Genomic DNA, 144,179 nt, shown 5'->3' with positions numbered 1-144,179 from the left:
TGTGTGTGATAATGACTTGACAAATTCAGCCCCCTCTCTCTTTTGGTCGACCCCTCTTGCATTTTACTCATGCTGACACCCCATTGGACCTCTCCCAGCTTAGCCAATGAAATTTAAGCAGCATAGTTGATAGCCTTTCGATACATGTCCCCTTTCCCCTTTTGTGAGAGCTTTAGGTAATTAATTAATGCAACTAAACTCTCATTAGACCCCTTTGTCTCCTGGCCAATAGGAATCAGGCAAGCCATTGGGCTGTTGAATGCTCATTGGACCCCTTGGGAAACTGTCCAATAGTCTTGTAGAGAGCTTAATTCTTATTGGTTCTTTTATTAAGTATTTTTTAAATTAATTAAACTAGATTTACTCTAGCCTAATTCTCATTGGTCCACCTCAATGGCCATCCAATAGGATTTGAGTACACCTTGTGGGCATTTGGGCTAGGGAGCTGACTTGTGTCCCTCACTCCCTTTGTGTAAAGGAAGCTTGTGAGTGTGTATGTGTGTTTCTCTCTCATCCCCTACTTCTAGGGCTCGCCCCCTCCTATGTAGGAACCTTTGAATACTTTTTATACAAACACAAAGCATCCAATTTAACTAAGCTTTGACCATTGGACACAACCTTTGAATTTTTGAACCTTAGCATTTTGGAAGTCTTAATGGGCCGAACCTTAGGTTCTTTAAAGCCCATTGTTGCACATTGCTCTTTTGCAGAGGGCCCCCCCCTTTGGATCCCTATTTTCCCTCCTTTGGATCCCTATTGTGGCTAGTCTCCCAACTTAACCAATATTCTAGCTTTTTCTCCCCTGGCGCTTCCCCATATTAAATGATCAGTTTAACATTTAGGAGAAATAGATACTAGTTATTATGACAATATCTCACACCTAATTAGCATTAGAGTTCATTAATTTGTCATTAGGAACTTGTATATGCATTTTAGATTGCATTCAAGCTTACTTCCACTCATCTTGCATCAATATTTGCTTCTCACTTTGGCAAAATTGGCACTTGTATTTGAAGAGTGTGTGTGTGTGTGTGTGTGTGTGTGTGTGTGTGTGTGTGTGTGTGTGTGTGTGTGTGTGTGTGTGTAGCCCGTCCTGAGAGCTTCCATTTGAGCCTATGTATGTCAAATTTGAGTTAAATCTCAAGGATTAATGCTCCAATTGAGTTTTGCTTAATCAAGCTTGCTCTCTAGATTTTCTTCTACGGATCCTCAAATTGAGAAATTGTGTAGGCGTGTGTGTGTTTGTGTATGTGCATTCAATGCCCACAAGATCCTAGTGGAAAAAAGGCTCCAATTAGCTCTAAGGTTGGCCCTACCCGTGGTGGAAACACCCTTTTTATAGGGTTTGACCATCCCTTTTAACGAGCCACACACAAGGCCAAGCCCAAAAAGCGCCTGGTGGATCTGAAGCCAGCAGACGGTGAAGCGAATTTCAATCAAGGCTCGAGTCTGTGGACGGCCAGTACCGATCAACAGCATGCAATTTACGTCGTCGAGTAAATTCAGCCCCCGTGCTCGCACCCTCACGATCGGTTGCTACCCTCAGCTATATCTAACACGGGCATGGGAGATGGGATCAAAGGCTCCCATCACTTTTGGGCCCCGACATTAGACGCGCGCCGTAGATTTTGTCGCAAAAGTAAACTCAGGTATTTTTGTAAACTCGGGTACCCGAGTTTACAAAAATATCCGAGTTTACTTTTGCTCGCCCCGATACTTTTGCACGTCAAAACTCCATGGAAACGTGGACATTCCACAGTGACGTGCGCGGGCGTGGTGGATAGGCCACATGGCCCTCAAACCCTAGGTTGTGGGTTCAATCCCGTGGGGCGGGGGGGAGGGGCGAAGTAAACTCGGGTACCCGAGTTTACATTGTACCCGAGTTTACATTTTTCCCGAGTTTACATTGTCCACGGAAGCCCGGGATCTACGGTCCTCAATCATCCCACCGTAGATCCCATCTCCTCCCATGCCCGTGTGAGATATAGGCCAGGGGTTGCTACCATCATCTGGTGGCTCTTGGTCCGGCTAGCTGACGACGGACACCAATACCCGCAGTAAATCGTAGTTGAAGAGGCACAATCGGGTCTGCCCTTATAGGGACCTCCTTCCCATGGCTCAGCTTGTCCACGAGCCCTTGACCTTGTGCCTTTGCATTTTGGAGAATCTTCCCACGGTTAATTGCACGAAGGCACCCCTTTTTTTAAGCCCTCCATAGGGGAAGTATCACACATGCAGAGGTACCAAAGAGCAACAAGACATCAAAAGTTTACAAAGCATTTGAAAGCCTTTTAACGAGCTTCGACAAGGCAAGGCTCTTATAAGATTTCAAAGAAGAGTTTCAAGAGGGCATCTTATGAGCATCCAAAGAAGCTTCACATTGATTCATTTAAAAGCCTTCTTTAACGTTTTCGAAGCAAAACAAGGGCTACTTCCTATTGTGAAGAGGGGCTTCAACGTTGGTGAAGAGGAGCTTCACAAAGAAAGAAAGCGTTCCTTCTCTCTCTCTCTCTCTCTCTCTCTCTCTCTCTCTCTCTCTCTCTCTCTCTCTCTCTTAATTAACTCTAATTTTTATCAACCAAGCACCGTTTTCAATGTATGCAATTGGAAACACAGTTGGAGCAATTGTACATGGATGTTTGGTGACGGCACCATGTGATTCCACGTATAAGAGTTATGCTATTTTTGATCCATAAAAAAAAGTATTGGTTCCAAGCTGGTAGATTCGCTTTGCAAAGATGACTTTTGTACACAAAGAGAACTAACAATGAACCTTTGGAAAACCAAGTTCATGACCTTTCATAGTTCCTCATGAGCTCGCCACCAAGGAGTAGCGTTTCAATACTTTTGTCACTCTTCAGAAGAATCTATAAATCAAGTATTCATGCTAAAGTTAGCCATAATTTAAGAATTTAATTAGAAAAAATTACCTAAGGTTTATGAGAGTGCATCTAATAGCATACCCTTATAAAATAAAAGAGACTAATGGAGTAACCTAAATCTAGTAGGTATGACATCCCGCAAAAGCGTTGTAGAGGTGGCAAATGATCATGGGGTCAATCCTCCCAGCAACTTGGCGACACGAGTTAACCACGAGGAGGTGATGCCAACTATACCTACTATGGATGTTGCACATGTTAGCAATTTCATTCAAGTTATGCATACATTGCATACATGACCCTAGAGATTCATTAGAAAAGCCCATCTTAAAAAAACAATGACTAAAACATAAGGTTTATTCTTGGAAAAACGCCATTTGGACCTAAACTAGGAAAAAATTGTCAGAGATAGAGTGATTGAATAAAAAAGAATGTTTGCCAAACCTTTTGGTATGATTTCTCTTAGACTCTCAAGTTGCTAGCATTGATATCATGTGGCAATTGCCATGGCATGAGAGGACACTCAGGATGCACCGTTGTCGCTGTGACGAGAGTATGTTTAGGTTGGCCCAATAGAACACTGTGGACTTCTTGTTTTTTCATGGCGTGAGACGATGTCCAAGTTGGCACCACTATTGTTGTGGTGGGAGTATGCCCAGGTTGGGTCAGCAAGCTACTTGTCGAGTGATATGGGACGCTCAGGAATGGAAAGGGTTTTTCACGAATAACGTGTTACCATATACATGTGGTAGTGATGTGTCTGAACACATTTAAGACTGCCGCGACATTTTTTCCGTCACTAGGAGGTTTTTCCCCTGTGCATTATATATATGCCCATCACTCTAGGGCAAACTTATCTTGCCATTGCACACTAAGTAATACAACTCTCTATTGTGTGCCTTGAGCTTCTTCATCTTCTCCAAGTTGCGTGTGTTTCCCTGCAACCCTAATTCCAACAGTTGATATTAGAGCAGGTTGCATCCTCTTGAGCATAGTCGTCAGCATTGCCAACACACGCCTGCTCATTTTCTCGGATTTGGGTGAGCTTTGGTGAGCATCAACAGATCGATAAATACTTTGAGATTGCTCCAAGAGCTTGGTCTACTCAAAATTTCCATTCGGGATCATTTTGGCCTCTGTTTCCACTACACAAGCAATATTGTGTAGGTAATTTTGTCCTTGTGGGCAAAACTTCTGTCAGTGCCATATTTTGCATAACAGGTCTCCTTGCAATCTTCTTTGGGTTGTGTTGCATAGCACGTGTTGGTCCCTCTTTGTTTCTCCTCTTTGTGGGAAGTTCTCACATCAGGTGTAGGCACTCGCCATGACTAACAACAACACATATGTGTTCAAGATGTTTGCTGCTGAGGATAAATTGGGTGGAGACAATGCTAGAATCTAAGATTATGCATAAGGAAGATGACATGGATACTTTCCTTGCTGGTATCAAGGATATTAATGAGAAACGCATTTCTGCAGGTAAAGTCATTTCAAACAATTTCCTCTGTTCTTGATGCATTGCCAAATTCAAAATCTGGATATACCATAGTATCAAAAATAATATGAAAAAATAACTAGCAGAGCACCGGACCCTGTGTAGGGATCGATCGGTCCACCCATCCACTTCTGCTCTACTACGGACAAAGAGAATTTCACTTCTCCAAGAGAGAGCCAGAACACCTACAACCTACCTGAGCCAGAAATAAGCTAAGGCCGCTTCACCTCCCTCCATGAACCCAAGCCTCTGAAAGGATCCCAAATACCAGTAGGTGGTAGGGTATCAACACCAACCATATCAGTTTAGGTGCCATGCCTCTTCGATGCCCAGCATCGGATGTTTAGGCAAATCCTCGAAGCGTAAGCCGTGAGGCCGTTCAACCCCTGACACACTAACCGTGTAGATGAACCTAACAAAAAGAAGAAGACCTAGACAACACCCCCAATCCAGCAAAGCCCTAGGTCAACGACCCTTTTATTTAAGGCTTAGCGATGTAGGTGATCCTAGTCTTGTAGCGATGCTGCCATGAGAAACATAACACATGAATCCAGTCACAATAGCACCTTCCATATGTACAAACAATCTTTTCCAAGCAGCTAGACCGTGCAGGGTCTCTACCCCAGAATATCATTCTTCTTCTTCCCGTAAACAAGAGAGAAGAGCTTATGGAGATGGTGATGAAGAGCTTGCACCACTCCGTATAATAGGTATGTATTGTCTTGCGGTAGTAGACGGAACAGACGGCACTGAAAAATGAGCACTCCCTGCCAATTTATAGGCATTGCAGCAAGCGAGAGTGATGTCCAAGGCAAGCCACTAGCGCCCCCTCTTAGCATGGATTAGTTGTAAATTTTTGGGAAAAGACTTCAGTATTTGTTAAAAACATGTCACAGCTTTTGGCAGCTAACTCTCCCACTTATTATTCAATTTTTACTGTAAAAATTGACTAACTGGCTAGTATCCCTGCAACTAATGAAACCGTGACTGGACTATGTTGCACTGTGATGTCCTGACATAATTATGACTTTCTCATACTGCCTCGGCGTATTTACGATACTGCTTATTTAAAAAAATAATTTTCGTAAAAATCTCGTTTAATCCTTTTTTTTTTCTCGGTAGTAATTTTTAAATCCGATGGGGACTAAAACTAATATTTTTATGTTTAGGTCATCCTAAAAAGCACATTGCTTTTCAAAAATGCCAAAAAGCACAAAAAGCTAAAAATAGCATAAAAAGAAAAAAAAATCTAAAATTGAACCACGGTTTCCCCTTGTCCATTGGAATAAAAAAGCGGAGTCGTTTTTCACTAAAAAGCACTCAAATTCGTGAAAAGCTAAAGATAGCATGAAAAGCACTCGAAAAGCATATTTTAATAAAATTGAATCATAGCTTCCCCGAAATACATGGGTTAAGGATCTGACCCTACTTTTTGCAAAAACAAAATTTAAAAGCATAAAAAGCATGAAAAAGCTAAAAATAGCGGATTTTTTAAAAACTTAGCCAAACGTCAGCTTTACCTACTGGAACATGGAAACGACCTTGCTTTTCACTTTAGAGCCTTACAATACTATCAAGCAAGCATTCTAAACCGGAATTTGACGAATTAGATATTGAAAGCTATTTTTCTTATTTTTAAGAGAGAACCAAAAAATGGAGATCTTACATCCTCCCACACTTGAAAAATTTGAGGTGTCCTCACCTCGATATAAATAACAAATAAGTAAGTCTAAAACCTTCTATAGATATAGGCTAAATTGACTATTTTATTTCTCAATTATGATCTTGTCTCGAAGAGATTTCGTTTGCCACCGTATTAAATAATGTTGGAGTATTAGCAAGTCCAAAAGGCACAGAAAGTTCTTCATTTTCTCCTTCATCTGCAATAGCTGCATGGACACGAACATTTCATGGATTTCCTCCACCTCAAGCATTCTGAGTTCTATTGACTTGGGTTTCTCCTTGAGGCTGTTGATTTCCTCCTGAACGAGCTGGTCTATTGGATTGTCCATTTCTTGTAAAGATTGGATTCCCAGATCTGAAATTCCCTTGGTTTTGTGATGGTCTTTGGTTTGTATTAGGTCCAGACTGTGAATATCTAAGGTTTCTGTTAGTATCCGTACTTCGAGCATCATTTTGTCTTGCAAGTTCATAATTCTCTGGATCATTAAACGGACAATCCCAAGACACATGGTCAGGCTCAAAACAATTGAAGAAAAGGTGATCTCTTATTACCCTCCTACATAATATAGCTTCTCGAGTTTGAGGATATGAAGATATAGACTCATCCTCTGGTCAAGGTCTTTTATTACCATTTGGTATTTCGAGCTTAATCGGTTTACCCGCATCAAGAAAATCTGGAAAATTTGTAAGGCGTAAGCTCTGAAGTCTAGTCTTCAAAGGATTATGGAGGCCTGACACGAATCGTGCCGCTCTTCTCGAGTCATCCCAATTAGAGCATATTTGACAAGGGTCAAGAAATATTGATAGTATGATTCCAGATCTCTAGTTCCCTGAGTACACTCAAGAAACTCATTCATACGGTCTGAAAGATATACTTTTCTCTGATAATTCTTCTTTAATTGAGTCTTGAGATAATCCCAAGTTGTAGCATTAGGGTTGACATTATTCTCAGTACACTGGTCTCTCCACCAATGCTTGGCCGTCTTTTCAAGTTTAAACTTAGCAATGATAGCCTTGTTCTCTGCGGATGAATGAGATAAATCAAAGTAATCATCCATGTGCTCAACCCAGTCCTCAAGAACCTTGCCTATATCTTTGCCTTCTCCGCTAAAGTTCCTAGGTTGTGACTTTCAAAGCATAGCATCGATGTCACCTTCAATAATAGTCGGTTGAGGTGCAACATGGACATTGGAATTAGCAGGCACTCCATTTCCTCTAGGAGGCATGATCTATTACTACATCATGTCAAATCCAAAACCTTATTAACAATATATTACATTAATATTCCCGCACTATAAGTCAAAAAGAGTAGGCGGGAGGAAAAAAATTTAACCATAATTTTCTAAGGAATAGGTAGTCATTTATACCCAATTGAAAGACAAGCTCTAGTTACGAGACATTAGAAGTCACCTCTTACTAAAACAAACATCCACAGAAATTCTTGATACACTTGTTGAACACTTCAATCACTTCATCATAATTTGAGACCTTATAATCCCATATAAGAAGACAAGTCAAGTAAGTACCACCAATCAATGTCACTCATAGATTCATAATGAATACAGTATTCTTTTCAAACAACATGCATGATGCATAACTAACCCATCTAGTATCAGGCTTTAGGCTATTCCCTTAACCTTAAGCACCTGGCTCTGATACCAGGTGAGAGATACCCCTCCCCAAGGATCTATGCACAAAATATACAATTTACACATTTATACAATTTTCAATATACATCAGAGTTGCGGAAGTGTTTGCATAGAGGAGGAGTTCTTAGCGGGCGGCCAACCAAGCATGGAGTTTAGGCCATGATCTGGACTGCATCCAGAGGCACCTAGCGACTAGTCCTACCCCTGAATGGGTGTTATAAATGAAAGCGTACTCAAGGAAAATATAACATTGTGGAGGGTGAATATATGTATACACCGTATTGTGGGAAGAGAGAGAGAGAGAGAGAGAGAGAGAGAGAGAGAGACAGAGAGAATATAGTGGAGGGTGAAAAAGAGTACACAAAGACGTGAGAGAATGACAACAGAGAATTTTTAAATGACCCATCTAAATGAAACAGGCAACCATGTATTAATGCAATGACAAAATCTGGGTATACCATAACATCAAAAAGAATATGACAAAATAACTAGCAGAGCACCGAACCCGTGTAGGGATCGACCGGTCCACCCATCCACTTCCGCTCTACTACGAATAGAAAGAATTCCACTTTGCGGGGAGCAAGCCAGAATACCTTCAACTTACCTGAGCCAGACATAAGCTGAGGCCGCTTCACCTCCCTCCATGAACCCGAGCTCTAAAAGGATCCCAAATACTAGTAGGGTGAAGGGTATCAACACCAACCATACCAATGTAGGTGACATGCCTCTTCGATGGCCAGCAACTTGTATTGAGGCAAATCCAAGGCAAAATCCTCGATGCGTTAGCCTTGTAGGTTTTTCAACCCCCGATGTACTAAACGTGTAGATAAGCCTAACAAAAAGAAGAAGACCTATGCAACACCCCCAATCAAGCAAATCCCCAGGTCAACGACCCTTTTATCTAAGGCTAAGCGATGTACATGATCCTAGCCTTGTAGCAACACTACCATGAGAAACATAACACGTGAGTCCAGTCACAATAGCACCTTCCATATGCACACGCAATCTTTTCCAAGCAGTTAGATTGTACAGGGTCTCTACCCTTACACGTCTACCATAAACCATCCAAACCACTTCATGATCTAATCCCAAATCCATATACAGCAATCCAATCACATCACACGGGTGAGCACTCCACACAACTCCGGTGAGGCACAACCACTCCTGCATAACCACTTTAGAACCTAACATGGCTACAAAAATTTCAGCAGCATTTTGGCAGCATAGCCATATCCGGAATAAAAAACCAAGAGCCACACTGGCTTCCACCAAAAAAACTCACAACCATAATCCATGAGGGATCTCAGCCCTTAACCACAATTCATATTCACACTGAACCAACTCCCACACTTGGAGTTTGACATATCCACTATGCAGTCAATCAGAGTCCACACACATGGCTCTTAAGACATGAGCTTTTCATGCATAAAATAAGTCACACTAGCAACTAAAAATGATATAAAAATCCAAGTTTGTCAACATCTAATCATGTAAAGTTAATGCATCATATATGCACTTCACCTCTCTAGCACATAGAGCTAGTTTTGACCTAGAAAGGTAGAAAGAAATCATACCCATGCACATGAGGCATCCACACCTATCCATAAGGTTCCATACATCATATGATATCATTTCATCACCATAAAAATTATGCAAAACGTCTCCGACCCTCAGGTTGACCATAAACCATAACTTCACACATATGCGAAAACAACTTTTTGCCATTTTTGGAAGCATACATAACATGCAAATGAAGGTGTTTGACCTCAAACCAATGAATCAAGCTCAGATCCATAATATAGACTAACACTCTACCACATCACTTGGCACATTTGACACTCACACAACAAACGATAAAACGGAAAGAAAGCCACTTTATTCATATCTGCCTATGCAGTTCGGATTGACTAACCATATACCCTCACATGAGTTTATGGACATCTAATACTTGAAATCAACTCACCAAAATAGACCATAAATTATACATAAATGGCTCGGTTAACTCACGACGTCATATGGTACTAGTACCCCTTGGTAGCACCCCTACACGCGTAGGTAAACCCGGTTATGGAAGGATTAATAACTCGTATACCCAAGGTGATAACAGAGACCTAAATACATTTATCATTAAGTTCAATCAAGATTTTCAATCGGCTAAGTGGGTTTGGCCATCCGGTGAATCTATATAGTGGTTCTCCAAGAAGCTTAGGGTCCAAAATTTTGACTGTGCAGTGGGCAGCAAGCTATTTTTTTACCGTATCTCTTAGCTCATGCGTGATTTTCACATGACACCCAAAAGATAAAATGTTCTAAATGATGTGTTTTATCTCTCATTTAAAGGGTTCGGGATGATTCATAATGGTTTGTGAGTTATAGCCAAAACAATGTTCCTACCGCTATATGACGTGAAACGAAAAGCGCTTTTTATGCACCCACGTGATCATAAACACATCGTGTACATAAATCAGCGTGTTAAATATGATAAAATAAACGACATAGAGAGAGAGAGAGAGAGAGATGATGATGGCTATGGAGTTTAGAGCTTCTCACTGTGCTTTAGAATTGATAAGGGGCTATCGAAAAACTTCTTGCTTTGCCGCAAGAGAGCGGTGATGAGAGCTACGTAAAGGTTTTCACCAGGAGAGCTTTCGGAGAGCATGTACACCATGAAATGAGAGAGGAGATATTAAGCAAGTAGAGAGAGAGTATCATTCTTCTTCTTCTTCTTCTTTCCGTAAACGAGAGAGGAGAGCTTATGGAGATGGTGATGAAGAGCTTGCACCACTCCGTATAATAGGTATGTATTGCCTTGCGGTAGTAGATGCAACAGACGGCACTGAAAAATGAGCACTCCGTGTCAATTTATAGGCATTGCAGCAAGCCAGAGTGATGCCCAAGGCAAGCCACTAGTGCCCCCTCTCATCCTAGATTAGCTGCAAACTTTTAGGAAAAGACTCTAGTCTTTTCTAAAAACATGGCACAGCTTTTGGGAATCAACTCTCCCACTTACCATTCAATTTTTACTGTAAAAATTAACTAACTAGCTAGTATCCCTGCAACTAATGAAACCGTGAGTAGACTATGCCGCATCGTGATGTCCCGACATAATTATGACCTTCTTGTACTACCTCGACGTATTTACGATACTGCTTTTTAAAAAATATAATTTCTATAAAAATCCAATTTAATCCTGTTTTATCTTCGGGTAGTCATTTTTAAATCTGACGAAAACTAAAATTAATGGTTTTATGTTTAAGTTATCCTAAACAGCACATTGCTTTTCAAAAACGCCAAAAAGCACAAAAAACTAAAATAATGTAAAAATCAGAAAAAAAAAATCTAAAACTGAACCATGGGTTTCCTTTGTCCATTGGAATAAGAAAACGGACTCACTTTTCACTAAAAAGCACTAAAATTCATGAAAAGCTAAAAATAGCATGAAAAGCACTCGAAAAGCAAATTTTTACAAAATTGAACCATAGATTCCTCGGAACACGTAGGTTAAGGATCCATCCCTACTTTTGCAAAAAAGCAATCAAAAGCATAAAAGGCATGGAAAATCTAAAAATAACGGATTTTTTTTAATCTGAACCAAACGTCCGTCTGACCTATTAGAACATGGAAACGACCTTATTTTTCACTTTAGAACCTTACAGTATTGTCAAGCAAGCATTCTAAACTGGAATTTGACAAATTAGATATTGAAAGCTATTTTTCTTATTTTTAAAAGAGACCCAAAAATTGGGGATCTTACAAAAGGGCAAAACAAAGATGCATTGCCATTATTGCAAGGCTAATGATCACTTGATTAAGCAGTGTCCTAAATTGAAGGCAAGGAGGCCAAGAAGAAAGAGGTTGGTTCTACTACAAGTGCAACTATTGTAGAGTCTTTTGTGAAAGGAGATTGTGATGCTGATGTAGATACAGAGTGGGCATATAGTACAGAGTGCACTTATGATCCTTCTATCCTTGATACAATGTATGTCAGTTGTTGCAGATTCTCATGTATGGTACTTTGACAGTAATGCTAAAAAGCACATTACCTCTCCTCGTGACTTGTTTACCTCTCTTGAGGATGTCCCTCATGGGAATACAATCACTTGTGTCAACAATGCCTCTTATCTGGTCAAGGAAGTCAGAAATATTGTGCTAATAACTACTGCAAATGGCAGTTCTTTCACACTTGTTGACGCACTTTATGTACTTGGGATCAAGAAGAAACATTTTCTGTATCTGCACTTGCTAGACTTGGTCTTGTTGTGAAATTTGTGGATGACATATGTACACTTCGTGATCTTAGTTTTGGTGATGAAATTGTTGCATCTGGCATTTTATGACGTGGACTATAGAAGCTCACTTTGTATGACAACTGTGGACAGAATTTTACAAATGCAATTGTGGATTCAAAGGCTGTTTCAAATGCAAAAATTTGGCATGCATGTTGCCCATAAACCATAACACTACTCAATGTCAATGAGTAGAAACGCCAAAATGGCTTCACAATGTCACATACAATGGCAACCCACCCTCAAATTACATCAACGGAGTTTCCATGCATAAACAAGCACCCAAAAGAGGTGCAATCTAGAAAATTGATCAATGCAAATATAATGCTCTCAAGAGAGCTCATCAGCACTCCAAAAATGCTCACCAAAATGCATGTACAACGGGCATCAACCATGCACCATAACCATATGCAAATCCACCCGTAAATACCATGAACCGAAGCACAAAATCCCTGCCAAAGTTTCCTATGAGAACCTATGAAAGAAGCTCCACCTGTAGTGCTAAAAAAACGTGCCTCTCAAGAGAATGCTTTGATGGTGTGTACATGCATCTGTGATTCTTTACCCAAATCTACAAAAAAACCTCAAACCTCAAGCTTTACACAAGCTAAATTGCATCTTCAACCTCACAATTTATGCACCTAACTTTGAGCACCTATCATGCTTTCAAAAGTGCATTATACACGCATAGTGTATAAAACAAAAAACCTAAACTTTTCTGGCATATAGTTAGTCTGAGATGAATATCACCAAAACGGTGAGGATTTTGCAAAAATATTCATATGCAAAATTGTAGACCACATTGAAACGAAGGGGTGCGTGAAACATTTTTAGGTCTGCTTTCTACAAGGAGAAAAACAATCTACAAAATAGTGTTGTTGCGCACAGAGTGTTTTATGCAGCACCTTCACTTACACACTATCTTTCACACTCTCTTCTGAGCTTCCACAAGAGCATACATCACTCTCAGATGAGCTCACAAGATCCCATTTTATTTTCACAAAACTTTCAAGATTTCTTGATCTCTCCACCGCCAAGAGCGAGCAAGCTATTGCATGAGGCTCTCGACACCACCGTGCACTACCTTAATTTAGAAATTACCGTGACCATCACTCTTCACGAGAGCATTTGATGTAAGATTTTGTTGAAAAGGGACAAGATTGTAGGTTGCCCCTATTAGGGGTAAATGTCGTTGTGCTAAACTTTGATTTCCTATAGCAATTTTACTTTTCATAACTATTCTCACTAATACATAGGTAAGTACTCCAAACAAGGGGTCTTTTATCTCTGTTATCGACCATGTTTGTAGGACTATTGTGGAAAACTTGTCAAGTATATGCCTCTTTTGTAGGGTTTTGAGGGTTTTCACCTTGGGAAGATTACTTATTATGGTTTCCTCTGTTGCGTAGCCATTACATATTAATTTCTAGTTGCAAGTATTGCCATAATATGGTGCATGACTTTTTTAACCTTCGGGGTATACTTGGATACCACTGTGATTTTTGTACAATTGCTCACGCAGATTTCTTTTACAAAATTTCATGTAAACATGGCTCCTCCTATGAAGAGGCCTTTAAGACCTTAGTCAAGCTGTTTATTGGATTTTGTTTCCATTCTTGGCACAGAGTAGACATCAAACAAACGGACTGCCCTTGGTCTTTTTTAATATTGTTGTGATAATTTCCATAAATGGAGTGTAAAAATACATTTATAGGTGGGTGGAGCTTGTCACTCTTGCATAGTTTGGGTTTTGGTACATCTTGGCTCAAACATTTTAGACAAACTTATGCCTTGACGATTTTGGTATACTTTAGTATCTTTAACCAACATGGTTTTGTAGGTGATGCCTTCTTGGCATAAATAAAGTGGTTTTTGATAATAAGGCTCTATCCATAAGGACATGCTGAGTAACAAAATCATATGATACAAATAAAGTGAACATGGATAGTTTGGCAATTATTTCTGGCTGAAAAATATTGTATAGGCTTCACTTGGAGTTTGATCTTGGACTAAGGAGATGGTTTTTTTAAAAGTGCAAAATTTTGAGAGTTGACAAAATGAGAAGTTGATGTATTTTTTATTTTAAAAAAGACATACTAAATGCATCTCACAATCAAAAACTAAACAGTGTAAGCCTAAGAAAGTAAGTGACATCAATAACAAGTAGAGAGTGTATTGAGGTCTACAAAACACATAAAGAACTAACCAACATTTTGTTACCATATACACGTGGTAGTGATGTGTGAACACACTTAGAACTGTCCGGGCATTTTTTCTCTCACTAGGAAGTTTTTTTCCCCGTGCATTGTATATACACCCATCATTCTAGGGCTATCTATTTTTTCATATAGCACACTAAATAATACACTCTTCATTGTGTGCCTTGAGTTTCCTTTATATTCTCCAAGCTGTGTGTTTTCTTGCAACCCTAATTCCAACAATTGGTATCAGAGGAGCAAGTTGCGTCCTCTCGGGCTTCGTTGCCAATAGCTCTAGCACACGCCTCCTCACTTTCTCCGATTGCTGTGAGCTTTGGCTAAATATTTCGAGCTCATTTCAGTCTCCATTCCCACTACAGGCAGTACTACGCAGGCTATTGTGTCATTTTGTGTAGAGATTCCTTCGATGTTGTTTTTTGCATAACAGGTCCCTTATAGTCTTCTATGGTTTGTGCTATATAGCACGTGTTGTTCCTACTTTGTTTCTCCTCTTTTTGAGTAATTTTCACATCAGGTGCAACATTTACCATGGTTGACAACAACACAGATGTGTTCAAGATGTTTGCTGCTGAGAATAGATTGGATGGGGACAATTACCCTATGTGGTCTTGTATGATGCAACATGTCCTTGTGTCAAAGGGTGTCTGGAATATTTTACAGGGCATTAATGTACGTCTTGGTTCTAAGGATGTAGGCAATGTTGAGGATGTTGCAAGTTTTGGTGGCACGGTTTGTTGCTGCCAGAGCTTTTTTTTCCTACGGCTGAGCAAGCTCGTTGGGATGTAAAAGATGTGCAGGCTCATGCATTGATTGTGTTTTTTGTGAAGTGCACCATTACTCCTCACATTTGTTCAAAAAAATTTTAAAAACAGGCTTGGGATATTCTGGCTAGTCTTTATGCAAGTCGCAAAGAGACAAAAATGGTGTTGTTGCGTAAAGAGCTAGAGTCAAAGATTATGCATGAGGACACTTTCCTTGCTGGGGTCAAGGATATCAATGAGAAACTTATTTTTGCAGGCCAAAGTCATTTCAAATAGTTCCCTTGTGCAGACTGTTCTTGATGCCTTGCCAAATTCTTACCAGACTTTTGTTAGTACTTGGAGACTTATGACCCAAGGAAATCCTGAAGTTGTCAAGTTTGATGCATTATACACATTTCTATTGCAAGAGTCACTTTCCAGAAAAAATAGGACTAGACAGCATGTAGTTGAACAGGCCTTTATTGTTGCTCAAAGAAAACGTGGTAACAGTAATGTGGCCACTTCTCATGGTTCTTCTGTGAGTGGTAAATCACCTATTCCTAGTGCTTCTGCTCACTGCAATTCATCTGGGAATTATGGTGATAAGGGCAAAAGAAGAGGCGTTGCCATTTTTGTAAAGCTAATGATCACTTGATCAAGCAGTGTCCTAAGTTGAAGGCCAAAGAGGCTAAGAAGAAAGAGGCTAGCTCCACTACAAATGCAGCTATTGTTGAGTCTTCTATGGAAGGAGATTGTGATGCAGATGTTGATTCAGAATGGGCTTTTAGTGTAGAGTGCATTTATAATTTATTGTCCATGATACATGCATACATGTTAGTTACTGCGGATTCACATGTGTGGTATTTTGATAGTGGTGCTACAAAGCACATTACCTCACATCGTTATTTGTTTTCCTCTCTTGAGTCTGTCCCTCATGGAAATTCAGTCAGTTGTGCCAACAATGCCTCTTATCCAGTTCAAGAAGTTCAAAACATTTGCTTATTACTGCAAATGGCAGTTCTTTCACACTTGTTGATGCACTGTATGTACCTAGGATCAAGAAGAATATTTTGTCTATATCTGCACTTGCTAGACTTGGTCTTGTAGTCAAATTTGTGGATGACAGATGTACAATACATAATCTCAATTTTGGTTGATGTTGCATCTTGAATTTTTTGCTATGAGCTGTATAAGCTCACTTTGTATGACAAGTGTGGGCACAATTTTACAAATATTGTTGTGGATTCTAAGGCTATTTCAGATGCAAAACTTTGGCATGCACGTTTTGGGCATCTGAATTTTTCTAGTTTGCTACATTTGCAAAAATCTGATATGGTTGCTTCTTTGCCGCCTCTTGAAGCACATGTCAAACATGTTTGTGAAGGCTGTATTTTGGGTAAGATGCAGCGTTTGAAGTTTTAAAAGGATGGTTTAGTTAGGGCCACATGCAGGTTGCAACTTGTGCATAGTGATGTTTGTGGGCCCATGCAAACTCCATCCTTGGGAAATTACCTTTACTTCGTGACTTTCATTGATGATTACTCCAGCCATGCATGGGTGTATCCGCTTAAAGCAAAGTCCGAAGTGATTATGTGCTCCAAACAATTTCTGGCTATGACTGAAAACATCTTGAAATATACTATGTGCACCCTCCGCTCAGATCGAGGGGGGGAGTATATGTCTCATGAATTGCATTTTTGGCTAGTCGTGGGATAAAACACCAATATACAGTGCCTTGTACACCTCAGCAAAATGTTGTTGTTGAGTGGAAAAATAGATCACTTATGAAAATATTGTATGGCCAAAAGTCAAGCTTTGCTGCATTCATTTTGGCTTGAGGCCATCATGTGTACCACTTATGTACTTAACATGTGTCCTACAAAAGCTTTGAGGTCTATGACTCCATATGAAGCATGGCATGATAGAAAGCCTTCTATTGAGCACATGCATGTTTTTGGTTGTTTGGCATATGCTTTGGTGCCACAAATGCAACAAAAAAAATTGGATGATAAGGCTGTCAATTGTATTTTTGTTGGTTATAGTGCTAAAATAAAAGGTTACAGGTTGTATCATCCGTAAACAAAGCATATTCTTGTTTCACAAGATCTTGTGTTTGTGGAAGATTCTGTTCATCCCTTGCTATCATGTACTAGAGTCAGTAATGTAAGCTCACAGGACATTTATGACACTTTGTTGCCTCTTTTCAGTGGTAGAAGTTCAAGTGTAAATTCAAATGAGGCAAATGTACAACCTATGGGAATTTCAAAAATGTTACAGATCAACCTGTTACTGATGCAGATGTACATGACGTACTTGATGAGGAAAGGGCTGAGAATGAGCAAGCTAGAGGCATGCCTAAATGGTGGGTGCATACTTTGCGTGACATTAAATTAGATGCACCTCTGTCTAGTTGTACTCATTCGAGTTCTTGCCATGCATCTTATGCATCAGATTGTTATGCTTTGGTTGTGGCTAGCTTATGTGATGTTGAGGAAATTTTGTCTTTTGATGAAGCACAGCATTCAAAAAATTGGATGGCTGCCATGCAATCTCAATATGATGCACTTGTAGAAAATGACACACGGACTTTATGTGATTTGTCTCCAGGCAAAAAGTGTGAGGGCGCGTGTGTACGAATGCGTGCGTGCACGGTGTGGTGTGTGCGGAGAAGGGAAAGAACACTAGAGTGTGGGTGGAGTAACCCCTGAAAGTATGAGCTGCCCCTTATTATTTGTATATGTACACAAGAATATTGTATCAATGGGCGGACGCCCATAGCTTGAGCGATCGAGCAAGGCACAGACGCATGTACCCCAACAACCTCCCACTTAAAGGCAAATGTGCCGATAGTAGCTAAATTACTAGTATGTACAAGGAAACAGGTGAGAGACTCTCTCAACCTACGTCCATTGGCTCTCGAGGTAGTTGTATTGGCTCTCGAGGTAGTCTAAGCGTGTGTACCCACGCTAGAGCCTGCATGTAAATCTCGCAGACTACTCTGTATGGTCTGCAAAACTACTATGCATCATGATAGTGTCACTCATCGCACGATTGACAATCCCTGCTGCAAATACGTCCACTATAGCTGCTAGGTCAGGCCTCGACACTAACAGGTCGTACATGAGACGCCCAAACGCTAACGAAATTTACGCCAACCTGGTTGTATTCGCCTCCCCTACACTATTTGCATATACTGTATCATTAGGACTATTCATTGCGTATGGATGTGTCACTGTCGACACTTGGATGGCTACATCCATCTCACTCATATGCAAAACTATGCATGGGAACATACCTTCTCTACCTCTATCTCCACAAACTCTAACAACACCTGTTGTGTCTCACTAGAGCACTGCCACTCTACCTTTGTCTCTATAGAGTCTATTGGCACGTCCTACACAGCTAAATGTTCTATCTTGTGAGCATGGTGGATCTCATCCACAAAGGAGACACGTTTCGTATCTCGCTCAAAGCATGCTAGCAGCAAAACAAAGACTATGTCATCTCTAACCTCAGACACACGCATAGGATATACCAAGCCACTATGGGCTCCTTTGGAAATCACTAATGAATCGCAATGTATCAGTATCTAAAAACCAAAATGTGCTAACTGTCTCACTGATATCAAACTCTGTCTCAGTTGAGGAATGCAGCACACATGTAGTAGAGTGTATGATGCACCATTGGGCAAAGACAAACAAACATCTCCTACACAATCTATGTCAAACATTGAACCATCGACCAAGTGCACACATCCAAAACTCCCACTAGAAAATGTGCTCAACCACTCATGACACGGTGTGACATGGAAAGCAGCATTGCTATCTAGTAACCACTGTGGAAAAAGTGTGATATCCATAGAAATATCTGCAAGAGGTACACTCGAGGCAAGCATGACATCACCGACATCGGCCTAGAGTGCCATTGTAATTGCCTCTCTAACATGTGTCAAATCCGTAGCTACATCTCACATACATCTCCGTTGTTGTCTCATACATCTGAAACAACGGTGCCTAATGTACCTTGTGTGACCACAATGTCAACAACGCAAGTATCGACAAGAACAAGTCGCGTGTCTCTCACTGTCACACATGTCTGCTGCCATAAGCGAATGCCAAAATGGAAACAGAGTGGGAGATCACTCGACCACTACAAAATCATGAAGACCATGACCAATCGCATCAGAATTGGTGCTTGCATATACGTAAAACAGCTCCACAATGTGCAATCTGCAAGCATAAACTAAGACAAACTTCTCAACCTAGCGTAAAGCTCTCCCTTTCTCTTCCTTTTTCTATCTCCTTGTCTTTGTACATCCATGCACCTTCTATGTGTAGTCTGCTTGATATGAATGTGTGTGTGTGTGTGTGTGTGTGTGTGTGTGTGTGTGTGTGTGTGTGTGTCCTTCTTCAACATAAAATGAAATACCCATAGCAAAATAGAACAATTGTTACAAATGAAAACTGACAAAGGAAAGTAAAGGTTTTCTATACTATAATCCATTTTTCAACAGATTTAGTACATTAGGAAAAAAATATGAACTTTGCATGGGCCTTGTAAGATTCCCTAATTTCAAGGGATCAAAGCTAGTTTTGTGTAGACTTTGGGAGACAAGTGCATTCAATAGGCTACTTTTGAGTAGGATTCTCTATGTTTTCTTTAGGGCCATGTAGGTTGTGATCCTCCTAGAGATCTCTCTAGCTATTTGAAAGTGAAGGGGAAAAGGTGTTGTGGCATTAACTACCTACTTCCATCCCTTTCCCATGCCACATAAGCAAAAACGTGCCTAAATCCAAGAAAAAAAAAGTGAAAAAAATTAATTGTATTTTCATATATTTTCTACTTAAAAGTTACTCTCAACCTATATACATATTAAAAAAAGCATTTTTTGACCTTTTTTGACTTACACTCACTAGAAAGCCAATTTTTCAATTTTTATTTTCTCTCCAAAACAGTAACTCTCTCTCTATCTATCTATCTATCTCTCTCTCCTCTTCCCCTCCCTCCCCTACCTCCCTCTTCTCCCTTCCATTGCCTTCCTCGATTCCATCCTAAAGTTAAGCAGCCATAGTGCTCAACAATATGAGAAACCATGTACCCTGCACACCACAAGTGTGTATTTTCTTGTGTTAGTACTTGATTCCTTCTTAGAGAGCAAGAGAGAGAGAGAGAGATTCAAAGAGAGATCTAGAAGCTAGTCTATATATTGTAGTCTCTTACAAGTTGGTGAACTCTAATAGGATTAAGATTTGGCACATAGGAAGATAGAATTATTTAGAAGCTTAAATGAACTAATCTTCTCAAAAGTAACCTTGAGGTGAAGCTCTACCCACTTATGTACTCTTTGAAAACAAGAAGCAACACCTTGTGCTATGATAAGGTAAGATTCAATATTTTGATAAGTAATCCCTAAATTTATCATTCTTGGGTGTTTCCAAAGACCTTAGAGGCGACTTGAAGTATCCAATCTTGTGTATGTTGCGTTTTCAAGCTCTTCTAGCACAGACTTGAAGTATCCAAACTTGTGTATGTTGCATTTTCAAGCTCTTCTCGAGGTATAATTTTCAAATGGTCTTCATAAGCACAAATCTGGATTCAAGTGTTCATTGATCTTGTCCATAATTTCTAGAAAAAAAAAGAGTCATAAGACCATGTTAGGGCCCTAGGGACCCTAAAAAAGAGTGGCCACAAGGGCGCGCAAAACTGCCAAACAGGACACTTTGTTTGGCGGTTTCACGCACACTTGTGGCCACTCTTTTTTAGGGTCTCTAGGGCCCTAGTATGGTCTTAGGACTCTCTTTTTTTTCTGAATTTTGTGGTAGCATTGGTCCACATTTGTCTTTAAGGAACCTCTCAACAACGGAGGATGTCTCTCTTGTGCTTCTTGTTGTGGCCAAACACATCTCTGGGTCTTTTCTTTGCCTCTTTCTTCTGTGAGATCTTAATCCTGACAAAAACATAATCTCTCTCTCTCTCTCTCTCTCTCTCTCTCTCTCTCTCTCTCTCTCTCTGTGTGTGTGTATGTGTGTGTGTGTGTGTGTAGCTTCTAAGTCACTCTCTACCTCTTTCTCTCCCTCTACTATGCTCTATAGAGCGTGCAAGACAACTGAAGGTTTGTAAACGCATCGGCACGTGCCATGACAAAAAAAACAAACGTCCTCTATGTCTCAATATTTTTCCCCATGGTGCATGCAGGAGAATATAGCAACACTTTGTGCGTTCACGTGCGCCATGGGACAAAATAGAAAGCTCATATATATATATATATACATATATATATATATATATATATATATATATATATATATATATACATATATATATATATATACATATATATATATATAACATAAGCAATAATCCTCATGCAAAATTATGCAGCAAAAAAAAATAATTTGTTACCTTTTCCTGGGCTTGGCATGGCTATCTTGCAAAGATGATCACTTCAATGGTACATGAAGCATACTTCTAGCCTGGTATTTAAATATCTTCCCTACAGGAAGTACCACCAATCAAGCATCTCTCTTTTTTTCTCTGCCTTTGCCTCTCTCTCTCTCTCTCTCTCTCTCTCTCTCTCTCTCTCTCTCTCTCTCTCATAGTCTAAACAATCGCATAACCATTGTTTCCATGCACGGTATTCTAATGAATACATCATGCACGATATTCTAATGAATACATTTTTTGCATGTGTGAAAAATCTAATCATGTATAGTGGGCATTTGATGTGCCGTATGATTTTAATAGATAAATCAGTTTTTTACTTTAATGCATGTATTACATTTGGGTGGCGTGCTTAGTGTACCATAATAGAGAGGGAGACATAGACTATCCTTCATAGAGAGAGAGAGAGAGAGAGAGAGAGAGAGAGAGAGAGATTAATTATCATCCACAGAGATCAGATATGACCTATGGGACCAAAAAAGAGACATTACGAAGAGTTCATCGAAGCAAGGGAGTCGTGAGATACATTTCAGTTAAGGACTAGGTGTCCAACAAGGGGTAAATAAAAAGGAAGATAAGCTGAACAAAACCTATGGAGGGGAAGATGAGGACGGTCCGATTGGGAGTTCTAAACTCCTGGATGATAGCTTTGCCTCCTCAATAGACTGCCCATTTTCTTGCTGCGCGCGCTTCTCGCATCTTTTGAAGTTCTGCCTTCTTTTGTTTGAGTTGAGCGAGTGTAAGATCTTCTGCAAACCACATTGTGGTGTCCTTAAGAAGCCTTGATTGCTCAAGGAGTTTGATTCGGTCTGTCGTGGTCTTGAAGGTAAGGATGGCATGGTTGGTGTGGTGTTCGTGTGTAAGAGAGGTGATTGTTGATATACCCCATTGTATCATGTAGGTATTTGCTTGGATGCATGCAAGGGATTTGTGGAACTTGAGGTCCCCTCCCCTTTTCAGTCGCTTGGGAGCCCACCAATGTGAACATTGAGAGCAATTTCCTCTTGTCGTTGCCGTTCGTGTAGTGTGGACGCCACATGGTTTTCAACCTTGCGGGACATTTCCTCTTGCCGTTCGTCTTTACAGCCACCTTTGCTTCGTTAAATTTGACTTCCATCTGCTCCAATTCTTTGTTTTTGCAGTTCTCCACTGCGATGAGCCAAGCCTCAAAGTCCATAAGCCTTTGCTTTAGCTGATCATTCTCCTTGCAGAGTCTTTTAACTTCGGTTTGAAGGCGAGCCTTGCTGTCCATCTTCGGAGGTGTTGCTACGACTCCGGCAAAGCTAAGTTTGCCTTGGGATGATGCCCGATTAGCGATGGTCGACGCTGGACAGCCTGTTATCCACCAATGAATAGAGGTAGCTCGGAGCGGCATTTTGGGGCAACAGTTCTGATTGACCGGCTCAGTGAGATGCTGTCCAGCAAATCGTGTGCAAGAGGTAGACCGTAGCTTGCACGGAGTCATCGAGCAACACTTCACACCGTCGTCGGGCTTTAAGACGGGAGAGCAGCAGTTCACACCATTGTCGAGAGAACAACAGTTCACACCATTGTCGGGCTTCAGTCGACAGGGCAGTAGAAGATTCTGGTTTATGTCGTCAAGCTTCAGGTTGACAAAACAGCAAATTCACGCCGATTCAAGGCAGCAAATTCACTCCGTGATCGATTCAGGTCGACAAAGCACAGACAAGTCATTGATTTAGGGTAGACCATGCGTCGTCGTCGATTCAGGTCAGCAAAGCATCAGATGTAGGCCGAGGCGGGGCTGGGTTGTGGCTTAACACCCCCCCCCCCAGGACAGCCCCTCGCCCAGGGGGAAACTGAGAGATCAAAAGAGGGTGGCAAATAGAGAGCTAGGATTCACGTAGAGAGAGAGAGAGAGAGAGAGAGAGAGAGAGATGGATAATCTAGGGGAGGAGAAGCAGAGTTTGCAAGGGGCAGGGGGGGAAGTAGCACTATGGCGCGCGGGGAAAACTCTATTGATGGCAGAAAGCCGCCCGCGCACCATAGTGATATTTCTTAGGAAAGTGTGTGTGTGTGTGTGTGAGAGAGAGAGAGAGAGATGGAGAGGGATAGACTCACAAAAACTCTGTGTGTGTGTGTGTGTGTGTGTGTGTGCGCGTGCGAGAGAGAGAGAGAGAGAGAGAGAGAGGGACATGCTGCATAATATCACCATGAGTCCAGACATGTTGCACAAGGACCTCTTTCATATTCTTTCTCCCAAATTTTGAAGTCCAATACTCGACCCTTCCAAGAAGACCTGTACATATTGGACTGTTGAGGTCTCTTCCTTCTACGAGGCCGCATAAGCACCTAAGATCCTTTCCTTATCTGTATCTCTGGCCATTTATTAGTAGCATTGATTGAGTTGCAGATGAGGATTGAGAAAACAGAAGACCTTAACCTCCTTGGAGTTGGACATGTACTATTGGTGGACATGAGAGTCGTGAAGCATCGACTAGTACTATATCTCCATAATAGAGAAGGATGAAGGAGTAACTCTGCATTTTTGGAATTTTTTAACGTCTTGTTTGAAGTGTTCTCATTGGATGCACGCTTTTTTCTCTGTCTACTTAATAGCCCTCCAAAATACCTCAAAAATGTTCTAATGCCACAAGGGCACGTGAAATTGCCAATCAGGACCCCTTGTTTGGCAATTTTGTGCACCCTTGTGGCCACTCTTTTTGAGGGTCCCTAGGGCCCTATAGCATGGTCCTAGGTCCCTTTTTTTTTAAGCCATGGAATTGACTCCCATATCTATCATGAATTTATTGTGTGGAAGAAGATTTTCTTTTTATTGCTATACTATAATCTCTTACAAGTTGGTAAATGGTTCTTGAATTGATCCATGGTGGTTAAAGAAGAATCCTTCGTGCTAAAGAAGAAAGCTATGTTCATGGAGAAATCTTCCTAAAGTAAAGTGCTTATTTTTTACCACAGACTCAATGTGTGTCAATCCTTCATACAAAAGCAAGTAACAAGACACTCCCAATCATATGGTGAATATAAGCCAATTTGACTAAAGCTACATACAAAACAATATCCCAAAATGCATCTATTTCTAGCTTTTGGGGGCGCTGCCCCCAAACTCCCCCACTGACAGTAGTCAAGAGATGGGATCCAAGGTAAACCTACGATAAAAAAGGAACCATGCTCCATCTCCTACCATAATGGTATAGTTTGCTACACCCAACTATTGAGCACTAATTAACTTAGTGAAGATACTATAGTATTAAGTAAAATTATCCACGATAGTGCTAATGATTGTAATGTCTCCAATTCGGCTACCAAAAGTCTACTGCTAAAAGTTGAAGCAACGAAGCATTTTGTATTTGAAAAGATCTATACCAATAGTGTACATACCTTGTTACAAACCAAATGAAGTGTCAAACATAGAATCGTTCTTCACAATAAAGACAAGACGGGCTTAGAAATAAGAAATCAATTATAGTCTTACACATTTTACATAGCATCATCATCAACATAATGTAAAATATTCAATTAAAGAGGTTGGGGGACAGTAGGAATAACAAGTCGTTCTTGAGAGGCATGTGGTACTTGTTTGATAGCAAGGTAATGATAGTTATACAAGGAAATGAAATTCTTGGCAAGTTATGCTCATCCTCCACCTTGAAAACTAAAGCACCTTTAAGATACTCTTGTGGTATCCAGTCACTATCTACGCCTTTACTATTGTGGCATTAAGCGTACTACAATGTTGGTGGAATAAGGGGATGTGGTTACTTAGTCTTGCATTGGAGATGGAATAAGGAGATGCGAGTGCTTGGCATTGCAATGGAGGGATTGTAAGGTTCCTCACGAACCAAGAATAGAGTGTTTCATATATGCACATGGTTGCTTGCATCTCTCCCCTTAAAACAAGTTGACTCTGTAGTAAACACCAAGATAAACTATAAAAGGATATTATTCTAGTAATCTAATGACAATTATACAAAGAAGAGACTAGAAGGAGGAGCTTGGACAGCTCTCCCTACATAATGACTCTTACTTGCAATGTAAAACTCAATCACATGCTATGCAACACTAGATAGTGTACCAAAACCACCAACAAAATATCACACCCTAATGGTATGATGAACTTTGGGTACTTTTGTGATAGAGGTGTGAAGCCCTAGGTATTCAAAGCCATAAAGAGGTTGTTTGTCTTTAGCATGATAAAGTTAGAGATGGAGATGCAATCAAACTTTGAATGTAAGCTGCAAGGACAGTTTCATTACCATTTTATCCTTATGTTGGAGGTGAACCCTTGCAACGCCCATTGACCACTTACACCTCATGTTGTTGTGGCGTACAGGTCCCTTGAGCCCATCCTTTTGCTGCCTTCAAGAGTAGAGGTTTGCATGTAGTGTGAGTGAATGAAAGTAGGAGGAGGAGGAGGATCTTGTTTCATGTTGCAATGGAGGTCAGAGAAGAGGGAGGATCTAGCTTGGTGTGAAAATATATGGTGGACAGGGGAAAGGGAAGGGGGAGCAACTTACTTGGTGCTACAGTGGAGGTGGAAGAAAGCTAGTAGAGAGAGAATGTGTGACAATAGGGTATGTGGTTGTTACAGCAATGGAGAGCTTGGGAAAAGGTTTGTAGAGAGAGAAAAGCACTTTTTAGCTATAGGACAGGTTGAGGAAAATTTAGAGGATGAAAAATGATGTTTTTTAAAAAAATTAAAAATTTTGGGGTTTTAAGTGCACGTTTTTACTTATTAAAGGTTGAAAAATGCGTTTTTTGACCATAAAATAAGCTTGGGGGGCTTTGAAGGAGGGAAAACACAGTTTTGATTTTTTTATTTTAAAAATCCATTTTTAGTGTATTTTGTAATCCGGGCCAAAAAGTGAGGGAAAAGAAGTCAAAATGGTCCCTCCCTCCCTTTTCCCTCCTTAGCCACCTCCCATACCTTCTCACTAGGTAAGAGGCCATTAAAAGGTGTAAGATTACTTTGTCCCCCTACTTTTTTGAGGGTATAGAGTGTGTCCACCACCCTCTTTTTATTGACCATTAAGAGGTGTAAGACTACCTTGTCCCCCTACTTTTTTGAGGGTATAGAGTGTGTCCACCACCCTCTTCTTATTGACTGGCCTCTAATTAACCTTAATTCAAAAGAATCCCTAGAGGGTTCATATTTTTCAAAATGACAAAAGGGTTAAATTAGAGTTTTGATATAAAATTGAGTTTTATCAAAGTTTGAAGATCCTTGATTTTCTTTTTAACATCACCAAACCAGAGGAGAGAGAGAGAGAGAGAGAGAGAGAGAGAGAGAGAGATCCTCACTTGCATCGATACAAAAAAGCCAACTATTTGTTACTCCTTTATGCATTTTGTAGGCCTCAACAGAGTATCTACCTTTTATTGATGGCACTTGATTTTCTAGGCTTACATTATTCAACTTGTGATTATGACATGCATTTAGTATGCCTTTTTTTAACTATTATTTATTTTGTGAAGCTTTCAAAATTCAACAGTTTTAAAAAAAAACCTCCTTAATCTAAGTTCAAAGTCCCAGAGAAGCTTATACAATATTCCTCACCATAAATAGTATTGTCAAACTACTTGCTTATACTATCAATGTTTACTTTATTTGCATCATATGCTTTTATTGCTCAACATGTCCTTATGTCCTTATTCATACATGGGTAATAAAAATGTCATCCAAAAACTATCATGTTACCACTTGGTAAACAATGGAGTGTAACATATGTCCTTTTTTGCAAGGCATCACACTACAAGTTATAGCTATAGTAAGGAAAATAAGAGGGAAGACAATACCGCGAGCAGCAATGTTGGGTGGGCAGATAAAACTACTTGCTTTGCAAAGGAGAGTGAGATATAGTCACACCCTTTTGTATTGCAGCTATAAGGAGACTAGAGGTGCAACTATAGAGGCATGTATTAAAGATTCTCAATGTACATGCACACACTCACTAGCCATTGCTCCACATAAAGCATGTAGTGACGAGGGGCTTCTCAATGTACATGCACACACTCACTAGCCATTGCTCCACATAAAGCATGTAGTGACGAGGGGCACGGCACATCCATGAAGAAGCTATCCCAACCTACTTCGTAAAGGAAGGTGAGGTTGGTGGAGCCCCCCTACCAACAAAAAGGGAGCTTTGACTTTGTAACTTTCCACCAATGCAAGCTCACATACTACTGTCCCTTTTTCTATCTCCTTGTCTTTGTACATCCATGCACCTCCTACATATGGTGTTCTTGATATGAATGTCTATGTGTGTCCTTACTTAATATTAGCTAAAATACCCATAGTAGAATAGAACAAATATTACAAATGAAAATAGACAAAGGAGCGTAAAGGTTTTCTATGCTATATAAATCCAAAAAGTTTTTGCAGATCTAGTACAAGAGGGTTAAATCAGAGTTTTGATTAACAAAAGTGAGTTTTGATTAAATCAGATCCTTGATTTTCCTTTAAACATCACTAAACTAGAAGGAAGAGAGAGAGAGAGAGAGAGAGAGAGAGAGAGAGATCCTCACTTGCATCAATACAAAAAAACCCAATTGTTTTTAATCTTTTATGCATTTTGCAGGCCTCAATATACTCTTTGCTTGTTATCGATGACACTTACTTTCCTAAGCTTACACTATTCAATTTGTGATTATGAGATGCATTTAGTATGCCTTTAAAAAAAACACCAATTTCTTGTTTGGTCAAGATTTCCAAATTCAGCAGTTCAAAAAAAAAGCTCCTCCTTTATCCAAGATCAAACTCCAAGTGAGGCTTATGCACCTCCTCTTTTGAGCGTTTCAAAACGCCATTAAAGATGGTAGTCGCACTGATTCTCCACCTTGCGCTAGCTTGTGTGGACTTGTCGCCGCCTCAATACGCTTCAAAAGCTACCCATGGACAAGCCAACTGCATTTCAAAACACACCATCACAAGGCCCCACATGTCTCCCTTGTGCGTCTCAAAACGTTGACCACAAACGCCGATGTTGGTTCTTCCACAACGTCTCAAAATGTTGATACTTGAGCCCCTCCCATTGCATTTTCAAGCCTTCAAGTGCAACTTTCCACTATGCCTCCTTTGAGTGCAATTCCCCCTACGCGATCTGAAGCAGAAAGCTCTGATACCAGAAGCAGGAAGCTCTAATACCATGGCAAAGTCGACGACGCGGAAGTGTGGAGCTTGGGAGAGAACACACGAGAGAAATGAAATGATATATTAACGTCTTCAAAAGGCCAAAATGACCTACGGGACCAATCCGTTACAAACTTATGAATCTGGTACCGTGTAAGTACAAAAAAAGAAATACTAAAATGAATCTAGAAGTGCTACTAGCTCCAAATGTGGGGTATGTGTGATCACTGATACAATGGGTACCCAATACAAGAGAAAGATACAATGGGTGATGGATCCATCCTCGTTTGTACTCTAGATGTCGAGATAGTATGGCTTGAATCCGCTCTTGTAGTCTCCGTCGATGCTGTGAAGCTCCTCTCCTCATTCGTGGGCGTCTTGATATCCCTAGTTGCATGCTTGCTCAATGAGAGTACCTTGGGTATGAGTATGAGCTAAGCTTTGCAGTGGTGTCTGCTCCTCTATCTGTCCAGTGTTTGGTGTGAAGAAATCAGTAATCTGTCTCTAGGATTGTCTCTCTCCAGATCTCCTCGGTAAACTATCTTTGTCTGTGTAACTCAAGTAGATATAGGCCAACACATCTCTCGTCCTGATAGCTCATGACTCTCGAGAAGGGTCCCAAAGCCTTCTCTAAATCAATAGTGGAAGCGGCCCCGTATCTTGTAATACACTAGCAGTGACATATATAATGTGTCTTCGTCAATGGCTCTTTATGGCATAAACGGCATATCTTGCTAGCTCTGGTATCCCTGTGTGTGTGTGTGTGTGTGTGTGTGTGTGTGTGTGTGTGTGTGTGTGTGTGTGTGTGTGTGTGTGTGTGTGTGTGTGTGTGTGAGTGTGTGTGTGTGTGTGTGTGTGTGTGTGTGTGTGTGTGTGTGTGAGAGAGAGAGAGAGAGAGAGAGAGAGAGCTTAAACAACCAACATGGCAATGATTTAATGATGATACAATGGGGGCTCAGGGTGCATAGCTTCCCAAAAGGATTCCTTTTCAAAAATGTGTAATCCCACGTATATGAGTAATATAATATACATGAGGGTAATGCACTGAGATAAAGATAGTAAGTTGATAGATTAACTTGATGTTAATGATGAGAAGTAAGTCCTTTTGAGTCTCAAAATGAGAGAGGAACTATATTTCAAGGTATCACCAATAAGAAACTAATTGCTATTCTTTCAAAATGAGAGGAGATCAATATTTGAAGGTGTTACCAATAAGTGACTAAGTGTTTCTTCTTGAAAGTGTAGATGACCGTTAGTCTCTAATGAGAATGACTTGAAAACCTTCAAAAATCCTTCTCGAATTGCCTTTGATGTGTGCACACTATGAGCCATACACCTCCCCTTGAACAAAGCCGTTTCACACCTGAAAATGGGAAACTGAAAGGAAGGGAAAGGATCTAAAATGGATAGCTCAAGCTTCTATATGAAAAACTTCAAGTGATTAGGTTAATAACATCCCTCAAAGTGAAAGAACTAGAGCCCTTAAGGAACCTTGCTTCAGCCATGATTGAAAAAGGAGCATAAATTATTTTGAGATAAGTCGAAATCTCTATTGTGGAGCATCACAAATTCTGAACTTGAACATAGTTTACTCATGTTGCATTCATCATGTGTAGGATCACCTTGTGTAGATACATTGCTTGTGTTTGAACCCCTTGTGCAAGTCCATAGAATCAAGAATGGGTGCCAATGTTTTAGGTAGAGAGTATTAGTTTAGCAGCTCAATCTAGTATTTGGTGCCCAACCATAAGTGCTTGAAGGTTTTCCTTGAGCAAGTGTGTAAGTTCTAAACACAAGGGAGGGACTAATCACCTAATGCAGAGGCTCATGAGTCGAGCTTGGAGTCATCCACTTACCAAGTTCACACTTAGCCTACACCAAGTTAGCATTTTGACCCGCCGGGGGGGGGGGGGATGTTCCACCTTTGAAGGAAAATACAAAGCTTCACTTGGGTCACTTCATCGGCACCTATCCTTGAAGGATAAGCAAAAAGGGATTATATTTAGTGTTGTTTGTAACACGTTCAAAGCAATGCCCTTAGATAGCACATCAAGATGTTGAGGACATAAGCGGCACCCATGATCCATTCAAAATCCTTTTCATAATGTTGGTCTAGCTATGTTCTTCAAGTTATGCAACCATGAAGCTATTCCACCACACACACGAGCATGCACGCATAGGAGCATTTTATTTTTCTCATATAATCACTTGTATGGCTAGCTCGTTGAGACTTACACCTATTTCATCTGCAAATAAAGCCACCAAAAATTGAGAGCTTATTTTTTACTTTTGGAAGTGGTGACCAAGGAAGAAAAGGACACTTACACTTAAATTAAGTGAAAGAGGAAAGGCAAGAAGTCTCCCATCAATCCCACCATGCTTCTGCAAATCATCGATTTTGAGGGAAGGCACCTCCCAGGCTAAATATATATAACAATACTGCTAGAGAAGGCTGAATATTTGGTCTTTGACTCCCATTGTCCTTACTACATCAATATGATCTAATAGCTCTACTCTCCTTGGTAAACGAGGCACTTACTATTTAAATTCTTGAACTCCCATTTCCCTTCCTATATGAAACGATATAATAGCTCTACTATCATTGTTTGATATTCAAGCTCAAATTGAAAATTGCAAGGATTGCCCATAAAAAATACTCTAAGGACACTATCATTGATGGCAACTCAAAGTAGTTAACCATCATCTTCACCTCCATTGATTGAAAGGACCCAATACTTTGTAATACACAAATGGTGACCAACATCACATTGATCATAACTTACGACAATGCTAAATGTAAATCATAGCCCTTTCTATAGATGCAAATAAGCAAACTGCAGCTCTCATAGAGTGCAAACAAGAAACACGTTTAGTATTGACAATTATTGTGTGTTACTTTTAAAAGTAGGTTTGAGATGCCTTGCGCTATAAATTTGTAATTGGACCAAAAATCGAAGGCAACAAACAGGACAAGAAGGTGTGGCATGTATGATTAAGAAGGGATTATAAGGTTATGTTTATATCGTCAAAGCTGAGAAGCATAAACACTATACATGGCAAAAAATAATGACACCAATCGGCAACCATTTTTGTGGCGGGTTGTAACATTCCTCATCGTGACTCTAAATGCTATGCTTGGATACAGATCAATCTTTTGTCGACCTAGATGAAGAAATTTTCACTTTAAGAAAAAGTATGAGGTTATTGTCGTTGGTAATATATATGTATGCAAGACCCTTGCAACATGACATACAAAAATTTGATATGCCGTATGTTTCAAGGAGACTAGAGAATTCCACAACTATAGCCCAACCTATAGTGCTGAAAAAAATCCGCACAATATGGCAAGCCACTTCTACATAAGTGCAATAGCAATGGCATGCTCATTGCCAATGTTGTATGTTTATGAGATGAGATTTACATGTAAAAAACACAATGGAGATAGTGCGATTGACTAAATGTTATTTTTGGTAACCATCTTGGATTGCACAAAAAGTTTTACACTCGGGCAATGAGATTTGGAATTGAAACATAGGACTTTATGTATTGATCTCAAATGTACAGAGAGACCAAAGCATGTACACTCCAACCATAGTGTAGGACGGCCATATTTGTACATATACTTTATGTATTGATCTTAAATGTACAAAGATACCAAAGCATGTAAACTCAAACCATAGTGTGGGACACTCATGTTTATACGTAAACTTCAAACAGGCACCTATGTATATTGATATGGTTGAGCAAATGCTACGGACCACAAAGCTCCCAAGTGATCCAATAGTGGAATGCAAGTGGTAAGTGTGTGTGCATATGCATGTGCACACGCATACACATCCTCATGTAGTAAGTTTTATAATCACCACTTTAGAAGTTTTCTTCTTTGGAAACCTCTAGGTTGATTGTACGGGTCATCTTGCTATTGTGCATCATCTCCTACCGCTAAATATCCAGACCCTTAAGAGTACTATTCCTTCAGCACATACATAATCATGTCATTCGTGGTCGAACTTACTACACTAATGTTAATTACCACTTTGTTCAAGATTACATTGAGAATGGTCGTATCAACTTGGAGTATTGTTCCACCATTGGCAATCTTGTAAATCTTTTCACAAAGTCCCTACTCGATCTCAATTGGTTTATCTTCTTTAGTGATGTGGAGTTGGACCATCCGTCTAGTGTTGAAGGAGAGGTGTTGGAGATATTTCATCGTCATATGGTCGCATCCTAGTCTACATGGCATGGTCACTTCTGCAGGTCTCTAGGTCATACATATGCGTCCTTTGCCCCTCAAATTCATTCCTCCAATTGTATGAGCACGCTCTCTAGTAATTGAGTTATAGGTCTTGGATTATTCTCTCCCGTTCGCGTCTGTCTCGTGTGGTCCTCGCTTGATTTCTTCATTTCTTTGTTGAGAGTTTGCACAAGCATAACCTTTGTCTTAGAGCCATTCACATTCATCCCACTATGCAAGCAAAAGTTTTCCAAACAATCATAAGCTTTTGTGCATTTTTTGAAGTATGGGCGAAAAGCACTACATCAATCGCATATAACAAAAGCATGATCATCTCATACCCTATCATAACCTCTTCAGTGCGTTCTTGTTGCATAAAATCAAGTACCATGTGTCCAATTCATTGTTGAATAGTACAAAGAGATTCGATGAAAGTGGGCCTCCTTGCTTGAAACCAATAGCGCTTGTGAAAAATCCTCTCCCCCATACACACTCAACATATCACCTTCTCATAAGTACGAGGAATCGCATGCATATATTCACTTGATATTGGAAATTCCATATACCTCCAAAATATTCTCTTGGAGAAACGTATCAAAATCTTTCTTGAAGACCACAAAGAAACAATGTACCACATTATCTTTCAATTGGCTTTCCTTCTTGTTTTTGAGAACTCAAAAAGTGACAAGGTGGTCAATGGTGCTTTGTTTTTGGAAACCCGCTTGTCGATATACACGTTTGCCATTCTTTTAGCCTTTTTACCTACTTCACTTCAATGAACTATCCAAACAAAGTTTCCATAAAAGAACGAACCACTATAGTTAGGTAATTGTTTACATTGCTCACATCTCTTGGTGATAATCAAGAATCCAAAGGGAGATGTAATCTTTTCTTCTTTATGTAAAGACTTGATGCAATTTGTATTCCAACCATAAGGTATGTCATGTTGAAGTGCAAGGTTAAACATATCATGCATCCAACAATGTGTTACGTCTCTGATGGTAGAGCGAAGGCAGATAAAAAAGAACCATGAGACGACATCTTTCTCATGTGTGGTTGCTCATGCATATTCGTGCAATGTATATACATGTCCATACGAGTCAAGTGGCCGAAATTCTCAACATGCTTGCCCTTTCTATCTCTCCACAAAATTTACCACATGCTTGTGCCTTCTCTTGAACTTACATTTTATTTTATTTTTTGACTTCTCACCTTCTGCTCTTGTTTTGAAGGAGTGCTTTGTATATATGTAGATACATTCTTTGTATGCATCTAAGCTCAATAAATACTTCCATGTTTCTTTACATTCCGCATTCAACCATTTCTTCTTTGAACTACTTTTATTAATGTTTTTGTGACACGTGCTTCATGGCAAAGCATTCCTCTACACGAGGACAAAAGCATGTCTTGGTGGTACCAAAAAGTGGTGGCTAGGAGAGTCCTTCGGTAGCACTTTACAAATCCCATCTACATGGTTTACATGCAAAATAATCTAGCATGTTATGTATGCATGGATACCTTTTTCAAATAGAGTCTAAAATTATAAAGTCTGTCGGGTTTTTGAGATGGTTTATCAAAACTTTATCGGTCCTCACTCTGTTTTAAAAAAGGTATACCACCAAAAAGTTCAAAAAGTGGTACCACCAGAACATGCTTTCACCCAAGAGAAAATTACTTGCTTGAAAACTTTCTTTGCTCTTTCCTACATGCATATGTTGAAACTTGACCTTGACAAAGAAGATGTATTAAAGCTATTTCCTTCGCTCCCCCTTACATATGTTGCCTTTTTCTTTGCCTATGTATTATAATTGTCTCCTCGTTACTTACCCTTGTGTTTTGAAGTTTCTTCATTTCCATTACGGGGCTGGGGTGGTGCTCTCCTCCGAGACAACTCTTTACCTTATCAACTTCTACCTCCTGCTCAAGCTTCTCAAAAACCACCTTAAGCAGGTGGATTGCACAGTCATCTTAAGAGTATTCAAGGTTCATAAACTTCAATCTTCTCTACTAACATGGCTTCTGTTGTCAGTAGTCCCGAACAGTACAGATAGGCTACCTGTCAAAATTGTTGCTTTTTGCACTTCCCCAGTGGTGATAAGCTTCTTTTGTTGGAGCAGTCCATGGGGTTGTTTGTGGTACTTAATAATACAGCCATGTCTTCACACGCACACACAGGGTTTTTGGTTTTAAAGGGAAGGGGGGGGGGGGGGCGCTGGCTAGAGCTAGTTGAATTGTCATATGTTTGATACTCTAAAACACCTTGAATATAATTTGTGTAGGCTGCCATTTTTGAATTTGTAACGTCAGACTACATAGTGACTACAAAAATGCATGCACCCTTCCTTGATTTCCTCTTTGTCTGGAAGTTTTAAGGTGCACTTCACTACATTTTCACATTGGATATCTTAAGCATACAGATTTTACTAACCATATTTTCTGAATATGCTGAAGCAGATAAACAGTGGTGCAAAGGCATCCACCGATGCATAGTCATCTTTGTACATGGTATAGCGTAACGGACCTCAAAGTGATGGTATGGCAGCCGGGGCAGAAGCTCAAATTCTTCTCGTATTCAACTCCCAAGCCTGGAGTATGTTTCAAAGGGTTGACAAGCATCGAAACTGCACCATTCCCAAATTTCTTCGCAGATGAAAAAATTGAAACCTTCTTACCTTTCTTTTTCTTGACACCTCATGTTGCACTGTTAATTTCCATCGCCATTGAGGATGCCTGCTTCTTTGACCTGAGTTGGCAACCAACACTCCCTCCTCCAAAGGATGTGAGCAATTTCCAGAAAGTTCTCCTGCTACATGTAAACCTTCTTCATGGACTACGGCCAAAATGTCACCCACTGTAAGACGAAAGAGAACGTAAAGTTAAAGATTAAATATGAACATTTGATAAGTGTCATACATGCCCTAGTACCATGTAGGATAGCAGTCTTATGAGAACAACTCAAACTGTGCAATCATACAGCATATGTCTACCCTCATACCATTGGCTGGCCATGGCCATGAAAATGATGAAATTTTCTGCTCGCTTTAAAACCATGTCGGATCTGTTTTTTTGACTTCCACTTTTAGGGCTATCAAGCCCCTTACTTGATCTACACGCAAAGCAGATGCATGAGCGCTGGAAATTTTCACATTTGGTGAGAAGTAACAGTGTTTTCCGTACTGTATATTTCAAAATGCCTTCGTACCCTATATTAGATTTTGTGAGGCAACTATGGTTACAATATTCAATGCAAACAAGTAAAATGATACCTAAAAGGCCAACTTCCAATAGCAATCTGCTCTAGCTGGAGTTCTGCGTGCACAATGTCAAGAATATGACTTTCAACATACCTGAGGCAGTGTAGAGTGAGCAGTTGACTTTAAACTTTGGGGACCTTCGGGGTAAAGTCCCTTCAATACATCTTTAAGATATGTGATGCAATTTATTTAGGACATTGTTGTGAGATGTGATCCAATTTAACTGTCGGACATCATGAAATCCAGCAAAGCATGCACTAGTACATGCACTGAATTTTGAACAACAATCATCAATCGCATTCATAACTTGATCCTCGATTGGACTTCAGATGCATCACTGATCTGCACTGGATCTATCTAGCGATCGCTTCTAAAGTCACCAACCTTTATCCAGATGTCTCGATGCACTAGATTCACCACACCATCATCTCACCAGTAAGCAGACATAAAATGCTGCAGACATTCTACCTCGCACACTCAAACAAACATACAATTGAAAGGGTACACATCTTTGTTTGAAAAATCAATTTCATATCAGATTATATTAGAATTGGCCTGTGCTCTTGGAGAAGCCACTACCAATCCAAAAGCCTGAAGGTCAAGCTCACCATCTTTCCCTTAGCCTCTGGCGCATCTCCTCAATGACTAAACAAGGCATTTGTGCCCACGCTTGCTCTTTGCATGCATCTCGACGCTCTGACTGTGGCTCGGCTGAAAGTAGCTCACAGTAGAAGTCAGTAGCAACAGCGCGCATATCCTCGGGCGTTGTAGCAACTGACCCATCGGGCCTCCTCTACTGACCAGCATTGGTGTGCGCATGACGAGGACCCACAATCTCGAAGAACTTGTTGGGGTATAAAGCCCAATGTGGTCGCCCAGGTAAGTGGGCGGGCCGCCAGGTATGTACACATATTCTTTTGTAAAAACCTAATAAGAACTCACTATGCTCTACACATTACAGTCGAGCGAGTTCACCATATCGTCGTGCTCTTCTTCTCGCATACTCTATCTCACGTCGCACTTCCGCTCGTACTCCTTCAACTGGTATCAGAGCTAAGATCGAGGCTCGGGGCAGCACTGCGGGAGGCTAGAGTCACCAACTCAGATTGGAGTGAAATTCGACAGGTGAAGACACGGCCCCAAATCCTGTGGGCGAGGCTCGGTGTTCTCAGAATTTCATTCTGAGGTCATCTCGGCCACCGTTCGGCTTCGACAAAGGTCTGCGCAGGCCATTTTTCGACTACGTGGTCTCAGCGGGTGCAGATCCGACTCTACAAATTTGGGGTTTTCGGCCTACGACTGCAGGTGCTGAGGATATCGACACTCCCAGAGTGTTGATTTGTGGTTGTCTACACATCGAAGGACGGCTCACAGTTCTTGGAGGCGTGTCACATACGACACGGGCACATCTACACACAGACTGTAAGCAACATCCACTAGTTCATCAGGTAGCTTGTGTTTGCTGCTTGATATTCCAGATTTCATCCTGACATTGCAGGTACTTCCACATGGGATGTATTGTCAGAGATGATGTATGTTTGTTGAGGGTTTGCTGGCTGTGAGTCACGCAGCAAACAACCGCCGCAACGGTTACAGCATATAGTGGGAAATTTGTGGATGTATAACTTTGTGGGAAGTCTATGTATTGTCAAATTTACTGCAGCCTTTGTTGAGGGTCGAGTGAGGTTTTATTGAGCTGAGGGATTCTCGAATGTTGAGATCCTTTCGGTGATACAGGTCTTGGAGCGATCCCTCGAGCACCCTTAGATAGGCAGCTAGGATGTATTGACTGTGAGTTAGACAGTTGGGATTGCATCTTTGCTTTACTGCCGTTGAGGCATTGTCGCAGTCTATGCTTACAGGACAGTGACAGGACAGTCAGAGACAGTACGGGTGCAGGACAGGTTTACCCACAGATTACAGTGTTAGAGAGACAATGGTTTTTTGAGCTGTTTTTTGGTCTGTTTTTAGTACACCAGAGCCATTTTACAAAGAAGACTCTGCCAAAATTTCTGCAGAATCTGAAGCTTTTTTGGTTCATTTGACAGGTTGATATTGGTTCAGAGGTCAGTTTACAGGGGAAACTTTGCCGAATTTTTCCCAGGAAAGTAAACTACTGTGAAGCGTAGCTATGGCTGGATCACAGGACACTGCTCTTTACAATATCAAGAAGCTGGATGGAACCAATTTCCCATTGTGGAAGAAGCAGATTTGGCACGTGTTGGTACAAAAGAAGCAGATAAAACCTATAAAGCTCAAGGGGATAAAACCAGAAGATATGGACGAAGATGAATGGAGCGAAATGGATGAATTGGCACTTTCTACCATTATGCTGACTTTGGCAGAAAGCGTTTACTTCAATGTAGCAGACGAGATGTCGGTTTATCAAGCATGGTTAAAGCTCAGTGATCTTTATGAGAAGCAGAGTGCAGCTTCACAGGTATACTGGCTTAAGAAACTGGTTGACTTGAAGATGAAAGAAGAGACACCTATGTCCAATCATTTGAATGAATTCAACACAATCTATAGTCAGTTGTCAACTCAAGGTGTCAAGTTTGATGAACCTGTTAGAGCTATGTTCCTGTTGATCACATTGCCGAAAAGTTGGGACACTTTTCGCACAGCTTTGAGTAATTCTGCACCTCCAGATGGTTTGAACATAGCAGGTGTAGAAGGAAGTCTGCTTACTGAAGAAACCAATAGAAAGACAATGGACAAAGGCAAAGGAACAGCCTTAGTTGTCAGGGGAAGGACCAAAGAAAAGTACAAAGGTGGAAAGAGGAATCAGTCTCGTAGCAAGTCCCGCAGTGCTAAAGGCAAGAGTGACATAGAATGCTACCATTGTGGCAAGAAGGGTCACATGAAAAGAGACTGCAAAGAATGGAAAGCAAAAAAAGGCAAAGAGAAAGCTGAAGACCATGGTGAGAAGAACAAGTCCTCAGTGAAGATTCAAGAAATAAATGTGACAAACACTGTTGCAGAGGATGACAGTCTAGTGTCAAGAGACATCTACTTCTTGAAGAATACAATGGACTCAGCTCTTCTTACAGCATCTGATGGAAATGCACTGAGTGACTGGATTATAGACTCAGGGGCATCACTTCATGTGTCTCCAAACAAGGAGTGGTTTACCTCTTATGTGACCACTAAAGATCATGTTCGGCTAGGCAATGGGAAGACATGTGAGATCTTAGGTGTTGGAGATGTTCAATTGAAGTTTCAGAATGGCTCTTCTTTCACGCTAAAGAATGTGAGACATGTTCCCGCAATTACAAAGAGCTTGATCAGCACAGGTTTACTTGATGATGCTGGCTACGTCACCACTTTTGGACAGAACATGTGGAAGATATCCAAGGGTTCTATGACAGTAGCACATGGAGTAAAGTCTGGAGGACTTTACATGATTTATGTATCAAATGTCTCTAAAAATGTAATCAATGTAACCGAGCAGCCGAACGTTTCTTTGTGGCATAGCCAGTTAGGACATATATCCAAGAAGGGAATGGAAATCTTGTCTCGTTCTGGTTATTTGCCTGGCTTTTCATTTAATGATTTTGAATTCTGTGAACATTGTCTGTATGGTAAGCAAACACAGCAGCCACATAAGCATAGAAGCAGTAGAAGAGATACACAGTTTTCACTTGTTCATAGTGATTTGTGTGGACCTATGCCTAACCTATCTCTAGGGGGAGCTTCTTACTTTATGACATTTATAGATGATTACTCGAGGAAAGTATGGGTTTACTTTCTCAAGCACAAGGATGAAGCGTTTAGTGTTTTCAAAACGTTTGTGACACTTGTGGAGAATCAGAGTGGCAAGAAGCTTAAATGCTTACGCACTACCAATGGTGGAGAGTATGTTTCAAAGGCCTTTCAGGACTTTTGTGAGTCAAAAGGTATAAAACGTGAACTTACTGCTCCTTACAATCCTCCTCAAAATGGTGTTGCTGAGAGGATGAATAGGACCATACAAGAGAAGGTCAGAAGTATGTTGTCTAATGCACAGCTGCCAAATGGGTTTTGGGCTGAAGCTGTATCAACAGCTGTTCATCTTGTAAATAGATCTCCTAGCAAGGTTTTGCAGAAGGATTCAGTGCCAGAGATGGTATGGTCAGGCAAAATGCCCTCATACAAGCATCTCAGAGTCTTTGGCTGTGAGGCATATACTCACGTTCCAAAGGAATTTAGGAACAAACTTGAGCCAAAGAGTAGAAAGTGCGTCTTTCTAGGCTATGGTAATTCTGGTGAGATGGGGTACAGACTTTGGGATCCCGAATCCAGAAAGGTTGTCCGCAGCAATGATGTTCACTTTAATGAATCCAAATATCATTCTAAACCAGAGAGGGTTGAGGAGATTAGAAGAGTTGTCTTCCAAGAAGATGGACCTGCACGTGCAAGACAAAATGTCAGGGCTCAAGAGGAGCAAGGACAGGATAGAGTGGAACCACAGGTTGTGGCTGAGCCTGAGCCACCTATTGTGCGTAGATCTGGACGTGTCACGCGACCTCCTGATAGGTTTGTTCCATCTATGAACTATGTCATGTTGACTGATTGCAATGAGCCTTCATGTTACAAGGAAGCAGTGCAAATGAAGGACTCCGGGAATTGGCAATTGGCCATGCAGTCAGAGATGACAACTCTGCATAAAAACAAGACATGGAAGCTAGTTAAATTACCACAGGGCAAAAAGGCTCTACCTTGTAAATGGGTTTACAGGTATAAGATCACCGCTCGTGATAGTCAGCCAAAGTACAAAGCAAGGCTTGTTGCCAAGGGCTTTAAGCAAGAACAAGGCATTGACTTTGATGAAGTCTTCTCTCCGGTGGTCAAGATGACTACATTGAGATGCTTTCTTGCATTGGTTGCCATATTAGATTTGGTGTTGCACCAAATGGATGTCAAGACAGCGTTCTTGCATGGTGATTTAGATGTGGAAATTTACATGCAGCAGCCAGAAGGGTTTGTTGAGAAAGGCAAGGAAGATTGGGTATGCCAGTTGTTAAAGAGTCTTTATGGCTTAAAACAATCACCGAGGGCATGGTACCATAAATTCCACAAGTTTATGCTTTCTCAAGGCTACAAACGTAGTGAGTTTGATCACTGTCTATAAACAAAGAAGGCTAAGGATGGTAGTTGGCTGATCCTTATTTTGTATGTGGATGACATGTTGATTGTTGGCAAGCACTTGGAAGAAATTTCAGCTTTGAAGTCAAAGATGGCAAAATCGTTTGACATGAAAGACATGGGTGAGGCAAGTCATATACTTGGTATGCGCATTGAGAGAGACAGATCAAAGAAGTTGATTTGGTTATCTCAAACAGAGTATATTGACAAGGTCTTGCAACGTTTCAATATGGAGAAGGGAAAGGCACTGAGTGTTCCATTGCCACCATATGTGAAACTTAGCAAACAAGATTGTCCTGTGTCTGAGGAAGAACACGCTGAAATGGATAAGATTCCATATGCGTCTGCAGTGGGTAGTTTGATGTATGCAATGATTGCTACTCGCCCAGACATTGCATTTGCAGTGGGAGTAGTAAGTCTGATACATGTCAAACCCAGGCAAGAAACATTGGGAGGCAGTGAAAGGAATATTGAGATACCTGAAAGCTACAAAGAGTATGCGTATATGCTATGGGAGTCAAGAGCTAAGTGTAAAGGGTTTTACAAACTCAGATTATGTAGGTGACTTAGACAACCGAAGGTCTACATCAAGGTATGTCTTTACATTGGCTGGTGGAGCAGTATCATGGCGTTCTAGATTACAAGATTGTGTTACTCAGTCTACTACAGAGGCTGAATATGTTGCAGCATCAGAGGCATGCAAAGAATCAATTTGGCTTAATCGACTAGTAACAGATTTGGGAATCAAAGAAGAGATGCCTGTGTTATATTGTGATAGTCAAAGTGCTATACAATTGGCTCGCAATCCATTTTATCACTCAAAGACAAAGCATGTGGATGTGAAGTATCATTTCATCAGGGAAATGCTCGAGGATAAGCAACTTCAGCTTGTCAAAGTTCACACCACAGAAAATCCTGCTGATCTACTTACAAAAGGACTTCCCTCAGAGAGCTTTGCGCATTTTCGCAAGCAGTTAGGTGTAGGGTAGTACATCACTTCTCTACATCTCTTGTATATTAGCTTGTATAGTAGCTTCTCTCACATTTAAAGTACCACATTGGACTTTAAGTGGGAGGTTGTTGGGGTATAAAGCCCAATGTGGTCGCCCAGGTAAGTGGGCGGGCCGCCAGGTATGTACACATATTCTTTTGTAAAAACCTAATAAGAACTCACTATGCTCTACACATTACAGTAGAGCGAGTTCACCATATCGTCGTGCTCTTCTTCTCGCACTCTCTCTCACGTCGCACTTCCGCTCGTACTCCTTCAGAACTCACGAGTAACTCTGTTGTCCACCCGAGTCCACTGTAAAGCCTGGCGATGAAAGGAAAACTCGTGGCATCGCTCCTCAATGGTAATCAATTCCTGCCGAGCCTGTTGCATATGCTTCTCCATCCAAGGACTACCTGAGTGGCCGCTATAGGGAGGCAATGCCCCGTCGGAGTAGCTTCTCCTCCTCCTTGGTCACAGCCAAGCGAGCTGCAGACTCCTCGAGGAAGAATCCACTAAGCTCCCCAAGGGCAGTGGCCGCTCTAGAAGTGGGGCCCCCCTAAGTCTCAATCCATAGCGCCACAACTTGCTCCCTAAGCTCAGTATCCAACAAAATCCTCTCTGGGACGCGTAGCATAACACTGCCACTCCTCTGTCTATCTGACAGAGTAAGAATCATTGGCGCATGATCGGAAAAAGTAGTCCCTGCCAATATGCATACTGAGCCGGCCATGTCACAAAGGTGGTCACTCGCAAAGAAATGATCTAGCCTGGATAGATTCAAGCCTGGTCAAACCTAGAGAAAGAGAGGCTATCTCAGGGCCGTATAAAGCCTGCATGCTGCCATACATCCAAAATCCTCAATGTCATACATAGGCGTTCCCAAGCAACCAACTCAGCCTTGTGAACAATAGCATGGCTGCCTCCAATCCTATCCGAGGGGTCCTCCAGCATGTTGAAGTCACCCCAATGCACCACTCCTCTGCATGAGGCAAGGATTCCACAATATGTGACCAAAACTCAGCCCGTGCACTCACATGGTTGGGTGCACAAATGTTCAAGAAGCCCACAAGGCTAACTTGAACCTGCATGGTGACCCACTCAGCCCTGCCTGGCACAATGATACCTCTGCCCACAATGGCCTGTTGCAATGAGTCTGCAATAGTCATACATACACCTCCCTAAAAGCGTCCAGGCCCAAAAGCAGCTGACCAAAATGTCTCTTGTCTACCTCGCAAAACGTGTCCACAACGCCGAATGCGGCTCTCACACAAATGATGCTCCTGTAGCATAAGCATATCAATAGGTTCACCCACAAGGCATCTCTGGAGATCCTGTCTCAAACGACCCCGTTGGTGCACAAACTGAGGACCTCCAAGGCCTTGGATATTCCATGAGACAATCCTCATAGGGTCAATACACAAGACTGATGTTGCTGTAGCAGCCAAATGAGCAATCTTCGAGGCCGGTTTGGATGGAGAGTAATCCGCATCCAAACGTCCTTGAGATAAGTGAGTCTGCATCACATGTCCGACCCATGCCAGGCTGCCCGTGCAGACCTCTAAGCCACATCCTCTGCCCAAGAGTCCTCATATAGCAAGGGGGGAGCTGCGCATCTGCAAAAAAGTATGTGTCTGCAGCCTGTGGCATCGGGCAAAGTCACTGTAAACTTGGCCAACGTCCACAAAGTCTGCACCACATCTGTGATCTTGAGGTCCCCTGTGTGATGAGAGAACTCAAGGGCTTGAGTCTGAAGCGAACCAAGTGCGGAATCCAAGGTCCAATCCTGCTTGTCTCTACCACAGAGTGGAAAAGACTCAAGAGTACCCCACTGCAGAGTCTAAGGCATGCGTACCACCTGCCACAAGAAATAGGACATGGACCCGAAAGCAAGCCGCCTCTAAGTCAGCATGGGGGTCGCCAAGAAATTTAGCTGGAGAGGTCCCACTGTCGGCGGATGTCGAAACTGTAAAGGCTCCCTGGGATAGCCCCAAAAGCTGAGATCTCAACCAAGAGTGGAGGACGGAGGAAGGGCTGCCTCTCTTGAACCAGCCTACTCGCAACAAAAGAGCTACCCAAAGATCGATGTGCAGCAAGAGTGTGCTAAGAGCCCGCGTGGGGGGGGGGAACTCCTGCACAAAAGAAGTGGAGGGGAGGGGTCTGAGTCAAACTTTTGGTCCAAAGCGATTTCCCGTAGGAACCCACTTCTATCGAGGAGCGGTAAGACGACCACCCGGGCGAGCAACCTGACCCTAGCGGCAACAGCCCTGAACCTGGTGGCCATCTGCCGCTGCTAAAGCTGGATCTTTGTGGGCATCCGAGACCCCAGTTAAGGTGACATTGGAAATCAGTGAAGGGTCAATCCTAGGGGGCTATGTCTGTAGAACTGGCCGAGCTCTCCTGCGTGAACAGGCCCTTGCAAGGTAGCCCATCTCTCTAAATGAAGCATTGTCGTGGGAGGCCCGAATACTCCACTATGATCCAACCACCACCCACCCGAGGTAGTAAAACCACCTTTGGGAGGGTATGTGTGTCCCGAACAAGAACCCACACAATGGGTAACCCTGCGCATCAAAAGTTCCGGAAAGATGAGATGCTACACAGGGATCTAGGTGCATCAAGACTTCTAGACATTTGAGATGGCTAGATTGAATGATTGAAACACAGTCTTCAATGTGAACCGAGTGTGTGATTAAGAACTGTATGTTTTGTGAATGTACTATCTTGTGGACTCTAGTACATGAGTGTTTACTGAAGAAAGTTTCTGTCCTTTGGCTGTTTTGCAGGTGTAATCGAGAACGATTACTTTTCTTTAAGAGAAGGATATGTGACAAGTCAATGACGTGACACCACCAAGTTACAACCTATGGAATAGATCCCGATCGAGGGGCCTACAGCCTAGTAAAGAAGAAGCAATAGAAGAAATCCCAACTTACGAAGTCTTGCCGGGTGGCCCAAATTATTAATGGGTTAGGATTAATAATCCTAACTCCCAACAACTTCAGGAGACGACCGAGGAGCCTAAACCACAAATACAGCAGATGCTTTTAGACTTCAGTGCTTTTCATGTAAAGCTTTTGAGTTTGGGCCAAGGGCCTTTAAATTCCTAAACCGCCAGGAGAAGCAAAGGAGAGCCCCAGAGCCTTGTACCTTTGCGACATAATAATAAAGAAATAACCAAAGGGGTGCCAGCCTTTGGGGCCATTGCCGTCTAGGGGTGGAACTCCGCCACTCTGTGTCTCGCGTGGATTCTCTCTTTTTGTCCTTTACAGTTTTTTTGAAGTGCTAAAAGTGTTGCCAAGTGTGTAGATTGCAGTTATCTCTATGTTTCTATTCAATCCCTCGCCGAAAGTGATTACAGAATCTTTTTACAAGCACAAGAACCGAAGAAAACCCCTTTGTTCTTGCAGGGGTCGACCAGCATTATGTATGGCATTTGATGGCGCCATGAAATGATCGACCATGCTAATCTTCACCCATATATAACCACTGTTCCTCTGTTGTGGGTGTTGCTAGAGAGAGAAAATCAATAGTGTTGGGTTAGTTTAAATTCATTTTGGTCCCAAAATATCGTGTTAGAACCAAATGAAATTTCCTAAGCCTTTGTAGGTTTTTCTGAGGCTTTTGGGTTTAGCCCAGCCTCACCATTACCACTTGGGCCTATCGGCCACCATTCCTAAAGTGAAAATAACATTCCGAGGCTCTTTTGGGCCGTTTTAGGTACATAATAGCTTGTTAGAGGTTCCAGAAAATTACAGCAACTTTCAGTATTACAAAGCCTCTTTTGAACCAGCTCTTCCGATTTTTTCCCTTCATCAGGTAATGACACACAACTCAAACTTGTTGTATTATGGTGTTCTCAGGTTGATTGATATTTATCAGTTGCAAAGGTGTAGCACTTCCTGATAACAACAAAATATCATAGGAAAGTACTGTCTTTTTCATGTGTGTGTGCAGTTCATGGAAGTGGACTCGTATTCTCAAAAGAATAAGAGCGAATGATAAAAACTTCCATATTGCTCATAGACCTAAAGAAAACAGTTGTACTCTGGCTTATTAATCACCATGATGTATCAACCAGTGGTAAAGCTGAATCCTTAGGAATTGAAAATGGAGCCATAAAGATGTACTTCAAAACGCCACCCTCCCCATGCTTCCCAAAATTTAGGAACAAAAAACAAAAACTCCTGCCCTAAAGCCCTGAAAGCCCTGACGTAATATTCTCAATCTCCTCACAAGTGTCTGGTTTGTGACAAGAAAAAACCCCTCAAAAGTGTCTGGTTGCGACAAGAAATAGCCCATCAATTTTTCTTGGGGCACTTTTTGGCACCTTTGAGTCGCAGTCGCAAGGAAAAAATTATATCTCCACTATTTCGAAAATATAAAAATCCTCTCGAAAATGTTAAATGCACAAGTGAAGGGTGAGTCTAGGAAATGAAAAGCCTCATGAAAGTGGAAAATCAAAAGAAAAATTTATCGCATAATAATTCAGTAAAATGTTAAATCTGTTGTAGTAAACAGGGAAGAAAATTGGCCAAAAAAGGACACAGTGGCAAAGGACATCAGTCTTATTACCATCTTCCCAAGCCTTGTGTCTATTAGCAATCCAAGAAGCCACTTAAGCTGCCCTGGATCCCGTCAGAGCAGAAAGCTCCATATCTCTTTAGAGAGCATTGTGCAACGGTGAGCTCTGTGCAAGTAAATATGTTGGCAGCTCCTGCTTGTCTGGGACTTAAGCTCCTCTTCATCCCAATAGATCAATTTTCAGATGTTTCAAAAAACCCTTATATCCATGGTGTCCAACCTTCATACATGTTGCAAAGATTGTCAATGCTCATAGCTTGCCGAAGGAGGTGGTCCACTTGTTCAGATACCGTTGAGTGCCTGCAAACAATAATTGTTAGTGCAGACATCGCTGCATTTACAAGGCACAATCTAAATTCAACGTGTCGTATACCTCCTGCTTTCGTAATCAAGGCCATTTAGCTTCCACTGAATCCTTTCAAGTACTGAAACGGCATATGGATTCTTTTCTGAAACAAATACTCCATTAATATTCCAGCCACACTGCAGTCCTTGGACTAGAACTACCAGCGACACATTGATTGTTACAGTACAAAACCATATAAAAATACATACGGGGTGATATTCTCATTGAAGCTTCAGGTATCGAAGTAGTCTGAGTATCACCATCTGAAGGCTGCATCTGCCTCACATCCCGCGAGGTTTGACCAGTTTCCAAGCCATTAGAAAAATCAGTTGATGCGCCAATGAAGGGGTCACTGGGGCTGTGGAAAGGAGCCCCAGTCAGCAGGCTCATGGGGGTCTGCAAGTCTTGTTGTCTTCTACTAGAATTCAGCCTTACTTTTGTCTCATCCAAATTTGTGTTAATCGCTTCTAGGATTCTAGCACTACCTTGACTGAGCAAATCTAAAGCTTCAGCCTTCTCTTCCTGTATATCAAGTGCTGAAAGTTCTGGCATCCCTTCCTCTCCATCCTTTTGTTGTGGAAGGTCAGATCTGCAATTCCTCTGCCAATTGCGAGATCCGCTTAATGAATCTGCTGATTGTAGCCAGTAAAAATCTGTTGGATTTTCGGCTTCTTTATCTGAGCTACATCCAAAGTCGCTACTTGGTGGTGAAATCCAACAGTCTTTCTCAGCTTGAGATAGGATGTGCTCATCAATAAACTCACCAAGGTTATCACACACGTCTGCAAGGTTCTCAACATCATCCCTGGTAAGAGATAATTCGACTGCTCTAAAAGACACTGAGTCTTCTTGTGATTTTGCCTCCTGACTTGCAGCTTCCTGAAGACAATCCATAGAGTACATCACTCATCATTAGTTTCAAATGGACATATACAATCAGTATATTATGCACGACATGTCAAAGATAGAAAAAAGCAGACATAAAATGTACCTAGAAACAAGAAGGTAGATAAAAGCAGCATAATCGGAAAACCTTTTTTAAGCTAGAAACTTTTCATATTTATTCCAGAAGTGAGGAAAATCGATAAACAAGGAAAAGATTGTATATAAATAGATGTCATTTTTGTTACTCTGACTTTGTATCAGATCCACCACATTGTAACTTTCTGGTCTCATAGGTCATTCTGGCCTTCTGAAGACGTTAATATAACATTTCATTTCAATCAAATCGTTTAGCACAAACCGTGACCCAAAACACTATCAATCATAGTATACCTTGCATATAGTAGCTAATTCAATGAGAAGTTTTCTTTAGCAAGGTTGCTTCATGAGACTCAGAAGTACAGTATCAGAATCTAGTCTGTGAACCTGTTTCAAAATCTATGGGGCTGTATCACATGAAAGAATATGAACCATCCAGCTATGAAGAAAATTTATCATAGAATGCATGATGCATACTGTCAAGACCAAGCCCAAAATATTTCTCTACACTTATATGCGGCATACATGGCTGTGAAAAATACTTGAATCTTTGGACTACATTACAAGTGTCATACAGAAAACATGTGAAAGTATGACAAAGATCCAGCAGAACAAAGTGACAGGATTAAGGACATTACTTGCATAAGCGTTGGACCCCCCTCTTGTAAGTGCGACTCAGGCAAAGATGAATCAAAGAGCACCTCTTTACCCTTCTTATCTTCTTTCCAAATCTGGATATCTTCTTGCCCACTATCATTCTTCGTCCACTCTGTGAGGGGATCCCAAACAAAAACATCTAGAAGCATCAAAATAACATCTTTGTTCTGTTGAAGTGTATCCAGGACAGTTTCACAGGTCTGTCTAAACATTCCCTCAACTCCAGTAAGTCCAAGTGCTGCCTGCACAGTTTGGGTCAACCGGAAGGGAACGATCTCTGGAATTTTCAACCGCAAACCTTTCTCAAAGCAGACATTGTAGTCAATGTGCATAATATCTCCAGTACAAAAATCCATCATAATGTTGTCCAGGTGTCGGTCACCAAGACCAAGAATATAGCCAACCATGCTCATAACTGCAACACTACCTGAGAACCTACATGGCAAGACAAAGCAAAGAGTTGATGAGCCACACACATAAGCAACTATGTACCACTTCATGCAGCAGCTTCAGGACCTAATATTTTGCGTGTTTTTACATTCCATGACTAGTATGCAAAGGCAAAGTCAAATCTATTCATTTTCAGAAGTTTGAGAGAGACATGAAGGGACAGTATGCTACTGATGAAGATTTTGCAAGAATCTTTGAACAATTGCAAGATGGGCAACGCCATGAGCACTACCTCCTCAAGGATGGTTTTATGATGATGCATGGCAAACTATGGGTCACTAGGCCATTGCGACATAAGGTTATGGTAGGAAGCCATGTCCCACCATATGCAAGGCATTGTGGTATAGATGCGACAATGAAAGCGGTCGAGACATTCTTTTATTGGCCTACTTTGAGGAGAGATGTGGCCGCCTTTAGAAAAAGGATCGGATTCTCCATAGAAGGAAAAATTGACTGAGATTTGATAGCACTGTAGTAGACTTCAGCACCCCAAGCCAAGAATCTGATGGAGTACACGTGAGAGAAATTGAAAACAAATTAACAAACTTGAACAAAACTGAGAGAGATGACACGGCACGGCGAAGTTCCACGCCCAAAGAGACTGGCCCCAAAGACTGGCGCCCCTTTCGGTATTTCCTTACTATGCTTCAAAAAAAAACAATGTCCGAGGGTCCTCAACTCTGCCAAGCTCTCACAGCTTCACAAGCCAGAGTGAGGCCCTGAAAAAGCATCCTGGGGAATGGACAGTATAAAACAGCTCGCACGCTGCTACTGCTGCCTCGCCATCGCCTCAGCCCCCCCCGCCTCAGCCCCTCCCGCTGCCCTAAGCTGTCAGCCCTTGCGCACGCTGCCTGAATTCACCGCCCGCTTCCCATTCCCCCCTCCTTGCGCTGCCCGCAGCCTGCCTACATTCCCCCACCCCCACCTCGTGTCTCTGTCGGAGATGGTTCACAACAGTACCGACTCACTTCGTTCGCTTCGACCTCTTCGACTCCCCTTCGTTCGCCCTTGCAGCAACAGACGCAGATGGAGGATTCTGCTCCACCACACGGGGCCTTCACTGCAGCCCCCTCGCCCGACCCAGCAGAACCCACCATCCGACTTGCTCTCTCGCCGACAGAGCAAGCAAGCTTAGAGGCAGAGGTGGCGCACCTTCAGGCCACCTTCGTTATCTGCAAGATTCTTGGCACCAGACCCAGCAGAGGGGAGGTGCGTGATCTCCTCCAGGCCCGCCTTCTCACAGAGATGGGCAAGATCCTCGATGTTAGCCCCCTGGCCATCCAAGCAATTCGAGCATACTTTCGACAGTGGTGCCATGGTTTCGACCCGGCAATCGACGTTCTTGTCGAGGAGGCAGGCTAGTCTCCTTCCCCAGCCTACGGAGGTAGTATGTCACGTGACACATCCAATCCTATGTGTCCGTGGACAAGCTACAGCATGACCAGGGTTCAGTTCAGTCAAGTCAGTCTAGAATAGGAAGTGATCTAGCAATTTTGTGAGTCTGTTCGCAGACCCTGCATGTCGAGACACTTAGATTAGATGCATATCCTCTGGTTGCACACAGCATGACCATCGAGACCCATCAGGAGCATTTTTACAGTGCATAGACCTATTTTCCCTATTTTAGCCAATTTTCACTTATTATTTTTAAGTGACTTGTTGGGAACTAGGTAGGGCAATTTTGCTAAGTTTTTATATATAGAAACCTAGCGCTAGCACTTTCTAGCAGAAGAGGCAGCAGGAGCACTTGCTCAACAGGCAACTTCTCAGCAAGACCAACCCCCGCAATTGACCTAGCGTTTTCAGCCCAATTGAGAAGCTAGCGTTTTTGCAAGACAGATCAGCCCTGGCATTTTGTACAGCAGATCAGCCCTGGCGACCCCAGTAGACAACAGATTCCCAACGTTAGATGATTTCCACCGCAGGAAGCAGAATTCAGCCTAGCGTTTTTGGATTGCAGTTCAACCCTTAGCATTTTGCAGTTCCATCGCGACAAGATCAATAAGTAGACCAGCGTTTTCAGTTTTCAGCAGTCAATTACCGCAGTAGAACCCCCAAACCTCGCAGATCTCACCTTCCCGCAGCAGATCCTCGCCACACGGTGAGATTCATCAAGGTTTACAGGTTCAGCCGGAAAACGCAGATTTCAGCATCTGCGTTTTCAGCACGTCGCCATCGACATCGTCACCGACATAGAGTCAGAATTCAGCAAATAAAGATTTGCAGATTTCAGCCCTTAGCATTTTTAGATTTCAGCCCGTCTCATCGTCGTCGTCCTCATCGTTGTCGACATCGTCGGCAAGTCCAAAGCATTGTAGAGATTTGTGCAATCGATAGAGAGTGGGTGCAATCGATAGAGAGTGGGGCCTTCGGAGGAGGGTTTAACAACATTCTGGTGTCGTATTCTTCTCTCTCTATCTCTCAGTCTCAGCACCTTCATTCACAGTGTCTATTCACTTCGTTTGTGTCCATTGCACACTCTCACTAAAGGGACGGAAGGCTCTCCCTTCTATAAGTAAAAGGAACCTTGAGCACAGTTCGGAGCACTCATCTTGAGCAAAGTTCAACATTCACTTCCGCTGCACCTGACATAATACCTTCTGCTCCTATCCAAGATAGGCTCAGCGATTTGGGACTGTCTTGGAGACACCTCGCACGGCAGCCTCTATTACTGCCAAGGTGGCCGGCATCCCCACACTACGTGTTCTGGTTCGGGATACCCACACTCTCCCGAAGGTCATCCTACTACCTCGGGTGAGTGGAGGTTGGTTTCGTCAGAGCATGGAGTATCCAAACCTCCCGAATCAGTGTTTTATTTGTCGTCAGATCGGCCATCTTGTGAAGGCCTGTCTGTCACAAAGTGATGACGTGGCGGACAACAGAAACCCTAATTTCTGCCAGAAACCCTAAAATTCCTGCAAATCCTAATTTCTGCCAGAAACCCTAATTTCCGGAAATCGCGGAGGCTGAAATTTTTATTAAAAAAAAAAATTGGAAAATGATGAGCGGCGCAAATTTCGCTTTTTCTCTACTTAAATGAGAAAGAGAGAGAGAATGCTTTTGCTTTCATGTTTTGACTCTCTGTGAGAGAGAGAAAGCAATTGCTTTTGATTTGAAGCTTTTGGGGCTCTGCTTTTGGGCATCCCTTGTAACCTTTAAATTAGTGGTGAGGGCCTCACTTCTCAGGGCATCTGGACGCAAAGTCTGAGAGTGAAACCCTAACCGCTCTCTTGTACTTTGATGATTGATTAATATAAAAAGAAATACCGAAAGGGGCGCCAGTCTTTGGGGCCAATATCTCTAGGCACGGAACTCCGCCGGGCCAGTGCAAATCTATTGTGATCTGTGAATTGTTTGGAAGTGGTTATTTGGTGCTGTCGCGGTTGATTCTTGACTTGGAGTGTCCAAGTCTGTTACAGTGGTATCAGAGCACGGCCGATTTCTCTTTTACAGGAAATCTGATCCCCGAATATTTTTTTCCGCGGCACCTATGGCTTCAGGCAATGATCAGTCGACTCCTCCTACATCTGGAGATGCGGGCTGGGATCACAACGAAGATTCAGGCAGAGAGTATGGCCCGCCTTGGCCTACTTAGGCGGAGCGGCGAGAGAGAGCAAAATATATGAACCAGACCTCTTTGAAAGAGGTACAGATGGAGTGGCAGAGAACCACAACACCACTCTCGAAACCCGCTCTCAAGAAACCTTCTGCCTCCAAGAAATATACGAAGAAGGAACTGGAGAACGTGGTTGATGCACGGATTGCTCAGCTTTTTGACGCGCAAAAGAAAGCCAAAAAGCACGGCAAAAAGCAGAAGAAAGGCACTGACTTCCCGGGATATTTGGGTCGTCGGTCGACATTTGACAAGGCAAAGAAATTGAAGAAGCACGTCAAGTTTGAAGACCTACCCAGTTCTTCTTCTTCTTCTTCTGACAGTTCTTCTAGCTCCTCGGATTCGAGCGAAGAAGACAGAAAAGGTAAAAAGCGAAGCAAGAAGCAACGCTTTGGAAAGGGCAAGAGAAAAAGCAAAGAAGGCTAAATCTCGCCCAGAGACTGACAGTTCTACTAAGGACTCGTCTATAGACAGCTCAGATTCCGATGACGGAAAGTTTTATGCGAACAAGAAGAATTTTTACAAAGCCAACTAGTATGACTTTCTCGAAGATAAAAGCAAGAAAGTCCGAGAGTTTAAGGAAGGTGGCCACTCGAATAAGTTTGATACTTTTCAGGATACTCAAATGCTTCGAAGGCTTTGTTTTTTATACAGCAGTTTCACATCGCTTTCGCGGGAGGACGCTATTCAGAGCACTCCAAGATTCGGAGAGCTGCCTCTTACTTTAAGGGGAATGCTCGTACTTGGTGGTCCACGCTTCTATTAAGCAAGACTGTGCCAGTTACATGGCTGAAATTCAAGAGGCTTTTTATTTCTTCTTCGTTGACTCAAGAGTTTGAGCGAGATATACGAGCTACTTGGAACCATCTACGGATGACCAAGAGCGATACAGTGAATTCTTATTGTGAAAGATTCTGGAGCTCTTTTCTACCCGCCTCTTCATTCAAGAAGATCTCGTTCAGAGAACAGATTGAGCGGTTTACCTTGGGTCTACCTACAGAAATCCGAAATCACTGCTTGGAACCGAAGTCAGCTTCTATTCAGGAGTTGATGAGTCATGCGAAGCGGGGCTTTGCCATTCACTCTGGCAGTTTGACCTACCCCACAGATAAGGCCATGACACAACGAGCCGAACAGACTTCTGGGAATGAAAGTAGAAAGAAAAAGAGCAAGCCAGAGAAAAAGGATGCACAACCCAAGCTTACTCCTGAGGAGAGAGCTCGCTTCATCACACATGGCGTGGGACTTGCACCGAATCAAATGAATGAAAGTACAAATTTTGCCGCTTTTTTTTGGGGCAAAGTGAAGGATCAGGAAGCTCTTTTGAAGGAGCCAAGGCCAACTTCTTTTCACATGGAATTGGCGGCTCGATTTGAACTAACGACGCCCGACAGACGACGCCACAGAGGAGGTAGTTCGACTGGCACCCGGATGGGATGTTGCCATTACACCGAGCAATGGCAAACTTCGTTTGCAATGACAGCGGTGTTCAGGGCACACGAGTGACGTTCTACTCGGGATCCCTTGGTACCACAAGAACTACGCCGTGGTTGACTACCGGGCCGAGAAAGCGACTTTGATAAATGAAGGGCTTAGAGATTGTACTTGATGAACATCAGTTTTCTTACTCATTCTTTTGGGAGAACTGAACGATGGATAAAAGTTGAATATGTTTTGACCTGAAGAAAAGAACGCCAAGATTTTTTTCTCCACGCTCATGCCGATTCCTTTTGAGAGGGCCTGAAGATCATACCATTGATCTGATATCTGGAAGCACGCCACCGAATCGGCCACCTTATCGTGTGAGCCGAGTACAGAATGAAAAGATTATGAACTCAGTGAAAGACCTCTTGGAAAAGGGTCTTGTCCAGCCTAGTACTTCACCGTATTGCTCTCCAGTGTTGTTGGTTTTGAAGAAAGACAGATCTTGGAGAATGTGCATCGATTATAGCACTCTCAACGAAATCACCATCAAGAACAGATTTCCGATTTCTAGGATCAATGATATACTCCCGACAGGCTACAGGGATCCTCGTGCTTTAGAAGGATTGACTTGAAGAGTGGATATCATCAGATCAGGATAGCGCCAGGAGATGTCTACAAGACAGCTTTTCGGACGACTTTTGGGTTATTTGAGTTTTTGGTGATGCCTTTTGGCTTAACCAATGCTCCTGCGACGGATCCTGTGCTTTAGAAGGATTGACTTGAGGAGTGGATTTCATCAGAATCAGGTTAGCGCAGAGAATGTCTACAAGACAGCTTTTCGGACGACTTTTGGGTTATTTGAGTTTTTGGTGATGCCTTTTGGCTTAACCAATGCTCCTGCGACATTTAACCGGATGATGGATAGGACTTTTCGAGAGTATAGGCTATTTGTTGGCACTTCTTTGACGACATCATTGTTTTCTCCAAGAATGAGGCAGAACACAGAGATCATCTGCTTCAAGTCTTTCAGGCATTACGAGATCACACATTACTGATTAATGCTACGAAAAGTGAATTTTTCCTACCAGAGATACATTTTTTGGGACACATTGTGTCAACAGCAGGAGTGCAAATGAACCCGGCCAAGATAGAGGCTATCCGTGATTGGCCCGATTTGAGGAATGTCCATGAAGTTAGAAGCTTCTTGGGACTGTGTTCGTACTACAGGCGGTTCATACGAAAGTTTGCAGAGGTTGCTTCCCCTTTGCATACCTTGACACAGAAAGGAGTACCTTTTTCGTGGGGACCCACAGAGGTGACTGCCTTTCAGACATTGAAAGAGAAATTCACTACAGGACCAGATTTGACTTTGCCGGACTTGCAGAAGTCATTTGAAGTATTTTGTGATGCTTGTGGTCGTAGTCTGGGTGCAGTCTTGATGCAAGAAGGCCATGTCATAGCTTACGAGAGCCGTTTGTTCTCTAGGCCGGAGATGACAGCACAGATCTATGGGAAAGAGGTTTTGGCGGTTATCCACGCTCTTACTCAGTGGCAGCATTACCTACTCGGAGCAGATTTTACTGTCTTTACAGACCATCAGAGTTTGCGCTACTTCTTGTCACAGAATCAGCTTTCGGAAAAGCAGATGCGGTGGGTGAACATCTTGTCACAGTTCCACTTCCAGATTGTCCATGTGCAAGGACAGAAGAATGTGGTGGCAAATGCTTTGTCTCGAAAACCGTTGGTTCTGGCTATTTCCGCGATACATCATAGGAGCTTCGAGGATATGGTCGATCAGTGTGCCACAGATGCAGATATTTTCACACGGATACGGGATGGGGAGACAGTAGCTGGATACTCCCTTCGGGAAGGCTACTTGATGAAAAAGACTATGTTGTGCGTTACACAGCCGTTGAGGGAAAAGGTTATGACTGATTGCCACTGTCCACCTTTTACGGGTCACCGCGACATTGCTACCACCATGAAAGGGGTAGAGAGAGATTTCTTTTGGCGAAGACTGAAGAAGGATGTGGAAGAGTTTGTGCGCAGTTGCTTGGTATGCCAGAAGGTCAAGTTTGACAGGCATAAGGCAGAGGGATTGTTACAGCCTTTACCCATACCCACCCGCCCCTGGGAAAATATTGAAATGGATTTCATTTTTTTTTATCTCCCGAGAATACAGAATGATCACGATGATTTTCCGATTACATGGCACGCCTGAGACGATTGTCTCCGACAGAGACCCCAGATTTATGAGTTTGTTTTGGAAGGCAATTTGGGAGAACATTGGCATGCGGTTGCAGTTCTCGTCATCGTTCCACTTGCAGACTGACGGGCAATCTGAGATTGCCAATTCAGTGATTTTAGATTTATTGAAGTCTTGTATCTCGCATCAGAAGACTCAATGGGAAAAGAACTTACCTTTGGTGGAATTTGCCTACAATAACACGATACACTCTTCGACGGGGAAGACGCCATGTGAGATTGTTGAAACTGCTGCGAAGGTTCCATCCTTCCTGAGCACGAAAGATTAGAAATTTGAAGCGGATGAATATTCGCGAGATTTGGATACGGCTTTTGCCAAGGTTCGCGAGACTTTGCAGGAGTCTCCAGAACGACAGAAAAAGGCAGCGGATCGCCATCGTCGCGACTGGAAACTGAAGGAGGATGATTGGGTGCTCTTACTTTTGAGAAGGCACGCCTACGAAAGAAAAAGGGAAAGGAGAGGCTTTTTCCAAAGCTTAGTATGTGATACTACGGACCTTTCCAGATCACTGACAAGATAAATGATGTCTCCTTCCGATTGAAACCGCCAGATACTTGGAGGATTCACAATGCATTGCATGTGAGTCTCTTGAAACCTGTTAAGGGTGATGTGCCTGATGATGGGGAGCCTGATGAGCAACCCAAAGTGGAAGAAAACGAGGAGATCCTTGTTCCTGAACAGATTTTGGCACATAATGATACGAAGAAAGGTAAAGTCCGAAGGCGGTTCTTGGTTAAGTTCAAGAACTTTCCTGCATTTGATGCGAAGTGGATGGAGGAGGAGGACCTAGCAGATACTCCTCGGATTGTGAAACTTTACCTCGATGTTTTGGTTTAGCATAGTCTACTCCAAACGGAACCCAGAATTCAACTTGGCCGGAGATCTGGTGCAGTGGGATGCACAAGAGGGGAGTCACTCCACTCCTTTGTCAACAGATGCCTCGATTTTGATACTAAAGTCACTGATGTCTCTTTGAGCTTCAGGGATACTGAGAGCTGACAGTATTCTGCTGGATGACTTTATGAAATGGAATTCCTGATTATGATACTGATTTGTTCTTGACTTCTTGTGAGTGCACGAACTGATAGCCGAAATGACTGCAGCATTTTGGTCTGATTGATCTCGAATAGACATGGTTGCAATAGGGGTTAGTCAATCGGACATCGATGAGGTCCCGATTGGACCTAGATGTGATTGCTAGCTACATTGCCGATAAATCATGGTCTAAGATCCGAATGAATGTTGAATGTCATGTGATGTCTTGTGATGTCTGGTGATGTCCTGTGATATCGTGTGATGTGACTGTTGATTTTGTACATGTGCTAGATGTGTGTTCCTAGTACGTAGGTACTAACAGTCAGTGTCTGCTAAGACGGTTTATGGCTTTTGTCGGTTTTGCATGCGTAATCGAGGTCGATTACAATGCTTTCAAGAGGGGGGTATGTCACAAAGTGATGATGTGGCGGACAACAGAAACCCTAAAATTCCTGCAAACCCTAATTTCTGCCAGAAACCCTAATTTCTGGAAATCGCGGAGACTGAAATTTTTATATAAAAAAATTTTTGGAAAATGATGAGCGACGCAAATTTCGCTTTTTCTCTACTTAAATGAGAAAGAGAGAGAGAATGCTTTTGCTTTCATGTTTTGACTCTGTGTGAGAGAGAGAGAGAGAGAGAGAGAGAGAGAGAGAGAGAGAGAGAGAGAGCAATTGCTTTTGATTTGAAGCTTTTGGGGCTCTGCTTTTGGGCATCCCTTGTAACCTTTAAATTAGTGGTGAGGGCCTCACTTCTCAGGGCATCTGACGCAGAGTCTGAGAGTGAAACCCTAACCGCTCTCTTGTACTTTGATGATTGATTAATATAAAAAGAAATACCGAAAGGGGCGCCAGTCTTTGTTATTTGGTGCTGTCGCGGCTGATTCTTGACTTGGAGTGTCCAAGTCTGTTACACTGTCCACGGAGGAGATCCCGACCTACACCACAGGCTCAGCCCCAGCCTTCAAGGGCTGCCAGCAGTAGCAGACAGAGTCACAGGGTACATAGGCAGAGCCACCCTCCGAGCCTGGGGCTCAAGCGAAGAAGGATTAGCAGCAGGTTCGTGGTCGACGTCGACAGGGGCCACCACTCCAACCTGGCACTTAGAGTGGTCCCCATGCTCCAGTCCAGCAGCAGTGGGTTCCCACAGGGACCCTTTCGACCCTCTTCAACAAGACGAGGTCTACTCCACCCTCCACCTCAACCTCACCTAAGACAACCCCTCCTCCCCCGAGTTCCCCTCCGCCCCCCTCTCCACCCCCCCCCCCCCCCCCCCCACCTCGCCCTCCTCCCTCTGCCACTCCCCGCCCCCCCCCCTCCTCTTTCTCCCATGAGCCTCCCTACTTCCACATCTCCTCCCGCCGCTTCCCTGCATCCGTCCCAAGGGGCAAGACCATCCTCTGCTGCTAGAAGATCTCTTGGCAGCACTTTTGCCACGAGTCGCTTGGCGAGAGACGGATAGCCTTTCTTGCAAACCCCCCTTCTGGTGCCCACGTCCCCCTTTGCAGCAGTTCCTCGAGGGATAGAGGCCCTGGACTCGTCGGTTGGCTTCTCTTTTCTCCTATGCGGCAGGGACCAGCCTGAGTGGACTTTAGACTCATTGTTGGAGTGGCTCCAGGCACAGGCACTCGAGTTCTCTCATCACATGGGAGACCTAGGGGTTACAGACTTGGTTCAGACTCTGTGGCCGTTGGCCAAGTTTTCAGTGACACCTCCAGACTCAGCAAGATGTAGACACATTGTGGTTCACTTCTTTGCTGACACGCAAAGCCCGCCATGCTATGTACACATACATGAGGACTCTTGGACATAGGAGGTTGCCTTGCGCACAGTTCGTTATTTTTGGGCTTGAGCTAGACACTCTTTGCAGTCATACCTATCTCTGGACGCTCGGCTGCAGATTACTCCCCATCCAAGCCTGCCTCGAAGATAGCACGGTTAGATGCTGCTGCAGCATCAGTTCTCTCTTGCTCCCCATGAGGATCGTCTCATGGAACATGCAGGGATTAGGTGGGCCCCAGTTTCAGTGCCAGATGGGCCGACTGCGTCAAGAGCTTCAACGATGCCTTGTCGGAGGAGAGATTGGCCTTCTTATGGTACAGGAGCATCATTTGTGTGAGCGCTGCATTAGACGTTGTGGTCAGCTTTTGCGCGGGCGAGTATGAGACATTTTGGTCAGCTGCATTTGGACCTGGTGTCACAAAGTGATGACGTGGCGGACAGCAGAAACCCTAATTTCTGCCAGAAACCCTAAAATTCCTGCAAACCCTAATTTTTGCCAAAAACCCTAAATTCCGGAAATCGCGGAGGCGGATTATTAAAAAAAAAATTATTTTTTTTTATTTTTTTTTTTTTGGAAAATGATGAGCGACGCGAATTTTGCTTTTGCTTTTTTTTTATAAAAAAAAAAGAGAAAAGACTCTCTAAGAGAGAGAGAGAACTGATGCTTTTGATTTTAAAAGCTTTTGGGGCTCTGCTTTTGGGCATCCCTTGTAACCTTTAAATTAGTGGTGAGGGCCTCACTTCTCAGAGGATCTGGACGCAGAGTCTGAGAGTGAAACCCTAACCGCTCTCTTGTACTTTGATGATTGATTAATACAAAAAGAAATACCGAAAGGGGCGCCAGTCTTTGGGGCCAATATCTCTAGGCACGGAACTCCGCCGGGCCAGTGCAAATCTATTGTGATCTGTGAATTGTTTTGAAGTGGTTATTTGGTGCTGTCGCGGTTGATTCTTGACTTGGAGTGTCCAAGTTTGTTACAGTGGTATCAGAGCACGGCCGATTTCTCTTCTACGGGAAATCCGATCCCCGAATTTTTTTTCCGCGGCACCTATGGCTTCAGGCAATGATCAGTCGACTCCCTCTGCATCTGGAGATGCGGGCTGGGATCACAACGAAGATTCAGGCAGAGAGTATGGCCCGCCTCGGCCTACTCAGGCGGAGCAAAGAGAGATGGAGCGTCGTCAATTGATTGGTGATGCAACAAAGATGATGCTCAATTTTGCCAAGGACCCGAAGATGGTAAAATATATGAACCAGACCTCTTTGAAAGAGGTACAGATGGAGTGGCAGAGAACCACAACACCACTCCCGAAACCCGCTCTCAAGAAACCTTCTACCTCCAAGAAATATACGGAGAAGGAACTGGAGAACGTGGTTGATGCACGGATTGCTCAGCTTTTCGACGTGCAAAAGAAAGGCAAAAAAGCACAGCAAAAAGCAGAAGAAAGGCACTGACTTCCCGGGATATTTGGGTCGTCGGTTGACATTTGACAAGGCAAAGAAACGGAAGAAGCGTGTTCGATTTGAAGGAGTACCCAGTTCTTCTTCTTCTTCTTCTGACAGTTCTTCTAGCTCCTCGGATTAGAGCGAAGAAGACAGAAAAAGCAAAAAGCGAAGCAAGACACAAAGCTTCGGAAAGGGCAAGAAAAAGGCAAAGAAGGCTACATCTCGCCCAGAGACTGACAGTTCTACTGAAGACTCGTCTACAGACAGCTCAGATTCCGATGACGGAAAGTTTTATGTGAACAAGAAGAATTTTTTTTACAAGGCCAACCAGTATGACTTTCTCGAAGATAAAAGCAAGAAAGTCCGAGAGTTTAAAGAAGGTGGCCACTCGATCAAGTTTGATACTTTTCAGGAGACTCAGATGCTTCGAAGGCTTTGTCTTTTATACAGCAGTTTGACATCGCTTTCGCGGGAGGACGCTATCCAGAGCACTCCAAGATTCGGAGAGCTGCCTCTTACTTTAAGGGGAATGCTCGTACTTGGTGGTCCACGCTTCTATTAAGCAAGACTGTGCCAGTTACATGGCTGAAATTCAAGAGGCTTTTTATTTCTTCTTGGTTGACTCAAGAGTTTGAGCGAGATATACGAGCTGCTTGGAACCATCTCCGGATGACCAAGAGTGATACAGTGAATTCTTATTGTGAAAGATTCTGGAGCTCTTTTCTACCCGCCTCTTCATTCAAGAAGATCTCGTTCAGAGAACAGATTGAGCAGTTTACCTTGGGTCTACCTACAGAGATCCGAGATCACTGCTTGGAACAGAAGTCAGCTTCTATTCAGGAGTTGATGAGTCATGCGAATCGGGGCTTTGCCATTCACTCTGGCAGTCTGACCTACCCCACAGATGAGGCCATGACACAACGAGCCGAACAGACTTCTGGGAATGAAAGTAGAATGAAAAAGAGCAACCCAGAGAAAAAAAAAAGGATGCACGACCCAAGCTTACTCCTGAGGAGAGAGCTCGCTTCATCAGAGAGGGGAAGTGCTTTGGATGCGGGAAACATGGACATATTTCCGCAAAGTGCCCTGATAAGGCACAGAAAGAACAGAATGATAAAGACGACGACAGGTCTAAGAGTTCGAGAGCAGCTGAGGAATGTGGCAGAAAAGGCAGATAGAAAAGCAGAACTGGTACCACATGGCGTGGGACTTGCACCGAATCAAATGAATGAAAGTACAAACTTTGCCGTTTTTTTTTGGGGCAAAGTGAAGGATCAGGAAGCTCTTTTGAAGGAGCCAAGGCCAACTTCTTTTCACTTGGAATTGGCGGCTCGATTTGGAACTACGCCCGACAGACTGACGCCACAGGCGGAGGTAGTTCGACTGGCACCCGGATGGGATGTTGCCATTACACCGAGCATTGGCAAACTTTGTTTGCAATGACAGGGGTGTTCAGGGCACGCGAGTGACGTTCTACTTGGGATCCCTTGGTACCACAAGAACTACGCCGTGGTTGACTACCGGGCCGAGAAAGCGACTTTGATAAATGAAGGGCTTAGAGATTGTACTTGATGAACTTCAGTTTTCTTACTCATTCTTTTGGGAGAACTGAACGATGGATAAAGATTGAATATGTTTTGACCTGAAGAAAAGAACGCCAAGATTTTTTTCTCCACGCTCATGCCGATTGCTTTTGAGAGGGCCTAAAGATCATACCATTGATCTGATATCTGGAAGCACACCACCGAATCGGCCACCTTATTGTGTGAGCCGAGTACAGAATGAAAAGATTATGAACTCAGTGAAAGACCTCTTGGAAAAGGGTCTTGTCCAGCTTAGTACTTCACCGTATTGCTCTCCAGTGTTGTTGATTTTGAAGAAAGACAGATCTTGGAGAATGTGCATCGATTATAGCACTCTCAACGAAATCACCATCAAGAACAGATTTCCGATTCCTAGGATCGATGATATACTCGACAGGTTACAGGGATCCTCGTGCTTTAGCAGGATTGACTTGAAGAGTGGATATCATCAGATCAGGATAGCGCCAGGAGATGTCTACAAAGACAGCTTTTCGGACGACTTTTGGGTTATTTGAGTTTTTGGTGATGCCTTTTGGCTTAACCAATGCTCCTGCGACATTTAACCGGATGATGGATAGGACTTTTCGAGAGTACAGGCTATTTGTTGGCACTTTCTTTGACGACATCATTCTTTTCTCCAAGACTGAGGCAGAACACAGAGATCATCTGCTTCAAGTCTTTCACGCATTACGAGATCACACATTACTGATTAATGCTAAGAAAAGTGAATTTTTCCTACGAGAGATACATTTTTTGGGACACATTGTGTCAACAGCAGGAGTGCAAATGAACCCGGCCAAGATAGAGACTATCCGTGATTGGCCCGATTTGAGGAATGTCCATGAAGTTAGAAGCTTCTTGGGACTGTGTTCGTACTACAGGCGGTTCATACGAAAGTTTGCAGAGGTTGCTTCCCCTTTGCATACCTTGACATAGAAAGGAGTACCTTTTTCGTGGGGACCCACAGAGGTGACTGCCTTTCTGACATTGAAAGAGAAATTGACTACGGGACCTATTTTGACTTTGCCGGACTTGCAGAAGTCATTCGAAGTATTTTGTGATGCTTGTGGTCGTAGTCTGGGTGCGGTCTTGATGCAAGAAGGCCATGTCATAGCTTACGAGAGCCGTTTGTTCTCTAGGCCGGAGATGACAGCACAGATCTATGGGAAAGAGCTTTTGGCGGTTATCCACGCTCTTACTCAGTGGCGGCATTACCTACTCGAAGCGGATTTTATTGTCTTTACAGACCATCAGAGTTTGCGCTACTTCTTGTCACAGAAGCAGCTTTCGGAAAAGCAGATGCGGTGGGCGAACATCTTGTCACAGTTTCACTTCCAGATTGTCCATGTGCAGGGACAGAAGAATGTGGTGGCAGATGCTTTGTCTCGGAAACCGTTGGTTCTGGCTATTTCCGCGATACATCATAGGAGCTTCGAGGAGATGGTCGATCAGTGTGCCACAGATACAGATTTTGCAGATATTTTCACACGGATACGGGATGGGGAGACAGTAGCTGGATACTCCCTTCGGGAAGGCTACTTGATGAAAAAGACTATGTTGTGCGTTACACAGCCGTTGAGGGAAAAGGTTATGACTGATTGCCACTGTCCACCTTTTACGGGTCACCGCAGCATTGCTACCACCATGAAAGGGGTAGAGAGAGATTTCTTTTGGCGGAGACTGAAGAAGGATGTGGAAGAGTTTGTGCGCAGTTGCTTGGTATGCTAGAAGGTCAAGTTTGACAGGCATAAGGCACAGGGATTGTTACAGCCTTTACCCATACCCACCCACCCGCCCCTGGGAAAATATTGAAATGGATTTCATTTTTTTTAATCTCCCGAGAATACAGAATGATCACGATGATTTTCCGATTACATGGCACGCCTGAGACGATTGTCTCCGACAGAGACCCCAGATTTATGAGTTTGTTTTGGAAGGCAATTTGGGAGAACATTGGGACGCGGTTGCAGTTCTCGTCATCGTTCCACTTGCAGACTGACGGGCAATTTGAGATTGCCAATTCAGTGATTTTAGATTTATTGAAGTCTTGTATCTCGCATCAGAAGACTCAATGGGAAAAGAACTTACCTTTGGTGGAATTTGCCTACAATAACACGATACACTCTTCGACGGGGAAGACGCCATGAGAGATTGTTGAAACTGCTGCGAAGGTTCCACCCTTCCTGAGCACGAAAGATAAGATCTTTGAAGCGGATAAATATACGCGAGATCTGGATACGGCTTTTGCCAAGGTTCGCGAGACTTTGCAGAAGTCTCAAGAACGACAGAAAAAGGCAGCGGATCGCCGTCGTCGCGACATGAAATTGAAGGAGGATGATTGGGTGCTCTTACGTTTTGAGAAGGCACGCCTACGAAAGAACAAGGGAAAGGAGAGGCTTTTTCCAAAGCTTAGTATGCGATACTACGGCCCTTTCCAGATTACTAAAAAGATAAATGAAGTCTCCTTCCGATTGGACCTGCCAGATACTTGGAGGATTCATAATGCATTGCATGTGAGTCTCTTGAAACCTTTTAAGGGTGATGTGTCTGATGATGGGGAGCCTGATGAGCAACCCAAAGTGGAAGAAAACGAGGAGATCCTTGTTCCTGAACAGATTTTGGCACATAATGATACGAAGAAAGGTAAAGTCCGAAGGCGGTTCTTGGTTAAGTTCAAGAACTTTCCTGCATTTGATGCGAAGTGGATGGAGGAGGAGGACCTAGCAGATACTCCTCGGATTGTGAAACTTTACCTCGATGTTTTGGTTTAGCATAGTCTACTCCAAACGGAACCCAGAAACCAGCTTGGCCGAAGATCTGGTGCAGTGGGATGCACAAGAGGGGAGTCGCTCCACTCCTTTGTCAACAGATGCCTCGATTTTGATACTAAAGTCACTGATGTCTCTTTGAGCTTCAGGGATACTGAGAGCTGACAGTATTCTGCTGGATGACTTTATGAAATGGAATTCCTGATTATGATACTGATTTGTTCTTGACTTCTTGTGAGTGCAGGAACGGATAGACGAAATGACTGCAGCATTTTGGTCTACTTGATCTCGAATAGACATGGTTGCAATAGGGGTTAGTCAATCGGACATCGATGAGGTCCCGATTAGACCTAGATGTGATTGCTAGCTGCATTGCCGATAAATCATGGTCTAAGATCCGAATGAATGTTGAATGTCATGTGATGTCCTGTGATGTCTGGTGATGTCCTGTGATGTCGTATGATGTGACTGTCGATTTTGTACATGTGCTAGATGTGTGTTCCTAGTACGTAGGTACTAACAGTCAGTGTCTGCTAAGACGGTTTATGGCTTTTGTCGGTTTTGCAGGCGTAATCGCGGTCGATTACAATGCTTTCAAGAGGGGGGTATGTCACAAAGTGATGACGTGGCGGACAGCAGAAACCCTAATTTCTGCCAGAAACCCTAAAATTCCTGCAAACCCTAATTTTTGCCAAAAACCCTAAATTCCGGAAATCGCGGAGGCGGATTATTAAAAAAAAAAATTATTTTTTTTATTTTTTATTTTTTTTGGAAAATGATGAGCGACGCGAATTTTGCTTTTGCTTTTTTTTTATAAAAAAAAAAGAGAAAAGACTCTCTAAGAGAGAGAGAGAACTGATGCTTTTGATTTTAAAAGCTTTTGGGGCTCTGCTTTTGGGCATCCCTTGTAACCTTTAAATTAGTGGTGAGGGCCTCACTTCTCAGAGGATCTGGACGCAGAGTCTGAGAGTGAAACCCTAACCGCTCTCTTGTACTTTGATGATTGATTAATACAAAAAGAAATACCGAAAGGGGCGCCAGTCTTTGGGGCCAATATCTCTAGGCACGGAACTCCGCCGGGCCAGTGCAAATCTATTGTGATCTGTGAATTGTTTTGAAGTGGTTATTTGGTGCTGTCGCGGTTGATTCTTGACTTGGAGTGTCCAAGTTTGTTACACCTTGTGGCATTCAGGGAGAGGTATGTATGACTATTGCGGACTCTTTGCAGCAGGCCATTGTGGACAGAGGGATTATTGTGCCTGGCAGGGCTCAGTGGATCACTATGCAGGTTCAGGGTTGCCGCTTGGGTTTCCTGAACATCTATGCGTCCAATGTGGCGAGTGCACGTGCAGAGTTTTGGTCTAACATTGTAGAGTCTCTGCCGTAGGCAAAGCAATGGTGCATTGGGGGTGACTTCAACATGTTGGAGGACCCCTTTGACAAGATTGGAGGTAGCCATACTACTACGCATGGAGTTGAGTTGGCAGCTTGGGAGAGGTTATGTATGACTCTGCGGGTTGAAGATGTGAAGCCCCCCTACAGCCTCGCCTTCTCTCGTTCGGACCGCAAAGTGGGAGGAGTGAATCTATCTTGGATAGATCGCTTCTACACTAGTGACCACTTCTGTGACTTGGGTGGGACAGTTTGCATTCTGGCTGGGACTTCTTTTTCGGACCATGCACCAGTGATCCTCACAGTGAGATAGACAGAGGAGGGGGAGCACGATGCTTCGCATCCCTGAGAGGGTCTTGCTGGACTCTGCGCTCAGAGAGCGAATAGTGGCTCTTTGGACAGAGGGCTTAGATATGCAGGAATCTCCTGCTGACAAAGTGGCCTCTGGACTTGCTCAGCTTAGTCGGCTATTTCTTCAAGAGTCTACGGCCCGCCTGGGTGCAGCGAGAGAGGAGCAGCGTCTCCGACAGGGCGTTGCTTCCTTGTAGAGGATGCAAGAGCAGCATCCAAACAGTCCCTAGTTGGAGAAGCAGTTGCAGCAGGCTCGCCAGGAGCTCTCCAGCACAGAGGAGAGGTGCCATGAGTTTACTTTCCAACAGAGTGACGGGGACTTTCTTTGAGACAGTGGGACCCCGACATGCACATACCAGAGTCAGCCAGTTGAGGAGGCCTGACAGGACTCAGAGCCAGAGGACATGCATGCTTTTACCATGACTTGTTGTCAGCAGAGCCTCAATCAAAGCGTCAGGATGCATGTAGAGAGCAGGTTTGGGCATAGATGCCTTGTCTTGTGACTAAGGAGATGCGCCAGAGGCTTGAGCTGCCTCTTAAGCTAGAGGAGCTCCACGCGGCCCTCAGAGCACTTCCCCGTGGTAGCTGTCCAGGTGAGGATGAAATGACTCCCAGCTTTTCTTAGAGTACTGGGACTTGCTTGGCTCAGATCTCTGCAGCACTTTTGAGTACATCCTACACACAGGAGAGATGCTTGACAGCATGAGTGAGGGCCTGATTTAACTCATTCCCAAGGAGGGTGGCTCCTTGGATGAGATTCGACAGTAACAGCCCATCACCAGCCTCAACTCAGCCTACAAAATTCTTGCCAAGGCTCTGAGTTTCAGGATTCAGCCACTTCTAGAGAGCATTATACATGGGACACTGCAGGTTTTGTCAAGGAGCGTAGTATCCTTGACAACATCTTTACTTTTTGGGAGGCATCTGCCCTCGCGTGCCTCTGTGATGAGGATCTGGTGATACTTCTTCTCGATTTTGAGAAGGTCTACAATAGAGTTGATTGGGACTTTTTGGAGGGCACTCTACGCAGGATGGGCTTCTCAGATGCCTTGATCAGAGATGTGTCAGCTCTTTACAAATGGGCACACACTCAGGTACTTTTGGTAGGCGGTAGAGGTGATCGTTTCATGCTCACACGTTCGGTTAGACAGGGCTGCCCTCTTGCCCACTCCCTCTTTTAGTTCTATGCTAAGGCGATGAGCAAATTTTTGGTTTCACAGCAGGTTGGTCTACGTGGCTTACCGCTCCCTATTCGGGGCGACGAGCTACTAGATGCTGAGTTTGCTGACGACTCAGCTTTGTACTTGGAGGGCCAGAAGGCCAACCTTCACAGGTGTGAGCACGCTCTTGAGACTTTTTGTTGTGCATCAGGCGCACTGATCAACTAGAGAATGACGGTGGCTTTCTCGGTTGGTAGTGCTCCTACGCCTGATTGGCTGCCAAGTGAGGGTTTCAGATGGCTTCCCCCAAGGACTACAGTTCGATACTTGGGCTGTCAGGTTGGCTTGGACTTGTCTCTTGAGCAGCATATTGCTCCCCTTCTCTTGTCCATCAGAAGGAAGTTGTTACACTAGAGCTTTGTAACAGACTTGGACACTCCAAGTCAAGAATCTACCGCGACACGATAGGAATTCACTTCAAAACAATTCACAATTTGATTCGACACCGGCCCGACGGAGTTCCGTGCCAAGAGGTATTGGCCCCAAAGACTGGCGCCCCTCTCGGTCTTTCTTTTTATATTAAATCTGTTGCACAAAGTACAAGGGAGTGAGAGGGTCTCACTCTCAGACTCTGCGTCCAGATGCTCTGCAGAGTGGGAGCCCTGCCCACACTTATAAAGGTTTAAAAGGGATGCCAAAAGCAGAGCCCCAAAAGCTCTCATTGAAAAGCCTTGCAAAAATAAAGCAATCATCTCTTAAGCCATTGCTTGGTAAATAAAGCAGCTTAAAATAAAGCGCTCTCTCTCTCTCTCTCTCTCTCTCTCTCTCTCTCTCTCTCTCTCTCTCTCTCTCTCTCTCTCTCTCTCTCTCTCTCTCTCTCGCGTAGGATTTGCGTAACCAAAAGCTGCAGGTCCATACGTTGCTGCCACATCATCAGTCCGTACAGCCTCCGCAAAACGCGTCGCAATTTCCGGGAATGTCCGTGTGCAATTTCCACGTTTTTTTTTGTTCAGGATTGTTGCCTGCCAAGAGAAAGTGTGTGTGTTCGGTCTGCATCCATTTATGTGTCTAGGGTTATGCCACATCACCAGTTTGTGACATACCCCCCTCTTGAAAGCATTGTAATAGCCCTCGATTACGCCTGCAAAACAGACAGAGGCCATAAATTGTCTTAGCAGACACTGACTGTTAGTACTGACGCACTAGGAACACATATCTAGCACATGTACCAATCCACAGTCACATCACAAGACATCACAGGACATCACTTGACATCACATGACAAATCACATTCACAAATTCATTCGGATCTCAGACCATGATTAATCGACAACGTATTTAGCAATCGCATCTAGATCTACTCGGGACCTCATAGATGCCCGATTAACTAATCCTTATTGCAATCACGTCTATCGAGATCTTTCATACCAAAATGCTGCAGTCAGTTCGTCTATCAGTTCCTGCACTTAGACAAGTCAAGAAGAAATCAGTATCAATGTATTGGGAATTCCAGTTCATAAAGTCAGACGGTAGAATTCTGTCAGCTCACAGTGTCCCTGAAACTCAAAAGAGACACCAATGACTTTAGTATCAAAAATCGGGGCAATTTGTTGACAAAGGAGTGGAGCGACTCCCCTCTTGTGCATACCCACTGCACCAAATTCAACCGAGCTGAGTTCGGGGTTCAATTTTGGAATGCTAAACCGAATGCTTCAAGGTAAAGGTTCACAATCTGAGGAGTATCTACTAGGTCCTCCTGCTCCATCCACTTCGCATCCAATGCGCGATAGTTCTTGAATTTAACCAAGAACTGCCTTATCATTTTACCTTTTACCTTTTTATCTTTATGTGCCAAAATCTGTTCTCGAACGAGTATCTCCTCGTTTTCCTCCACTTCGGGTTGCTCATCAGGCTCCCCATCATCGGGCACATCGCCTTTAAAAGGCTTTAGGAGACTCACATGAAAAGCATTGTGAATTCTCCAAGTATCGGGCAGCTTCAGTCTAAAGGAGACATCATTTATCTTTTCTGATATCTGGAAAGGTCCGTAGTATCGCATACTAGCCTCTCCTTTCCCTTTTTCTTTCTCAGGCATGCCTTCTCAAAACGTAAGAGCACCCAATCATTCTCATTCAATTTCAAATCGCGACGATGGTGATCTGCTGCCTTTTTTTGTCTTTCTTGAGATTTCTGCAAAGCCTCGCGGACCTTGGCAAAAGTCGTGTCCAGGTCCCACGTGTACTCGTCAGCTTCAAAAATCTTATCTTTCGTGCTTAGGAAGGGTGGAACCTTCGTAGCACCTTCAATAATCTCAAATGGCGTCTTCCCCGTCGAAGAGTGTATCGTGTTATTGTAGGCAAATTCCACCAAAGGTAAATACTTTTCCCATGGAGTCTTCTAATCCGAGATGTAAGACTTTAATAAATCTAGCACCACTGAATTAGCAATCTCTGATTGCCCGTCAGTCTGCAGGTGGATTGATGACGAGAACTACAACCGTGTGCCAATGTTCTCCCAAATAGCCTTCCAAAACAAACTCGTGAATCTGCGGTCTCTGTCGGAGACAATTGTCTCAGGCATGCTATGTAATCTGAAGATTTGGGCCACAAACAGTCTCGCTAAGTGATCTGGCTTGACTGTCTTCTTCAATGGAATGAAATAAGCTTGCTTGCTAAATCTGTCAATAACAGTCCAGATTTCCATCGTGCCCACTCTGTGTTCTGGGAGATCAAAAATGAAATCCATTGCAATACTGTCCCAGGGGCGGGTGGGTATGGGTAAAGGCTGTAACAATCCCTGTGTGCCTGTCAAACTTGACCTTCTGGCATACCAAGCAACTGCGTACAAAATCGTCCACATCCTTCTTGATTCCTGGCCAAAAAAAGTATCTCTCCACACCTTTCAAGGTGGTAGCAATGCTGCACTGACCCGTAAAAGGTTGACAATGGCATTCGGTTAAAACCTTTTCCCTCAACGGCTGTGTAACGCACAACATCGTTTTCCTCATCAAGTAGCCATCCCGAGTGGAATATCCCGCTACTACCTCCCCATTCCGTATCCGAGTGAAAATATCTGCAAAATCTATATCTGTGGCATACTGATCGACCATATACTCGAAGCTCCTATGATGTATCGCGGAAATAGCCAGACCAACGGCTTTCGGGACGAAGCATCCGCCACCAACTTCTTATGTCCCTGCACATGGACAATCTGGAAGTGAAACTGTGACAAGATGTTCGCCCACCGCATCTGCTTTTCTAATAGTTGCTTCTGTGACAAGAAGTAGCGTAAACTCTGATGGTCTGTGAAGACAGTAAAATCAGCTCCAAGTAGGTAATGTCGCCACTCAGTAAGGGCATGGATAACCGCCAAAAGCTCTTTCTCATAAATCTGTGCTATCAATTCCCGCCTTAAAAACAATCGGCTTTCGTAGGCAATGACATGGCCTTCTTGCATTAAGACCGCACCCAAACTACGATCACAAGCATCACAATATACTTCAAATGACTTCTGCAAATCCGACAAAGTCAAAATTGGTCCTGTAGTCAATTTCTCTTTCAATTTTTGAAAGGCAGTCACCTCTGTGGATCCCCACGAGAAAGGGACTCCTTTTTGCGTCAACATATGCAAAGGAAAAGCAACCTCTGCAAACTTTCTAATGAACCGCCTGTAGTACGAACACAAGCCCAAGAAGCTTCTAACTTCATGGACATTCTTCAAATCGGGCCAATCACGGATAGTCTCTATCTTGGCCGAGTCCATCTGCACTCCTGCTGCTGAGACAATGTGTCCTAAAAAGTGTATCTCGAGTAGGAAAAATTCACTTTTCTTCGCATTAATCACCAACTTGTGATCTCGTAATGCCTGAAAGACTTGTAGCAGATGTTCTCTATGTTTTGCCTCATCCTTGGAGAAAACAATGATGTCGTCAAAGAAAGTGCCAACAAATAGTCTGTACTCTCGAAAAATCATGTCCATCATCCGGTTAAATGTCGGTTGGACCATTGGTTAGGCCAAAAGACATCACCAAAAACTCAAATAGCCCAAAAGTCGTCCGAAAAGCTGTCTTGTAGATATCTCCCGGCGCGATTCGGATCTGATGATATCCGCTCTTCAAATCGATCCTGCTGAAACACGAGGATCCCTTTAGTCGGTCAAGAATCTCATCGATCCTAGGAATCGGGAATCTGTTCTTGATGGTGATTTTGTTGAGAGCTCTATAATCGGTGCACATTCTACAAGATCTGTCTTTCTTCAAAATCAAAAACACTGGAGAGCAGTACGGTGAAGTACTCGGCTGGACAAGACCCTTTTCCAAGAGGTCTTTCACTTGGTTCATAATTTCTTCATTCTGGGCTCAGCTCAGTAAGGTGGTCAGTTTGGTGGTGTGCTTCAAGGTATCAGATCAATTGTATGATCCTCAGGACGAGCGGGTGGTGTCACAAACTGTTGACGTGTCAAGCCCTGAAGAATGGAGCCAACTTGCAGATGCCGGTGGAGGGGCCTAAACCCTAAGAAGAACAAGTAACAGAAGAAGAAGTCCTACCAACTTATGGGGACCCAGTCCGATGGGGCACCAAGTGACATAAACGATTAAGATAAAGCAAGAACCACACACACTGAAAGGCTTGCGCAACTAGTTGATGACGTGGCAGAACTGTACGGATCTCTGCAATTTGCGTTGACCGTGCTGATGTGTCAGTTGTACGGAATTCCATGATTTACGCTGCTTTTTATGTAAACTGCTTTTGGGGCCTAGGGCCTTTGAATATGAGGCCATGGGCTCATTCTCTGGCATGCTTCCTGGAGAAGGTGCAGAGTCTGGAGTACCGGCTTGTACTGTGTTGATGCAATATAAAGAAATATGGAAAGGGGCGCCAAGGTTTGGGGCCAATACTCTCTGGGGTAGAATTCCGCCACTCCGTGTCGCATGTCGTCTCAGTTCAGTTGTTATTGAAGTGCTCAGAGTCTGTTCAGTCTGTTCTTTTCTATTGGCACATGGTGCCCGTCTTGTGACAGCGGTATCAGAGCATCAGGCGTGTGTTTTTCTGAAAGCATACCGGTCCCACAAAAGAGCAGACAAAGCAAATCAAAACACCACTCGAATTCTATTTGACTTATTAGTCACTCCCACCCTTCATACGTAGCGCATCGGGCGCGCTCCCGTCTTCACCGCTCATGTCTTATAGAGCATAAGCCATTAAGATCGCTTGCAAAAGAAGGATCTGAGATTTGTTTCGAGTCACTGTTTTTCTCAGAAGCAGAGCCATGCAAATGTTGATGTCTATAGCTACCAAGGACTTGGCAAGCTTTAAGAAAATTTTTGCCCGAAGTTATATGGTTTCTGACATCTTCCTTCAGAGTGCAACTTCTGGCAGAGTGGGGTATCCTGAAATGCTTACCATTGAAACCCTAACAGATTATAACTTGAAATTTCTCGACATCCCTCAGTAGATGTCTCTTCTCGAGCTGATAACTTTGGAGGTCCAGTGTGACTGCTATGTCTTGGGACTACCATTAACGCCACAGGGACACTGTCTGTCCAAGAGCTTTGGACCATGCTACGGTCGGCTACGACCTTATGAAAGAAATCTAACCCTAATTTTTGGTGCAGGTTTCAGGATGGAAAGTCAGTCGACTTTTCGAGCTCGACTGATGTCGAGATTGCTTTTTAAGTTTGAAATCTACTTGAGAACTTGTTTGGTGATCCTGTTGGAATTTGTTTGAAATGGATGGTATCGGTTTTGGACCTGTTTCGGTGCCGATTTGAAATGTTTGACTCTGGTTTTAACACTGGTTTCAATAATTGGTGATTTTCCACCCGGGTCGAGTGGTGAGAAATGATGTTTGAGAATGCTTGTTCATACTCATGGCCCGGATCCTTGTGGTTATCTGCGGGGGGAGTATTGAATGATTGAAAAGTGTTGTTTTTACTCATGGCCCAGACCCTTGTGGTTATTTATGGGGGGAGTATTAAGAAGTCTGAGCAGTGGTTACTCTCAGCACCTTCAAACGACGCAGACTGCGGTCTGGGGGGCAATTGGTTGTAAAAGGCCTCTATATCTCATGGTCCGGACCATTTTAGGTTATTTGCGGGAGGACTGATGAGGGAGTCGTTGAACAGCTCATGGCCCAGACCTGGATGGTTATTTGCGGGGAGAGTGTTCATCGGCGACTTTATGTTTCTATGCTTTGTGACATGCATATGTGATGTCACAAAGTGATGACGTGGTTGTCCGCTCTGCAGGAAACCCTAACCCTAACTGCAGAAAATCAGAAACCCTAATTTGTTGAAACCCTAACCCTAACTACAGAAAATCAAAAACCCTAATTTGTTGGAAAACCCTAACCCTGAAATGCTGACGTGGCTGCTGTACGGAATCTGACACGTGGCTTTAAGGAATCTCCGGGATTCGCAACGCAGATTGGGGGATTTTGCTCGCAGCTTTTGGGCGATGCTTTTTGCTACGCTTTTGCTGGCTGCTGATTTCTATGCAATTGAGAGAAAGCCTCTTTGCTTTATTTTTATTAAGCGCGCGCGCGAGAGAGAGAGAGAGAGAGAGAGAGAGAGAGAGAGAGAGAGAGAGAGAGAGAGAGAGAGAGAGAGAGATGAAATGAAATGAAATGTTATATTAATGTCTTCAAAAGGCCAAAGTGACCTATGAGACCAGAAAGTTACAATGTGGTGGATCTGATACAAAGTCAGAGTTAACAAAATAACAACATAACAAAACAAAGATATATACTATGGGATCCTAGACTGATCGATGTGAACTAAGCAAAATGGGCGGCTTGCTGGGATAGCTGAATCACACGAGAAATCTTCTGCTTTATTTTCAAGAAGCTTTTGATTTTCAGCTTTTGGGGGCTCTGCTTTTGGCATCCCATGTAACCTTTAAATTAACGGGTTGGCCTCTCACGACTCAGAGCATCTGGACGCAGAGTCTGAGTGTGAGCGCCTGCTCGCACTCTTGTACTTTGAACTCAGATAAATACAAAAAGAAATACCGAAAGGGGCCAGTCTTTGGGGCCAATACCTCTAGGCACGGAACTCCGTCAAGCCAATGTCGGATAAAATTGTGAACTCTGAATTGTTTTGAAGTGGTTATTTGGTGTTGTCGCGCTAGATTCTTGACTTGGAGTGTCCAAGTCTGTTACAGTGGTATCAGAGCACGGCCGATTTCTCTTCTATGGGAAATCCGATCCCAAATTTTTTTCCCACGGCACCTATGGCTTCAGGCAAAGATCAGACAACTTCCTCTGCATCCGGAGATGCGGGAAGGGATCACAACGAAAATTGGAGTATGGCCCGCCTCGGCCTACTCAGGCGGAGCGTCGAGAGATGGAGCGTCGTCAATTGATCGGCAATGCAACAAAGATGATGCTCAATTTTGCGAAGGACCCAAAATTTCCAAAATATATGAACGAGACTTCTTTCCAGGAGGTGCACGAGCAGTGGTAGAAAACCACACCACCATCCCCAAAACCCGTTCTCAAGAAACCTTCTGCTCACAAGAAATATACAGAGAAGGAATTAGAAGAGGTGGTTGATGCACGAATTGCTCAGCTTTTTGACGCGCAAAACAAAGCTAAAAAAGCAGAAGAAAGGCACTGACTTCCCGGGCTATTTAGGTCATCAGTCGACATTTCAAAAGGCAAAGAAACAAAAGAAGCGTGTTCGATTTGAAGAAGTACCCAGTTCTTCTTCTTCTTCTGTTTCTTCTGACAGTTCTTCGAGCTCATCTGACTTGAGCGAAAGAAGACCGAAAAAGTAAAAAGCAAAGCAAGAAGCAACGGTTCGGAAAGGGCAAGAAAAAGGCAAAGAAGTCTAAATCTCGCCCAATGAGTGACAGTTCTACAGAGGACTCGTCTACAGACAGTTCAGACTCTAATGACAACAACTTTTATGCAAAGAAGAAGAGTTTTTACAAAGCCAACCAGTATGATTTTTTGGAAGACAAAAGCAAGAAAGTCCGAGAGTTTAAAGAAGGTGGACAGTCAATTAAATTTGACACGTTTTCGAGATACAGAGATGCTTCGAAGGCTTTGTCTTTTGTACAGCAGTTTGACATCGCTTTCGCGGGAGGACGTTACTCAGAGCAGTCTAAGATTCAGAGAGCTGCCTCTTACTTTAAGGGGAATGCTTGAACTTGGTGGTCCACGCTTCTATTAAGCAAGACTACGCCGGTTAAATGGCTGAAATTCAAGAGGCATTTTATTTCTTCTTGGCTGACTCGAGAGTATGAACGTGATATACGAACTGCTTGGAACCATCTTCGGATGACCAAGAAGGATACAGTGGACGCTTACTGCGAGAGATTCTGGAGTTCTTTTCTACCCGCCTCTTCATTTAGGAAGATATCGTTCAAGGCAGATTGAGCGGTTTACCTTGGGTCTTCCTACAGACATCCGAGATCATTGCTTGGAATAGAAATCAGCTTCTATTAAGGAGTTGATGAGTCATGCAAAACGGGGTTTTGCCATTCACTCTGGCAGTCTGACTTACCCCACCGATGAGATCATGACACAAAGAGCTGAACAGGCTTCAACAAATGAAAGTAGAAAGAGAAAGAGCAACTCAGAAAAGAAAGATCCTAACAACTGGTATCAGAGCAAGGTTTGCTCGTAGCTAGATTATCTCAAGGAAAGGATTCCTTGAATTGAGTGGGAGTTATGGTGGAGGAAGGGAAGCTCAAGATTGAGAAGTTCAACGGCAAAAACTACCAACATTGGAAGATGCAGATTTAAGACTATCTCTACCAGAAGGACCTCTATTTGACACTAGGCGATCTTGCGAAGAAGCCCGCAACAATGGCAGATGAAGCATGGATTGTCCTTGATCGAAAGGCACTGGGAACAATCCGGTTAAGCTTGGCGTCAACGGTGGCCTTCAATGTTTCGGAGATGAAGACCACGGAGGACTTGATGAAGTCACTTGACGACTTCTACAAGAAACCATCGGCATCCAATAAGGTATTTCTTATGAAGCGCTTGTTCAATCTAAAGATGGCAGAGAATGGTTCAGTTGCAGAACACCTAAATGACTTTAACACAAACATAAGTCAACTTCGATCAGTGAAAATTAATTTCGATGACGAAGTGCGAGCTCTCCTTATACTATCATCTCTACCGGATGGTTGGGACAGCCTTGTGATGGCTGTAAGTAATTCTATCTCTGGCACAAATACTCTTAAGTTTGATGATGTTGTGGGTGTTATCCTAAGCGAGGAAATGAGAAGGAGAAGCACAGGAGAATCATCAAGTGCTGCACTATCAGTGGAAACAAGAGGAAGGCCTAAGGAGAGGTTCAAAAACCAAAAGGGTCGTGATCGCTCAAGGCGGAGCAAGTCACGCACAAAGTCAGTTCTTGAATGTTGGAACTGCGGCAAGAAGGGCCACGTCAAGAAGGATTGATGGTCCAAGAAGAAGAAGGAGACAGAGTCTCAAGACAACAAGCCAACATCGGAGGCCAATGTGGCAGGTAAAGTAGAGCAAGATGCTCTAATTATCTCATTAGACAATGTGTCTAATTCCTCGATAGTAGATTCCGGGGCTTCATTCCATGAGACACCACATGGATCTAGATGCGATTGCTAGCTACATTGCCCATAAATCATGGTCTAAGATCCGAATGAATGTTGAATGTCATGTGATGTCCTCTAGTAATGTCCTGTGATGTCGTGTGATGTGACTGTCGATTAGTACATGTACTAGATGTGTGTTCCTAGTACGTAGGTACTAACAATCAGTGTCTACTAAGACGGTTTATGGCCTCTGTCTGTTTTGCAGGCGTAATTGAGGGCGATTACAATGCTTTCAAGAGGGGGGTATGTCACAAACTAATGACGTGGCTGCCCGAGAGGAAACCCTAACCTTGACTGCTGCTGAAAACCCTAAATCTGGAAACCCTAACCCTAAAACCTACAAACCCTAAAATCTGCCAAAAATCCTAAAATCTGCCACAAACCCTAAAAAAGCAGAAACCCTAACCCTAACCCTAGGGCAGCAAGGGAATCCCGGTAAAAGCGCAAGCATGATGACGTGGCAGAATCCTATAAATTGCGGCGCATGATTGCTTTTTGGCGTGAGATGCTTTTGCGGTAGAATCTGCTTTTTCTCTACGTTGGGCTTACTTTTAGTTTATTAAAAGTGAGAGATTGTGGATTATGAGAGAGAGAGAGAGAGAGAGAGAGAGAGAGAGAGCTTTTTATCTGAAGCTTTTGGGGCTCTGCTTTTGGCATCCCTTGTAAACATTAAATCTGTGGATTGGACTCCCACTTTGCAGAGCATCTGGACGCAGAGTCTGAGAGTGAGACCCAACCACTCTAGTACTCTGTACTGATTAATACAAAAAGAAATACCGAAAGGGGCGCCAGTCTTTGGAGCCAATATCTCTAGGCACGGAACTCCGCCGGGCCAGTGCAAATCTATTGTGAACTGTGAACTGTTTTGAAGTGGTTGTTTGTGCTGTCGTGATTGATTCTTGACTTGGAGTGTCCAAGTCTGTTACACATTTCCCTTGAAGTAAGAGGTAGCCCTCCCAATCTTGGGAGTGCTCTGAGTAATGTCCTCCAGAGAAAGCTATGTCAAATTCTTGTATGAAGGCCAAAGCCTTCGAAGCATCTCGAAATCCAGAAAACATGTCAAATTTAATTGACTGTCCACCTTCTTTAAACTCTCGGACTTTCTTGCTTTTATCTTCCAGAAAGTCATATTGGTTGGCTTTATAAAAAATTTTCTTCCTTGCATAAAATCTGTTGTTGTCGGAGTCCGAACTATCCGAAGACGAGTCCTCTATAGAACTGTCCGAAACTGGGCCAGATTTAGACTTCTTTGCTTTTTTTCTTGCCCTTTCCGAAGCGTTGCTTTTTGCTTCGCTTTTTCTCTTTTCTATCTTCTTTGCTCGAGTTAGAAGAGCTAGAAGAACTGTCAAAAGAAGAAGAAGAACTAGGTACTCCTTCAAATCGCACACGCTTCTTTTACTTTCTTGCCGAGGCAAAAGTAGATTGACGACCCAATAACCCAGGAAGTCAGTTTTTTTCTTCTGCTTTTGTCGTGTTTTTTAGCTTTGTTCTGCCCGTCAAAAAGCTGGCTAATCCGTGCATCAACCACCTCTTCTAATTCTTGCTCTGTAAACATCCTTGGAGTAGGAGGTTGTTTGAGCGCCGGTTTGAGGGGTGCTCCGTGGTTTGCCGCCACTATGAGTGCACCTCGTCGAAGCAGGTCTGGGTGAAAAATTTTGCAAGTTTAGGGTCCTTTGCAAAATTCATCATCAACTTTGTCGCATCATTGACCAATCTCCGATGTTCCATCTCTTCAAGCTCTACCTCAGTAGGCCGAGGTGGGCCGTACTCCTCGCGTGAATATTCTTCGCGATCTCTTCCCGCATCTCCGAATGCAGAGGAAGTCGATTGTCCTTTGTTTGAATCCATAAGTGCCGTGTAAAAAGGATCGGATTTCCCGATAGAAGAGAAATCGGCCGCGCTATGATACCACTGTAACAGACTTAGACAATCCAAGTCAAGACTCTACCGCAACACGACACGAATTCACTTCAAATGGTTCACAATTTGATTCGACACCGGCCCGACGGAGTTTCGTGCCAAGAGGTATTGGCCCCAAAGACTGGCGCCCCTTTCGGTATTTCTTTTTATATTAAATCTGTTGCACAAAGTACAAGGGAGTGGGAGGGTCTCACTCTCAGACTCTGCATCCAGATGCTCTGCAGAGTGGGAGCCCTACCCACACTTATAAAGGTTTACAAGAAATACCGAAAGCAGAGCCCCAAAATCTCTCACTGAAAAGCCTTGCAAAAATAAAGCAATCATCTCTCAAGCCATTGCTTGGTAAAAAGCAGCTTAAAATAAAGCTCTCTCTCTCTCTCTCTCTCTCTCTCTCTCTCTCTCTCTCTCTCTCTCTCTCTCTCTCTCTCTCTCTCTCTCTCTCTCTCTCTCTCTCTCTCTCTCTCTCTCTCTATGGCCTTTTGAAGACGTTAATATAACATTTCATTTCATTTCTCGTAGGATTTGCGTAACCAAAAGCTGCAGGTCCGTAGGCTGCTGCCATGTCATCAGTCCGTACAGCCTCGGCAAAACGTGCCGCAATTTTCGGGAATGTCAATACGCTGCTGCCACGTGGCATTGCAGGAATTTCCGCGGTTTTTTTTTAGGACTGCTGCCTGCCAAGAGAAAGTGTGTGTATCCGGTCTACACCCATTTATGTGTCTAGGGTTATGCCACGTCATCGGTTTGTGACAAGCTCCGCACGACTTTTTCTGGCAGGCAGAGTTGTAGTGGCCAACCAGGTGTTGTTGGCTACTATGTGGTACATCAAATCTTGTTGGATCTTTTCGAGTTCCTGCATCAGCCAAGTAGAGAGGCTGATCAAGAATTTCCTTTGATCAGGACGCGACTGAGATAGCACGGGCCAGAGTAGCCTCTCAGGTCATCACTCTACCTTGTTCTCATGAGGGGTTGGGAATCATAGACCCAGCACAGCACAGCATAGCACTTCACTTCTTGGGAAGTTTGTTGTCAGAGGATTGCTTCCAGGGGAGGAGCCCTGGAAGGAGTTTTTGCTTCAGCGGCTTAGTGCTAGAGTGCCTCAGGCTGGAGGCCCTTGGAGACCTTCGACCAGATGGATTTTCACAGAGATGCGCAGGGTTGGCCTGAGTAGGAAACTAGAGGACCGTTTTGCTGTGAGTCTGCTCCACTCCGGGGAGCGGCTGCGGAGAGGCCTGGAGCAGCACTAGCCTACTTGCACGGAGGAGCACCTGAGACAGCCCCTTGTTTGGAACCTCATGGTTAGCACTCAAAGAGGACACTTGGTTGGTAGTAGGCCTCATGTTTCTTGGGGTCCAATGGCAGAGGGTCCAGCACGCACTTTAGGTGACTGGCTACAATTCTCGGGCTTGTCAGAGGAGCTTCAGAGCATGCAGCTACAGGGCATGAGAGGGGTGTAGAGCATGTGTCACGACATCACAGAGGTAGTATCAGTTGAGTGGCGCACACCTCTTGAGTTAGCCGCGCCCCGGTGGATGGGGGCCTTCACGCGACTGGAGGTCCTCATCACAGTTCGGGCTTGCTCAGAGACTGTATCCTCCCTGTTTTTCGAGCTACAAGGTGAGGGTCGTTTACACCGACTTCCAATAGAGGCCCCACAGGTGGCAGTGTTGTTTTCAAAGGATCCGAGTTGTGGGCATCTCTGGGAGGACTTGTGTCATAGATCCTGACCCAGCAGCTCATGAGACTGGCCACTGGAGGCTGTGCGCTTGGGAGAGTTGTCCACTGGCACAAGTGCAGTGGGACCCTGGAGACTGGTTTTGGAGGGACCCTTTCGCCTCAGTCGACCATCCAAGCGTCCCTTTCTTTCAGTACACTGTTCGACTGGGACGGCACATACTGGCTGCACGGAGAGAGGCTCGTCCTACTATAGCACCTCATTGGCAGGAGGAGGGTCTCACAGTTGAGTTCTTGTCAGTTTTTTGGGCGAGGTTGTGGGACGCCAGATAGCCGCAGCGAGTCACTTTGTGCCAGTGGTTGGTTGCACATAGAGCTACAGCAATGGGGAGCTGGCTTGTACATAGTAGTCTCTCGGCAGCATGCGCAGCTTGTGACCATCATGTGGAGAGTCAGCGTCATTGTCTTTGGGACTGTCCTATGGCACAGCAGGTTTGGCTTCGTGTCCTTCGGTTGATGCCAACTCTTTCCACAGCACGGCAGTACACTTCGGAGGCAGCTGGTTGGTCCACTCTCACGGGCCTGGCACTCCAGTTTGAGCTATCCTCCACCAGCACAATGATAGTGATGCAAGGGGTCGACCTACACTCCAGTCTGCTACAAAGCTTACTTCACAATGGTGTAGTGAGAGAGAGAGGAGTGTTGGGAGCTTGTTTGCGGCTTGACACTCTGGTTCATCTGGCGGGCCCGCTGCTTCAGCATCTTTGAGGCTCGCCCTGTACCACCAGCAGAGACAGTTCGAGATCTTTGGCTAGAGCTGATCCATACTCTCAAGGGACAGTTTGAGAGACTCCAGGGCAGCTCCGACCGCATGCGGGAGCGTAGAGGCTTTCCTTCGACTCTCGCGCCCTGGGCCTTTCTTCACCATGGTCCAGGGTGTGCTCAGATGGCACTACCGTCCACCTGTGTGGCTCTTCCCTCCTCCCATCTCCTGATTTAGCCTCATTGTACATATGCTCTTTTTTCATTGGGAGAGTCTCCCCTTATGATTGTTGTAGCCCTCTCTAGTAGAGGTGGTTGTAACTCTATGGGCAGTTTCATTAACTGATAGAAGGATCTTTTTCTCGGGGAAAAAAAAAAAGCATCCTTGGCCCAAAAGCTGGCGACACTGGCAGCCAATGCAAACGGTTAAACATAATTGCTAGAAGCTCTGCTAGTAGATCTCTGGCATGCATGAAATGCTCGGCCACTAAGCCATCATGATCATATGCTCTCCCAGTCCTCATCCTGTCAATGGCCTTCTTCACCATCTCAGCGGGGAAAAAAGCAAATGTGTGGGCATGGGTCGGGGGGATCGAGAAGAGGCTGCTGTCCAAAGACTGTGTACAAAGATGAGGTAATGGCAAGGGGACCGGGGGACTGCTTATGAAAGAGCCGCCATGCCTCACGCGAGTCTTGACTCAAGAATAGCTGATATAGATCTTGCTCTAGTCGAGCCAAAAATGCCCTCTTCTTCCGCGGCACTAGGCGTCGAAAGTCAATCTGTGACTGTTTGTGAGTGATGTCCCCCAAAAGCACGTCTAGCTCTAGTCTGACAGCATTCCTCATCATACCACCTGTTCTGAGCTATGCTCCCAGAACAACATCTCTGCTCAGGCTGTGTGTGTGAGTATGCCTCTGCTGTTGCATCATGTAATGTCTGTGTCAGTATAGTAGTAAGCTCCTCCAGAGGTCGCCCTGGCTCCTCAGTGGATAGGCATCTGTAAATCCTGTCTATGTATACAGAATCCGTCTCCCGCGTGAAGGTGTAGCGAGTAGGGGCTGCTACACGTGGAATGTGTGCTACACTAAACTGGAAAGAGATGGTCAGCGACACAATGGCATGATCCACTGCCACCCCCACAGGTCTGGGCCCAACTATGAGATCCTGGATACTAGAGATGAGACTCGGCTGTGCCATGACATAATCTACTGTGCTGGCTCCATGTCTGTATGGAAAGCATGTGACGCCTCCAACAGCGGGAAATCTCTGTAGGCCATTCAAGATGGCCAATCCATGTACAGTCCCCATGTCTATCAAGTGCCGTTCATACTCGGTATGTTCCCCATCCTTTGATATTCTGGATAGGCCCGTCTCTGCAACATCCAGCTCTCTCAGCATCTCCTCTGAAGTAGCATAAAATGCAGTCTGATGATGGGCCGTCCTAGCATTGAAGTCCCCTAGAATGATAATGTCACCATCTCTAGAGAATTCCCATATGTCATCATCCAAAATAGAGAAGGGGGACTGTCCTCTGAGTGGTGCATATACTAACGTACTCGGGGGAAGTAGCAAATGGCAATGTAAAGTTATCTGCCAGTCTCTGCTCTCAATCTCACCCACATGTACCTAGCTTGTTCATCCCTACGAGCTATTTGTATCAATGGCTGCAACTCCTCCCTGAATAACATTGCCGCCCTCTGTGCTCTGATCGTGTCTCCTGTCTACAAACTGTCTCCCATCTGTATCCACTAATGTGAGGTATAGACTGCCCAGGGGCTTGATGTGTCTAAGAGTAGACGATGATGTCTCTCCCGATAAAACTCTCCTCAAAAGCACCCACATCAGGACGCATAGATCCATTACAATTCCAGGTAGCAACTTTGAGTGTGGTCCCATAGGCCTCACACCGTCATGTGGGGCGTGGCTCCAATATCACCACTCTTCCGTCTCGGTAAAAAGCAATCTTACCTTTTTCCCTTGCCGCTCTGATCTCTGGCATCATAGGGGTGACCTGTCAGAGAGTAAGGTCATCCACGAGAAAGATGCCCCAACTTCTTAAGAGTTGGTCTCTTCTTCAAGAAGTCCTTTGCTTCCATGAGGGAAAACGAAGGATGAGTGCCCTTTCTTTCCAGGTTTCCCCCTTGCTCCCATTTTTCTTGTTACCCACTCTCCAAGCTCTTGAGTGCATCGGCTCATGAACCCCCATCAAAGCCATGAGTTCTTTTACCTCTTTGTCTACATTGTCTATGTCTTTAAGGCCACAAATTCTCACATGTAGAGAGTGTACACGTCTTCTTTGCTCCTCTTCTAATGTCAAGTTGATAATGGTGGGTGTGGATTGTTTCCTTGCTTTTCCCTTTCTTGGCAACCTCAATCCATTTCTCAACCTCATCTACTTTCTGTTGAGTACACCCAAGAAGTCGTCATTTCTTTCTGCTGCTCTTCCCCCTCTTTGATGGCTCGCACTTGCTCTTTGATTGTGTTGAGTTCTTCTATCACAGAGGGCTGCAAATTCTCCCTCTTCAAGCATGTTTCGTGATCGTGCTTCAGTGAGCTCCTTCTTGAGTGACGCAATCTCTTCGTCCTGGGCCGTCATCCGATCTCCTATTGCTGTAATCTTGCTTTCTTGGGCCGAAACACAATCTTCGAGCATTTTTATTGTTCCTAATAGGTGGCGGTTGATCTTGTTAATGGTTTCGGCCATTTCTTCTTTGCACCTTTGAACTGCATCTTCTAAGGTCGACCTTATCATTTTGCTTCCTCATGTTTGATCGGAGCCAAAAATGAGAAAAATTTGACCTACAAGCACAAGTGCTTCCACATTATGCATACACGTTCCACACTAAGCATACATAGCATGCATTTCCTGCAATTTCTGCAAAATACGACCAAAATGACAAAAAAATCGCTTTCTGCAATTTTCTGCCAATTCTGTAATTTTTTAAAATCTGCAATTTCTGCAGTTTCTGAAATCTGTAATTTCCTGTAAATTCCCTGAAATTTCTGCAATTGTCCGAAAAACTGTCAAAATTCTGAAAATCTGTAAAATTCTGAATCCGCTGCTGCTGTACCTGCCGGGGGGGGGGGGGGGGGGGAGAAAGACGACCGGCTGCGGAGGAAGCAGCAGAGCGCGAAGAGGGGCGGGGCTGCAAGGGGGGGGGCAGGGCGAAGGGGAGGGGCGGGTCTGTGGGGGCAGCGCGAGGGGGGGGGGGGGGGGGGGGGGGGGGGGGGGGGGGGTTTGCACCACGAGGGGTTGTGACAGGAGGTTACGCGAGGGGCTATGGCAGGAGAGAGATGACACCGCATGTTGAGTCCCCTTCAACGGTCCCCTTTGTAGCCAAAGCAAGCACTTGAATGTTGATACAATGGCTAAATGCTTCATGCTGGTGCTGATCTGATGCAAAAACACTAAGGCTGATCTAGTGCAAAAACGTTGGGTTGATCCGATGCAAAAACGTTGGGTTGATCTGATGCAAAAACGTTGGGCTGAACTGATGCAAAATGTTGATGATGCTGGGGTGCTGGCGATGGAAACGTTGGTGATGAGGTTCTCTGTAGCGCCTGCGGGTACTGGGTTCTGATCTATAAAAACTAAAGGCCAAATGACTCTTTTATGTGTTTTTTAGCCATTTGCCCTACCTGCTTTTTATAAATGTCCTATCAAAGTCACTTATTAATAAATGACTTAAGTGATTGTACTGTGCAAGTGAGGGTATGCAACTATGACCTGCCTGATCATGCATGTCCAAGGCTCACAAAATGCCATGCTAGATCCTAAGCTATACTAAGACTGATGCTGAACTAGAGCAATAGCTTGTCCACATGGCTCAAGTGCAATGCGCACGTGACACGCCATCAGCAGGCAGCCCAGGAGAGATTCGCTCAGATGCTAGCAAACCCAGCCACGATCATACACACCACCCCCCATATACCAGATCTTACGCCCCCAGTTTGACATAGGATGGCGCTAGTCAGCTTGATGCACTTCATATACCATGTGTCTTGTATCCTTGCCTCCCATAAATCACCCACTCCCCCCCTACCATAGGAGCACATTTTGTTAATTTGTGAGTTTCCCAATAGATGGACAACACACACTATGTACATTTAATTTGTCTCATAGGCCGACTTCGGCCTCTAATAGAGGTCAAAAGATCTTTCTTTCTTTCTTTTTCTCTCTCTCGCTCAAAATTCTTGTTTTAATTTTTGCTCGCACACACACATGTACATTTCTGTCAATATGTCTTAACCTGGCCATGGTTCAGCTCCCAATCATATCCATGGCTGTCCCCACCCCCTGCCAACTTTTCCATGATCTTTTATAACAGCAGCAAGGATCACAATATTGGAGCTTAAAACATTCCCAGAGGACAGCAAAATCAAAATCTGCATACCGCTGGAGCTTCCGGTTGAATGAAGTAAAGCAGTCACTTGCACACCAAAGTTCCTTGTAAAGCAAGTGCCTAGGGGTCTCTTTCATCAACTCCACAAGCACCTTTCTCTTCACTTCTTGTGGCCAATCTCTCCTTGATGAAACTTTTCGTACACCTCTCTCTTTCAAGGCAGGAAGCAGTTTCCCATAGAACATATCACTTGGTCTTGGAACAGCTGGTGCCACCGGAGGGTTTGCATTGCTAGAGCTCGCATATTGTAAGGAATGATTTCGCTGTTGCCATGCTTTGAACACGGTGTACATGCTAACAAGGTTATCCACCCACTGAATAAGACCCGCTTGCCCACTTATGGGTGTGACAGAATAATACCTAGCAGCCAGATTTTTCCCCCTAGTACTTTTGTAGTGAAAAAGCATTCCATTCACAGCATGCAAAAGCTGCATAATTCTGGCATCCAATCTGAGATCCTCATGGCCTTTGAGGAGATAAGTGTAGGTTTCACCATCAGAACCAATCAATGTCAGCTTTTTCGGCTTTGTTTTGGTTGGAAGGATTTGCACCTGCTCGTCAAAAGCAGTGACTGATACTATTTCAAAATTTGGATAATCTTCACCTTCATCGTCTGCACCCACCTGTCTTTCAAGTCCAGGCATGGGCACACTGGACGAGCTCAGCATCGAAAGTTTTGGAGCAATTTCAGCAATTGGAATCACAGACTTCTTAACATGGCTGGCTAATGATGTTACAATGGCATCAAATGGATGCCACACATCGCTTATGGTAGAGAGACTAAGTGGCAGTGCCTTAACAGCAGAAAATGCAGCTCTAAGTTGAGAATTATACTGCTCCTGAAACTTGACTTCATGAAGAGTTCCTGGAGCTCTTGAAGTTATAGCCATTGTCCGTTCCAAAGTTTGAATGACCGGGGACATGACAGAAAAATAGTTTGATGAGGTGATGTTGAGCTTATCTGAAGCGCTAAGTGCACTGTCTTGTGCAAGCCTCACAGCCGCTTCCTTCAATGAAGAAATATGGCGAGCAACATCTGCAGGATCAAGTAAAACAATTTCAAACCCCTGACGTACAATCACAAAAGACACTGCCTTAATATGTAAAAGCAGAACCTGCATGAAGGTCTTGGAGTGTACTTAGCCACCGCTCCTCCCAAAGAACAGTCACCCTCCCCAGCTCGGATATAAATAGCTGTACATCTTTCACCAACTTTGGATGTACTTTTAGCTGCACAAACACAGAATTATCTCATAAAAACTCTCATCCCTTGCATGATTCTGAAAGCATGATATATCCTAAACTGGAACATTAGACAAATTTCCCCACAGTTTGGAGTGGAAATCGCTATCAATCCAATCAGGTGCTGTTATTCAAGTGCAAACATAAATTAGCATACCATGTCCACTTTGTGACAAGTTAGCCTCAAAATACCATGCAAAAAGTATGCATACCAGGCACCCCAGCAATCGTTGAAGCTCTGCTGCAGGCTCTCCATCTGCAGTGTTCAACTTCATTAGGACAGAGTAAACTACTGCCCATGGAGATGAACGAGCTAAAGACATAAGGAGGTTTTCCAGTTGCTTGCGAACTTGTGCTTCGGGATGATTGGTCAGGCGAGCAAACAATTGATCAGTTATTTCCTGCAAGTAAATGCATGAAAAATGACTTGAGGCATACCTTGTTCTTGAAACCTGAACGGGTTTACTTGCATACCTGCCATGGCCGTAGAGAAACAGATGAAATTCCCTTAACTAAAGCATCCTTTAGCTCCACCCCATAATTGAGAAGTAAATGAAGTACATGCAGAGAAGAGGTTAGAGAATCATCCTGTCTGAGTTTCTTTGCTCCCTTTGATCTCTCAACTTGCCTGTATTCCTCATAATTAGATAGGCTAAGATATTTTACAAAACCCTGTAAAGCATGTTCGTATAAAGAGACTCGCCTCTTTCTCAAAGCCCACCATAACTCCATCAGCTTATTGACACACAATGCAACTTGACTAGAATTCATTCCAGGAAAAAATCCCAATATCTCTTGTTTTAACTGAAATGATAGCACTCCTGCAGGAGACTCGCCACCTGTTTCCATGGCTCCTGTAGCCATTTGCATCGAGCACATTAAGTGTTGTACAAATGCCTCTAAAGACCCTCCTTCTGCCTGGGATTTAGAGCTAGCCCAGATATCAGCTGGTATACTCGTCAGCGATGCCTCGTCCATTTCCTGTACGGCATGCATTACTATCGTAGAAATATCTTTGACTTCCTGCTCAGTGAAATTAGATCTGTTTGCCGAAAATTCAGAGTTGAGAATTTGAGGGAACATGCATGACTTTGTTGGTACAGTTGATTTAGAAAGATTCGACTTGGCAAGGCTCAAGCACCAATTCCCATAAGCGAACCATGCCTTCCCCATGTTAGGACACATCAAAGCTGCAGACTTGATTGCTGCACCAATCACCTCCTCGTGATTATGAGCTGATCCTGCGACCCCTAGAAAGCTGTCATCTGCAATCACTGAAGAGCCTAAGCGTGCATCAGCCTCTATAGAATCAACTTTCTCCCAGACTTGCAGACCAGTGAATAGATTTGGCTTCTGCTTTATCCAAGATGCAAACTTTAGACAAGCTTTGGCTCTGATTGACTTCTTGCAAGCACTTAAAGCTTGAGAATTGACTATAACAGTTTGCACTTTTCCCCAGAGAGCTGAAATGGCATCCTCGAGACTTTCTTCAGTAAATTGCAGTAAAATGCGTTCATAATCAAACAAAAATAAATCTATGTCTGCCTCACACTGAAGTGATAGCTGCTTTAAGAGGCGATGGCACAACTTTAAATTGTGCTGTTTTCTAGCTAATTTGAGAACTTGCCAGTGCAGCTGAGTTGTCACTTTATGATGAGGAATAACTGCTCTATAAACGCGCAGCAGCTTTACCCACAGCAGGCAGTCTTGATAGTTAGCATCCATTGGAAAAAGACTGACCTGTCCAAGTGCATTGGAAAAATGCAAACTGGACGTGGTTTCGTTCTTCGATATGTTTGAAGAATTGCATTTGACTTCAAAAGCGTTAATGCAATGCAGCTGCATTAGAAGAGGACCTGCCTGCTTCAGGCAATCAAATCCAGACACCAATAAGGCTTCCTCAAGCATAACTTTCGCTCTTTCTGCTTCCTTCAAGCAAACATCATTCGCCATACCACCTTCTGACCTAAGCATGGCTTGCAAAAGCATTTGCTCACTTCTTTGAAGCGCTTGATAAGGATCTGGAGTAAGATCTCCACTAGTCTGGGGTGTTAAATCTAAATGACCCCAAGCTCCTTGCACATCTCCAGTGTCAAAGCAGGCCAATGCATGTATAGAATTCATGTCATGTCCAGCTGTTGTGAGAGCCCCTGCATAAGCCTTACCTGCATGCTGAGCTCGCAAAATTTGCAGCTCTTGTAGCCATAGTTCCAATGCCTCCCAATCCGCAAGAGCAACGTAGCTCTCAATGATACGTGCAATAAGAAATTGAACCCCATCAGCACCCAGAGAACTGAGGGCATCGTCTGACTGCAGCATCCTTGAGAAAGCAATAGCAGCACTCTCGTACTGTCCTTGGGCTTGTAATGTCATCCCAGTCATCCAGCCAAGTGACTCAAATGCACTCTGCATAGGTAACGCATCATCTAACAGCAATGATCCAAATACAGAGCTAGCCCAAACCTGCAAGCCTGATATCATGCTTGGTTCACGAGCTCTGCAAAGTGCTAGAGAGGTGACCCTAAGAGTTCTCAACACATCCTGTTTGACCTTCAATTTTTTATTGGAGGTGCCATCTACTGTCTGAGGCCGCTGAAATTCACGGATAACAGACGTAGCTGCACTCCTCAGGTCAGAAAGTTTCAAAACTGCATGATGATATGTGGCTGCATGACACTGAAGAACAAGGCTAGCATTCATCAACGCCTCACAGATGCGAGCAAACCACTCCTCACAAACCTTCCTGTTTGCCCGGAAAAAGTGTGCACTTGCCGGGGAAGCCGCAGGGAGTATAATGGACCCTTCAGATGCATTGTGAATATTCTTTTTTAAAGAGTCCACAAATTCTAACAACAATCGCATTGGTAGCAACTGAACATTAACTGCTGGAATTCCATTTCCACCCTCCCTCTGAACATTATCTGCTTGCAATGACTGGACCACATCCAGGAGCATGCGCTCTAACACTCCAAAAGTCTGGGTGGGTCCCCCTAAATGCGTTCTAAGACGAACGACCACACAATGCCATGCTGCCTCCTGTACTGCCCACCATGCACAGGCAAGATTATTGCTGGCACAGGTTCTTTCAAGAAAGTCAAGGTCTACAGTGAGGGACACGTTTTCTATATCTAGTTGACCAGATTTTGCTGGTTCCATATCTTGAACAGAAAATAAACCTTTTCCATCAGTCTCAAAGATGCCATGAGTATCTTTAGGAAAATTCTGAATCAGACGTTGCAGCCAAAAAGAGGGAAGAACCTGCCATTGTTGAGCAATAAATGTCAAAATTGAAACAACTTGTTGTGGCCGAAGATATTTGGAAAACCTCCTTAATGTAAAAACTTTCTTCCATTGCTTAGGAGTGCTACCCAACAGAAATCTGTCATCATTAAATTCACCTGCAGTCACACCTTTTGTCCAAAGAGAGGCAGGTGCACAAAGTGCCAGAAACTGAAGAAATGCTTTTTGCGTAGCAGGTTCAGAATCTCCCAGTCGCTCAATAGCAATTTCAACCCCATCTTGCAGATAACATGAAGCAATAAGCTTTGCCTGTAAAAGCATCTCCATTGTTACAGCCACCTTTTCCCGGACCTTATGCTCCCTGTCTGAGGCTGCAGTCAGTAATGCAAACATGACACTCTTACTCATAAAAGAGCTCCTGATTGCAGCCATCTCTGTGTACCTCGTGGTGTATAGCTGACAACTAGAAGAATCAGAATGTGCTGCAAGCACCTGGCTAGAGATCCCGACTAACCAGTCAAGTGCCTCAAGCTTCACAGGCAAACTGGCTGAACTATGCAAAGCTCTTGCTATCATCTCACCACAAACCGTAACGCTATCTCCAATGCAAAGATGGCCTGCAGACTCCACCCTGTCCTCCTGGTGAGCATGGTCCTCAATGGTTAAAGGACCTTGATTGCAATTCAAACAGCAAATCCTATGCAAGCTCTGCACAATAGTGAACTGGACATCTGCACAATACTGAAGAGGGTCTTTAAAAGGATTCATCTGTTCAAGCAAAAACTTTTTGATGTCATTTGCCCTGAGCCTGATTGTTCTTTTCTCTTCTTTGGCCCCATCTGGGCCTCTCAACAAGAAAGCAGCCGATGTCAGCAATAACAAGTCATACTTGATCAGCTCTCGTGTCTCTGCATCTGACAGGCTTGACTGCAATGGCTCATCTGTCTCTTCAACTTGTTCACGGCGTAAAGCCTGATCCTCCTTCCAAACTTCAAAAATGTGATTTCTCAAAGTGGTCAGTTCATCAAACAAGCAATTAATCGCAATGTGCACCACCTGATCAGCATCATGCCGAAGTAAAAGAAGATACGTCTCAGAAACAACTCCTGTCACCAGAGGACTAGGATGTAACCGCAAAAAAGACAAGGGAGACCCTGCTTGAAGTAATTTTGAGACCACACTAGGAGTAAGCGTGCAGCCTTGCAATGAGATTAACTCCAGATTAACCTTTAGAATCTCTTGCATTTGGCTAGCTGTAACAATTGGAAAGCGGCATTGACCAGGCGCACTTAATATGCTTGCACTTTGAGTCACATCTAGAAGGGATCCAAAATTGATAGAGCTCAAAATAAAATCAGTAGCTAGGCACGAAAACTTGGAAAACTTCTCTCGGAACAAATTTGCAAAAAGGGCCAGGCATACTGCTGCCTCTTTAAGCCACTTGAACGACCTGAATTTTTGGCCCACCATTCCCAAACAAGCAAGCAATCTTGGCAGCAGCATTTGAAAGCAATCAGCAGCATCTGCTGCAAAACCAATCTCCAAGATACCTGTTGTGGTTGCCTGCAAAACTGCAACAAAGCATGACACTAACGCCCACAAGCGCCGTGGCTCATTCAATGTGCCTGGTATTGCATCATGTGCCAAAACCTCCATATCTGCCAAGAATTTGAACAATAAATTTGAAGAGAAGGGTAAGTTGCTGGCCCAGAAACTTTGAAACTGCAGAAACGTGTCAATGATAAGACAGCGATCGTTCTCCAACAGATCAGGCATTAAAGCCCACCCAAGAAGCAAGTCCACCAGGTCTGCAAAGTGGGGCTGGAAGATATGATAAAAGCGGCTGGCAAGGACAGTAAGGATGCCTACAAGAGGCCGTAGAAGCTTTGAAGGGGTGCCTTCATCTTCCAAAAGTGCCTGGCAAGACCTGAGAACAGAAGGGATGTACCGCTCAGTTGAGGAAAGTTCTGCTGTAACAAGGAATTCATTCAGACTGAGCAAAGCAACTTCTGCAGTGTCTCCGTTTGTATTAGCATTAGATAGGAAGGGCAGAGCCCAACCAAGAAACCTATCAACAGGAGCCCCTGGCAAAGGAACAGTAGGCCTTGCATTCGTAGCGGTTGCTTGCAAAGAAGCCATTGCTTACTTCCCAAAGCATCTCGCATTAAGCACCTCCAAATATTTTAGAATTCAAGCCTGCAAAAGGCACAAAATGACCAAAGTCATGAGCCTACTGGTGTAAGAATACAAACTTTCTCAATACCAGCATTGGGGACTTTTCCTAATGAGCTTTTGCCTCATTACTTTGTGCGGTAAGCATCCAGTGCCTGAGAACATACACGTTGAGACCCCTGATTAACTGTGACAGCTGCTAAAACTATGATATGACAGATTTCAAATCGTCTCCAGAATAAAAGATGCAATGACCCACACAAATGACGATGCCAACAGACATCAGACTACATCTATCCTGTTCTTTTGCCCATGCACGAATCCACTGTAAATTTACCAATGAGAGTCTTTTGTTCATTTGCGGTAAGCCTGTTGTGCGACCTCTGAGTTTTTCATACGCTAAAGCACTGCATGTTCATGACGACACGCAGAACTCAAATTGATGTCATAATTGACAACAAAAATGTAGAAAGCGCACCCAAATCAAACTGTATGAGGGTTGCCACAGCCTTTTTACAAAAGACGTTTTCACTTTGGTGACGTGAGAACAAGGTTAAAATCGATGGCTTGCTAAAATAACTCCATTATATTCTAACCTTGTCGTCCGATGAAGCTAGGACATCCTGCAATGAAGTGATTCGACGATCATAATGTTGTCATGGCAAAGGCGGGAGGAGGAGATAAGGAGCTTGTGTGTCAAGCCCCTAGCTATGTTGCCCAGTCTAGCGTCAGTCCTAGTTAGCATAGGACCTTAGCCTCTTGTGAAGAGCTCTTCTTAAGCTCTCTACCTTGGAGAATCACCACCCAGACGTAGAGGACATGAGAATACACAATACACCACACATGATATGCATAATATGAGGATAATAGCTCAATACTTGGCTCTACCTATCCACACTAGCCTGACCACCCACAGGTATGTCGCCAACCCTACGCGCCTCCACCCCCTAAACCCTGGACACATTCAGCATCCACTGTTCGGTGGCTTGCTCTCTTTGCTCGATCAAGCCCTTGCTTCATCTTTCGTTGGCCAAACACTCTTGCATAGCACTTTGTAGACTTTCCTCTTCTTCTCTGTTCTTCTTAGCTTCTTCTTAGACTTTTATGGTAGACTCTTCCATTTTGAACTTGCTCCTATTCTTCCAAGTCATCGGTCTTTTGCTTGTGGACTTTGAGCTTCTCTCTAAGTCTTTCGCCCACTATGGAGTATGGTGTTGTTGTTCTTACTATTCTTCCATCGAGCTTGGTTTGGAAAAGACCGGAAAGTAGGACCAACCTAGCACAAAGCAAAGCATGGAAGTTGGCTTGAAGGTGAAGGATTTCAACAAGCAATATTATCGTATGATGCATGCACCATTAGCATGGAAAATGCTATCCTACAATGCACATTCAATTTCTTATGCACACTAACAACACTTTGAAAAAATGTCCTTTCCTTGGAGAGGCTTAATCAACATGTCTCCAATACACCCACTCAATTCACAAGAATAAGCCATCGGTTTGAACTCCTTGCAGGGCACTTGCTCCATTGTCTATGGATAGAGACGTCACAGGTAGCTAGCAAAAGGGATTGATGGCAAAAACAACTCCACATGCCATCACAGGCAAGCACATATACCAAGGAAGATTAATTTCAACAAGGACAACAACAATAACAACCATACTCAACAGTCTCTAGTGCAATTGCGGCAAAAGAGACAATGATGACAAGAAAGAAAAGTTAATGAGTCAAATCTATTGCACTAACATGGGCAGCAAGCTCACTTGTAGTGATACACCAAACAAAAGTCAAAGATGAGCACAATATACATTTGAATTGAGTAGAGGGGTTCTCACCCCATTATTGGAAGGATGTCTGAAGCACCCAAGCTAATTGGTGTGGCAATGGTTATAGTCTTGCCTAGACCATGTGATTCATTTCTTTGTCATTGATCGAAATATAGAGTCCAAGATTGGTCCACCTCCAATGGTATGACTAGTCAATGTGGGCACCGGCCTCAGCTGACATCTCACTCAAACAAGGCTAAGGAAACAATGGAGATTCCCAACACAAGGAGTTGTATTGCATCAACAAGGGAGGGTCCCAAATCATTGGTACAAGATCATGGAGTGCAAGTAAAGTATAGAGCAATTATCTCATGATAGGTGGCCAAAAGAATCAATCTTACATTAGGTTTGAGTGGCCAGGTAGTGGAGTAGGAGTGCAAAGTGGGAGCATGAAAGTTTCAAGATTGAGATGCATCAAGATGGTCACAAAGGAATATACAAGGTGGATGTGAAGGACAAACCTGATTGCACGTGCCCAAATTTTTCAAAAAGAGTTGCAAAGAAGAGGCCGTATCTTACTTGCAAACATATGTACTTTGTATTCTTGCGTGTTTTGGGGTTAAACCAAGTAGAGAATATGTATCTTCACCTGCGAGTGTTGGGAGAAGTAGAGTTGTATAGTGCATAGCACAAAATCGAACATACCCCAACCAAAGGTCAACAGTGCAACTCATGATGCGAGCACAAAATAGCATCGTTTCCCTTGTCATTTTCAAATTCCATCCCCATTGTCCAAAATTTTTGGAGTGTCCTTTTAAGCTCTCATCGGTACTTTGCTTTTCTCTCAAATTTAAACAATTTAGTTTTCTTTTATTCATTCTCCCATTTTTTGAAACTTTTGGTTCACATATTTTCTTTTTCCTTGTCTAGTATTTGTGTCAAATAACAACCCTTTATCTTGGTCTTAATGCAACTTAAGCTTTCTCTAATGCATATTTTTACCTTAGGTATATAAGGCAGTGTGTAAATGAAATTAGGGTTCTCATCCTCATTTGTTGAAACCACTCTTTGGTGAGAGCTCATGAGGTGTGTGGCTTTGGAGTCCTTGAGCTTCTCCTTGCTCATGTGACTTGATTAACACTAATCAATGTTTAATTCTCTTTCATTATGCCTCTCTCATACTCTCTATGATTGTCTATGATGTTTTGATTAGCTAGATCGTAACTAAGCAGTGGTTAATCCTGCTCTAATTTTGTGTGAATTTCCTATATTCTTTGTTTGTGCGCTTATGATTAGTGTGTTGCATGATGGGATTAGTGACGTGTACGTTATTGCAATCGTTAGTGTGTGTGATTGGGTTGATTTGAGGTCAAGAGAAGTGGATGTGGAGATTTCCAATCTTTGTGGCTTAGCTCCTCCATAGGCCAAGAAGCTCACCTCATAGAGTCGCCATTCGTGTTGCCATGATTAGCTCACTAATTGTGTGAGTGTTTCCATGCCCTAGCCAAGTAGCTCATCACTTTGGATTGACAATTATTGTTGGTCATTGGAGCTATGCTACGATAGTACCCCCAACACCATGCAAATCCAAGCATATTAATCTATAATCAGATCACATATGCAATGCTAGGAAAGGGCTAGGAGCAAGATTTTTCAGTACATGAAGGTTTTGTCCTTGGTAAATCTTTATCCTTTCTCAACTGCTAGTTGATTTGTATAGAGCAAGGCCTTGTAGATTTTTCATTACATGAAGGGTTTCGCCTTGGTAAATCTTTATCTTTTCTCAACTGCTAGTTGCTTGAGTTAGTCAAGGCATTGAAGGAAAAAAGAGATAAAACAAGCAAGAAGACAAACCATGTCAATCCTGGCAAACAAAGATCATTACCTCACAATGTTTGGACACCCAAGGCCTTGAGGGCTCCACAACTTACTCAATCTGCAACTTAGGTACACTAACTAAGCTATTCTTTATAGCTTGGAACTCCCATTGAGCCCGTAACACATTACAAATATTACAACGGCTTGAAATAAATCGAGAAATTACAATGCATTGCCAAAATGGAAAATGGAAAATGTAAAAAATATGTAACTCTAATCTTCACTGCTTCTTCGTATTAGTCTTTGAGCATCTGCAAGGCTTGGGCCTTTAGAAGCTTCTGTTAACTGACGTCAGCTCAGTTAACACGTGGCTTGTTTAGTGTGTGGACTAATGGTTGTTGTTTTTGGTTAGTGCATTCTTGAGAAATTGGACCTATGTGTATGAGCTTGTGTTAGGAGTGTGTAGATCAACAATTTGATAGCTTCATGCACCTGTGTGGATATGTGTGTAGGATTGATCTAGAAAAACCGAGGAGATGCGGGGTGGAGAATGCCAATCTATATTTTTTCTCTCCCATTGTCACTGAGAACCTCAAAGAGTTCACTCACCTCTTCTTATTGCCTTTGATTAACCCACACAATTATTGATGAGTGTTTACATGTCATATCTAGGTTGACACTCAATAGATTGGCAATTTTGTTGGATCATTGAATTCTTGTTTACCATTTTGTTGCAAGGCTCTAACACAACTCCCATTTCTCTTATTTCTTCATAGGAAGTGAGAATTTAGTGTGAGTCTAGGGACACAAGTTGCATGTGCTCATGTCTCCCTATGTAAGTGTGAGAACTCTCTATGTAGGTGCTCACCCTATGGGCAAAACCTTTGAGGTATGCACTATGGGGGGTTTTGCAAGTTGGCTAGAAGACATTGGATTTTCTCAATTAACACTTACCATGGGTCCTCTAGCATAGATAGGTATAGTGATTTGGTAAAAATGATCCTAAGGAAATATGAAATACTCATGTCTCCACTCGTTATAATACTAAATCAAGGGTTTTCTATGCACCCATTTGCACATAGGCACATCACTTGTGGATACTCTACCTTTAAGACCATGCCCTCATAGTCTCCATACAAGTACATATTCATCATCCACATATATTTTTTGTTTGAAGATAAGTGGGATACATTTTCCCTTATATAAAGAAGGATGTAGGGCAAGGAAGAAAGGTACCCACTATATGCATGGAGTGTTGGGGGGGAAGGGGGGGGGGGGGGAGAAATGAAATGAAATGTTATATTAACGTCTTCAAAAGGCCAAAGTGACCTATGAGACTAGAGCATTACAATGTGGTGGATCTAATACAAAGTCAGAGTAACAAAATGACAAAATAAAAATACTATGGAATCCTAGACTGGTTTGGGGGGGGGGGGAGAGAGAGAGAGAGAGAGAGAACATGAGGCGAACAGTTAAATAGAAGAGCAAGCATATGAGATTACCAATATCCATAAAATACAAGTACATTAGTAGACACAAAGAATACTGATTTGAATTTTTGATAGTAGCTCTCAGTATCACATGTTGCTCAACTCGGGTAATCATATCTAAAACATGAGCCACAACTGAGTTTAATACCTAAGGATTGAAAAAACTAAGAGTTCTAAAGCTTAGAGACTTATGGAAGGCTCATTTAATTACACAGTGAAAGTCCAATATCCTTAAACTAAAAAATAATGTTTACAATTGAGAAATTCCAAAGTAATAATGCGAGTAGGACTCCATAGCTTTCCACTGTTTTGGTTTGTTGTGTTAAGTTTTAGGCCAAGTGGCCGGTGGGCTGGTGGCCGGTTTGACCGGCTGCGCGTCGATTATCACTTATTGGTTATAATGATAACAACAAGGAGATGAGAGGTCTTCTTCCTCTCATATGCTCCACCAAACCCTCTCTGTGTGTTCTTCTCCTTCTCCCCCTTCTCTCCTCCCCTCTTTTGCACTCACTCTCCCATCTCCACAAGTGGTATCAGAGCACAAGCATTCCGATCCCGAGCCCTGGCTACCCCACGTGAAGTCATCCCAAAGCAGAGCTTGGAATCTTGAGAGCTTTTGGATCTCTGCATGGAATCGAGGAGCTTAGCAAGGTCTTGGGCCTTAGAGCCAGCATGTGCAAAGAATCGATTTGTGCAAGGTGGCTGAAAGTCGAGCAAATCGAGCCAAAGCAAGGAGCAATTGAGCTTCAAAGAGTCGAGTGTTGAAAGTCGAGAGCACTAGCTACAAGTTGAGAAACTATAGAGGCTTGGAGAGCAATCGGGTGCAGCTTAGCAAGTTGAGATGCTTGTGAGCATCAAGCAAAAGTGCATTTTGAAAGCTCTTTGAGCCATAGATGGTTGCAGGTTGATAGCAGGTGAAAACGAGCCAACAAAGGATAAATTGGCAGCAAAGCAAGCTTTGAATCGAAGCATATCCATGAGGTGTGTGTGTGTAGTGTAAACTCTCTCTCTCTCTCTCTCTCTCTCTCTCTCTCTCTCTCTCTCTCTCTCTCTCTCTCTCTCTCTCTCTCTCTCTCTCTCTCTCTCTCTCTCTCTCTCTCTCTCTGACCTACAGGGCTTGCGAATTGAGCACGAGAGCAGGGCAGCAGCAAGGAGGCTCTTGGTTGTGTTGTCGACGGGCAAAAGCCTTGCAAATTATCCACACACACAACCTCCTTAAGAGCCACACACACCTTGTTCCTTTCGCTGCATACCGTGCAGGTTTTGACAAAGCTACAAAAGTCAATTTTTTTTAGTTTTGGCTTAACACACTATAGTGTGTGCAAGGTTCGGTTCCCACAGACATCAAGTTAAGAGAGAGAGAAAGCAGGCAATCAAGAGTATTGTGTGTTTGCTCGCGCACATGTGCACACATTGTCTGCTACAATTTCAACATTGTCTGGCAGTCTTTGACCATTTTGAGCGCGTTTTCTTAGCATCCAGACACCGACATACGCGTGCCCCCACACACACACACTCAGTAGCTCATCATCGGCATCGGAGACTCCTGTTTGGCGGTGGGAGGTGGCATCGGCTTGAATCTCGTCAACGACTTCTTCTTGGCGTGCACAGGCGAGGTACCTCTGCCACAGAGGAGTGATGCTCGGCATGCGCATCGAGCATATTTTACCTGGCGACGGAAATTGGCATCAAGATTCCTAGTCTACATTGACACGCGGGTTTACAGGGGGCTTTCAAGCCCACATACACCAGTCTCTCCAAGTTTTTAAACACTTAGAGGCACAACGCCTTCACAGACACTCCTGACACTCATTTTGGCGATAGTTTCTCTGCGTATGACCATGCATTGACTGATGCATGTTCTCTTGAGCACACACAGTTCTATTGAGCTCTTCTAAGAGCAAATATCCCTGCAAGGATATTGTTTACTGCATGTAGCAATTCTTAGCGCATGTTCGTGCGCGATCACTCATGTACGTTGAGTTGCGATCACTGCTTATGTACGTTGTTTGTGGCGCCAATTTGGCGTGATACTTTGATAGTTTTCTTGGCCGTTTCTGAGACTCGGATCGGAAGAGCCCTTTCTGAGACAGTGGCTAGTCGTTTTGAGTCTGCTTAGCCTTTGAAGGGTTGTTGCGTGAGGTTTTCTTTGACCTGGGGTATTCTCGAATGTTGAGATACCTTCGGTGATACAAGTTTTTGGAGTTCCCTTCTTTTGGTACCCTCGCCATAGGATATGTATTTGATTGGATATTTTTGCTTTTCACACCGAGTTGGTGGTCACACAACAGTTGGTTTTGAGCAGTTTATGCCCAGTGGTTGTTTTGAGCAGTTTATGCGCTTACTTTTATCTTGTCGGGTTTGAGAGTTTGCTCCCCATGCAGAGGAGACTTTGCCGGATTTTTCTCGCGAGCCCAATTTGTGCGTTCTTGGCACCCTTGACTGTTCTTAGATAATGATTCTGCTACATGTTTTTGCTATTGTTATAGGGGAAACTCTGTCAAAATTATTTCAAGAAATTCATTATAAGTTTTTGGCCACATTCTCTTGAGTCGTGGCTGCAAGTAGTGCTTCCGAAAGAGAGGAGTACTACATCAAAAAATTTGATGGCACAAACTTTGCTATTTGGCGACAGCGTATCAAGATGTTTTGATCAACAAAGGCTTCATAGCACCCTTGCATGGAAGAAGAGAGAATGTGTACACTAATGATCAATGGGAAGACTTGAACGAGCATGTTATGGCGACCATTTGTCTGCACCTTGGTGAATCCATTTACTTCACCATAATGGATAAGACCACTACCAAAGATTTATGGGATGCTCTATGTGCAGCATGTGATGGAAACAATGCCTCGAACAAGGTTTTCTTGATGAAGAAACTTATGCGCATGCATATGAAAGAAGGCTGTAACGTTAGTTCTCACTTGAATGGTTTCAACAACATATTTTCACAGCTTACTTCAAAAGGTCTAAATTTTGATGATGAAATTAAGGTTATTTTCTTGCTATGTTTGCTAACATCATCATGGGACACTTTCAACACAGCTACAAGCAATTCTGCGCCTAATGGCAAGCTAGTTTTCAATGATGTTGCTAGTGTGTTTCTCATTGAGGAGATTTGATGTCAATCTCTTGATGCGAGTGGGCATGGTGATGCGTATGTGGCTATTGGCAACCGTGACAAGCAAAGGCAGTATGGTCATAGCCGCAATCATTCTCAGGATCGCAGGCTAGGTCGTAGCAAGAGTTGCTACAAAGACATGAGAAATATTAAGTGTTATTAAGGGACACTTGAAGAAAGATTTCTGCACATTGCAGCGTGACAAGGACAAGCAGAAAGTGAAGTTTGACAAACCTAAAAGCATCGTGAAAATTGGAGAGCTTAATGTGGTCGAGGCTCCAGCCATTGAGATAGTTTTTGACGTGCCAAATGATGTGTTGATTTTCACATAAGATTTGATTTGTGATGCATTATTAGCTCTCGACGAGTGTTATGCACAGAATTGGATTGTGGACTCAGGTGCTAGCTTTCACTCGACTCCTCACAAGGAGTGGTTTTCTACGTACATGGCCACGCATGGCACAGTGAAGCTAGGCAACTCTTATGAGCTTGATATATGTGGTGTGGGCAGCATCAAGTTTTCTATGTGTGATGGCATTGAGTTTATGATGCAGAATGTCAAACATGTACCCAAGTTGACCAAGAGTTTGATGTTTGTTGAACAGCTGGATGATTTGGGTTACACTGCCATATTTGCTCATGGATCATGGATTATCAAGAAGGGGAATATAGTCATGCTTAAAGTCCAAAAGTCTAGCTCATTGTACTCGCTTTATGTCTCTTTCGTGAAAGAGAATTCTATTTGTGTAGCCGAGCTGCCGTCTATAGAGTTGTGGCATAGCCGGCTAGGTCATATGAGTTAGAAGTGAATGAAAGTCTTGTAGCATTTTGGTTGTATCCATGTGTTAGATTACTCTAACTTCTCTTAATGTGAGCATTGCATCTATGGCAAAAAAACTAGGTTGACATCAGCGTCTTTAGACAAGGAGTTAGGAAGTCCTCTAGATCTCATTCATAGCGACTAGTGCGGACCTATGCCAGTCAAGTCTCTAGGGGGAGCATTATATTTTTTGACATTCATAGATGACTCTACCAGAAAGGTGTGGGTTTATTTCTTGAAGCAAAAGAGCGACGTCTTTAGTGTCTTTCAGAAGTTCTTAGCCTTAGTTGAGAACCAATCGGGTAGAAAGCTTAAATCTTTGCGAACCCACAATCGAGGTGAGTACATCTCCTTCGAGTTCAAGGATTTTTGCAGTAAAAAAGGCATTAGAAAATAGCTTACCATGCCTTACACACCCGCTCAGGACGGTGTGGCTGAGAGGATGAATAGAACCATTCAAGAACGGGTCGCTTCTATGTTGTCTACGGTCCACTTACCTCAAGAGTTTTGGGGCGAAGCTGTTATGATGGCTGCTTATTTGATCAATCAATCACCTAGTACACCATTGAAGTACAAGGTTCCACACGAGATGTGGACAAGCAAACAATCCAATTATGACAGTTTACGTGTATTTGGTTGTGAGGCATTCTCACATGTGCCAAAAAAGCTTAGACAAAAGTTGGACCCCAAATCACACAAGTGCATCTTCATTGGATATGGTGTGGATGGATAGATGGGATATCGTCTCTAGCACTCGGAATCTAAGAAGGTTATACAAAGCTCACATGTGATATTCAAAGAATCTAAGATGCATAGACAGGCAATAAAAGACATTGAGTATCACAGAGTACGGTTTGAGGATGTTGCCTCACCACCAATTACACACAATGTTGGACATGCTAATGATGCACCCTCCACTAGTACACACACACATGTTGCTCCAGAGAGAGCAAAATCCAACAGTCAGGCACTTCAGAGATCCACTCGTACATCTCATGCACCTGAGCGTTTTGAGCTAGGATTGGACTATTTGCTCGTCACTAACTGTGGTGAGCCCACTTGCTACAAAGAAGCCATTCAAATGGATGATAGCATGAAGTGGAAGGAGGCTATGCAATCTGAGTATAACTCAATTTTAGCCAACAAAACTTGGGGATTGATAGAGTTACCCACGGATAAACAGTCATTTCCATGCAAATGGGTGTGCAAGAAGAACGAGTCTAAGTATAAGGCTAGATTGGTTTGCTAAAGGGTTCAAGAAAACTAAAGGTATAGATTTCGATGAAATCTTTTCTTGGGTGGTCAAGATGGCTACACTTCATCTTGTGCTTGGTCTAGTATCCATTGAGGACATAAAATTGGTCCAAATGGATGTGAAGATAGAGTTTCTTCATGGGGATCTTGAAGAGGATGTCTACATGAAACAACCAGAAGGTTTTGCGATAAAGCGTGAGAAGCCAACGCGGGCAAAATTGGTGTGTAGACTCAAGAAAGCTTTTTATGGATTAAAGCAAGGCTCAAGGCAATGGTACATCAGGTTCGATAAGTACATTCAATCCCAGGGTTACATAGGGAGCCAAGACGATCACTGCTTGTACACTAGGAGGTTGAACAATGGTTCCCTCATCATTGTAATTTTGTACGTGGATGATATGCTCATAGTCGGGAAGTCAAAAGATAAGATTTCATTGATGCCTTAAGCAAGCTTTTGGGCGATGCACATCACTTTCTTGGTATGTGTATCAAGAGAGATCGCAAACGTGGTATAATTGAACTCTCAGAGGAAGAGTATATTCACAAGGTCATGCAAAATTTCAATATGCAAGGGGGGAAAGCATTGAGTACCCCAGTGGCTGCATACAAAAAACTTAGCGAGCATGATTGTCCCAAATTTGATGCTAAAATGGTAGAGATGACAAAGGTGTCGTATTCTTCGATAGTTGGTAGTCTCATGTTTGCCATGGTTAGCACACGGCCAGACATTGCATATGCAGTGGGAGTGGTGAGCAGGTATACAAAAAATCCAGGCAGAAAGCATTGGGAAGCAGTGAAGCACATCTTGAGATACATCAAGGGCTCAGCCAGCAAGTGCTTATGCTTTGGGAATAGTGATGCATCCATAGTTGGATACACTGATTTAGATTATGCGGGTTATGTGGACACTATGCGATCCACATCTGGCTATGTTTTCTTGCTCGTTGGAGCTGCAATCTCTTATAGATCATGTCTCCAAAATTGCACTTTGTCTTCGACCAATGAGGCAGAGCATGTTGCAGTTTCTAGTTCTAGTAAGGAAGTAGTATGGTTATCTCATCTAGTGGGAGACCTTGGTATACACCAGACTCCAATGCTACATTGCAACATTTAGAGCCCCCTAGAGGGACCAAGGTTGGAGCCCATGGATGGGACAAGTAATGGCGAACCCATCTGTGCAAGGCAGCATGCATGGGCATGTCAAACAAGGCTTGGCAATTGTTGATGATCAAATTAACTGACAAAAGTACGTCACAGGCAAGGCAACATGATGAGTACATCCATATCTAAATAGTCATGAGAGGATAAATGAAGGGCTTTTTGTATAACTTATATGCTCCAAAGATGGTTATAAGTTTTCAAAGCCTGCACAGCTTTGGGAATGGACTTGGAGACTGTATTCCCATCTGCGTACATTGCTAGCCATGGGATAGAGCAATCAAGGATCCCTAATGGAAGTGGGTTTATCTGTGGAGGATTTTTGGCGTATTGCAGCGCATAATAGTACATTCAACAAGACTCTAGGTACTCATGTTTAAGTTTCCACTTCAATTTTGTATTGGTTATGCAACCTTTTGCATTTTGTTTGGGTTAGTGAATTCCAACTTCTACACTCATTGCCGCCTGAGGGCTTTCTTGGAATTTATCAAAACGCATGGATTGATTATCATTGACAGCAAGGCTGTTATTGGACTTAGTGAACTCCATTTCTCTACATGGATTGGCAAGCATGGTTGATTGTTCATTTCTAGAATTGCATGTGCAAGTTTGTACCTCAAGAATCACTAGAGCTACCTTCCACTCAAATAGAAGCTGCATAAAGTGTGCTAGCTACATCTAGAGCTAAAACACCACTAGAATTCGAATTTGAAGGCACTCTAGTCAATTTAAGCAAGAACCGACAAAATGGATAGAAGGTATGTGAGAAGGGTTTGCCAAGGAATATATGAAGTGGGATCTAAAAGTATAATCATCTTTGGCCCTTCAATTCCATTGCCTCTACTAAATCACTCAATAATTTAGTTCCATTGCAAGCACTGTGAATGAAAGTAGAAAGAGTAGAATCTTGTTTCATGCTGTGATGGAGGTGAGAGAAGGGAGAGGAGCTAGATTTGTGTGAAACTATGTGGTGGGCAAGGGGAAGAGATGGGGGAGGAGCTTGTTTGGTGCTACAATGGAGGTGGGAGAAAGCTAGCAGAGAGATAATGCTCGACTATAGGGGGTGCATGTGGTTGTTGCAGCAATGGAGATCTTGGAAAAGGATTTTTAGAGAGAGAAAGTCACTTTTTAGCGATAGAATATGTTTGGAAAGACTTTAAAGGGTGAAAAATAATGTTTTGAGATTTTTTAGTGCATGTTTTTTACTTTTGGAGGTCAGAAAAGCATTTTTGACCATGAAATAGGTTTGGGGACCTTTTAAGGAGGGAAAAATTTAAATTTGATTTTTTATTTAAATTTTTTAAAATTTAGTGTATTTTTAAATATGGGCCAAAAAGTGGGGGAAAAGAGGTCAAAGTGGTCCCCCCCCCCCCCCCTCCCATCCCTTTCCCCTTGCCACCTCCCTTACCTTCTCACTAGGTAAGAGGCCATTAAGAAGTGTAAGGCTACCTTGTCCCCCTACTTTTTTTTTAGGGTATAGAGTGTGTCCACCACCCTCTTCCTATTGGATAGCCTCTAATTAACCTTAATCCCAAAGGGCCCCTAGAGGGTTCATATTTTTCCTAATGAAAAAAGGGTTGCAAAATTATCAAATTACCTTCTAGAGGTGCACCAAAGGCTGAAGGTTTTGAAGGGTTCTAGATCTCTTGGAGATCTCAAGAACCGAGCACATGGATACAAGGCTCTCTCAAGGAGGGGGTAGTTGGGCCAATAAGGAAATTCAAGGCTAACATACATGGCTATGACATAGATCAAATTAACATACTTTAGAAATCATGGCTATGAATTGAATTCATTCACAGATTGCAAATCAGACTAACCTTCTCTCTGAATCGAGCATTTTCTTTAAATTTCAAGACACCTGGCCGTAGAAGGGTGATAGGGTTAGATGATTTCACGTTCTCCTTATTAAAGATATTCTGCTTTGCAAGCAAAGTGCTTTGAAGGAAGCAAGGCTTCTACCCCATGCTAAGGTACTGCTCATTGACTTAAGATCAAGGGCAATGGCACACAAGTTTGGGGCAGTGAAAATATTGGGATATAAGCTCACATTTTATGTACAACAATGTCAAATTGTGATGTATCTAGGCCAGTATAGATCGTGCAAGGCACTTACAATATCTGCTCAAACTATTGAGGACGACATTGTAGCTAATGGATTATCAATCTTTTTCTTGCATTTGCATGCATGGCGTGCCATTAATTCCACTCAATCATTGTTTACTCTTTTGCTATAACACCAACTACTCTATCAAGGACATCATTGTTTGCATGTTGGTCATGGCGGATTCAACTCGACATGGTCTCCACATACACTGGAATCGCACGCTCCTTTAAGACAAGGTAAGATCTTATTTCTTTCCAATGATTTTTACTGTTGATTCTCTTATTTAACGTTGTTGTAGGAAGTTACTCATAGTTGTGACCTTCTACCCAATAGCAATTGAGGCTGGTATATTTTCTTGTGTTTGTTGCATCTAAATGCATCACCATGCACTATATATCATTGGTTGTATGCACAAGGTGCATGCACTAATGATGATGATTTTTGTTTGTCGCAGATAGGCCTGGCCTCACTATCAAGCAACTAATTCCTAGGATATCATAAATCTACTAAGAGAGCCTCAAGGCAGGTAATCTCTTGTTTTAAACTAGCATGGCTACCTTCTTTTTGGTTTGGGGAAATTTTCTCTTCTCTTAATGGGAAAATATAATGGTTTCAAAGATCGAGTTGTGGATAAGCTTCCAACTTGAGAGGATCTCTTGCTTATTCTATAGCATTGATTGTGTCTATGGGAGCGGTATTTTTAGGGGCATGATGCAGCTTATGAAAAATTACTCCTATAGTGATGATGGTCATTGACTGGCCTCTTCACATCGATACTTTTGAGGAAAGCAGTTCTCAACTACCAACGGATAGGAATTACGTTCACTTTAACAAGTTGCTTGCACCCACTATTGATAGCATGGTAGCCTAAGCCATAGTTGCAAACTATAGACATGCAATTCAAGCGCTCAACGAATCCAAATATCGATCAAATGATGTTGAGGATGACAATTGTTTAGAGGGAGGAAGTGTTTGTAGATGCTGGTTTGGAAACCCCCTCTAGCCTAAATTGTGTAAAGATGCTATATTACACAAGCTCTTCTATAGAGTACTTTTTGGATCCTTCTCTTATAGTTGTAATTGCATAATCATGGGAATTGGGATTAAATAAATTTTAAAGAAGCCATAGGTATAAAGGTCAAATTAAATGAGAAAGTGAGACTTTTGTTGTATGGGAGAAGTAGTAGCTACGTTGAGCTATCTTGTGATTATCATAAATTTCTCTCTGGTAATCCAAATCAAGTTCCAACAATTGCATTGTGTTTCTCTCCTCTTGCTCTTTGTATTGAGCATATTCATTATCAATTTGGTTGAAGTTTGCATCTATGCTATGTGATATTTTCAAGTAATGATGCTAATTTTTCGATAGCAAGTTGTTCAAAAGTCTTAGGTGATGCTATTAAACAACTTTGTTCATATTTTGATGATCTGGAAAACGATGGGTTGCAATTCATGTACCTTTGAGAAATGGGATGTTAGGGTCTAGATAGGTTCTAATTAGTCCTTGCATATAGTCTCCAAATATTTCCTTGCATTTCAAGCTCATTTGGTTGAGGAATCATCATAGTCAGTGGGAGGGAGGATCAAGCGGATGCTTGAAGTTAGAAAATTAGACGGATTATTTGTGATTGCTCATGAATGCATCTTCATTGTGCCTAACAAATCGAACATGTTTTTGTGCTCTATCCTAATTGCTTTCCTGAGTATTGACATATTGTGTATGTTAGTGCTAGATAGCTATGCTATAGAAATCCATCACGATGATCCCTAAAACATACGCAGATACCAACTTGGGAGTTATCAATGGGAATAGCTTCAAGGATTGGTGGCTCTAACACACTTATGAGGTATCGTTACATCTTGAACTTTTTGAAACAAAATGACCATGGTGCCTATATCTACATGGATGTGAAAGATAAAACTTGTGATGACCATGAAATTGCATTTGAATAAGAGGTTCAAACCAATAAACAAGGGAAATCCTACATTAAATCTAAGGGGATTATCATATATTTTTTATCCTTAATTTGAAAAAAGCCACCCATTGACTATATATTTTGTGTGCAATACACCTATTTGAAGGCCTATTTTTCAAATTCAAATATGCATAAAATTTACTCTTGACATGACATATGTCATTGGGCATTTAGAAGCCTAAAGGGAAAAAGATTTCACTGCGACCAGACAACTAGAAAACAAGGACGAGTATTGTTCATGGAGTTTAATGATGTTATCTTAAGATCATCAAGATGCAACATGGTGGTGTATTGGGGGAAACATATGCTTCTGGTTAAGGAGAATGCAAATGCTTTTTGGCACAGACGCATTTGGTTTCCTCAATTTTGTATACAATGGTTTGACGTGTGGATTTGAAGTTCAAATAGGTTATGAAAAACTTGTCACATCTCGGACTTGTGCTTTCCACAACATCATCAAAAGTTTTATGTTGTTATGGGACAAGAAAAGCATGCCCAAAAGATATATTTTTTGGATATAGATTCGTGTATCAAAAAAAATTGTATTGGTTCTTGTCAAATTTTCACAACTTGGATGGAAACAACACCTTGATCTTCGATAGTATCCTCTACATTGTGATGTGGGATATGCCTGGAACATATTTGATTTTTTCAAAGTTATGGAATCAATCAAGTGAATAGCTTCTCTCAATGGTTCACAAAGCTTATTTATATTGTTTTGCTTGAGATTCAGATGTGTTGATATTTGGTTGTCTATAAAATTTTTACACTATCAATCAAGAGGTTTATACCTTGTCAATGAGATTTCTAAACCCATTTATCATCTTGGTGTTTTGTTACACCGCATTGTCTTGAGATTCGTTGAAATCCAATAAGCTAATGATGGTATTTCTTTCAGCTCTCTCTCTCTCTCTCTCTCTCTCTCTCTCTCTCTCTCTCTCTTCCCAAAAATAGCCCTAGTAACTTCTTATCTCACATGGAGTAAGAGAGGTTTGAACTTAAATTTGGTGCTTTAAGAAACAATATGGAAATCTCTATTCCTCAGTGTCTCTCTCTCTCTCTCTCTCTCTCTCTCTCTCTCTCTCTCTCTCTCTCTCTCTCTCTCTCTCTCTCTCTCTCTCTCTCTCTCTCAGACGTGGTCACTTGTTGAGTCACATGAAGCAAATGAGTCTCAACCTCAACTTTGATTTCTCTAGGAAACAATAGAAATGTCTCTCTCTCTCTCTCTCTCTCTCTCTCTCTCTCTCTCTCTCTCTCTCTCTCTCTCTCTCAGCCTTAGTCACTTGTTGAGACATGTGGAGAAAGAGAGGCTCAAACTTAAATTTGGTTGCTATAAAAAACAATTGGGGCATGCATGTAAGTGAGAAAAAGTTGAAGTTGTAACACCATTTCATCGCTAATGTGAGGCAATTGAAATTTTTATAATAAAACTTACCCATTTCCTATTCTTTATATTTGCATTTTCTAATGGCTTCAAAACAAATAAATTCAATCCTTACATAGTGCAAAGAAACTCTAGACAGAAGAAAACTCAAAGAAAGGTAATGAATACAAATGTGTAAATGCACACTCAACCACCTCTTTATATGGACAAGAAAGCTCCTTTGACTTTCAATTTCCATTGGGCTTTTCATTTCCTAAACTCACCCTTCACTTATGCATTTTAGATGTTTTGAAAGGATATTTATTTTCCCGAGATTGGGGGGACCTACTATTCACTATGTAAATTTTTTTCCCAATTCCATTTTATGGTATCCTTTTGTATGTGAAAATGTGAGAAAAAATGAATTTTAATAACCCTTTTGCTGCACTCGTGTGATAGTCACATAATTATTAAGTGATCCCCCCTCCCCACAAGCACTGATGGTTCTAATCCTCACCTCATGGCAACTTATTGTTTGTCTTATTATAATCATGCACTAACTTCTTATACCACACAATAGTAAACCACCATGTGGAAAAATGAAATGATGAATGTATGCCACACAAGTACTTGTCATTTCGGTAAGCGTATGATGTTGATTTTTGCATAGATGGTTGATTGAATGCACTGGCATAGCAGGTCCATGCAACTTTGATTACGAAAACTTATTGTTCAAGAATTATTATAAAGACTTGGTGAGAAGGATATGTTTGGAAATGCTTTTTAGGATGGTTGCAATCATCTCTCACCCCGCAAAGTAAATAATGGCAACTGGGGGATCACATTGGGATAAATACCTCAAGATTAGACTTAGATCCTAGATAGGGATTGAATCCTTGTTTGGAAACACACAACGGAGCTAGGGACTCACATGGACTACAAGATGATGCCTCCCACACCATTAGCAATCAAAGTAATGACGGTGTATGTCTCCAAGAGAAAATAACTCGGCTCATTTTGTGGGCAGAACAATTGAGGGTTTTGCTTCTAAGTATTTAAGTTTGTGGTTTCATCTAGGATGTATATTAGATTATCTCTTGCTTATGATAAATTCTTTGAAGTCTATGCACTACAAAATGTGGAAATAAGCCACCGCAAGGAACTTTATTTCTCTCTTGCTTATTTGCTTATGATAAATTCTTTGAACTGTATCCACTACAAAACGTTAATGAGTATGTGCTAAGGCATGTGGAAATAAGGCACCCCAAGGAACTTTATATATTGTGACTTGCATATATGTGAGAAACCATGGTATTCTAGAAGATAGGCTTTTTCTTGTGAAAAGTGGGTGGACCATGTAGATGGATGCTTTCATTAATGTAAATAAGGTATCTTTGTGAGATAGACTCCTCACACCGAAGGACATGTTGGTATACCCTCATGTGTAGAAGATACCAAAAGATAGACAATCCCTCCGATGTGTAAGGAATGGCTACCAAAGTGGAGTCTTTCTCTTGTGTATATGTATATACATATGTAGGTTACCTCCATATACACTCAAGGATATGCATACATGCACACAAGCACATACACAAGTCTATTTATTTATACCTGTATCTAAATGTTTGTGTGTGTGTGTGTGTGTGTGTGTGTGTGTGTGTGTGTGTGTGTGTGTGAGAGAGAGAGAGAGAGAGAGAGAGAGAGAGAGAGTACTTCTCTTTTTGGCTTTCTAAAAGAAACTTTAGTGTTGTGTTGGGTTAGGGAGATTTTCATTGTTTTCAGTGCCAAGATGGAGACTTACCTTTCATGTCACATTTGACATGTATTTACTTTTCTTGCATTCTATTGTTTTAGAATTCTAAAGTGAAGCTTCACCTTGCATAATTTTAGTGAATTTTACATACACATATGTTTTTTTTTTCATTCTATTGTTTTGAATGCTAAAGTGAAGCTTCACCTTGCATAACTCTAATAAATTCTATACACACACATATATTAATTAGTTTTTTGTTTCACCTTTCATTTCACAACTTCACATAGCTTTATATTTCTTGCATTCTATAGCTTGATTCGAGTTAGTGTTAACGTTCGAGAAAGTCTCTTTTATTAAGCGACTGTTGGTTGAGTTTCCTCCTCACAAAGAAGAAAACCGAAAATACTAGCACAAATTTTGAGATTTATAAATTTTTTGAATGACTTTCTCACATATTTCATCAATTTTCTTTCGTTTACCATGGTTTGCAGCTAGCTAGTCTCGATTTTCAATCGGCTGAAGACTAAGCTGAGGCAATCCTTTTCAAACATTTATACCAACCTAACAATTTTATCACTTTCTTATTGTATTTGAAAGCCGTAGTGACCCTTTCACTTATTCTTTTCTATTTGTGTTTCCATAACCTTAGTGTTTTCTTAACTCCCTCAAGGTATTGTAATGATTTGTTAATGCGTGTATACCACAATTTGCCCAAATTTAACCACAATTACTTAGTACAATCATTGGCTCAATGGAAGAATCTATACTATATATAATGCAGCTTAGAAAATTTTAAGGAAGGAGAGGACCTCCACATGTCATTCATTGGTTCACTTCAAAAAACGTAATATAGGCGTTTAGTAGCTCAAGGATCATGGAGTTAGCTATTTCACTTTGGCCATCTGTTTGTGGGTGATAGACTAAAGAGAAATTTAATATAGTACCTAGATTTTCAAAGAGACCCTTCCAAAAATGACTAGTCATTTGAGGATATCTATCTGACACAATGGATGTAGGCAAGCCATGGTACTGGAAAATTTGTGATATGAAGAGGGTTTCCATTGGATGTGACTTAATAGTCTTTTTGACAGGTAAGAAATGAGCTTGTTTACCGAACCTATCAACTATAGTCAATTTTCTCTTATTCCCATGGATAGACTTGGACAATCCAAAGATAAAATCCATAAATATGCTCTCCCAGGGTGAATAAGGGATTGACAATGGCTAGGGTAGTCCAGGTTGTTCCCTTGATCATATTTTATCTTTAAATTCATAAGATAATTAGGAGTTTATTTAAATTAATTTTCTAAAATAGGTTTGATGTAATCTTATCAAGATTTACCTTTTTAAATTACACTATGAAGTAAAGATATAGATATAGAAACCCTTTTTAATATAAAAGCACTTCATTTGTGCATGAGTGAGTTTTGAAGTCCTCAATGTCTTATTGATTCAATCACTAGCTATTCTAGCTTTCATTTTTATAACTAAGTATGGATTCACAGTCGCAAGGTCTCGAAAGCACGATGGACAACACAAGGATCCCATCCACAAAGTTCAAACCCTAGAGAAAACTGCCCTTGCGAAAGAAAAAAGACAATAATCTCAATAGTGCAAGCAATGCTCAAGAGTAAGACTATGTCATAAAAACTAATATCTAATACTCCCAAACAATTTTCTCATAATAAACTAATCATTTAATATGGGGAAGTACCAAGGGAGTAAAAGCTAGAATATTGGTAAGACTGCAAGATCGGTCTCTGTCAGGCATCCAAAGGAGGGAAAATAGGGATCCAAAGGGGGACGGTCTGCAAAAGAGCAATGTGCTTCAATGTGGCTTAAAAGACCTAAGGTTCAACCCCATTCAGACTTCCATAGGCTAAAGTTTCGAATTTTAATTGTATTGTCCAAAGGCCAAAGTAGGGGAAATATTGGATGGTCATGGGAAGACTAAAAAGTCTTCCCACATCCCTAGGAAGGAGGGGGCGAGCTCTTATTGTAGGGGATGAGAGAGAAACACACACACACACACCACACACACACACACACACACACACACACACACACACTCCAAAGCTCCCCCTTTACACAAAGGGAATACTGGACACATGTCAGGCTCCTAGCCCAGTTGCTCCAAATCTCCCCTCAAATCCTATTGGATGGCCATAGAGGTGGACCAATGAGAATTAGGCTAAATTAGTCTAATGAATTTAAAAATTCTTGATAGAAGAATCAATAGAAATTAAACTCCCTACTAGAAGACTATTGGACAGTCTACCAAGGGGCCCAATGAGCATCCATCAGCCCAATGGCTTGCCTGATTCCTATTGGTGAGAAGACAAAAAGATCCAATGAGAGTTTATATGAATTATTTAATTACCTAAAGCTCTCACAAAAGGGGAAAGGGTTCTAATTTGTGATTGGCTAAGCTTTGCAGGAGCGAATGAGATGCCAGTATGAGCAAAAAGCAAGAGGGGTCCACCAAGAGAGAGAAAGCTTGGCATTTTTAGTCTTACACACTTTGCTACACACACACACACACACACACACACACACACACACACACACACACACACACACACACACACACACACACACACACACACACAAGTTATGTGTTGAGCAAGAACTCCATCTCCTTCTCCAAGCATTGAGAAGTAGAGGCCTACACCAACAACTCTTGGCTATGGAATGCAAATCCAACCAAGAGCCAAGCTTCAATGGCATGCTCATCTCTTCTACCATGCTAATTACTAAGCTAACCTATGCTATTAGAGTGAATATGTGAGGAGAATACTTCTTTCTCGTAAGATACATCTTCTTCCTCTCAATCTATCCTCATTCCCTACTAGCTCTCATCATTTTTTAAGGTGTTGAGGTCTTGGGACTGAGGCTAGGGACACTAGATGTGTTTTTCAACCCTAATTTGGTGCATGAAGCTTCCATCTCCATTGTACCAACTAGTTTTGTCAAAAAACACAAAGATGGGAGAAGCTATAATACAAAGCCTTTATGGAGAGGGGACCGGCTCCATGTAAATCCGATCCGCAAATGTTGTCAATTGTTCCGTTTTTCTCTCTTTTCAAGTATTGTCAATGCCAAATTAGCTAGGTATAAATTGCTATGTTGCTTTCTCAAATTAAGTACTCTCTCTATGCTCATTAGGAACTTGTTCTTAATGAAATGCTCACAATGTTATCAATTTTTGCCACACACAAGTTACTAGTGCATTAAATGTTACATTGGTATCAGAGCTATTGGTTTCTCTTTCCTTGCTCAAGAAGAGAGGTCCTCAAGATTGCTACAAATGGTTGGTGTTATTAATTGCGAAAGAGTAAGTAGAATAGGGATTTTTCATCCTTGAAGCATGCCTGCTTTACGTAGCTACGAGGATACCGTTGAGAGCTATGGTCTTAATAATGAAGTCCTACGGGGCTTGCCTATGGCTTTAACCATTATTGAAGCTTGATAGGAACCGGTGCTCTCTTGAATCTGTTGAACCCTCTCTTCTATTCCTTGCAATTAATAATATTTGAGCCACGGGTATAGATGCTTGAGTGCTTATCTTTGAAGGTAAAGAGGAGTAGCAACTAGGGCTTGAAGTGCCAAAGTACAAGTAAAAATTTACACCTAAAATTTTCTAGTATGGCTAACAAGGGAAAAGAGATTGAAATGAATGTTGATAGCTTTGATTTTGCTAATGAAAGAGCAACAAATGATGCCCTTATGCTTGTAAACTATCTTGTTTCCAGGCTTCAACAAGCCCTGGGCAACCTATTCCCCCAGGGTGAAGTGCTACAGTAATTGTGCACCCATGGTATTCTCCAAACTCCCCCACCAAGAAGAGAGAGTAACTAGGAAGCCTCCTTGTGAGACTTCCAAAAGAGGACTCTCTCCGATAAGGGAAGAAGAGGAGGATCCGTATAAAGGGCTCAAGAATTTACTACTTTTGATGACGCATCCCCCCTCAAAGGAGAACCCAAGTTTCAATTGTAGAGCCCCCACCAAAAGAACAAGAAATAAGGGAGTCTCCTACCACCTCGGTGGAGATGGCTCCACGAAGACGGTGAGCAAAATGCTTTCCAACACCCCCTAAATAGAGAAGACCATCGCATACTTCTCTACACCATAATTCAAAGAGGGAAGAGAGAAAACAAGAGAAGAAAAAGGTGAGAAAGAGTTCACCCTCTTCTCCATCTTCCTCATCCTCTTCCTCTTTTGAAGAGAATGATGGTGCAGACAAGGAGGAACAAGGGAATAAAAAGGCGAGAAAGGGTCACCCTCTTCTCCATCCTCCTCATACTCTTCTTCTTTTGAAGAAAGTGATGGTGCAACTCTTGAACCACCTAAAACAAGCATAGGAAATCCCATGCCGCGTGGAAGAGGTTGTCCAAAGAGGGAGGAAAGAACATCTCTTTCCTTACCTATAATGGCACTTTTGGTGCTACAGACAAAGTCTTGGCCTTTATCCAACAATTTGATGCGGCGTTTGGATATGAGGGCTTCACGGAGTCCTTTAAGCTACGTCATGTAGCCATGCATTTTCAAAAGTCCTCCAAGCAATGGTGGTCTAGCGTACGAGCAAATGGTGAAGCTCCACGAACATGGAAAGCTCAAAGAAAAAATACTCACCGAATGGCGAAGCTTGAAGCTCTCTCCCTATGGATCTATTCATAAATATGTAGACAAGTTTTGGGATTTACATCTCAAAGCCACTGTCTTCAAAAAGATGGATTTTGGAGAGCAAAAACAACAATTTTGTGCGGGTTTAACCGAGGATATGGCAGAGTATGTTAACTCCCAAAGGCCATGCACCATATTTGTGATCATACACCATACCATGGTGGCTTCAAGAATCAATTTCCAACAAGGGGCTAAGAGAAATCTTAAGCCCACAAAAAACAAGGACCGTAACGACCCTAAGGGGAACGACAACGTCCAAAAGTCTTCCAAAGGCAACGCCAACAACAACAAACCTAAGGAGAAGGGAGTTTATAAAGGCAAAAATAAACTCTCCCATGAAGAGCTAGAGTGTTATAAAAAAGATAACCGTTGTTTCAAGTGCGGGGAGCAAGGGCATGCCTATCGTGCTTGTCCCCACAAGAATACACGTAATGAACCTCCTAGAGCTACCTTGGTCAAAATTCAAGAAGAGGATGCTCATCGATCTCCTCTATGCCATGCTTGGGGAAAGGTAAGAGAACATGAGGCTTTCATTCTCTTTGACCCTGGTTCTACTCACAATTTCATATCCACAGAATTGGCCACCAAGCTAGGCATCCAAGCCTATGAGATGGAAGATGTCCTACCTGCCGATGGTGCTTTCAAGGGGCAAGAAGCCTCAGTCACTCCCTTAATTGGGAAATTGAGGCTCCATGTCCAAAGTTATGTGGACAAGGAGGATTTCTTCATCTCTCCTCTCAAGCATGAGGATGTAATCCTAGGGGCACCATGGTTTGATCGCACAGCTGCCAATGTTAAATTCCCTAAAAGGCAAATCTACTTTAAGTTTAGGGAAAAAGATATGTACATAGATGCTAAGGAGTTGGGTAGTACCATACCCCTTCTACATAAGCAAGCTTTCAATAAGTCAATAAAGAGCTCTATTTCTGTGTACATGATCTTTGTTAAAAATTCCCAAAATGAACCTAATGCTTTAGCAAAAGAAAATGTAAACAATCAAAAGGAATTAGAGTTATCCAACTTCCTCAAGGGATTCCAAGATTTTTTATTGATGACATCCCTTGTGATCTACCTCCCAAATGAGGGGATGACTACCATGCAATTGAGCTTCTTTCAAGAAGCTCACCACCTAATAAACCTCCTTATAGAGTCTCTCAAGCTCAACAAGAGGAGATTACGCGGCAAGTGCATGAGCTAGTTGAGGAAGGCATGGTTAGGCCTAGCTCATCTCCATTTTCTTCACCAGTGTTATTAGTGCAAAATAAAGATGGCAAATATCGTATGTCTGTCAACTATAGAGCACGAAATAGGGTCATTTTGAAGAATAGGTTTCCCGTTCCACGGGTAGAAGACCTATTTAATAAGCTATAGGGGTCAACCTACTTCAATAGGATTGACCTAAAAAGTGGCTACCATCAAATAAGGATAGTTGATCAAGACATCATAAAGATTGCATTTTGCACTTTACGAGTACATTGTCATGCCTTTTGGCTTGACCAATGCACCATCCACATTCAGTCGTCTGATGGAGAAGCTATTCAAGCCTCAGCTTTATTGGAGTGTTCTTTGATGATATAATCATATACTCTAATTCATTAGACAAACACAAACAACACCACCAGGTAATATTTCAAGTTTTACTAGAGAATAAGCTTTATATAAATTGAAAGAAAAGTGAGTTTTTCTTACAAGAGATTCAGTATTTAGGTCACATTATCCCTCAAGATGGCATCCAAATGGATCCATCAAAGCTAGAGGTAATAAAAGGATGGCCTAATCCAAGGAATCTGCATGACTTAAGAAGCATTATAGGTATGTGTGCATACTATAGATGCTTCGTGGAAAAGTTCTCACAAATTGCGGAACCATTACATGACCTAACAAAGAAAAACGTTACGTATATATGGTCCACTAAGGAGAACAATGCTTTCAAAAAGCTTAAAGAGAAGCTTATCTCTCAACATGTGCTTACACTGCCGGATCTCTCAAAGCCATTTGAGGTACAATGCAACGCTTGTGGTGATTGCCTTGGAGCTGTTTTGCTCCAAGAAGGGCATGCCATAGCCTATGAAAGACGAAGGCTCGACCACTCATGACTCTGGTGGGGGTTAACGAGCAGACACATATGAGGGCTTGGAGAATGGGCAATAAGAAAAGTGGGAGCAACGGGGAAACCTCGAAAGAAAGGGCACTCATTCTCCGTTTCCCCTCCATGGAAGCAAAGAAGGACTTCTTGAAGAAGAGACTGACTCTAAAGAAGACTAGCATCTTTCTTGGAGATGACCTCACCCTCTCGCAGATTGCTCATATGCAAGAAGTAATTCCAAAAATTAGAGCCGCAAGGGAGAAAGGGAAGATTTCTTTTTATAGGGATGGAAGGGTGGTGATATTGGAGCGACACTCCACATGATGGTGCGAGACCTATGGGACCACACTAAAGATGGCAACCTGGAATTGTAATGGGTCACTCTGTCTTAATGTAGGTGCCTTTGAGGATAGTTTCACAGGGAGAGACACCATTTTCTACTCTGAGACACATCAATCCTCTGGGCAATCCATGCCACAGGTGAGCGGATATAGATGGGAGACAGCCTACAGACAGGAGACCAGATCGGAACATCGAGGGCGTGGCTCAGGGGGAGTGGCAGTTCTATTCAGGGAGGAGTTGCACCCATTGATATATATAGCACACAAGGATGAACAGGCTCGGTACATGTGGGTGAGGCTCAGGGCAGAGACGGGCAGATACCTCTAGATTGCTATTTGTTTCTTTCCTCCTAGTGCGTCAGTATATGCATCACCTAGAGGACAATCCCCCTTTGCTATTTTGGGTTATGACATATGGGAGTTTTCCAAGGATGGTGACATTATCATACTAGGGGACTTCAATGCTAGGTCTGCCCATCACCAAACAATACTTTATGATACTTTCAAGGAGATGCTTAGGGAGCTGGACGTTATAGAGATGGGCCTATCCAGACTATCACAAGATGAGGAGTACACTGAGTATGGCAGATACTTGATAGATATGGGAACTGCACATAGATTGGCCATTTTGAATGGCCTACAAAGATTTTCGACAACTGGAAGTTTTACTTGCTTTACACACCGACATGGTGCTAGCACAATGGATTATGTTATGGCCCAACCATGTCTCATTCCATTCTTTCAGGATTTCATGGTGGGCACTAGGCCAGTTGGAGTAGCAGTTGATCATGCTATCTTGTCTTCCACCCTGACGTTTCAATTTAGCACAGCTCCATTAGGAGAGGTCCCCACGCACACTCGGTATACCTTCATGAGAGAGACAAATTCTTTGTATATGGATGAGATATACAGGCAGCTATGCACTCAGGATCCGGGACAACCACTAGCTGAACTCACTCAGATACTGACAGAGATGCTCCATGATGCAGCATGAGAGGTATACCCCCACAGCCAGCCTACACAGAGATGATATGGGAGCATGCCCTAGAACAGTTGGTATGATGAAGAATGTAGACAGACAAGGATCAAATTACAGAGGGAAGTGCTCATGGGTATTACCACACATAGACAGTCACAGATTATCTTTTGCCGCCTAGTGTGACGAAATAAAAGGGCTTATCTATCTCAGCTAGAGCGAGATCTGCATCGTCTATTTATGAGTCAAGACTCAGTGAAGCATGGAGGCTATTCCACAAGCATTTACCACCACCAACGGTCACCTCCACAGAGAAATGGGGGGAATATGCATATCTCTCTATACAGCATCATGGCAACCACCTTTGTCGGACCACCTTTGAAGACAAGGAGACCACATGATCATGATGGTCTGGTAGCAGAGCACTTCATCCATGCCAGAGATATGCTTGTAGAGCTCCTTGATATGATGTTTAATTGAGCCATGTATGAAGGCTTCCCTGAGACTTGGAGTACGTCTACGATTGTGCCTATTTTCAAATCAAGAGATCCCATGATTCCCAAGAATTATCACACCATCATGGTTGGTCACACATTAGCTAGGCTATATGCATCCGTTCTTGAGCAGGAGCTGAGTAGATGGGATGAGCGAGAGGGCATACGAGCACTAGGGCAGGCAAGATTCAAGAGAGGTTTCTCCATTCTTGACCAGATTCTGACACTTAGAGCTATTATTGACGAGGGTAGACACCATGACAAGAGGATCTATTGTAGCTTTGTGGATTTCCAAAAAGCTTTTGACACAGTGCCAAGAGCCAAATTTATACGCAGACTACAGGACATGGGTGTGTCTACAGAGCTGATATGGGCTATTCTAGCTTTATATAGAACATTGATGGGGTGGGTACACACTATTGAAGGAATGTCTGACATGGTCCACTCCACTATTGGAGTGAAGCAGGGATGCCCCCTATCCCCGACTCTTTTTGGGATGCATGTGGGTGAGTTTTGAGAGTATGTAGAGCGTCAAGGAGACAGAGGGGCTCAGCTAGCAGGGACATGGATTCCGTTGTTACTATATGCTGATGATATTGTGTTGATTTCCAACTTTCTTGACGGGATGCAACATCATTTAGATGCTTTGTATACATTTGCTCGTGACAGTGAATTGTCTGTCAACCTGGGGAAAGCCAAGGTTATGGTGTTCAACACCACACCACAATGGGTCAAGAGGTCAGCACCCACATTTATGTATGGCCAAGAGACTGTGGAGTACACAGATGCATATACTTATCTTGGGGTAGTCTTCGATGGACCGGTGTTTTCACTGAGGAGAGCATCAGAGACTAGATTGACGAGAGAGTATGAAGCCTTGGGAGGTTTGGAAAGGATGTGTTAGGTTCAATTTCAAGAATCGTGAACAAAGCTCTAGCTTTTTGACACTCTAGTAAATTCGGCTATGCTCTATGGGTTCAGGTAGTATGGGGACCCTCAGTAGACTATCATGGGAGATCTGGAAACACAGATGGATGGAGATGTATGGAGAGGCCTCTAGTTTCTATGATTGCTCGGATGATATGGGCGGCTAAGGCCTCAATGCTGCATGAGATTATCCGAGCCGAGCTAGCCGCCCCCCCCCCCCCCGTGGTGGAGGCATTAACTAGATCAATATTCTTTATACACGGTTTATGGGATCTCCCCAGGGACAGATACACTCGGATTGCCCTGGAGTCATCTTGACAACTAGCACTACAAGGCGGATACAACATGTTGCTATGGACAGATGACATCACGATTTCAGTCACATGGTTTCAGCAGGGATAGATTGCCTCCGTTTCAATACTCCCTGGATGCACCCTCCCTGTCTCTCACATGGATAGAGATCACCAGACTCATACGCTAGGATATGATTTAGCTAGGTACTAAGAGCATATGGATACAACCGACACAGGAGTTGGGCACGAAGATGGCCTTCTACAGAGAGAATCTTCTACAACTCACGGAGGACAATTTTGTGACTAGGTCTGCATACATGGATACACACTTATCTCATGGGATACAATGCGCTATTGGGCAGATTTGCAGATTTGCAGATTTGCATATCCTCACATCAGCTCTAGATCAAGACTGGCCGATTTCGAGGGGTGCCAGCAGGGGCCACAATATGTCACCTATGTAACTTAGAGCCAGAGACAGAGATGCACTACACATGTCATTGCCCAGCATACCATGAAATACGTGGCCGCTTCCACTGCCTGTTAGAGAAGGTTTAAGACCATTTTCTAGAGTCATGAGATACGAGGATCAAAAATGTCTCAAATTGTTCCTGCTAGAGCTGTGCATACTTAGGGAGAGCTTGTTGAGGACATCAAGGGAAAGACAGCCTCAGAGACGAATCACATATTTCTTTAAACCAATCAGGGGAGAGCCAGAGGAGTAGTCATCACATCAGATCTCATAGCCCACCCACACTGGAGGTACGTTGCTTGACCAAGCCACTCAGCTAGGCAGATCCAGATGCCCGCAGCCTTGGTGGGTCTCCCACCATCGACAAAGGTTGTAGCAGAAGATACAGATCACTCTAGCTCCACATGCAAGACGCCCAACCAGAGTAGTGACCATGGAGGAGGTTGATGAGATTCGACAGCGACCGATGAGAGATTTCATTTGAACCCACCAACTCCCCCCCCCCCCCCCCCAACCTCCCCCATATCTCGTCTCAATTCCGAATCAAGTTCAAATTCATTTCCGTTTTCCTTAGTGTTTTAGTGTTAATTTTTTGTTCTTTGTAATTTTCATACTCAGACATGATATTAGATTCACCAATTGTAACTTTTTGGTCTCATAGGTCATTTTGGCCTTTCGAAGACGTTAATATAACATTTCATTTCATTTCATCTCTCTCTCTCTCTCTCTCTCTCTCTCTCTCTCTCTCTCTCTCTCTCTCTCTCTCTCTCTCTCTCTCTCTCTCTCTCTCTCTCTCTCTCTATTTTTGTCGCCAAGGGAATCCAAGGGGGACGACGACTAAAATTTAAAAAGAAAACTATTTCTTTATATCTCTGCTTCTCTCTTTGTTAGCGGATTGACCGAACGGGCATCCACCTGGCTAGACACGTAGTCAAACACCACATTTGTACTCTATTATTTTTCTAAGCTAGTGAAGTGGTACTCTATGTAAATCCTGATTCCAGAGTAGCAAACCTGTTCCCTCAGTTGTAATGATGTCATGATATTTGTAAAGGTCCATGTGAACTGGTCACTGGTCATTTTGAAAGCCCTACGTATAAAGGTCAATAACTTTAATGTGAAAGAACGCTTATCTTTTGGAGAAGAAGGAGCTTTGCAAAATGTACGCTCACACTACTAAGCTGCTCCAGCTTGTAATCAACTTTTCTAAAGATTGGGTAATTCGTTTTCAATTTTGAAACTTGCACTGGGTTCCTCTTTCTTTGCTTTTTCAATCAAGTATAAGCATTGTCAGTTTTATTGAGGTTCGCAACTACGCGGCGTTAGTGAGCCTAATGTTTAGATTTGAGTGCTTATATCACTGTTTTTTGATGTTTTGACCATAGGAGAGTGTTCCTATACCATAGGCGACTTTTTGGATAGTTTTGTTTTAGTTTTTTGGGCCTTTTTCATGATGGATCGTGATTTTGGTACCTTGTCGGATTGCGACCAGACTTGGTACGATAGTGGCCTTCTTTATCTCTCCTTCTCTCTTGTTTAGCAGATTAACCAAACGGGCGTCCACTTGGCTAGACACGTACTTGGACACCACATTTATATATTATTTTTTCGAGCCAGTGTAGTAATACTCTGTGTAAATCCTTATTCCAGAGTAGCAGACCTTTTCCATCAGTTGTAATGCTGTCATGATATTTGTAAAGGTCCATGTGAATCGGTCACTCACCATTTAGAAAGCCCTAGGTATAAAGGTCAATAACTTCATTGTGAAAGGAGGCTTATCTTTTGGAGAAGAAGGAGAAGAAGGAGCTCTACAAAACGTACGCTCAAGCTATTAAGATACTCCAACTTGTAATCATCTTTTCTAATGATTGGGTAATCTGTTTTCAATTTCGAGACTTGCATTGTGTTCCTCTCTCTTTGCTCTTTCAATCAAGTGTAAGCATTGTCAGTTTTGTTGAGGTTCACAACTACACATTAGTGAGTCTAATCTTCAGATTTGAGTGCTTACATCACTGTGGGGCAAACTTGAAATTCTCCCAGTTTTCAAGTCAAAACTTAAAGCTTTTGCCTGTAATTTGTTTAAATTTCCCCGTTTTCTTCAAGGCAAGCTCAAAATCTAGCCGGGCCTTTCAATTTCAGCTCACTAGATCTCATTTTTTTAATAACAATCTCCACGCTGCCCCCGCTCAAAAACTTCTGGGATTTATAGGCATTTCACCTATCAATGCCCTCGCCTACCTCCAACCTCGTACTGCTCCCCCCCACCTCAAAATACTTGCGGTAGTAGCTAGCCAGAGGCACAATAGGGCAAGGCTGATGTCATGCCAAGGGCATACCCAGGGGGGGTCACGGACCCGGGCCAAGAGGCTGGCTACCAGTGTGGACTGGAGATTCATGCCAAGGGCTATATATACAAGAGGTTGGGTGGTGAATCCTACAAGGTAGTTCCCTGGGCTTCATATTGGTATCAGAGCTAAATATAGTAAAGGGCAGGCGTGGTCCTCTCATGCTTTTGCATGTACATGCAATAGGGCCGTGGAGCTCCTCTCTTACAAAAGGCAGGGAAGTTCTCTACACAAAGGTGAAGCCGATGCCGCAGCGTGGGCAGCAACCCTAAGGGGGGAGGAAGGAGGTTTTTCAATCGACACCAAACTATGCGCAAGCAGGCTCAGTAGAAGTGCAAGGGGGTGCGAAGGAGAACCCGTGATGTCGGCGGGCGCAGTAGAGCAACGCAACGACCTCGCTCTCTCTTTCTATCTCTTGGTGGCTCTGTCGTGTTTGCCATTGCCATCTCTTGAAGTTTTTTTCATTTCAACACCCAAAGGCCTTTTTTCCCTTAAGGGCATGTACCCATGGGCTTCAAGTCTACATTCAAGAAGGAGTTGGTTTGGGAGATTTTGACAAGGTGCCGAATCTTGGCACGTACTTGGCATACCTTTGATAAGCCACCGGTTCGCTGCACTTGCAAAAATTTGGCAAGCACGGGTCGTATGATTTTCAACACCTTTAACACAATTCCACTTGCAAAGTTTTTAAGCGGTCATCTTTGGGGCTTGAAAAAGTGTTTCTGTAAAAAGGAAAGCTCGACGGAGCACGTTCAAATTGCAGATTATGCAAGGTGATTTCACAATGAGCTTGATTTCCCATATTTTTGTCTTTTGATGAACATATATTGTGGTTGCAGGGCCTAATTAGCACGGCTAATTATCGACATTTGCGGTGTATACTACGCTTATGAACTTTCTTTGGAATCAAGGTATTCTTCTTTTTTTTTCCCTAGCATTGCACAGTCACCATGGATTCGGATATCAACATGATTTTTGACTTTGAGTACAATATGCCCGATCCTCCCAAATGATGGCTCTTGGCGGCCCTCACGAAGCTACCACAGGAGATGACGCTTATGAATTGCTCGATATCCAAGAATTTCGAACACTTCAAGCACACATATCAGTGATGGAAACGAATTTTTCATCCCTAAATGAAAAATGTCTATAAAGTATCCACTTTAGCGATACAGTTTATGCAACAGTAGGCCAAGGGTCTTGTTGACACACATATGCATGAGCAAGTAGCCGATCAGGGGCAAGGCCCTCCTGGTGATGGACAAGGTCCATCTCTGGATTCTCTGCACTCTCTGACTACAAAGGAGCCGGATGAGTTGTTGAAAAATACAAAGCCACCAATATTTAAGGAAGAGGACTGAGAATCCAATAAGGATGTAGTGAATATCTTTCTCCGTAAGTGGGACATAATTCACACCTTACGGCGTACTCTGGATGTAGTTAGGGCACTACAGACAAGTATGACTTTGGAAGCCAAGGCTTATAAATGGTAGATGTCTCTCAAGGAGAAGAATATCATACCACAGAGTTGGACAACTTTTGAAGCTATCTTTTTTCATAAAAGAATTACTACCCATGAATGAGGCAGATAGAAACTGGACGGCTTGGGATACGTGTTCCATGCACCAACACCTTTCAACAAGTACGTGGGTTTATCCGTGGTCTGACGCCAGAACTTAGGAAGCACGTCAAGACTCAGGACCCTAAAACACTTGAGGAGGCCATAGTGAAAGCGCACATGCATGATGATCTAGATGAGAAGAAATCACATAGTACTCACGTGCCTGCTAATACACATGGCAATACACGCACACAGCATGGGCACAATAAAAGGAAATTTAAAGTAGCCAATTTAGAAGCAGCCAAAAACCCAAGGGGTCTCGAGGGCCTCTCTCTCCTGAAGAATTTGAGAAGGCTAAAAAAGAGAAGTTATGTTTTCAATGCTTGGGAAGCGGCCATGGCAAAAAGGATTGTCCAAAGGGAAAATTTTTTGCTCAAGGCAAGGAGAAAGCAGTGGACACGTTGTAGTTGCTGCCTCTAGAGTCTTCCTCATGTTTCCTCGAGGTGGTAACACACACCGAGGTAGTGCACGAATGATGTATCACAGCTTCCATGTGGAAACAGACCTTCGGTCTACATGAGTTGGTGCGTATGCATGGATCTCTTCAAGGGCACAAGGTGCATATCTTGGTATATGACGGTGCTACTCACAATTTCATTAACTACGGATTAGTGAAAAGACTCAAATTGACCCAAACTTCAAGTTTCCACCGTTACAACATAGCAATGATGAACGGCTATGACGCCGAAGTATGGGATACTCAAGTTAGAGTTGTATCGTTGGAAATTCAAGGCTATTCCACAGCCTTGGATTTCCAGGTTATGAATATGGAGCAGGTAGATGTGGTACTTGGTAGAGAGTGGTTGCGTAGCTTAGGACCATCACTAAAGTCGTAGCTACGAGCATAATAGTCTGATGTTTGAATCCCATAGTGCACATGTGTTGTTGTTATGAGAGAAGGATGTGCCAACCTCACCACTGATATGTATAGTGGAGCTTATGAAGCTCACTTCTGATAATGAAATAGAAGAACTTTTCTTTTGTTAATCATTGTGTCATTTTCTTTCAAATGTTGAACCTATTGAACATTCCTCAATGCCACATGCTTCTCTCTCATCTCTCCCAACAATGGCTACTTCTCTCTCTCAACAAGCAAAGGTTGCTAGTTAGTTAAAAGATTTATTAATGGAATTTCCAGATGTTTTTTCTCATGATTTACCATCAGGATTACCACCGACACAATTTGTGCAGCATGGCATAGACGTGGTTGCAGGCAGTAAACCAGTCAGTAAACCACCCTACAGAATGAGTCATTCTGAGGCTGCTAAGGTGGAACGTCAGTTTGCATACTATCTTAGCATAGGGTTTATTCAACCGAGTTCTTCACCATGGGCTTCTCCTATCCTGTTGGTGAAGAAAAAGGATAGTAGATTGCACATGTGCATAGATTACCGTGGGTTAAATGTGGTCACTCTTAAGAAAAAGTACCCATTACCATGAGTCTATAAGTTGTTCAAAAATCTCACTCGTGTACGTATTTTTACAAAAATTGACGTGCGATCGATTACCAGGTATGTATTCGACTTGCTAATATACCCAAAACTGCATTTCGAACAAGGTTTGGACATTACGAGTTTTTGGTTATGCCTTTTGGGTTAAGTAATGCGCCCACAACATTCATGACACTCATGGATAGTGTCTTGAGACCGTACTTGGAAAAATTTGCTATTGTTTTTCTCGATGATGTTCTAGTCTACAATGCTTCTGAGGAAGAGCACTTGCAACATCAGAGGTAGGTGTTTGAATTGCTACGAGCAAATAACTTATATGCCAAAGAATCAAAGTGTGAATTTCTCAAGGAGGAAATTCACTATCTAGGGCATGTTATCTCAACTAATGGGCTGCACATGGATCAATCCAAAGTGGATGCCAATCGGAGGTGGCCTTCTCCTAAAAATATGGAAGAGATAGATTTTCTTGGGATTTGCAGGTTTTTATCGATGGTTCATTAAAAACTAAAGTTCGTAACCATAGTATGCACCACAAATGTCAAAAATTAGCCACGCTAATTAGGCCCTGCAACCGCAATATATGGTCGTTGAAAGCCACAAATTCGGTAAATCAAGCTCGTTGTGAAATCACCTTGTGTAATCTGCAATTCAAACGTGCTCCGTCGAGCTTACCTTTAAACAGAAACACTTTTTCAAGCCCCAAAGATGACCGCTTAAAAACTTTGCAAGTAATATTGTGTTGGAGGTGTTGAAAACTATATGACCCGTGCTTGCCAAATTTTTGCAGGTACAGCAAACCGGTGGCTTATCGAAGGTGTGCCAAGTACGTGCCAAGATTTGGCACCTTGTGAAAATCTCCCAAACCAACTCCTTGAATGCAGGCTTGAAGCCCTTGGGTACATGTCCTTAAGGGAAAAAGGTCTTTGCCCTAAGGCCAAAGGCCTTTGGGCATTGAAATGTGAAAAAAACTTCAAGAGATGGCGATGGCGAATATGACAGAGCCATCGAGAGAGAGAAAGAGAGAGCAAGGTCATTGCGTTGCTCTACTACGCCCGTCGAAGTGAAGAGTTCTCCTCAGCTTCCCCTCGAGCTCCTACTAAGCATGCTTGCACACAGTTTGGTGCCGATAAAAAAACCTTCTTCCTCCCCCCTTAGGGTTGCTGCTCACGCTGTGGCTTCAGCTTTGCCTCTGTGTAGAGAACTTCCCCGCCTTTTGTAAGAGAGGAACTCCACGGCCCTATTGCATGTACATGCAAAAGCATGAGAGGACCACGCCTGCCCTTGACTATATTTAGCTTTGATACCAATGTGAATCCCAGGGAGCTACCTTGTAGGATTCACCACCCAACCACTCGTATATATAGCCCTTGGGTTGAATCCCCAATCCACACTGGTAGGTGGCTTCTTGGCCCGAGTCCGTGACCCCCCTTGGGTATGGCCTTGGCATGACATTGATGATCTGTTGTGTTGCGGTTGAGTTGTGTACCCAATCGTTTAAACACAGCCAACCAAAAATGACTGTTAAACTTGGGATCATGATCACTCACAATGTTACTTGTTGGAAATCCATACAGCTTGTACAGATTGTCCACAAATAACTTAGCTAATTATGGAGTCTTATGGTTGACTTGGTTGGAATAAACTTGCATAGTTTAGTCAACCGGTCTACGGCCACCCATACCGAGTCATGACCGCGTACAATGGTTGGTAAACCCACAACTAAATCCATAGAGATACTTTTCCATTTCCCATTGGGAGTCTCTAAAGGATGTAAGAGTCCTCCTGCCTTCAAGCGCTCTGCTTTGTTAACTTTACATTTTTGGCAATGCAAGACATAGTCGTGAACAAAGCCATGTAAACCTAGCTAGTAAAATTGTCATTGTACGAGAGCATAAGTCTTTTTAATACCCGGGTGCCATGCACTTGGATTGTCATGACATTCATAGAGAATTTGGCACCAAATGTCCGTGTCCATCGGTACACAAACTCTCCCCTTGTGGAGTAGATACCCATTATCGATGGAAAAATTCTTCCATCTCTATTGTTCATCACTCCACGGAGGAGAACTATGTGTGGAGGTTAACAAAACACAACCAGCATTGGAGTGAGAAGGATCCCTCATTTGCACATGGCTCCACACTTTGGAGTATGCATCATCATGCTCATATTTGCCCTTTAGAGAATCCAAAAACTCACTTTGAAGTTCCATGAGCAAAAGAGTATTGATCTCAAGCATACGACTAAGAGCATCAGCCACCACATTGTATCGTCCTTTATGATATCGGAGCTTTGCGTCATACTCCTAAATAATCTCGGCCCACTTGGCCTTTCGACCCTTGAAGGCGGTTTGTTGTGTAAACCATTTTATGCTTTCGTGGTCAAACACAATTTCAAACTGAGCTTCATACAAATAATGCCACCATGTCTTTAAGGTAGACACTATTGCGTAGAGTTTGCGTTCATAAGTAGAATAATTTTGCTGTGCAGAATCAGGCTTCTTGCTTTCAAATGCATTGGCCTCCCCTCCTGTAGAAGGACTGCTCCAATCGCAACGTTACTGGGATCCGTTTCCAAAACGAATGGAGTCAAAGGATCCACAATAGCTAAAATAGGAGCTGTGGCTAATGCAGCCTTGAGTGTAGCAAAACTTTGTTGTTGAGCGGCCGCCCATTGGAAGGTTTTTCCTTTGCCCTTTAGTTGGTCCGTCATTGGAACAACAATATTAGCATAGTTTTTAACAAACCGTAGATAAAAACCTGCATATACCAAGGGAACTCGGCCCAAGCTTAAGGTGCTTGAGGTGCTTGTCGTGCTTGATGACTAAGGTGCTTGTCGTACTCTTCCATATTTTTAGGAGAAGGCCACCTCCGAATGGCATCCACTTTGGATTGATCCATGTGCAACCCATTAGCTGAGATAACATGCCCTAGATTGTGAATTTCCTCCTTGGAAAGTCACTTTTTGATTCTTTGGCATATAAGTTATTTGCTCGTAGCAATTCAAACACCTGCCTTATATGTTGCAAGTTCTCTTCCTCACAAGCACTATAGACAAGAATGTCATCGAGAAAAACGATAACAAATTTGCCCAAGTACGGTCTCAAGACACTATCCATGAGTGTCATAACGTTGCGGGCGCATTGGTTAACCCAAAAGGCATAACCAAAAACTCGTAATGTCCAAACCTTATTGAGAATGCAGTTTTGGGTATATCAGCAAGTCGAATACGTACTTGGTGATAGCCCAACCCCAAGTCGATTTTTGTAAATATACGAGCATGAGTGAGCTTGTCGAACAGCTCATCTACTTGTGGTAATGGGTACTTGTTTTTAACAGTGACCGCATTTAACCCATTGTAGTCTATGCACATGCGCATTCTACCATCCTTTTCCTTCACCAATAGGATAGGAGAAGCCCATGGTGAAGAATTCGGTTGAATAAACCATCTGCTAAGATAGTCAGCAAGCTGACGTTCCATCTTAGCAGCCTTATAATGACTCATTCTGTAGGGTGTTTTACTGACTGGTTTACTGCCTGCAACCACGTTTATGCCATGTTGCACAAATTGTGTCGGTGGTAATCCTGTTGTTGGTAAATCATGTGAAAAAAAATATGAAATTTCCATTAATAAATCTTTTAGCTGACTAGTAACCTTTGCTTGTTGAGAGAGAGAAGTAACCATTGCTGGAAGAAATGAGAGAGAAGCATGCGACGTTGAGAAATGTTCAATAGATTCAACATTTGAAAGAAAGCGACACAATGAGTAACACAAGAAAGCTTCTATTTCATTATCAAAAGTGAGCTTCATAAGCTCTGCTGTATATATCAGTGGTGAGGAAGGCAAATCCTTCTCTCCTAACAACAACACATTTGCACCATAGGATTCAAACATCAAACTATTGTGCTCATAGCTACACCTTAGTGATGTCCTAGGCTATGCAACCACTCTCTACCAAGTACCATATATGCATGCTCCATATTCATAACCTAGAAATCCAAGGCTGTGGAATAGCCTTGAATTTACAATGGTAAAGATTTGACTTGTGTATCCCATACTTTGGCATCATAGCCATTCATCATTGCTACCTTGTAGCGGTGGGAACTCGGAGTTTGGGGCAATTTTAGTCTTTTCACTAATCCGTAGTTAATGAAATTGTGAGTAGCACCTTCATCTACCAAGATACACACCTTGTGTCCTTGAAGAGATCCATGCATACGCACTAACTCATGTGGACCGAAGGTCTGCTGCCACATGGAAGCTGTGATACAACATTCATGCACCACCTCGGTGTGTGTTACCTCCACCTTAGAGAAACGTGAGGAAGACTCAAGAGGCAGTAGCTGCACCGTGTGCATTGCTTTCTCGTTGCCTTGAATAACAGATTTCCCCTTGGGACAATCCTTTTTTCCATGGCTGCTTCCCAATCATTGAAAACATAACTTCTCCTTTTTAGCCTTCTTAAATTCCTCAGGAAAGAGATGCCCTCGAGACCCCTTGGGTTTTTTTTGCTGCTTCTAAATTGGCTGCTATAAATTTCCTTTTATTGTGCCCATGCTGTGTGCGTGTATTACCATGAGTTTTAGCAGGCACGTGAGTACTTTGTGATTTCTTCTCATCTGGATCATCATGCATGTGCGCTTTCACTATGGCTTCCTCAAGTGTTTTAGGGTCCTGAGTCTTGACGTGCTTCTTAAGCTTTGGCATCAGACCATGGATAAACCCATGTACTTGTTGAAAAGTGTCTAATCCTTCCAACTTGTGGATAACATCCCGATAGTACAAGATGTATTCAAGCAATGATGGGTGTTGGCGCATGGAACACGTATCTCAAACCATCCAATTTCTATCTACTTCATTCGTGGGTAGGAATTGTTTTCTAAACATAGGTTCAAAAGTTGTCCAACCTTGTGGTCTGATATTCTTCTCCTTGAGAGACATCCACGATTTATAGGCCTTGCCTTCCAGAGTCAGACTTGTCTGCAGCGCCCTGATTGCATCCGGAGTACGCCGTAAGGCTTGAATTTTGTCCCACTTATTGAGAAAGATATTCACTGCATTCTTATTGCGTTCTCGGTCCTCTCTCTTAAACGTTGGTGGCTTTGTATTTTTCAACAATTTTTCCTCCTCCTTCGTAGTGAGAGAGTGCAAAGAATCCGGAGATGGACCTTGTCCATGACCAGGAGGGCCTTGCCCCTAATTGGCTACGTGCTCATGGATATGTATGGACCCTTGTCTTCTTGTTGCATAAACTGTATCACTAAAGTGGTTAATTTACCGACATTCATTTAGGGATGTAATATTTGTTTCCATCACTGATATGCGTGCTTGAAGTGCTCAAAATTCTTGGAAATTGAGCAATTCATAAGCGTCATCTCCTCCCTGTAGCTTCGCGGGTACCCTTTGTGAGAGTATCCGGTCGTCTCACGAGCCATCATTTAAGAGGATCGGGTGTATTGTGCTTAAAGTCAAAAGTCATGTTGATACTCGAATCCATGGCGACTGTGTAGTGCTTGCTAGGAGAAAAAAAAAACCTTGATCCCAAAGAAAGTTCGTAATCGTAGTACGCACCGCATATGTCAATAATTAGTTGTGCTAATTAGGCCCTGCAATCGCATTATATGGTAGTCGAAAGCTGCAAATCCAAGAAATCAAGCTCGTTGTGAGGTCACCTTGCGTAATTTGCAATTCGAACGTGCTCCGTCAGGCTTTCCTTTAAACAGAAACAGTTTTTCAAGCCCCAAAGATGACTGCTTAAAAACTTTGCAAGTGGAATTGTGTTGGACGTGTTGAAAATCTCATGACCCGTGCTTGCTAAATTTTTGCAGGTGCAGCAAACTAGTGGCTTATCAAAGGTGTGCCAAGTACGTGCCAAGATTTGCACCTTGTCAAAATCTCCCAAACCAACTCCTTCTTAAATGCAAGCTTGAAGCCCGTGGGTACATGCCCTTAAGGGAAGAAAGGTCTTTGCCGTAAGGCCAAAGGCCTTTGGGCTTTGAAGCGTGAAAAAAACTTCAAGCGATGGTGATGGCAAACACGACAGATCCGTCGAGAGAGAGAGAAAGAGAGAGCGAGGTTGTTGCGTTGCTCTACTACGTCCGTCGACATGACGGGTTCTCCTCAGCTCCCCCTCGCACTCCTACTGAGTCTGCTTGCGCACAGTTTGTTGCCGATCAAAAAAACTCCTTCCTCCCCCCTTAGGGTTGTTGCCCATGCTGCGGCTTCGGCTTCACCTCTGTGTAGAGAACTTCCCCACCTTTTGTAAGAGAGGAGCTCCACGGCCCTATTGCACGTACATGCAAAAGCATGAGAGGGCCACGCTTGCCCTTGACTATATTTAGCTCTGATACCAACATGAAGCCCAGGGAACTACCTTGTATGATTCACCGCCCAACCTCCCGTATATATAGCCCTTGACCTGAATCCCTAGTCCACACGGGTAGCCGGCCTCTGGTATGCCCTTGGCATGAACTATAAGTATACAATATATACTTATATATATAGTCATACTATACTTATATTTTATAGTTATATTATACTTGTATATTATACGTATAGTATATAGCTATGTTATACTTATATATAAATACTTATAATTATAGTTCTACTTATATTATACGTATATATATTATATAGATATATTATATACTATACATACTATACAAACAATATATAGTTATATTGTATATAGTATGTATATAATATATAATATATATATAATGTGAAATAGAGTATATGATATATTATATAATATAAAATATAGTACTATATACAACATACTACATATAGTATTATATACTACTTACTACATATTATAGTATACGACATATAGTGTTATATACTACAATCTACATTTTATAGTATGTTATCTACTTTATGTAATATGTACTAAACTCTATATTATTGGTTTTATATAAACTAAGAACTATATAACTAACAAGATAAAAAAATTTAAATTATATCTATATAAAACACGATATATAGTATATATTCTACTTAGTGGTTTTTTAATGTTGTAAAGAGTCATAATACATGAATTATTCATCAATTAATATTCAAGATGAAAAATAATTTTGATGTGTGTTTTGTAGTAGATAATGGCACTTAAGAGAGATAGCAAGAAAAGAAAACCTCCAGTCTTTCCTTTCAACAAAACAAGTGAGCATAAAGCTAAGGTCCACATGTATTTCAAAAGGAACTATTGATCAAGAGGCATCATCACGAGTTCGACATTTGGACACTCCACCCCAAAAAAAAAGAACCGGATGCTCAAAAGGTTTGTTTTTATTGATGATGAGGCTCAAGTCAATGAAGACTTGACAACGTTAAAGATGATGTAGAGATCACAGGTAAATTATAAGTGTATGTTATAAATTTGTGTTGGTGTGTACTTTGTATTATAAATTCTGCAATGGAAGATGGTTAAATGTCATGGACGCTTTTGTTTTGTTGAAAAAGTTGGAGATAAATAACCATACTGAAAATCCTTAAACTCCATGTGGGAGACTAAGAAAGGGTGGACCATTTATTTTAAATCATACCATTGTTAAATGCTAGTGAACATATTGAGTAATGTTTATTTTTATGTTGGAGAAAAGGTCCTTAAATCTCATGTGAGAGCCCTATATAGGGTGTACTTTTCCTTTTTGAAAAAGTGGTCTCCGTACAAAGGAGACCTTGGCAAATTTTTTATAAATCATATACTTGTGACTAACTTATCCTAATTGCATATGTTTTTGGATTGTACATGCTTGTGATTGTTTCCTCTATGCAAAGACCAATGTGCACATTGAAGATCCTCATAACAATGAAAAAGATAGTGATCAAGAAGGGGATGAGGAGAATAAGCATTCCAAACACCTAGGCAAGCAAATTTTTATTGGCTTGATGAAAGATGTTCTAAGTCAGTTTTATGTCAAGAAGAGGACATTGCCTCCTCCTGCTCCACTTTGTCGACTCATGGTGCATGAGGCTCTTAGGTTTGCTAGAGATGATGTAGAATGGTTCATTTCCTCATTTGATTCTTCTGGATATTTAGAAACTATGGGACATTTTCTTGTGTTGGTTGGGGATTCTAGAGGAGATATTGTACACGTGACCGCAACGGATTTGGAGGAATGGGGACCATTTTGGCGGGAAAGAAATGTTGAGTTTGAGAGAGCACTTGGGAAAGAAAGGCAAGAGCTCAAAGGAAAAAAGTTTCTGGTATGGAATGGCAACCATAGGCTAAAAACTTGGTGGAAGAGAATCAAAGATAGTGGGATCTTTCACCTTTTTTACTCTTTTATTGTAATACTCAATAAAAGAGTACTCGAAAAATGCTCAATACCATGTTAGTGTTCATTGCCAATTCCTTGAATTGTCCAGAGAAAAAGAAGCAGAGTTGCTTCTTGCACTTGACACCTACAACGCGTAAGTTTGTTTATCGCTTACTAACTCTCATGTTTTTACAAATGGTGCTTGTGTTCAACTCTTTGTTTTTCATTTTTTTACAACATTTCTAGGGCACATGTCATGCCAAACATCACTCATGAAGTTTATATGTTTCAAAGATTTCGCATGGCAAATAGAGAGTCAATTCTTCAAAAATTGACACCCGATATGAGAGAGTGGGCTAGGGTGGAGATGACTATAGAGAGAAGATATTACCATGCTATTGCACCATGGTACAACACTCCATGTGGATTGATATCTCAACTTGTGTGGAAGGTGATACCTACACTACATGTTTTTATATTAATGTAAAAAGAAATTATGGTTTCAATAAAGTGTTTTTTATTAGGAATAGTTCGCCGCATTTATGTCCAAAGAAAGAGCAAAGCTTGATGCACTTGGACTAAATGATGTTGAGAAGAAGAAGAGACTATATAAGTCTACAAAGATAGAAGAGGAACAGTTGAAAGATAGGGGATACAAGTACCTATCAATCACCAATCCTCTTCATGGTGATGAGTTCTTCAAGTGTTAGCAACAAGCTAATTTGGATAACATTTCTCGGAGCTTTTATTGTAAAAACACTTATTATTTTGATGAATCGGGAATGTTGAAACTCCTACTTTCCAGATAAACAGTGTAATTGATGAGCCCAGCCTACAATCTTCCAGATTGTATCAACCTATCTTTAGTTAGAGCTCCCAGATTATTAGTTTTGACCATAAAAACCTTGGCTAAGGTATGAAAGACAATTTTTGTAAGTATTTTGTAAGTTTTTAGATAATAGAACACAACATGAGCTAAGGGTGCTCACTTCTCTCCTTCTCGTGCTTCCTCCTCCCTTCCCGTTTGTCACATTGCAGTGCCGTCTATTGCATTGCAACCGAAAGTAAGAGCTCTATGCATTGCCGTAAGCATTTCATGGTAATCCGTAGCTTTTGGCATCATCGAGATCCGCGACCTAATTTCATCATAAGTAGGAATTTAAGTTTAAAAATCATAAAATAAGTATAGGTGGCGTATTGGGGCATCATTGCTAAGCATTTAAATGCATTCTGGGTTGAAAATGACTAGGTCAAAAACTCACTGCTGTTAATAATTGCGATTTTTACACTTGACCTAAAGTGAGAATTCAGACCATAAGCATGTGTGCTTAGGTCTTATAAACATATCCTAGAAGTTTCGTATGTTTAGATGTCATTTGATGCTATAACGATTATGATTTGTTTACTAATTAGCGGCTAGCTTTTGGTGATTTCTGTCATTTGAGTGTAGCTTGAGTTAGATGCGAGTGTTTGATGTTTTTCAAGAGATTGAAAACCTCTTGTAGCCTCTATGCACTAGTTGAGTCAGCTTCGTCCCATGGATTGACAATTATATTCGTGGTTCTCACTATGTCTGCAATAAGTCAGGAGTGAGGTTAGACGCCCGTCCCACATTTGGCACCACTGTCAGGGATCGAAGAGACCTAAACTAGGGAAAAACACGAGCGTCTTGTGTAGTTGTCCTTTAACTTCCTCTAGGATCACCAAGAGGTAAAAATTTCTTTTTAAAACCGCATAGCTTAAGATTGTCATCTTATGATGTGTAGAGGTAGCTTGGAAGTAGGTTGTACTTGCTAAGTAACTTTTAGGATTATAGGACTGTAGGATTAAATTAAGATTTTGAGAATGATTGATGGATGAGACAAGTCTTAAGATCAAGGCTCAGAAAACCATAAAAAACAAGAAAGCGAGTTTTTGTGGACACTTTTCACAACCTCATTGCAGTGGAATCTAGGAGTAGGGTAAGTAGAATCCGAGGTGGGATCTTAGGACATTGCTCTCTCTAGAAGAATCAATTGTGAGTTGTTTATATGAAGTTGTAGAATTTCAAGTCTACGGCTTGAAACAACACCAAAAGACTGTCAACCACTGAATCCAGCTGGAGATTATGCTTTAAAAAGTTGTATGAACCAGTGGGTAAGCATAAGAACGCATTTGAGGTAAATTTTCAAGAGTTTGCAAAAACTCAAATTATTTACTTTTCCTTGACATTTCAAGCCAAAAGTCAACTTGACTTAGAGGCTTAAAATAGATCGTAAAAAGACTGTCCACTAAAAAATTTGAAAAAAGTGTTCATTTAGGGCCAAAAGTAAATAATCATGATTATTTACTTTCAGCTCAAAAGTGACCAAGGTTGATACCAGAGACTCTATGCATGTGTACAAACATCTTTTGTAAAGGCCCATAGAATTTGGATCACCAAACTGACCAAAACCTTGGTAAAATTTGAAATCTGTACTGATTGTCGAGAACTTGAGTGTGACTTGGGAAAATATTGTTCGAACTTAGTGAAACTTGGCTCATAGGCTTATATTGAAGTGATAAACAAGTGTACATGCTAAGGTGACCAAAAAGATGCAAAAATTTGCCAGAAGTACATAATCACAATTATTTACTTTTGTCCCATTTCTCAACTTTTTTGACCAACCCAGCATACCACTAGTTCTAGCATGCTATATTAAGCCCATAAATCAAATTTGCTAAGATTTGGATCATTGAAGTGAAAATTGTGGCCAAATTTGTAAAGTCAGTCTGCAGACACAAAATTCTTGACGATTTGAAGAGGGATTATCCAAACTTGATGAAACTTGGCTAGGGAGCTTAAGTTGAGCTGCTTAACCATTCTGTGTCAACATTGTGGTAGAAAGTTGCATAAAATATCAAAAGTAAATAATCACAATTATTCATCTGCTACAAAATTAAATATTTTTGCACATTTGAATATACCGCAAGGTCAAGTAGGCCACACAAATCAAATTCGGTGAAATTTGGATCACAAAAGTGAGACTTAAGTCAGATTCTCAGAAACTGAGTGTGCGAACACGAAACAATTGATAACTTGGACAAATTTTATTCAAACTCAGTAAAACTTGTCCAGAGACCTTAACAAGTTGAGTACTTGGCAAAACAAGCCAAAAAGTGCAAGAAATTGAGAAAAATAAATAATCACGATTATTTACTTCTGAGACAGAGAGACAAAATTTTGGACTTTTGAGCTTGTACAGTGTTGAAACAACGTAATACAAAGCCACTAGTCAATTTTGGGTTTAATTGGATCCAAGTGAGTATATGTTCACTCAGTTTCCACGTTGCAGATAATTTCTTTGGCTTTTTGCAAAAGTAGAATCTGAAAAGTCTCAATTGCTGACTCACTTAGCTCAAATTGAAGTGATGCATATAGACCAATCACAATAGTTAGCCAAAAATTATACAGTCATTGTGAAAGAATGGCTAACTTGATTAAAATTGATACAGGAATCAAGTTGCAGATAAGGAATTGGAAGCTTGACAAGAGTTGCAATCAAGTCAGGTGGAAGAAACTGATAACAAGTCAATCCGACAGTAAGTACTCTATCCAGGGCTTCAGAAGTCTACATGAACCTTAGATCTGGTCGTATACTAGCAAACCAAGGCATATTTGGAGAGACCGTTAGTAGAGTATCCACCGAAGAGAGTGTGAATCAAGGTGATCACTTGGACACTATCTTTGAAGAAGTTTCAAAAACTTTTTCAGAATCAACATCTGAAATGTCTTCCTATTCGACTCATTCAGGAACCGGAACGATAGTGCGGTATAAGCACATACTCACCTTTTATAAGACTAATGGCCTTGGAGCTCAGGTTTATCTGGATCCTAAGGAAGAGTATGCCATCCACTTTGATGACCATGACATAGAGTTTGAAGAGGAAATCAAGGCAAACAAACAAGGAAAAATGTATATGGATAAAAACGAAACTTAATATTTATAAGTTGAAAACCCTGATGTGATAGACAAATGGGGGTTAGAGGTAAATACCATAATTCCAGATATGGCAACAAAAGAAGGACCACCGACTTTAGAATTTGAGGGATACGATCAAGTTGATTTGAAGCCTTTGAAACGGCTTAGCATGGATAATCCTAGGATCAGAGTCTATTGTTGGGAGGATATAAACATCAAAGATCTTCTGTGGACTTCTCATGCCAAATCAGGATAGTTAACACCCATGAAGATCATCTATATCTTCAAAATCAAAGACAAGGGTTCAACAGATCTACCAACCTACCTATGTAGAGATTATTATAACAATAACTTTGTTATGATGAGTCCTGAGGAGGTGGAACAAACCAAATACCAATAAGAGATTGGATATTGGGCCAAGGACCAGAAACTATTCCAAGAGAGAAACTCCTGAGAGATCTTTTGAAAGAAATGTTAAAAAACCCAAACCTACCTCATCGTAAAGAAAATCGTGTGACACTAAATCCAGTCTAAGGCTACATGAGTCACTATTTCCAACAGACTAGTTTGAAGAACTCAAGACAGGACCAACTGCTAGGAGACCTAGAGTTGAACCAAATAGACGTGTTAGACTAGCTGATTTTCAAAAATGGGTCAAAAAATACATCGGATCTAGGGATCCATATGACCACTTAGCAAGCTTTAAGCAAGTGCTGAGAGCAGAACGCATATTTGATTTCCATACTCAATTTGAGGGATTTGGAATGACATTAGATAGAGAAGCAATGACTTGGTTTCAAAACATTCCACCAAGGTCAATCATGGACTTAAATACATTAGCTCAAGGATTTGTAGCTGCATGTTCCAAAATGGGGATCAAACATAATACTGTAGCTCAAATATATAGCTTCAAACAGAAGCAAGGTGAGTGTTAGGGATTGTGCAACTAGAATGAAGAAATACATTGCAAGATGCCCAGAACTAGAAATACCTGCAGAAGAAAGATTAGTGTCATTGTTTCTAGAGGGACTGCTAAACAAATAACTTCATGCTATATTGTATAGCAAGAAACATATGATCCTAGAAGAGTGTGTACCGAATGCCATTGACTTGGGAGACAATTGTGATATTTTCAATGAAGAAGATGTCCCTAAGGATAATCAAAGTGAGAAAGCAGCATCCACCAAACCAGCACAAGTGGGAACAGCTGTTGCAGCACCGCTTACAACCACAGAAAACATGCTCAAAAGGATGAATTAAATGATGAATAACATGCAAAAAACACCTATGAGGGAACCATGGCAAGGACAACCAATTAGGCCACAAAAATGGTGTGCAATTGAGGGTAAATGGACCAACCATGGGACCAATGAGTGCTATTACCGACCAAAGTATGATGAAAATGTTCAATATGTGCCTATGAGGCCACAAGGACAACCCATGTACAGATATGAGCCTAATAAGGGCCCCAACTCAAAGACCACCAATGGGTATGGAAAGACCTCAACCCGTGTTGGGTCAACAACCTCCATATCTTGGACATAATGCAGTGCCTGTAAAGTACATGCATTGTGAGGGAATCCTAGATGAACAAACACTAGTGCCTGTTACACCCTATGTTGAGCCTAGTCCATCTACAATAATGGTAGAAGGAGATTGGTATAATTCACATCCACCACCAATGGAAGAACCAATGACTTATACTACACCAGAGCTTGCACCGATGTACTATGTAGCTAATCAAGGTGTTAGACCTCTAATGGTAAGACCCATGATTAAGCCAAGAACTAGAAACTGTCATAACTGTGGTGTAGATGATCACTGGAAAAATGAATGTCCAGAGCCTGACAAGAACATTAAGCCAATTGAAGCTTTTTGTATACAATGTTGCAAAAAGGAAGGACACTTTCCTGAAGATTGTCCAAAAAATCCTTTAAACAAGGGTAAAACAGTAGTGAACGTAGTCCAAGTGATACCTAGTATCTCATCTGAGAGTGAACCTATTGTTCCAATCAAGGTAATCACTAGATACCAGGCTAAGGAAAAGAAACATAACTCCTCTGATGATTCGGAGAATACTAAAGTTTCCTCTCAAAAGACCAAAAGAAGAAGAAGCCAAAGGTACGAGATAAGAAAACAAAAATAAAGGGCTGAAATCGAGGAGAAAGCCAATAAACTATTCCAAAAAAAAGTGAAAGAAACTGGAAGTGAAATCAAGGAAACACGGTGAAATCTGGAGGATCAATTTTGGTAGATAAATTTTTTGAGCCAATCAATGAAGCCTTGGAAGCTTACCAAGTGGGACTTAAAGCAGACCAAAACATGGAAAACAAGTGGAAAAACTATCTTTCTCCAGATATGGAAGCAGCTAAGCTTGAAGCTTATCAAAATCTAGTAAGAATTACTCAAGAGATGCTAGAAAGACAAAAACCCAAACTTGAGAGTATAGCAAACCCTAAGGAGCTTGTGGTAGGAATCAGTACAGAGAAATCCAAAGTGGTGGTAGAACCCCACCTCGAAACTAAATATCCAGAACTCATAGTGCCTGACAGTGAAGATGCCTTAGATGGAATTATGTTCGTAGAAGAAGACTGCCCAAGACACTTATGGAAAAAATTTAGAGAGATTAATGATGGGAGCCTAACTTTGAAGTCAGCTCCTATAGAGGAAGTTTGGTTAGACAATCTACCTCCTGATATGGACATGGATGTACAATCCTTGTATGGGGATTGCGGCTCTGAAGCTTCAGGAATGTCTAAAGCAATGATTTGAAAACACTACCCTCTTACTTGGTAGATAATGAAGACGAATCCATAGTGTGTAAAACCACTCAGATAAAAAGAGCGGAACAAACCCTAGAGGTAGACAACATCCATTCAATCATGTCTACACCCATTCAATGCACCTCTTACTTTAGGAGAACTGTTAAAAATCAGACCATATTTATGGAATGATCTACAAAAAACTCTAGAGAAGGTGGGGATTAAACGGCTAATTGTGAAAATTTTAAAAAAATTGAACACAAATTGGATAACAAAGAGATTAGATCCGTTCGAATGAGCAAAGTTGGAGAATACTACGAAGGGGAAGAAGGAAATGCAACCCTTCCAGTGAGATATAATGATATAGAAACCATGGCAATACTGGATAGTGGGGCAGGCATAGCCATAGCCACGAAAGTAGTATGGGAAGCATGCGGAAAACCAACCATTAGACAAACTCGAATGAAATTGCAATTGGTTGATTGACACATCAAAAAACCTTAGGACTGCTTGAAAAAGTGATAGTTAGTTCCTGTGGAATTGATTATCAACATACTTTTGCAAAAGTGGACTTTCGAAAGAAACTCAATTATGAAATCATCTTGGGAAGACCTTTCATGCGACAAGTACAACTCATCCAGGATTGGGGAAACAACTACCTGTACTTGAACCAAGTGGGATCAATAACAAGGGCTAATCTAAAAGATCACACTTATAGAGATGTTATGAAAACGCCCATACAAGAATTTGACTCAGTCTCTTCGGCTGAAACAAAGTTTCCATCTTGGTTAAACAAACACACACCTATTTCGATGTGTGGAGCCTTAGAAAACGGGAGCTTTAAACAAGAAGAATGTATCTTAGAAAGGGATTGCATAGATGAAGCCTATATACATGAACCCTTTCCGGAGCATTTGTTGGATCCATTTAAGTGGACTCAAATTTTAGCAACAATGGATGTGTGTGTAAATACGTCTATGCCTACTCAATTTTGCAATGAGGACGACAATGACATAATTCCCATACAAATGATCTCGACCCTTTTCATTGAAGATGAAATTCAAGAATCCAAGGACTTAATGAAAGCTCAACCAGTCTTTTTAGACATTCAGCTACCTCAGATGATTCGGGGTCAAAAAAAGAACATGTTAGAGCTAAACTACTCAGGAAAGGAGGGGAGGAAAAGTTTTCTGACTTTCCAAACCAGAAACCGAGAAGACAAAAATGGTATAGAAGAAAAAGAGACACCAAAAACTTGAAACCTAAACCCATGCCATCAGTCTCTAGTAAAACACAGTTTTTGATGCAAATAGATGCAAATGATTGTGTCAAAGACAAAATCATCGATAGATTTCCTTTAAACAAAAAGCAAGAAAAAACAAAAACATCGAGAAAAATGAGAAGGGGAACTCAAGCAAAACTTAAATACCAGGACAAGGATTCAATTATGACACGAGTTAAACAAAAAAATAAATATCAAGAGTTGAAGAAAGCTCTATAGGAGATGTATACCATGGAAATGAAAACCACCGAAGAGGAAGGTAAAGATGTAATGAGTGTTTTATCACATTACAAGAAATATACTCTCTAAGATCAAAAGATCATAGTTGAACAACCTGTCAGGGAATGTTGGGGGTCCCATCGTTACAATAGCTCCAATGACCAACAAAAATATCAATTCGGAGGGATGAGCTACTCAGCTAGGGCATGGAAACACTCGCACGGTTAGTGAGCTAATCGTGGCAACACAAATGGTTAACTCTACGAGGTGAGCTTCTTGGCCTATGGAGGAGCTAAGCCGCAATGAAGGGCAATCTCCATATCCACTTCTCTTCACCTCTAATCAACCCAAACACACATACTACAATTGCAAGACGCACACAACACTAATCCTATCATGCAACACACTAACCACAAGCACACACGCATAGATCTATTGAGCACCACACTCCAATCAA

The 144,179-nt window shown here is 42.5% G+C and overlaps 1 protein-coding gene across 4 annotated transcripts; it reads right to left on the bottom strand.

Moving 5' to 3' along the window:
- Positions 1-35,000: 35,000 nt before the first annotated feature.
- LOC147454986 (uncharacterized) lies at positions 35,001-93,440 on the bottom strand. Of its 4 annotated transcripts, none has more exons than XM_086516835.1 (11): positions 93,284-93,440; positions 88,009-92,970; positions 87,747-87,935; positions 87,408-87,522; positions 86,284-87,328; positions 48,659-49,112; positions 47,249-47,918; positions 47,067-47,142; positions 46,685-46,993; positions 35,736-35,846; positions 35,001-35,591 (listed from the first exon to the last, which is right to left on the bottom strand). In XM_086516835.1, exons 2-9 carry the CDS (start codon positions 92,911-92,913, stop codon positions 46,894-46,896), a joined length of 7,554 nt encoding a protein of 2,517 aa, XP_086372961.1. In that variant the 5' UTR covers positions 92,914-92,970; positions 93,284-93,440; the 3' UTR covers positions 35,001-35,591; positions 35,736-35,846; positions 46,685-46,893. The 4 variants fall into 4 exon arrangements, with proteins under 4 accessions (XP_086372961.1, XP_086372963.1, XP_086372962.1 ...); XM_086516837.1 differs by having other exon boundaries at positions 93,079-93,431; XM_086516836.1 differs by having other exon boundaries at positions 88,009-93,101; positions 93,284-93,422.
- Between the last annotated feature and the right edge of the window lie 50,739 nt (positions 93,441-144,179).

This window comes from Adiantum capillus-veneris, chromosome 7, assembly GCF_014529385.1.
Source record: "Adiantum capillus-veneris isolate H3 chromosome 7, ASM1452938v2, whole genome shotgun sequence".
NCBI lineage: Eukaryota > Viridiplantae > Streptophyta > Polypodiopsida > Polypodiales > Pteridaceae > Adiantum > Adiantum capillus-veneris.
This window is presented reverse-complemented; position numbering and strand designations above follow the sequence as displayed.

What these genes read in the sequence shown, in the direction of transcription:
- LOC147454986 (XM_086516835.1), bottom strand. Translation starts at nt 92,913, where the DNA reads ATGGCTTCTTTGCAAGCAACCGCTACGAATGCAAGGCCTACTGTTCCT. An exon ending in AACGATTGCTGGGGTGCCTG is followed by an intron (nt 87,523 to 87,746) that starts GTATGCATACTT and finishes GTGTTTGTGCAG; the next exon opens with CTAAAAGTACATCCAAAGTT. An exon ending in TTCAATGAGAATATCACCCC is followed by an intron (nt 47,143 to 47,248) that starts GTATGTATTTTT and finishes TATTTGTTTCAG; the next exon opens with AAAAGAATCCATATGCCGTT.